The sequence below is a fragment of the Ochotona curzoniae genome, unplaced genomic scaffold (assembly GCF_017591425.1).
Source record: "Ochotona curzoniae isolate NIBS_2020 unplaced genomic scaffold, NIBS_Ocur_1.0 patch423, whole genome shotgun sequence".
NCBI lineage: Eukaryota > Metazoa > Chordata > Mammalia > Lagomorpha > Ochotonidae > Ochotona > Ochotona curzoniae.
In genome coordinates, this window is record NW_024466999.1 from 691,233 (window position 1) to 828,920 (window position 137,688).

Sequence of the window (137,688 nt, forward strand, 5' to 3'; positions counted from 1 at the left end):
CAGCTGTGCGCTGTGGATGGAAGGGCAGCCGGACCTGGGTGAGCACTTAAAGACTCCCATTCCCACTCCAGACCTGATGCTCCCTGGATCCCTGGGAAAGCTCACATGGCTGGATGGGAGGTGCCATCCCTCACTCCACTCCAAGCTTCGGCAGGTTCAGGAGGTGCAAAGCGCAGTGGTCCCAGAGGCGGCTTGGCAAAGGGAATGCCTAGAAATGTGTGGACTCCCGCATTGGTGCCTTCCACGTGGACCAGGCTTCCTTGCACCTGCCCGGAGTGCGTAGTCCTGATGGGGCTGGTGAAGTCCTTGCCTGTGGGCATTAGTAGTGTGATCATGAATGGATGGGCTGCATGCCAGCTGTGCTCCCATGCGAAATGCTAGTGTAGCCACAACTCCAGGATGCATTTTGTCACACCAAATGAGACATCCAACCACAATTTTCCTATTGCGTGTACATGATACTGCAAAGCAGCCTTGTTAATAAAGGAAGCTAAAACCTAGAACCCAGAACCCGATGAAGTGTCTAGAATAGAGTTACAAATGAAGAGAGCAAGAGCACACTCGGGAGACAGAGGAACGATTCAAGACACATCTAGGAGTGCCAGCAGTAGAACCCACATGGTGTCCTGCTCCTGTAAGAGAACCAGACTCTACTGGGTTCTTTAATATAGCAGCACAATTAGGAAAAAATGAAGAGAGTGCAGGGACAGGAGGTGGCATGAAGAGTGAAAGAGACCCAAAACACAACAAAAATAACAAATGGCAGCAGATCATCAAGAATGTAGGTCAGAATGTGGAACCTTTGCACAGTGCAGGTGGCCTAACTGCTATGGACACCAGCAGTTGGGCAATGGTAGGGGCAGAGTCCTGAGCCTTTGATTATTTTTTAGTTATAGATCTATTTACTTTTTGAAAGGGTCAAGTTTCAAAGAGAGAGGGAGAGACAGAGCTCCATCTGCTGGTTCCTCTCCAAACAGCCCCAATAGCCAGGGCTGGGTCAGTCCTAAGCCAAGAGCTTTGAACTCCATCTGAGTCTCCCCAATGGGTGCCTGGACCCAAGCACTGTGACCACCTTCCACTGCTTTCCCAGGTTCATTAGCAGAGCGAGAGCTGGGTTGGAAGTTGAGCAGGCAGAACTGGAATCCACACCCATATGGGATTTAGTGGTATAAGCAGTGATTTAACCTGCTACTCTAGAAGGCTGGCTCCAGTACTGGACCTTTTAAAGCGGCAGATGAAGAGCTAAGGCCAGGGATCTGAGAAGGGCTCTAGGATTGGCAATTGGGGCTTCTGTAGTCCCCAATCCAGCTACCTTTTGGCGGCCCTTTTGATATGAGTTGGGATGGGGACAGACAGGTTCATTACTGTCCTTTGACTGGTAGGCAGCCTTAGCTCAGCCACAAGCACGGGAAGGAAGTGGCCTCAACTCCAGCCCCTGTTGACCCTGACCAGTTCTGCTGAGAGCTTCTTGCTGGGCTCACTCCACCCCATTTCTAAGGCAGCCACCACCCTGTCCTACAGTCTCCCAAGCTTGATTCCGCTCCAGGATCCCGCCCCTTCACCCTTCTTTTTCCTTCTCATTGCCGGCTGTCCCGCCCACTTGGGCTCTAACTGCAGATGCAACCTGGGTTTGCGTGGCTGCCCTCGGAAGCCTCACCTTGTCCTGGGAGGAGGAGCAGCAGGAGCCCGCAGGTGATGGTGCCCAGCTGCGCACACAGGCGGTGTGGCCCCATGGTTCCAGGCAGGTTCTGGTGTGTGCTGCTGCTGTGTGCTCCAGAAGCTGCCCTGGGCGTGCCAGGGTGGAATTTGGACTGGGCAGAGAGTGGGAGGGGCGGCCTTTGGGGCGGAGCAAGGAGATCTCATGGGAGAGCAGGACTGAGCTGAGCGCGCTGAGGTCAGTGCAAGATCAGAGTCAGGGCTGCCTCTCCTCTCTCTGGCAGTCCAGGATCCTCCTGTCAGTCCTGTCAGTGAAGGCCACTGCAGTCAGGATAGACCACATGCAGTGATGAGCTGTGATTGGGCAATCCAAAAGGGTTAAATCCTCACAGATGGAGCACTGGGTCCAGGGTTTTCAGGTGGGTGAAAGGCAAACACCTGAGCCTAGGAGGGAAAGTGCAACTGCCTGCATCTTGAAGGCTCTGGTTCTGTGCTAGTGTTTCATGGGTTCTGGGACCTTCCCCTGAGAACCCACACCGCTCTCCCCGCTGCTGCTCAATACAGCCTGGTATTGATGGAACCCAGTGTTTTTGGTTTCTGCATCTTGGTCTGAGATCAGTTCTATTCTTCCCTTGACAACCGTGCCAGGCAGGGGAGCTCAACAGGCTCAGCTGAGCTGGAGCCCTTCCCTGTGAGTCCATCACTCCCCCAGGCAGTCTGTCTAACCCGCCCATGCCCAGATGCACATGTGCTTCATCAGGCTCAGGAAGCAGATGCCTTGGTGGCTCAGGAGAAATACAGCTCCATGTGGATGGGCTGTGCAAACTGCAGCAAGGGTCCCACTGGTGCAGCAGACTGGGAGGAGGATGCACATCCAAACCATACCCCTCTAAGGACTAGTGTCCATAAGAAAGTCTGAACTCAACAAGTCTTGTAGCAAGTGGGCAGATTGCAGTGGCCTTTGCTTCGGTGGCTAAGATGCAGGGAGGATGATGTGCCATGTTCTAGTGCCTTTGTTGACCCCCATGCTCTGATTCCTAGCCCTAGCTTCCTACTAGGCAATGAAGATGGCCCAAATGATGAGGTACCAGTTACCCGTGTGGGAGACCTGGATGGAGTTCACAGCTCCCTGCTTTGGCATCCGGGCCTCAAGGCACATGTGGGAAGAGACTCAAGGGATGAGAGCTCTTGCTCCTTCTATTTGTCTTTTTCTCCTTGCCTCTACTTCTCAAATGGATAGATGTCTTGGTTTTTTTGAAAAATAGTCAAATGATCTAAATAAATATTTCCAATAGCAAAATATATAGAAGGTCATCAAATATTTTGTGAGTGTTTAAAGATTTATTTATTTTCTTTATAATGCAGAGTTGCAGAGAGAGAGGAAGGCAGAGACAGAAAAAGAGATCTTGCATCAACTGGTTCATTCTCTAAACAGTCACAATGGCCAGGGCCAATCCAGACTGAAGACAGGCTGAAGGCAGTAGGCAGGAGCTTCTGGGTTTCTCACATGGGTGCAGGAGGCCCAAGTACTTGAAAGACCATCCTCTGCTGCTTTCCCAGGCACGTTATCAGGGAGCTGGATCAGCAGTGGAGCATCCAGGAATAGAACTGGGACACTATATCTACAGGACAGCATGCCTCAGTACTGGTTCCCAACAAATATATTTAAAATGTACTCATATCACTAATTATTAAGCTATTGAAATCATTTTGGTCATTCTGGTAGAAGAGAAAGCCTGTCAATTGTGGCAGGGATATGGAGAAAAGAGGACATATTATTATGAGATTGAAATATTATTGCAATCTCAAACAGCCTGTATTACATGCAATAAGATATTGTGATGTAACCAATGAACCAACAATCAATGTGAGTCAGACTGCTTATGATCTACATCAAAGAACTGTAAAACCCAATATACTTTTAATGTACTATATTATTCTATAATGGGTCAGGAGAGCAGAGAAATCTTCCACCTTCTTAGAATGTGTGAGGAAGACGTTAAGTATAACCTATCAAGAATATAACAGGTAACTTATAGACAACAGACTCGAATCAGCATTAGACATTAGCAAAACTATAAAGACATACAGGGGGAATCAAGAGTGATCCTGACAACCTCTTAACAGGAGGTCATATGCACAGAGCAGGGGCGGGGACCCCAGAGTGGAGCAGGAGGACAGGAGGAGGCTTGTATCCCAACCCTGGAGACTCCCAGATCCTCACCAAGGAAAAGCAATGTGGGCACCAAGGAGTTTATCCCAACTGCCAAAGAGATCACGGAGAATTGGAATGCCCTCGGAGGCTGAGAACCCTGAGACCATCCACTCCCTTTCGGATCTCCCACATGGGATGGAAGATGCCCAGATCCTTCCTCACAGGATCTAATGTCATCGGAACAATAGCTGGGAGCCCTGAGCAGACCTCAGAAACAGAACAGTAAACTTCCTTTGGGACTCGGGAGGGGAGCTTTCTCTGGTCCTTACTTAGTTCCAACTTTGGATCCCCACCCTTTCTTGCAATGACCATCAGGGTCGCTCCAGAGCCCACCCAGCAAAAAATTAGATTAGACAGACAGAGAACAACAAGGAAAGCTTAGAAACAGACAGGAAACAGTCAGCTTGGACTCACATATACCTTACTAGGTAGGACACAAAGTTTAGTTACTCCCACTAAAATCCGGCAAGTTCAGTAAAAATTATGCTTCAACACTATAAACTGCTAAATACAAAAATGAAAAGAGACATGAGACAGCTGGGTAGTACACTATAGTAATTTTAAAGTGTATAGCAGTTGGTTGTATATAAACTAAAATTGAAATATCAATGAAGTAGTCACAGGATGTGGTTAAGAACTTGCATTTTTTTTAACATTGGTTACTCAATACCATGTCAATTAATTCCATAATGTTGTAAATTGTTGTTGATGTTATGTTGTGGCTTTTCATTGGATGGGATGATATTCTGCCAGCTCTGCTTTCAGACCAGAGATGGTCTCCCCAAGAAACTGTTGAATTTATCTGGACAATAAGATGCTGGACTCTATGCATGGTACATGCTTGCAATGAAGGAATCATGACTGGATTTGAACTGTAATACTGCAACAAGGTGGAGGAATCCACCATGGGGGGAGAGCATGGGGAGGGGTTGGGGGAATCCCAGAGCCTATGAAACTGTGTCACAAAATGAAATAAAAAAAAAAAAAGAAAAAAATGAGATAAAATACTACCGTAATTTCAAGAACTGATAACTGGGTAAAAAAATAAAAATACAATAAAACATGTATTTGCACCTCCATGTTTATTGTAGTCAGTGTGTTAGTTACCCAAGCTAGGAGCTGCCAGGTATGTGAGCCTGTGGAACGGTTATTAGGTATGTATATCTCAGAAGAAGTAATGGGAGCCTTTATTTGTGGCAATATAGAGGGGATGGGAGGAGGCCACTGATGGCAGCCTGAGGGCACCAGGACACGGTGATTCCTGGTGCCCAGGTCTCCTATGGGTCATTTACAGATATAAGCCCACAGGGCATGCTGGGAGGAGGAAGATGGCTTCTGACATGCAGTGGTGGGCAAAAAACCCCAAAGCAGCTCGTACTGAGTGGGGGCAGGCCTGGGACTGGAAAGATAGGTGAGAGAGGATGGGAAGGAGAGGGGGTGAGGAGAGCAGATGGAGCCCCAGGCCAGTATTAGAATAGGTGGTGGGCTTCCAGTGGTGCCAATGGGCAAAGCCTCACGAGGGCAGTGTTGAGTGCATCTAGCGCAGGGCACTCAGGGCAAGCAGGGCAGGGAGCCTCTAGCAGCAGGTCCTTCATAAGGGTGTTCCACAGGGATAGAGGACAGGTGAGTGACAGCCCATGGGTGGGGTCAGGGTCTCATATCTAGACATGGGAAGCTACAGCTCTGTGTGGTTCTGCTCAGCCTGCATCAGCTCCTGCATCTTCTGCGGAAGCATCTGGTCCCAGAACGGGCGCCTGTGGGCCTTCAGGGCCTGGCCCACTGCAGGCTGCACCCTCAGCTGCAGGTACTGCTCCTTCTGATCCAAGACGGGCCATTGTGGCAGGCCCTCACCATTGGGGTTCCTGTAGATGAAAGGTGAGGAAGGGGGACCATGGGGACTTTGAGCCCTTATCCCCATTACCTGAGTGCCCTAGCTAGGGCCAGGCCAGTCCATCATGCAGGCCTGATGTAGTGGGGGATGGTTACAGCTACAGGAGAGGGGTCACTGGCATAGGCTCCACATGGGGACCTTCACCAGGAGTGTGGTTTCCCTCACACCCAAAGAGACTCAGAGTGACAGTTCTTGGCCAAATCCAGGTCACAGAGGGTGGATGGGGAATGTAACCCTGGATCCCAGGACTCCTTGTGTGCCAGTGGGCCCTGCCACTGGAGAGGGCGCTGGCACATGACCAAGGATACTAGCCTACTATGCAGGTCCCTACGGGGGAGAATCCCATGGCTCTGGGTAGGTACAATGAGGTGGGACGTCTTACCTGGTACGAGCAAAGTTGGCCCAGTACTTCATCATCTTCCTGCTCAGCAGCTCTTCCTCCTCAGTGAGAGTCACTGCAGCGGGGAAGGACACAGGTCAGCTCAGGCCAGCATAGCCCTGCTGCTGCACCATGGCCAGACTTACCAGCCCAGACCAGTGCCCCACCATGACCACATTCACCAGCTCAGGCCCGCTGCCCCACCATGATCACACTCATCAGCGAGTGTGGGATCACTTAGGGGACAGATGTGCTTCCAGGACAGACCTCACCACGGTCCCGGGCAGAGAAATAGGGAACCCAGGCCTGGAGCTACTTATGTTGCAGTCCTGGGAATTGAGAGACTTGGGGTGCTTGATCCCATCCTTAGCCTTACTCTTGTCATCCATGCAGTGGGCACAGAGGCCCCTCAAGATAGCCAAATGCTGTATCCCCTGCCTGCGGGAAGAAGTCTCACCTTTTCTCCCATAGAAAGTGGATCTGAAGAGAAAGGCAAGCTCATCGCCATGGTCGGCCCTCACGGAGGGTGGACGGAAGTCCTTTGCAAAGTTGGACGAATGCTGGAACTCGTAGAAGTAGACGGGGGCATGGGAACCTGGGTGACAGGTGCACAGGGCAATAGGTGGGAACACCTTCTCTGGGTTTCCCATACTACTTAAGAGGACAGCAGAGCGATGCCCACTGGGCCTGATCTAGGCAGTGCTGGTAGAGGCAGGTGGTATTGACACTGTGTAGCTGCATCACTCCTGCTCCCACCTGTTCTCCTCCTCTGTCTGGTGGTGGAGATGTCTATCTTCAGAACCAGCAGGAGGGTTGACTGAATCAAAGAACATGGGTTCTGAGGGCCAAGGGACCCAGCCAAGATGTGGATATGGGCCTGGACAGGATACACCTCCCAGAGACCCAATGCTGTAGGTGGAAGTCCTGCCCAGTTAGGCCATAGTCATATATGAACTCACGCTGGAAATGTGCAACATGGAGCGAAGGCATCACGAACAGGCCATCGGCCATCATCTCCTGGAACTGAGCCATGAGAGTTTTGGAATTCTCATTAACTCCAAGGTATTCATTCTCCAAATTTTGTCTTATGTCAGTGGGCAGTATCTAGTCAGGGGAACAGGGACTGAATTAGGCAGGCAGGCTGCTAGGGAGAGAGGCAGCTGAGAAAGGTCCTGGATAAAGACAGGAAATGAAGCAAAGGAGCAGGGTCGGGCCCACCCCATCCCCAAGCACACACACTGCTAAATGTGTCTCGGTTTCGAGGTCCAGTGGCAGAGCGAGGGGTAGGTTGGAAGCCCCGGGGCCTTACCCCCTGCGCGAATATGTGATTTATTAGCGCCTCTATGACTGCTTTGTCCATTTCATCTCTGGTGTCTATGTTAGCGAAGAACTGCAGGATGAGCAGAGAGTCTTGGGTTGGGGATGGATGGCCCAGGAGCTGTGACACCCTGAGGACTGACCACAAAACAGGATCCCAGGACTCTGACTGGGCTCACCTTGAGGATGATCCAGCCGTACTCATCGTTGTTGACACCAATGATGCTGGGGACAGGTTGGAAGTCAGCAGAGGCCAGCAGTTCATAAGGGTGTCTAGGCAGGAAGATGCCATCTACCACCCCGGAGATGCTTGTGAAGGCCTAGAGGCACCCAGGGCGGAGAGATTTGTGGGCCAAAGCTTTTCCTTCCCCCCCCTGATGTCCTTGAGTGTTTCCCCTATGCCTGACTCATCCCAGAGGACTGACACCCCACCCCATGAGGTCCCATGCTTGGCTTACAGGATTGCATCACGCTTGCCTATTGAAGGTTGGAGGACAGGAAGGTATGAACTTGAGCTGGTAGTTCAGGGACTTTGTATCTGAGCTGATCACCCCTTTGTCCCAGTGAATGGGGTCCCACCTTGGAAATCTCCAGCATCTCCTCTTCACTCTTGGCACGCAAGCAGCTCACAAGGGTCTCAGAGTCCACCTGGCCACAACCAGACAGGTTGGCCACCACCTGGGAAGGGAGCACATGGGCACTGGAGGCCAATGTAGGAGAGGAAGGAGGGTGTCTGAGACCAACCAGAGGCAAGAGCAGAGTCTTGTGGGCACATAGCTGGATGCTCACTAGTCCTCTTTCCCTGTCTCATTAGTCCTCTGTCCCTGTCTCAGAGCATCCCAACCCCAATGAGCTCCACCTGCTCAGCTGGATGCAGACAAGCTGGACCTTGGAGGTTCTGCTTTTCAGGACCCACAACTGTTTCAGACTCCAGTGAGGCACAAGTATGTGGGTTCTGACTGCTGAGGCTCTCAAGCATCCCATGAGTAGGGAGTACCAAGGCATCTGATGCTCCACTTGTGCACACTCAATAGAGATAGTAGCAGAGGCTTCAGAGGGGAAACTACAGTGTTGGTCTAGCTGGGACATTGGGGGACACTCACTGAGGAGATTGTCTCAGATGAGCTGGTGATCATTCCAGGCATCACGGCCACCCCACTCTCCATGATGGCTCCGTGGAAGAGCCCTTGGGACATGGGTGATAGCACATGTGAGGACACGCTTATGCCTCCTGCAGACTCGCCAAATATGGTGACCCGGTCAGGGTTGCCTCCAAAGTGGGCAATGTTCTGCTGCACCCAGCGCAGTGCAGCCACTTGGTCCAGGTAGCCCCAGTTGCCGCTGGCATGCTGGTCTCCAGTGCTGAGAAGTAGAAAGGACAGTGATGGCAGGGCTATGCTGGGGCTGTTCCTCCCTCAGTGCCTGTCCCAGGCCCAATCTCACCTGAAGAATCCCAGGATGCCCAGGCGGTACTGGATGGTGACCACCACCACATCCTCAAAGGCTGCGAGGGTAGAGCCATCGTATATGGAAGCCATGCCTACAGCCAGAGCACCCCCATGGATCCATACCATAACCTGGGGAAGTCAAGACCAACACTATGAGTCTCCCCGAGTCTGAATCCCACAGCTCTCAGTCACTTAATGCATCTCCTGGACAGGAGGGTGCTGCAGTTGCCCTCATCCCACTAGACCACACATTCTGACCTCAACCAGCAACCAGGCTTCTGGGACCCCATACCTGGAGTTTAGTTGCCTTCTTGGTGGCAGAGGCACTTCCTGGACCCCATAGGAAGTGGCCTCTCACCATTATGCGTTTTTCGGGAGGTCACAGTCACCTTGTTTTTTCTGTCCTCCAGTGGTGTGAGGATGTCTTCCCTCCCCAAGCTGCCCCTGTGCTCCTACTCACAGGCAACTGGGAGTCCTCATGTGCATGGGCAGGTGCGTAGATGCTGAGGTACAGGCAGTCCTCGGACATGGGAATGGACAGCAGCGACAATGAGACATTCAGAATATCCTGTTTCATCACGGTAATGTTCTGTGGACACCTGGGACCACCATGGCAGACATTAGTGGCAGGATCCATATTTGGTTGAAGCTGAAGCCTGGGACCAGATTTGCCCCTGAACCTTTTCTGTGCCTCCCCCTACTATACCCCTACTCACTCATGAGCTTGTCATATCATGCCTTCCCATCCAGATACAGGTCTGAGACTCTGGGGCAGCAGGGATGCCACCAACTTCCAGAGACCCTCCAGGCAGGTGGGGGCTGAATAGCAAACCTGACTCTCAGGGTCTCGGTGAGAAGTTTTCCCTGAAGGTGCTGACCTCAGTGCTATGTCTCCCTACACAGTCAGGTGCAAAGCACAGGAGTCTCCTACACCCGTGTTGGGTGTGTGGATGCCCATCCTTTCTCCAGGAAAGGTAATGGGATGGCCCATGTCCTGGGAGCCTTATCACTCCTGCACAGCCCCCAGTTCTGATGCACACTTGTCCCTTGGCCATTGTCCTTGGCTCTGGGTTGGTTTAGTGCTGTGCCAGCCTCTAGTGGTGCCCATCTCAGGGACCTGTAGGATCTGCTGTTGAAGCCAGGGACTCCTTCAAACTTGAAGAGTCAACCTGGGGAGCTCACTCAGGACAGTGCTTCCTCACCAGGGCAGCACAGCAATCTGGCAGAAACTAAACTTTGGGAGCTGGGTCTCTGCCTCCATTTTCAGCACCTGGAGCTAAAGGCCTCAGAGTCCCAAGTCCTGAGTCAAGAGCCTGACAGGAGCCTGGCAAATCCACTGGAAGTGTTGCTGTGGGAGTCCACAGCACAGTAGGGCTGTCAGCTGTGCGCTGTGGATGGAAGGGCAGCCGGACCTGGTGAGCACTCAAAGACTCCCATTCCCACTCCAGACCTGATGCTCCCTGGATCCCTGGGAAAGCTCACATGGCTGGATGGGAGGTGCCATCCCTCACTCCACTCCAAGCTTCAGCAGGTTCAGGAGGTGCAAAGCGCAGTGGTCCCAGAGGCGGCTTGGCAAAGGGAATGCCTAGAAATGTGTGGACTCCCACATTGGTGCCTTCCACGTGGACCAGGCTTCCTTGCACCTGCCCGGAGTGCGTAGTCCTGATGGGGCTGGCGGAGTCCTTGCCTTTTGGAGAAAGGGTTGATTTGAATGGGCTGCATGCCACGTTACCTGTCACCCACATACCACTGATGTAGCCACCCTTCCAAAATTATTTTGTCACACCAAATGAGACATCCAACCACAAATTTCCTATTTCGTATACATGATACTGCAAAGCAACCTTGCAAGAGCACATAGCGGACAAAGGAATGATTCATAGATACCCTCAGCATGCCATCATTAGAACTCACATGGTGTTGTTCTCCCCAGGGAAAACCGGATGTCCACTGGGCTCTTTAGTACAGCAGTACAATCAGAAGAAAAATAAAAAGATAGCCAAGAGGTGGCATGAAGAGTGGAAGACTTAAAACACAATAAGAATGACAGCAAGCAGCAGGTCATTCAGAGTGCAGGTCCAAATGTGGGGAAATTAGAACCTTTGCAAATTGCAGTGGCAAGGGAATATGGTACAACTTCTTGCAAACACACTGGGAAATTCTTTGAGTCATTACAGGTGGTGTTGCCATGGGGCCAGCGGTTGCAAGCCTAGGTATTATTCCCCAAACCTGAAAGCACAAAGAGACACAGCCCTGTATTGAAGAGGCTGCTAGGTATCCAGAGTCCCTCAGCAGAGTCCTGTGTCTGAGATCCAGCTCTACCCCTGTGTGTCTGCATTTCAGGAGGTGGCAGGAGGCTGCAGGATGTGGTGATAGCTCCAGTGCTGGGATCCGTGTCACCTGATGAGTGGTGTCAGCTGATTCTGGGCTCCTGGAGTTGGTTCAGTTGCTGCAGGATTTGGGACATAGGCCAAAGACAAAGGATCCTGACACAATCTTAGTAGGCTGAGCCTCAGCTAGAGCATCAGCATTCCAAATGGTCACCTGTTGAATCCCAACTGCTCCTCTTTTGATTCAGTTCTCTGCTTATGGCCTGGAAGGGCAGAAGAGGATGGCCCTAGGCCTGGGGTTGCGGCTCCTCTATGGGACACCTGGAAGAAGCTCCTAGCTCTGGCTTTGAATCAGCTCAGCCTGACTGGGCATTTGTCGAGTGTCCAGTGCATGGTAGGTCTCTCCATCTCTCTGTCTCTTCTCTCTCTGACACTCTGTGTTTCAATTAAAAAGTAAATGAATCTTTAAAGAAATATAACATTTGTTAAAAAGAAACTTTTCTATCTGGATGTAGGAGTTGCAAGGTAAGGGAGACTGGGATAGTGAGCTTTGTGTGGGGACATGGAACATGCCTTTCTGCAGTTGAATCAGGAAAATGGTAAGGAAGCCAATTGTACCCCCAAACCATGAGCTTAAAAAAAAACTACATCCATCAACTTGCCAAGTGTGAATCTGATTTGAAACCTAAGGCACATGTTAACTTGTAATCATTTTTTTTAACATAATTAAATGCATTTGAAAAGCAGAGAGAGACAGGCCATTCTTCCATCCTTGGGGACAACTGGTGGCACAGCAAGTTAAGCTGTTGCTTGGGATGCTTGCATCCCCTATCAGAGAGCCAATATGAGTGCTGGCTGCTCTGCTTCCAAATTCAGCCTCCTGCTGCTGTGCCTGGTAATAAAGAGTGGAGGATGGGGCCCGGCGCGGTGGCGCAAGTGGTTAAGGTCCTCGCCTTGCACGCCCGGGATCCCATATGGGCACCGGTTCTATCCCGGCAGCCCCACTTCCCTTCCAGCTCCCTGCCTGTGGCCTGGGAAAGCAGTCGAGGACGGCCCAAAGCTTTGGGACCCTGCACCCACGTGGGAGACCCGGAAGAGGCTCCTGGCTTCGGATCAGCATAGCATCGACCGTTGCGCTCACTTGGGGAGTGAATCATCGGATGGAAGATCTTCCTCTCTGTCTCTCCTCTCTGTATATCCTCCTTTCCAATAAAAAAAAATAATAAAAAATAAATCTTTAAAAAAAAAGAGTGGAGGATGAGCCAAGTGCTTGGGTCCCTGTCAACTGTGTGGAAGACCCAGGAGCAATTGGAGGCTCCTGGATCAGCCTGGTCCAGCCCCAGTTGTTACAGTCACTTGGGGAATGACTGAGTGAATGGAAGATCTGTCTCTCTGTCAGTCACTTTGCCTTTCCAATAAATACAACAAATTTTAAAAATCAACTGAAGAAACCTTCCAGGTATGTAAACCTTGACTGTGCTGGAGGAGGACCCTTCCATTTGAGGGTCGAGGAAGCCTGGCAGGAGGAGGCTTGGCGACCCCTATGTCAGGATGTAGCAGGGCTGGCACCAGGAAGGGGGGAAGCTTGTGACCTTGAGGCGCAGGTCAACGCTGAGTGTTCACCTGGACTCTTTTGAGAAAGATGTGGGTGCTGTGTCTGAGCCCTGGGCACCTTGCAGATCCCTGTAGAAGAGTTGGGACTGGGTAGGACCAGAGTGTGTGACCACAGTGCATTCCTGTTGGCTTGTCAATGCCTGAGCAAAGTGCAGGAGCACAGGCTCAGTAGTCACTAAGTGAACTCACTTTGCTGACTGAAAAGATGCAGAGGATGGCCCAGGTGAACATTGCTGATGTGTTTCCATCATGCACTCTCAACACCAGGTGCCATAGCAGGTGAAACAACACTCATGCTGTATTAGTGACAGGTGAACTGGAGCTGGATGAGATCACATGGAGGACACGGGCAGCTTTTAGCAGGTTCTGCAGCTGGTACTCAGGATGGCAGCATCTGCAGATGTCAGCACTGTGGCCCTAGACTCCTGGGATGCCCAGGGTCACTGTGTCCTTTCTGAGAGGGGAACCTGCCCCACACATTGTTTTAATGGGAGCCATCCAGTGTGGGCTGATCCTTCTGTCTAGAATGTCCTGTTCACCTGGAAGAGACCAAGCAAGGGCAGGGAAGGAGGGAGGGATCCTGTTGGATGAGCCCAGAAGAAGCAAGAGTGTGGACTGCTGCTGGCATGTTGGATTGGGCAATGGTAGGGGCAGAGTCCTGAGCCCTTGATTGTTTTTTAGTTATAGATCTATTTACTTTTTGAAAGGGTCAAGTTTCAGAGAGAGAGGGAGAGACAGAGCTCCATTTGCTGGTTCCTCTCCAAACAGCCCCAACAGTCATGGCTGGGTCAGTCCTAAGCCAAGAGCTTTGAACTCCATCTGAGTCTCCCCAATGGGTGCCTGGACCCAAGCACTGTGACCACCTTCCACTGCTTTCCCAGGTTCATTAGCAGAGCAAGAGCTGGATTGGAAGTTGAGCAGGCAGAACTGGAATCCACACCCATATGGGATGTACTGAAACAAGTTGTTTTTAACCAACAACTTTAGAAGGCTGGCTCCTGTCCTGCCCTTTTCAATGAGCACATGAAAAATCAAAGCCACACAAAAATCAAGGAGTCCTACAGGCCTGAACCTTTGATATCAAGGCCAGGCATGTAGAGTGCTGTCACCTATCCTTTTTGGGCAGTTGTGTTAACAACCACTACTCAGTGCCTGGTGTAACAGGGACCCCTGGTATCTGAGATTGACCCCAGGATTGACACCTGGGGCTTCTATAGTTCCCACATCCATTTGTTTTGAGGGGTCTCATAGATGGGAGGTGCGGACAGGCAGGGAGGTTCATTACTGTCCTTCGACTGTGAAACAGCAATAGCACTGCCAGAAACACAGGAAGGAAGTTGCCTCAGATCGCAGCCCTTCTCCTGTCGCAAGGCTGACTCCGACCAGCTCCACTCAGCCTCTAGCTGGGCTGACTCCTTGCTAAGTCTGGGACAGCCACCACTTTCTTCCACCCTGGGCTCATCAACACAGTGTTCTCACCCCACTGTCTCCCATGGCTTTCCAGGCACCAGTCCACCTTATTGCACCCGGGTACCTGTGGCCGCCCACAGGAGCTCACCATTGCCGGAGACTAGGAGCAGCAGGAACCCACAGGCCACAGCGCCGAATTGCGTGCACAGCCGGTGAGGCTGCAAGGTCCCAGGCATGTCTATGTGTGCAACGCTGCTGTGTGTCCCAGAAACTGTGCAGGGTGCTCCGGGGCCTAACTGGTTTAGCAGGTCACCTTGGGCAGGGAGTGGGCGGGCAGCCCTCGGGGCGGGACTAAAGGATATCACTGAAGAGCAGGATGGATGAACTCTGCAGCTAATAAGTGCGGCCCAGGGCCATGGTTCCACTGGCTGTCCAAGATCCTCTTCTCAGTTCTGGAGTCAGGGCCAACTAGTGTCAGGATAGATTGCAAGCAGCCATGGGTTGTGACTGGAAAACCCAGAAAGCCTTCAAAGAGGAAGCATGAAGTTAATATCCCCACAAAAGGAGAATTGGGCTTGGGGTTTTCAGTAGGGAGGCCCCAAGTTAAGTCTGGAAGGTGCGACTGGGCCGGATCCTGAAAGCTCCAGGTTTCGTGCTGGTGCTCGCTGGGCTTCCTGGCCCGTCCCCTGAGAAACTCTGCCCTCCCTGCCCACCCTCCGTGGCCTTTCCCTGTCCTGGTGGTGGTAGGGCCCAGTGTTTGCCATTTCCGCACCCTGATCTGACACCAGTTCTTTTCTCCCCTTGACAAGGAAGCCAGCTGGTCATGCCAGGCAGGGGACACAGCTGAGTTGAGAGCCCTGCCCCGAGAGTCCGTTTCTTCCCCAGTCAGTTGGTCTCATCGGACCATGCCCAGACGCACGTGTGCCTCATCAGGATGAGGAAGGAGACATCCATGTGGTCCAAAAGTGCTGCTCCATAGGGAGGGTTGTACACATCCCAGTAAGGGTTCCACAGGTACAAGTTCCTGTGTGCTTGTTTATTCAATTGAGTTACCACCCTTTCCACAGGAATAAAAATATAAGAATGGGATGGGGAAGGGGCCCTCTCTTGCTCTTGACCATGCCTGGGACTCCTTCCTGGGTTGTTGCTTCCTCTATTTGTTCCCAGAGGACTCTCTGGCCTGTCAGGATGGGTACCTCTTTATGTGGGTTGGCCCTCACTCAGCATGAGTCTCTTTCGCTCTCTTGGTCAATCCTGCTTGTGTGCCCTAGGATATTTCTGCTTCGACTTCTTCCCTCTGAGGTGGCAGGAACCTGGCTGAAGATTCATTCTCTTGGGCCTGTGACAGTGCACAGGCTTGGTGCCCAGAAGGGCAGGCCAAGTCCTGTGATACCTAATATTTCCAGGGAACATATTTTTGACAAAGGTGCCAAGAGCATATCTCGGAGAGAGGACATGATTTCCAAATTCTGTGCTGGGGAAACCTGGACAGTCACATGTCAAGAGTGAAACTTGATTCCTATCTCTAAGCACACAGGAAAATCACACTCAATCTTTTTTTTTTTTTTTAATCTGAGAAATAGATGACTTGAAACCATGAAACTACAAGCAGCAAAAACATAAGGGCAACACTTCAGTAACACCTTTTTTTTTTCTTAAATGGATAGTACTTGAAGACCTTGAGTAGGCAAATATGTTTTTGGAGAAGAACTCGAAAGCACATGCAATCAGAGCATTCATAGACAAATATGATTGAATCTAAATCAGAAGGCTCCCTCATGGGGAACAACAGGGGTGGAGTGAAGATACAAGCAGCGGGCGGGAAGGGAGACACATAATCACACTGTTCCCCTGGCAAAGAAGACTGTCCAGATACAGAAAGCTCAATTCAGCAAGCCATGCAGGAAGTGGGCAGATCACGGAGTGCCTTTGTGTTGGTGGCTTGACTGTATCCCATGTTCTAGTGCCTTTGATGGCACCCATACTCTGATTCCTAGCCCTAGCTTCCTGCTAGGCAATGGAGATGGTCCAAGTGATGAGGTACCAGCTTCCCACGTGGGAGACCAGGACGGAGTTCACAGCTCCCTGCTTTGGCATCCAGGCCTCAAGGCACATGTGAGAAATGTCTCAGAGGATGAGATCTCTTGTTCCATCTCCTTGTCTTTCTCTCCTTGCCTCTACCTCAAAAAAGAATAAAAAAAAATAGCCGAATGATCTGAATATTTATAACACAATATGTATACAAGGCTAACAAATATGTATGTATATATATATGTATGTGTATGCTTAAAGATTTATTTACTTATTGGAAAGGCAGAGACAGAAAAAAAGATCTTGCATCAACTGTTCATTCTCTAAACAGTCACAATGGCCAGGGCCAATCTAGACTGAAGACAGGCTGAAGGCAGCAGGCAGGAGCTTCTGGGTTTCTCATATGGTGCAGAAGGCCCAAGTACTTGAAAGACCATCCTCTGCTGCTTTCCCAGGCACGTTATCAGGGAGCTGGATCAGCAGTGGAGCATCCAGGAATAGAACTGGGACACTATATCTACAGGACAGCATGCCTCAGTACTGGTTCCCAACAAATGTATTTAAAATGTACTCATATCACTAATCATTAGAGCTATTGAAATCATTATAGTCATTCTGATAGAAGAGAAAGCCTGTCAATTGTGGCAGGGATATGGAGAAAAGAGGACACTTTTAAGCTGTGAAATGGGAGGTGACATAGTAGAGATCTCATGGGAAACTCTATGCAAGTTCCTCCAAAGCTGAAATTAGGGCCAGCATTGTGGTGTAGTGTGCAAAGCCACTGGCTGCAACATGGCCTTCTGATGGGTGTTGGTCCTGTTCTTGCTCTTCCACTTCAAATCCAGCAAGTTCCCTGGTAATGGTGTGAGAGAAGTAACAAAAGATTCTCTATGTATTTTGGATCTTGGTACCCAGATGGTAACTGGACGAAGTGCGCAGTTTTGTTTAGGCTCATACATGATAGCTGAAGTTATCTGGGGAGTGAGCCTATGGATGGAAGATTCTCTCTCTATCTGTATAAATGTCTTAATTTTAAAATCAAGCAACAAAGGTTTTATAAAAGTGAAATTGAAGCTACCATAATCTCAAAAATTCCTTTCTGGGTAAATATCAAAAACCACAAAAATGAAAACACAGTAGAACAGGTATCTGCATTCCACATTTATTGAGGTGAATAATCTTTACCCAATCGCTGCTAGTCACCAGGTGCATGAGAGTGCAGCAAGGTTACCGGGATGAGTATTTTTCAGCCATAAGGAAAAGGAGCCTTTATCTGTGGCAACACGGAGGGAATTGGAGGAGGCAGCCTGAGGACACCAGGACACAGCAACTCCTGGTGCCCAGGTCCTATATTGGCTGCTTAGAGACCTGGGGTCGCAGGGTGTGCTTGGAGGAGAAATAGGGCTACTGCACCCATGGGTAGGCAACAACCCAAAGAAGCTCTCACTGAGTGTGGAAGAGCCAGGGCTGGGAAGATAGCAGATGGGTGGAAGAGGAGGAGTGAGGGCAGGAGGGGCCCAGGGACAATACAAGATGAGGAAGGTGGGTTTCTGAAGGGCACAGCCTCACAGGGGTGGTGTTGAGTACACCTGGCACAGGACACCCAGAGTATTCAAGGCAGGGAACTCTAGGCAGCAGGTCTTACACAATGGCGTGCCAGAAGATATGGAGGGCAGGTGAGTGACAGCCTGTGTGTGGAGCCAGGGTCACCCATCTAGACATGAGCAGTTACAGCTCTGTGTGCTCCTGCTCAGCCCCCATCAATTCCTGTATATCTGAGGGAAGATGTTTGGTCCAGAACTGGCGCCTGTGGGCCTTCAGGGCCCGGCCCACTGCAGGCTGTGTGCTCAGCTGCAGGTACTGCTCCTTCTGGTCCAAGATGGGCCAGTGTGGCAGGCCCTCGCTATTGGGGTTCCTGTAGACAAGAGTCAAGATGGGGTTAAAATAGGGACCCTGAGCCTTTAAACTCTGAGCCCTGAGTGCCCTAGCCAAGTGCAGGCCAATCCAGCATGAGGGTCAGGATCTACGGGGGATGGGTTTCCAAGTTTAAGGAGAGCTGCTTCCTCCCCTGGTGTCAACTCTGTAGTCCTTGATTCCCAAGGCAAGAGCCTGAGAACAACAGCTTTTTGCCAAGTGCAGGACACAGGTATGGGTAGATGAGGAGAGTATCCCTGGTTTCCAGGAGCCCTGTGTGTGACAGTGGGCCCTGCCACTGGGGAGAGTGCTGTCACATGACTAAAGACACTTGGTCCCAACAGCCCTAAGGAAGTGAGGATGGCATAGGGCGACTCACCCCGTGCGAGCAAAATTGGCCCAGTACTTCATCATCCTCCTGCTCAGCAGCTCCTCCTCCTCAGTGAGAGTCACTGCAGCAGGGAGGGACACAGGGTCAGCTCAGGCAGATGTAGGCCTGCTGCCCACCATGACCACACTCACCAATGCTGGTCCACTGCACCACCACAACCACACTCGCCAGTGCAGGCTCACTGCTCTGCACTCTAGCCAGACATTCTTTGGGGTGATGGACAGAGGCTAGTGTTTGGAGAACTCATGGTGCAGTCATGGATCAGCCCCAGGAGTTGTAAGACTGGGGGTACTTGATCTTGAGTCTCAACACTGTCATCCATGCAGTGGGCAGATTATCTCCTCAGGATAGCCAAACTCTACATTCCCACGATGGGGAAGGAAGAAGCCTCACCTTTTGTCTCAAAGAAAATGGATCTGAAGAAAAAGAAAAGCTCATCGCCATGATCAGCCTTCACGTATGTTGGCCGTAAGTCCTTCATGAAGTTGGGCGAATGCTGGAACTCATAGAAGTAGACAGGAGCATGGGAACCTGGGTGACAGGTACACAGGGTGACAGTTGGTTCCCCTCCTGGGTTTGCACAACACAAGAGGACAGCAGAGCGATGCCCATTCTGTCTGACCCAGAGAGTGCTAGTAGAGTTCAAGGGGAAAAAAGCAGAGCCAGGTGCCTGTGTTAAGCCTTGGTCTTGGACTTTGCAGCTGGGAAATATTGACACAATGTATTCCCTCAGTCCTGCTCCCACCCCATCTCCTCTTCTGTCCCCTGGTGGAGTTGTCCATCTCATGAACCAGCAGGAGGCAGATTGAGATGAACGATATGAGAACCTGGTGTGGAGGGGGACCAGGCAAGTTAAAGACACAGACAGTTCTGGGCAGAACCCTGCCCTTGTTTCTTAGCCACAGATGAACTCACGCTGAAAATGTGCAACGTGGAGCGCAGGCATCACGAAGAGGGCATCGGCCATCATTTCCTGGTATTGAGCCATAAGGGTTTTGGGGTCTTTATTGTCCCCCAGGTATTCATTTACCAATGGCTCCTCTATGTCAGGAGGCAGCATCTAGCACAGGGGATAAGGACAGAGTCAGAGACAGCCAGATGCCAGGGAGAGAGGCAGCTGAGATAAGTTCCAGATAAAGACCAGGTGTGGTGGTCACCTCCTACCCAAGCCCAGAGGCATTCACGTTGGTTACTAAGTTTTGAGGGCATGACTCTTGGGACCTCACCCATTCCTCAGAATTTTGATGTATTAGCTTCTCCACTGCTGCTCTGTCCATTTCCTTCTGGGGGTCTCGGATTTCCAAGAACTGAGTGGTGAGCAGAGAATCATGGGTTGTAGTGATTGGGTCAGGGGTTCTATCATCCTGAGGCCTGCCTGGGTGATGGGCTGATGGGGAACTTGGACTGGGCTCACCTTGGGGATGATCCAGCCGTACTCATCATTGTTGACACCAATGATGCTGGGGACAGGTTGAAAGTCAGCAGAGGCCAGCAGCTCATAGGGGTGTCTGGGCAGGAAGAAGCCATCCACCACCCCGGAGATGATCTTGAAGGCCTAGAGGCACCCGAGGCAGTGGAGAAGGTTTGTGGGCCAAAAGTTTTCTTGAGCTACTCTCTTACACTTGGCTCACCATTGCGGGCTCAAATCCCCAACCCACACACACTCATACTTTAGGGGTCCCATGACTGGCTTACATGGAGTGTCATGCCTGCCCGTCAACAGCTTGGAGGACAGGAAGGCATGAACATGAGCTGGTAGCCCAGGGACTTTGAAAGGCACCAGAACCAACACCCCCTTGTACCAGTGAATGGGTTCCCACCTTGGTCATCTCCAGCATCTCCTCTTCACTCTTGGCCCTCAAGCAGCCCACCAGGGTCTCAGAGTCCACCTGGCCACAGCCAGACAGGTTGGCCACCACCTGGGAAGGGAGCTCATGAGTGCTGGAGACCCATACAGGAGAGGAGAAGGAGGATGCCTAAGGCCAGCCGGATGCAGGAAAAGAATTCATGGGTACACAACAGCAGCCTGAATGCCTACTAATCAACCTCCCTTCCTGACTTGGAGCATCTTGGCCTCAGTAAGCTGTACCTGCTTAGCTGGCTGCAGACAAGGTGGACCCAGAAAGGCAGCCCAGAGCAGTCTCAGACTCTACTGAGGCACAGGTATATGAGTTCTGACCCTAAAACCTCAGCCATCCCTGAGGAGGAATTGCTGAGGCACCTGATATTCAACGTGTACCCAATCAAAAGATATAAAAGCAGAGGCCCTGAGAGGGGAGATGATAGCTGTGGGCCTGAGCTGGGCCACTGGGGCTTACTCACTGAGGAGATCATTTCAGCTGAGTTGGTGATGAGGCCAGGCATCACGGCCACACCACTTTGCATAATGGCTCCATGGAAGAGTCCTTGCGACATGGGTGACAGCACATGTGAAGACACACTTATGCCTCCTGCAGACTCGCCAAATATGGTGACCCGGTCAGGGTTGCCTCCAAAGTGGGCGATGTTCTGCTGTACCCAGCGCAGTGCAGCCACTTGGTCCAGGTAGCCCCAGTTGCCGCTGGCATGCTGGTCTCCAGTGCTGAGAAGTAGAAAGGACAGGGATGGCAGGGCTATTCTGGGGCCACTCCTCCCTCAGCACTTAGCCCAGGCCCAAACTCACCTGAAGAATCCCAGGACGCCTAGGCGGTACTGGATGGTGACCACCACCACATCCTCAAAGGCTGCCAGGGTAGAGCCATCATAATTGGATGCTGTGCCTATAACCAGCCCACCTCCGTGGATCCACACCATCACCTGGTAAGTTAAGAGCAATACCATCATGTTTTCCATCGCCTGAGCCCAATTTACCAACACCTCCTCTGAACCATGCTTTAACTTGGGCAGATTCCCATGCAGTTAGATGCTTGGAGAGACTCCAGGATTCTGGCCATGAACCTAGGTTCCAGTTATGATCAGATAACCCTGGGCTGCAATTTTTGAATTCCATGTTAAGCGCTTGCTTTGTCAGTGCCAGAATTTGCTGTGGGGTAGAAAGGAAAGGGATGCCTTTTTGATCATTGCACATGGATGCTATGAAAGTGAAATCCCGTCGCTTGGGTGTGGTGTGTGGTGACATCAAGTGCAGCCCTCAGTCATCTGAGGGCATCTCCTGGGCACAAGGTCCTGCAGTTGTCCTGGGCCCACCATACCCACACATTCTGACCTCTGGCAGCTACTTGACCTCTGTAACCCAAACCCAGGGCTCAGCTGCCCACACCTGGAAAGAGGAACTTCCTGGACCCCACCAGGGGCAGCATCTCTCTAGAATTCATGGCACGTGATGCCACAGTCATCTCATCTTTTCTATCCTCTAGAAGCAGGGGATGTCCTTCCACATCAAGATGCCCCGGCCTCCCACTCACAGGCAGCTTGGAGCCCTCACGGGCATGGGCAGGCACGTAGATGCTGAGGTACAGGCAGTCCTCGGACATGGGCATGGACATCAGTGTCAACGTTGTGTCCACTACATCCTTCTCCATTACAGCAAGGTCCTGTGGACACCTGGGACCATCCAAGGCAGATGTTAGTGCAGTGGCCATGCAGTGGTCTAAGCTGGAACTTGGGACCAGACTTAATCCTGATCCTGTCTATCCCTCCCCCAACTGCACCCCACTCACTCATGAGTCCAACATAATACCCCTATAAACCTGGATAACAATCTGAGACTGCTGGGAACCTGGGATGGCACCAACTTTCAGGGTCTCTGGGGGAAATTTTGCCTGCACGTGCTGACCTCAGTGCTGTGTTTCTCTGCACACTCAGGCTCAGAGCATGGGGCCACCCACACAGGTGCTGAGTGCGTGGATGTCCATCTCTTCCCAAGAGAAGGCAGTGGGATAGCCCACGTCCTGGGAGCCTATCACTCTTGACAGCCTCCAGCCGTGATTTAAACACATCCCTTGGACACTGTTTTTGGAGCAGGAGTTAGCTCAGTGCTGTGCCAGCCTCCACTGGTGCCTATCTCGGCAACCACAGGATCTACTGAGGCAGTCAGGAACTCTTGCACGTTTGGGTATTCAACTTGGGAAGCTCACCCAGGACAGTGCCCTAACAGCACAGGGATGTGGCAAAGCAGAACTTGGGGAGCTGGGTCTCTGCCTCCAGCTTCAACATCTGGAGCTAAAGGCCTTGAAGTCCCAACGCCAGAACAAAGAGCTTGACAGGAGCCTTGGCAAGCCCACTGGAAGTGTTCACATCAGAGTCCACAGCACATAGAGGACTGTCAGACTGTCAGCTGTGAGCTGTGGATGAAAGGGCAGCCGGGACTGACCCAGCACTCATAGGCTCCCAAACACACCCCAGACCTGTTGCTACCCTGGGTGGGCCTCTGAGAGATCTCACATGGCTGGATGGGAGGTGCCATCTCTCACTCCACTCCAAGCTTCAGCAGGTTCAGGAGGTGCAAAGCGCAGTGGTCCCAGAGGTGGCTTGGCAAAGGGAATGCCTAGGAAAGTGTGGACTCCCACATTGGTGCCTTCCACGTGGACCAGTCTCCCCCGCACCTGTCCGGAGTGTGTGGTCCTGATGGGGCTTGTGGAGTCCTGGCCTGTGTGAAGAGAAGTATGATTAAGGAAGTAAGTCCAGCTGCTGCCCAACCAGTTATTCTGCCTCTGCAGCTGCCTCCTTGCTGTCCTCATTCCAGTGTTATCCATCCCAGATGTATACACACTCACTTTACAGATTCCTGGTTGGGCATTCCCGATTCCATCCTAATGAAATGATCAGAAAGAGCCCAGCCTAATGACCACAGTCCCATGTTGGCTTCCATTGTTGAGGCCAGGGTTGCACTGAATGGGCGAGAACTGAGGTGAACACTGCTGTGAATGCCATTGAAAGTCCTGGACACTGGAACCGTGGGCACTCTGTATGAGGCCCTGGGAACCAGAATGGTCCGTGGGGAGGGAACCCCAGGCTGAGTGCCATTGCAGTCAGGACAATTGTGAGGCATCTGGGCAAACATGATGCCACCTTGCATAAAGAACTTGAGCATCCTCAGCTTTCTCCAACAGGTGCTCCTGGACTCAGTGCTGCTATGGAGACTGCCAGAGGACCAGCATGGTGGCAGCCTATCTCAGAAACACCCAACTTTTGCAAGGTTAGAGACTTTATTATTTGTGTGTCTAGGCAGAGGAGGTAAAAGATTTTGCTTCCAATTGCCCTTCCCTCTGGCTCAGGAAAGGGGTCTAACACATACACAGTAGCAGAAGCTGGGGTCTGAGCTCTATCATTGTTCTTTGGATTTTTTCCACCTGAGCTGTGAGTGTGCAGATTTGGATCTAGTTTGTACATCTGTGCGCGCACATGCACACATACATGTTACATACTTTCATTGTCAGACATGGTGGCTTGCTGATTTTGAGCAATCGATTGCTCCTTATTTTTGAAGATTTGTGTATTTCATTGGCACAATTACACAAATACACATGCACAGAAGAGAACAAAAGCAAGAGAAAGAGACTCTCCATCCGTTGGTTCACTCTCCAAACAGTCATAATACCTGAGTCTGGCAAGGGTGGAGGCAGGAATCAGAAACTCCATCTGGGTGTCCTCCATGGGTATCAGGGGCCCAAGCACTTGGACCATTTTGTGCTGCTGTCACAGGTGCATAGGCAGCTAGCCAGATCAAAAGTGGAGCAGCTGGGACTCAAACATGCACTCATATGGAATGCTTGCTCTGCACTTTAACGCTGTTGCCTCCTTTGCTTCTCTAAACAGTAAGAATGTGTTTAGGAGAAAAAAGAGCTATATGCTTATGATAATAGGATCAAGTAAGCAATTTTCTGCTGTTTTCAGGTGAGTGGAAGTGTGGTCCTGCAGGGAAAATCTGGAGACTTTTGGAGACTCTGTGCCCTCACCAAGAAACAGGTGTATTCTTTCTGATTGTGGAACCAACATGAAATACTGTGACCTGTGATGCCACCATCCCACATCAGAGCACCCACAAGAGTCCCAGCTCCTCTGCTTCTGACCCAGCTCACTGCTAATGCACCTGGGAAGGCAGCAGAGGACAGCCTGGGTGCTTGGGCCCCTGACACTCAGGTGGAGTTTCTGGTTCCTGGTTTCCACGTAGCACATCTCCACCTGCCACGGACTTCTGGGGAGTGAACCAACCACTGCAAGATCTCCTGTTTCTACCTCTCCTTTACTTTCATAAATCAAGCTTTCATGTAAGTGAATCCTTAAAGAAATTGATACATAAATGAGTAACAGAGCCATCGGAAAGGCCAGGCTTCTCATCCTCCAGAAAGACCACTTGGAGAGTGGGGCAAGGGCAGGTAAGAGTGGAATTTTAGTGAGATGTTGAGGGGAGTAGGGGAGTGAAGTGTCTCAGGGTAGGATGAGTGTGGATCTCTTTTGGTAGATTCGATTGGGAGAGGGTGGAGGGTAGGCTTTTGACCCAGAGCATCAAGGGTCAAAACATACCCAGACCTGGTGCCCACACAGCCTGAGCTTCTGATAAGAGATCCAAGAGCACTGACAGGAACCAGGCATGGTCAGCTTTGCCTTCAAACACAAGCACATGGGGTGGAGGATAGTACTAGGCTAAGCTGCCATCAGTGTGTCGGAATTCCAAATGTGCAGGTTTGAGGCCAGGTTGTTCCACTTCTGATCCAGCTTGATGCTAATGTGCTTGGGAAAGAGTTACATGGTGGCCAATATTCTTGGTCCTCATGAGAATCTGGAGGAAGCTCCTGGCTCCAGATCAGCACAACTCTTGCCTTTGTGGCCATTTGTGGGTCAATCCCAGGACAGAAGATTTCTGTCCTTGTCTTTTTTCCTGTTTCTCTAAATCTGCCTTTCAAAGAGTATAAACACAGATTTTAAAACGCCTTTGACCCCTGATCATGTGCATGGACTGTGGGAACCTGTGACCTTTCAGACCGTTGGCAGTCCACTGTTGCCTGTGCTCCCAGGACCTTGCCTGGGCCCCTCAGAAGCAGCTGGGGATCTCAGCTGGGCCAACAGCAGCTCTAGATGGTGAACGCACAGTGGGAAAACCCTTAACTGCATGCTCACAGCACCTGAAGGCAGCACCTAGGGCCAGCACCTGTGTCAGCCACCAACACAGGCAGGAAACTCCCCCAGAATCTCTTCCACAAGCTGCTCCCCTTCTGTTAGTCTCCATTCTCTTTGTCTCTGACTCGGTGCAGCCATGATCCTCTCTCAGCCCCTGGGCACACACGGGGATCTAGGGTAATATCCCATCATCCCATGCCCCACCTGCCAGCACCAGGCCACCCGCGGGAGCCTCACCCAGTCCTGGGACGACGAGCAGCAGGAGGAAACAAGCCATAGCAGTGAAGCTCACACAAAGCCGGTAGGGTTCCATGGTCCCAGGCAGGTCCGTGTGTGCTCCCAGCTGTGTGACCCAGAGGCTGCCCTGTGTGCGCCTGGGCGGAGCTGATCATTGCCCAGACTAAAGTTTGGCTTGGCAAGGAGTGGGTGGAGTGAACATCATGGTGGCGGAATTTGAGGTTTAAGGGGAACTGACTGACCCAGCAGAAATCAAAAGCAGACCAAAAAGCCAGCAAATGTGGACATGGCCTCCCAGGGATCATCCCTGCACCCCCAGAGAAAATCATCCCACGTCCCTATCTCTGGGGATTCTCACACCTTTGCAGAGAAGGCCTCCTGGCTTTCCAAAGCCAGCCTTTTGCTCCCTCCTCTCTGTGAGGACAGTGAGCTCAGTGGCTCTAGGACCAATGGCGCTAGCAGCATGGTGTTACAGGCTAAACTTCTACTCTTGTTGCCAGGATCCTGTATGTGTTTGAGTCCTGGCTGCTCCACTTCCCGTCTAGCTAGATGCTTATGTTTCTAGGAAAGCAGTGGCTGGTGGGTTCCTGAACCCACATGGTTGTCTGGAGGAAACTCCTGGCTCCTGATCGCCTCATTTCCTGCTGTTGTCATTTTTGAAGTCAACTGTAGAATGGAACAAATCTCTCCCTGATTCTGTTCTTACTCTAAATCTGCCTTTTCAGTAAGAATAGTAAAAAAAAAAAAAAAAAGCAATTTTTTTAAAAAAGCCTTTGCCCCTGGAAAAAAGATTCATGAACTGGGGTACTCTGTGGCTCCTCACAACAGTTGAGCCTGATGCTGCCTGTGCTCCCAGGGCCAGTGGCCTTCCCCGGAGCCCCTCAGAGGTAGCCAACTGAGAGTCAAACCGCAGTGGGAGAAGCCCTAACTGCACATTTACTGCACCTGCAGGCAGCACCAAGGGGCAGCACTCAGGTCAGCCACAAACACAGGTGGGAAATGCTCCGAGCCCCTCCTGCACAAGCTGCCCTGAACTCCCTCCTGTTTCTCTTCCTTCTCACTCTCTCAGGCCCAGGCAGACGTGATCCTCTTTCAGCTTCTGGGTACATCCTGGATGCAAGGTTACCACCCCATTACCACCCTCCCTTCTTGTCTGCACCAGCCCATATACTCAAGGTCTAACTGCCAATTCGATCTGGGACTCAGTTGCCATCCGCGGGGAGCCTCATTCAGGCCCAGTATGAGGAGCAGCAGAAGCCCACAGACCAAGACGCCGAGCTGCGCACACAGAAGATATGGCGCCATGGGCCCAGGCAGGTCCGTGTGTGCAGTGCTATCTGCTCCAGAGCCTGTCCCAGGTGCTATGGGAGTGGTGCAGGGCAACTCCCAACCTGGAGTTTGGGCTGGGCAGGGAGTGGCGGGGCGACCTTCACAGGGCACTGATTGTGGTTCAAGAAGAACCTGACTGACCCACCAGAACTCTGCTGTGGACCCAAAAGCCAGCAAATATGCTCATGTCCTCCCCACTTCTGTCCCTGTCCCTGCACCTACTTGCTCCATGAGACCCTCCCATTAGCCCTGGAGCCACTGAGCTCACTGTCCTCACAGAGAGGAGGGAGCAAAGGGCTGGCTTTGAAGCCTGGAGGCCTTCTCAGTGCAGGTGCAAAAATCCACAGAGATGGGGGTATAGGATGATTCCTGAGGCTGCAGCAGTGAACCCCAGGAGGTGTGACTGTCCCCAACACTCAGAGCTGCCTAGCTCAGGACTCAGTTTGCTTGTCGCTGCTAATTCACAGCCCTTCCGACCCTGGTCATGTCTCCTCTTTTTTTAAGATCTATTTATTTTATTGGAAAGGCAGATGTACAGAGAGGAGAGACAGAGAAGAAGATCTTCTGTCCGATGATTCACTCCCCAAGTGGCTGCAACGGCTGGAGCTGAACCAATCTGAAGCCAGGAGCCAGGAACTTTTTTTCCAGGTCTCCCACGCGGGTGCAAGGTCCCAAGGCTTTGGGCCGTCCTCAACTGCTTTCCCAAGCCACAAGCAGGGAGCTGGATGGGAAGTGGAGTAGCTGGGATTAGAACCGGGGCTCATATGGGATCCCGGCGCATTCAAGATGAAGACCCTAACCACTCTGCTATCGCACCAGGCCCCATCTCATCTTTTTAGTGTGTTTCATTATTTCTTTACTTAGATATCTGAGAAAGAGTGTCCCCAAATGCCCCCAGTGGTTAGGCCTGTGCCATGGCAAGACCAGGAACTGGGAGCTCAACCCATATGCAATAGATCTACATCTGCCATGTGATCCACACTCCTAGTACTGGGCCGCATCCAAGGGAAGTGCAAAGAGGACGTCAGGAAGAAACCTGTGCTGCAGTGATTATTCTAGAACTATCAACAGTAGGTAGGCTCCCTTACTGATGAATATGGAAGGGATTGTGGCATAGACACACCACGGAGTGTTATTCACCCATGAAGATGAAATTCTCTCATGTATGGCAACAGGGTTACATGGAGGCCTTCATGTTGAATGAAAGAAGTCAGCCACAGAAAGACAAACAACACAGTCACACTCCATTTTAGGTATCTTTTTTTAAAGATTTATTTTTATTATTTTTTTATTGGAAAGGCGGATATACAGAGAGGAGAGACAGAGAGGAAGATCTTCCGTCCGATGTTTCACTCCCCAAGTGAGCGCAAAGGCCGATGCTATGCCGATCCGAAGCCAGGAGCCTCTTCTGGGTCTCCCACGCGGGTGCAGGGTCCCAAAGCTTTGGGCCGTCCTCGACTGCTTTCCCGGGCCACAGGTGGGGAGCTGGAAAGGAAGCGGGGCTGCTGGGATTAGAACCAGCGCCCATATGGGATCCTGGGCGTACAAGGCGGGGACTTCAACCACTGTGCCACCGCGCCGGGCCCTTAGGTATTTTTTAAATTTGTTTTGTATGTATGTGAAAGAGTCACAGAAAGTGGGAGGGAGGGAGGGAGAGAGAAAGAGAGAGAGAGGTTCCATATGTTGATTCACTCCAGAGTGGCCACAACAGGTGTGGCTGTGTCAGTTTGAAGCCAGGAGCTCACATAAATGCGGGGTCCAAGCTCTTTGGCCAACGTCTGCTACTTTCCCAAGCACATGAGCAAGAATCTAGGTCAGAGGTGAAGCAGCCAGGACTTGGACCGGTGCCCACTTGGGATGCCGGTTTAACAGACACTGCTGATGTGGCCACCTCTCCAGGACATATTTTCTCATAATAAGACAGACACCCAGCACCAAGGATTTCTTATTGAGAGTACACAACACTGTGCAGGAGGCTTGCCAATAAAGATAGCTGAAACTTAGAACAAGATCCTGAAGAAGCATCTAGAACAGAGTTACACATGCACAGAGCATTTGGGGAACATAGGAATGATTCATAGATACCTACAGTGCACCATCAGTTGAGTCTACATTGTGACACCCACCTGCGCCCCAGGAAAACCGAATGTCCACTGGTTTCTTCAGTAGAGCATCACAATTAGAAGAAAGTGAAAAAAGAGGCAGGGGGCAGCATGCGACATGAAGAGTGAAATAGATTCAAAACATAATAAAAAAGACAGCAAATGGCAGCAGGTCATTAAGAGTTAGGATGTTAGTAGGTTAGAACGTGGGAAAATTGGAGCCTTTACATAATGCAGGAGGCACTGCTCAGGAAAAAAAACTGTGCAGTTGTTTGAGTCATTGCAGATGGCGTTATAGGAATAGCACAGGGCAGATGAGGCCCGGCAGTGCAGGGGCTGCTTGTGCATCCTATGGCCCTCAGCAGAGTGTGGCCCTCAGCCCGAGCTCCAGCTCCACTCTGGGAATATGTACTCTGAGAGGTGGTGTCAGGTGGCTGGAGATGGTGATGGCTCTGGTGCTGGGATCCCTGTCACCCATGTTGGATGCTCAGTGTCCAGTGAGTCAACCCACTCAGCACACTGAAAACAGGTAAAAAATGAGGCCTCTATGCTGAACAGGTGCTGATGTGTTTCCCATCATGCACCCTAAATGTTGGGTGCCACAGTAAGCGAAACAACATTCATGCTATATTAGTAATGGGTGAGCTGAATGAGATCACGTGGAGGACACGGGCAGCTTCTACACAGGTGCTGCTGGTACCCAGGATGGCAGCATCTGCACATGTCAACATGGTAGTCCTGGACTCCAGGATTACCCAGGAAATACCTGCTGCTTACAAAGCTGGCTCCAGTCCTGTGCCTTTTGAATGAGCAGATAAAAGATCACAGACACACCCCAAGAGCCTTGCACGCATGGTCTGAGCTTTTGATAACCAGGCCAGGCATGTAGGGTGCCATCACTTTCATCCTAGATGACTGTCCTGCCAACCGCCATTGCTCAGTGCCTGTGGTGACAATGATCCCTGGCATCTCAGACAGGCCCTAGAATTGGAACCTGGACCTTCTCTAGCACATGATTCAGTTACCTTGCAAAGGCCCAATAGATGAGGGTGGGCACAGACAGGTAATGCTGAGACAGGTTCATTACTACCCTTGGTCTGACAACCACAAGCACAGGATAAAAGTAGCCTCAATATCACCCCTGAACCTGTCCCAAAGCTAGTTCAGGGGAAGACTCCACTCAGACCCTCCCGTTGGGCTCACTCCTCACTCTCTCTCAGTGGGAGAGGACCAGGCTCTCCCACCCTGGGGGCACTGTCCCTGTGCCCTCACCCTTCGCCAGCACTTCCAGGCACTGGCACTCACACTTTTTGGGATTTAACTGTCCATCAGAACTGTGTCCCTGTGGCTGTCTGTGGGAGCCTCATCCTGGCACGGCATGAGGAACAGCAGGAGTGCATCAACCACTGTGCCAAACCAGACACACATTTGGTGCAGCCCCATGGTCTGAGGCAGATCCGTGTATGTGGCACCCCTGTGTGACCCAGAGGTTGACTTCCAGTGCTTCAGGGACAGAGCTCATTATCACCTAGGCCAGAGTTTAATCTGGGCAGGAAATGGGTGGGACTGGCCGTTGGGTGGAGCAAGATCTCACAGGAGATCAAGATACAGCTGAGAGGGAAGAGGTCAGTGTGGGATCAGGGTTGGGCTACCGCCCCTCTCTTCTGGCTTTCCAGTATCGTCCTTTTAGTCCTGAAGCTGTGGCCAACTGCAGTGTGAGCATGCACAATAAACATCGATAGGATGTGCACAGACAACTCAGAAGGGCTTCACTGAGGAGCACGAGGGTAAAATCCGCACAAACACAGCAGTGGACCCAGGATTTTTATCTGGGTGAAGTGGAGGCCCCTGAGCCAATGATGGGAGGTGTGACTGTTTCAATCCTGAAAGTTTCAGGTTCCTCATTGGTGCTCCGTGTTTCTGGGCCCTTCCCCTGAGAGCCTCCACCCTCCCCACTCTCTTCCCTATGGCCCTTCCCTGCCTGGTGCTGGTGGAACCCAGTGTTTCCTGTGTCCCCACTCCTCTCTGATACCAGTTCTTTTTGCCCCTTGACAAGGAAGCCTGCTGGTCATGCCAGGCAAGGGAGCCCAACAGACACAGCTGAGCTGGGAGCCCTGCCTTGTGAGTCCATCCCTTCCTGAGGCAGTCTATCTAACCCACCATGCCCAGATGCATGTGTGTCTCATCACGATCAGGAAGGAGACATTTTCATGGTCCAGAAGTGCAGCTCCATGAGAAGGGGCTGTAAAAACCCCAGCAAGCATCCCATAGGTGCAGTGGGCTAAAGGAGGACACACATACAAACTATGTCCCTGGAAAGGAAGAGTGTTCAAAAAAAAGTCTCAACATAGCAAGCCAAGCAGGAAGTGGGCAGATCGTGGTAGGCCTTTTTCATGGTGGCTAAGATGCGAGAAGGATGACTATGACCCATGTTTTAGTACCTTCGTTGGCCTCCACACTCTGATTCCTAGTCCTAGCTTCCTGCTAGGCAACAGAGATGGTTCACCCACAGGGGAGACCTGGATGGAGTTCACAGCTCAGCTTTGGCGTCCAGGCTTCTGGACACACGTAGGAAATGACTCAGAGGATGAGAACTCTTGTTCTCTGTATTCGTCTTTCTCTTCACATCTCAAATGGATAGATTTTTTTTTTTTAATAGTGAAATGATCTGAATAAGTATTTTCAATAACACAATATACAGAAGGCTAAAATATCTAATATATGCATATGTGTCTGTTTAAAGATTTATTTTACTTGAAAGGCAGAGTTAGAGAGGGAGTGGAAGACAGGGAATTAGAGTGTGGCACGGTTACCCAGATGAGTATTTCTCAGCTGTAAGGAATGGGAGCTTTTATTTGTGGTAACATGCAGGGAATGGGAAGGGGCCACGCATGGCAGCTGGAGAGCACTAGGACACAGAGGCTCCCAGTGCCCAGGTACTCTGTGGACCGCTTAAAGACCTGAGGTCATAGGGTGTGCTGTGACAGGGATGGGGGCTCTGATACCCAGGGCAACCTCAACCACCAAAGCAGCTCCCAATGAGTGGGGAGGAACTAGGGCTAGGAGTGGAGGAGAGAGAGAGTGGAAGAGGAGGTAAGAAGGGCAGAGTGGCCTCGGGCCAGTGGGAGATGTGAAAGCTGGGCATGAGCCAGTGTGATGCCATATGGGGCAATGTTGAGAAAATATGGTGCAGGGCACCCAAGGCAGGCTGGGCAGGGAGCTCTGGGGAGTAGGTCCTTCACAAGGGTGGCCTGAGGAGCCAGAAGGCAGGTGAGTGACAGCCTGTGTGTGGAGCCAGGGTCACCCATCTAGACATGGGAAGCTATAACTCCACGTGCTGCTTTGGCTCAGCCCCCATCAATTCCTGCATCTTCTTGGGCAGGGTCTGCATCCAGAACTGGCGCCTGTGGGCCTTCAGGGCCTGGCCCACTGCAGGCTGTGTGCTCAGCTGCAGGTACTGCTCCTCCTGGTCCAAGACAGGCCAGTGTGGCAGGCCCTCGCCATTGGGGTTCCTGCAGAAGAGAGGTCAGGAAGTGGGAATCAGGGGTCTCTGAGGCCTTAAGCCCTGAGTGCCCTAGCTAGGGCTAGGCCAGCTTGCCATCAAGACCAGGAGTGATGGGAGTGGACTGCAGTTACAGGAGAGCTGCCAACTCCCTCTGGTGTCAATCCACATGCACATCTGACAGGCAAGACTGTGGTATCCTCACTCCTAAGGGAAAACTAATGACAGCTCTTGGCCAGGTCCAGACAAGGGTGGGAGTGGATGCGGAGAGTATCCCTAATCAAAAGGACCTTTGTGTGTGGCACTTGGGGATGCTGCAAGGAAGGGTGCTGTCATGTGACTAAGGACACTGGCTACTGTTGAGGTCCCCACAGGGGAGGGTCCCACCGCTCTGGGGACATAAGGATGTAGGGTAGGGCGTCTCACCCAGTGCGAGCAAAGTTGGCCCAGTACTTCATCATCCTTCTGCTCAGCAGCTCCTCCTCCTCAGTGAAAGTCACTGCAGCAGGGAAGGACACAGGATCAGCTCAGGCAGATGCAGGCCCGCTGCCTCATCTTGACCACGTTCACCAGCCCAGACCCGCTGCTCCACCTTGACCACACTTGCCACAAAATGGAGCTTGGTCGGCTTTCCCTTTGCTAAACTCCATGTCTAAACCTGGTCTCAAGGTCATCTGCCATTGGTCTCTTACTGGAACAGTAATGTTTCATCTTTATGATCTTGGGGGATCACTCAGGGGACAGCTCTGCAGCCAGGACAGACACTCATCACAGGGCCAGGCAGAGGAGGAGGGAGCCAGGTCTGGAGCACTCACAGTGCAGTCCTGGCTCAGCCCTGGGAACCATGAGACTTGGGATGCTTGACCACATCTGAGTCTCAGCCCTACAGTGTTCTGAGCCAAGTGCTGCATCCCCGTGCTGAGGAAAGAGTTAGCCTCACCTTTTGTCACAAAGGAAATGGATCTGAAGAGAAAGGCAACTTCATCACCGTGGTCTGCCCTCACGTGGGGTGGCCGTAAGTCCTTCATGAAGCTGGGTGAATGCTGGAACTCATAGAAGTAGACAGGGGCATGGGAACCTGGGTGACAGGTGTACAGGGTGACATGTATTTCTCATTTTCTGAATCTCTTGCACTACTCGAGAGGACTGCAGAGTGATGCCTACTGGGCCTGATCTGGGCACTGCTGGCAGAGTCCCGGGGTTGCAGGGTTGTGATTAGTGTCTAAATTGGGTTTTGGCCTTGTACTTTGTAGCTATGATGTCTTGACACAACACAGCTGCCTGACTCATACACCCTTCCCTGTCCTCATCCTGTTACCTCTGTCACTTGGTAGAAATGCCTGTCTCTCGAATTAGCCAAATGGATCTTATGCCGATGGACCTAGTCATGCATGGAAGGGACTGCGCACAGGACCCACAGGTGTACTCACACTGAAAATGTGCAACATGGAGAGCAGGCATCACGAAGACAGCGTCAGCCATCATCTCCTGGAACTGACCCATGAGGGTTTTGGGATCCTCATTGTCCCCCATATACTCGTCCACCAACTTTTGTCCAGAAGGCAGCATCTAGCCCGGGAGACAGGGACAGAGTCAGGGAGGCAGGCTGCCAGGGAGAGAAGCAACTGACAAACATCCTGGATAAAGGCAAGCAATGGGGCAAAGGAACAGTATTGGGGCCACCCCATCCCCAAGCACATACTCTGTCAGTTAAACTTCATTTGCATGAGTCCATATGGGGCAGAAGCTGTTTGCAGGAATGCCAGGGGTCTTACCCATTGCTCAGATGTCTGATGTATTAGTGTCTCCATGGCTGCCCTGTCCATTTCCTTCTGTGCGTCTCCAAAACCCATGAGCTAAGATGTAAACAGAATGACTCAAGTTGCGGGTGGTTGGTCCAGGAACTCTGACACTCTGAGGTCTGCCTGTGAGTGGGATCCCAGGAATTCACCCTGGGCTCACCTTGGGGATGATCCAGCCACATTCATCGTTGTTGACACCGATGATGCTGGGAATGGATTGGAAGTCAGCAGAGGCCAACAGCTCATAGGGGTGTCTGGGCAGGAAGACGCCATCCACCACCGCGGAAATCATCTTGAAGGCCTAGCAACAGCGGAGGCCAAACACAAAATTTGTGGTTCAGACTTTTCCTTGAGACTCTTGACTATGCCTTGTCCATCCCAGCAAGCACATTATACTTCTCCACTCCATGGGGTCTGATTCATGGTTAACAGGATTTGGTCACCCATGTACATTGAGGGCTATGTGGGCAGGAAGGCATGGACCTGAGCTCGTGGCCCAGGGACTTTGAAGAGCAACAGAACCAATCACCCTTTTATCCCAGTGAACAGGTCCCACCTTGGAAATCTCCAGCATCTCCTCTTCACTCTTGGCCCTCAAGCAGCCCACCAGGGTCTCAGAGTCCACCTGGGCACAGCCAGACAGGTTGGCCACCACCTGGGAAGGGAGCACATGGGCACTGGACAACCATGTGGGAGAGGAGAAGGAGGATGCCCAAGTCCAAGAAGGAGGCAGAAGCAGAGTCTCATGGGCACATGGCTGTGGCATGGATACTCCTTAGTCCTCCCTCCCTGACTTAGAGCATCTCAGCTTCAGTGATCTGCACCTGCTTAGCTGGCTGCAGACAAGATAGGCCTTCGAGGTTCTGCTTTGCAGGTCCCAGGACGGTCTCAGACTCTACTGAGGCACAGGTATGTGGGTTGTGACCCCTGAGCCTCTCAGCCATTGCTGGGTTGGTCAGTACTGAGTCACCTGATGCTTCAGGTGTCCCACTCAACAGAGACACTAGCAGAGGCCTCAAGAGAGGAGACAATGGCTATAGATCTGGGCTGGGCCACTGGGGGACACTTACAATGGGGATTGTCTCAGATGAGCTGGAGATGAAGCCAGGCATCACAGCCACCCCACTCTGCATGATGGCTCCATGGAAGAGTCCTTGGGACAGGGGCGACAGCACGAGCGAGGACACGCTTATGCCTCCTGCAGACTCGCCAAATATGGTGACCCTGTCAGGGTTGCCTCCAAAGTGGGCGATGTTCTGCTGCACCCAGCGCAGTGCAGCCACTTGGTCCAGGTAGCCCCAGTTGCCACTGGCATGCTGATCTCCGGTACTGCGAAGTAGGCAGGGACAGGGATGGCAGGGCTGTGCCAGGGCTGCTCCTCCCTCAGCACTTAGCCCAGGCTCAGACTCACCTGAAGAATCCCAGGATGCCCAGGCGGTACTGGATGGTGACCACCACCACGTCCTCAAAGGCTGCCAGGGCAGAGCCGTCATATATGGATGCCATGCCTGCAACCAGCCCACCCCCGTGGATCCACACCATCACCTAGGGAAGTCAATACTGATTCCATTAGGCTCCTTGCAACCTGAATCACACTTTGAAACCATCTCCTCTAACCCATGCTCTGGCTTGTGCAGAGTCCCATACAGCCAGACACTTGTCAAGACTACAGGATCCTGGCCATGAGTTGGCGACTCAGGTATGAACAGGCAGCCCAGGCCTGCCGTCTTGTGTCCTACACCATTTTCAGTGCTTGGCTCTGTCAGCCTCAGTACCTGCAGAGTGGAGTAAAGGAAAAGGGTGTCTCTGAGGCTTTCAAAAGGATGCTAATCAAAGTGGTCTCCTTTCACATGGACTGAGTCTGTAGTGACATTCAAGCCAGCTCTCAGTCACCTGAGTATATCTTAAGGACAGGAGGATGCTGTAGGTGTTCTGGGCCCACCAGGACCCACACAGTTTGACCTCTGGCAGTAAGCAGGTCTCAGGGACCCCATGCCCAGCCCTCCTCTGCCCTCCCCAGGGAAGAGGCACTTCCTAGACCTCACAGAGAACAGCCTCTCACCAGAATCCATCACATGTAATTCCACAGTCACCATATACTTTCCTATCAGCAGCGGGGGATGTCCTCCCACACCCAGCTGCCCCTGGTCTCCCACTCACAGGCAGCCTGGAGCCCTCACGGGCATGTGCAGGTGTGTAGACGCTGAGGTACAGGCAGTCCTCGGACATGGGGGACAATGAAACGTTCAGAATATTCAGTGCTAGCACAGCAAGGTCCTGTGGACACCTAGGACCACCCAAGGCAGACATTAGTGCAAGATCCATGCAATGACCTAAATCTGAGCCTAGGTCTAGACTTGCCCCTGATTCTTTCTTATACCCTTCCCTCTTGCACCCCAGCTCACTCATGTATCTACCGTAACATCACTAACAACCCAATACAGGTCTGAAACTGAAGGGAAGCTGGGATGGCACCAACTTCCAGGGATCACCCAGGCAGGTGTAGGCCAGAGATAGCACACCTGACTCTCAGGCTCTATGTGGGAAGTCTTGCCTATAGGTACTAACCTCAATGTTCAGTGTCCCTCTGCATAGTTAGGCCCGGAGGATGGGGCTACCCACACACATGTGCTGGGTATGTGAATGCCTGTTGCTTCCCCAGGAAAGCAATGCGATGGCCCACGTCCTGGTAGCTTTATCATTCCCGACAGCCCCCAGCTGTGATACATATTTGTCCCTTGGCTATTGTCCTTGGCCTGTGGTTTAGCTCAGTATTGTGCCAGCCACCACCGGTGCTCAACTCAGCAACCTGCAGGACTGGCTGATTGAGCCAAGGACTCCTACAAGCTTGGAGGAGCCAACTTGGGGAGCTCACGCAGGACAGCGCCCCCTCACCAGGGCAGCACAGGAATGGGTTAGAAGCTGAACTTGGGAAGCTGGGTCTCTGCCTCCATTTTTCAGCACCTGGAGCTAAAGGCCTCAGAGTCCCAAGTCCTGAGTCAAGAGCCTGGCAGGAGCCTGATAAGAACCCAGTGGAAGTGTTGCTAAGGGAGTCCATAGTACACTAGGGCTGTCAACTGTGAGCTGTGGATGGAAGGGCAGTGCTGGGTCAGCGCTCAAAGATTCCCATGCCCACCCCAGACCTTTTGCTACCTGGGTGGGCCCCTGGGAGAGCTTACATGGCTGGGTGGGAGGTGCCATCCCTCACTCCACTCCAAGCTTCGGCAGGTTCAGGAGGTGCAAAGCGCAGCGGCCCCAGAGGTGGCTTGGCAAAGGGAATGCCCAGGAAGGTGTGGACGCCCACATCGGCGCCTTCCACGTGGACCAGGCTCCCCCGCACCTGCCCAGAACGTGTGGTCCTGATGGGGCTTGTGGAGTCCTGGCCTGTGGGCAGAGAGGTGTGATCATGGAGGGTTCATCCTAACTGTGTCACACCCCCACCTCCTTCTGCTGGTGTAGCCACCCTTGAAGGATGCATTTTTTGTCACATGAAGTAAGACATTCAACCACAATTTTCCTATTGGGAGTACATCATACTGCAAAGCAACCTTGTCAATAAAGGAGGCTGAAACCTAACATTAAAACCTGATGAAGCCTCTAGAATCAAGCTACAAATGCACAGAGCATATGGGACACAGAGGAATGATTCAAACAGATATTTGTGAGCACCATCAAGTAGAATCTGCATGGTGTCACTCTCCCAAAAGAAAACCAGAAGCTCAGTGATTCTTTAATACAGCAACACAAGAAAAAATGAAAAAGATATCTAGGGGCAGGAGGGGTGTGAAGACTGAAAGAGACTCAAAACCCAATAACAACCACAACAAATGGCACCAGATCATCAAGAGTGTAGGTCAAATGTGGGGAAATTGGAACCTTCACATAGTGTGGATGACCAGGGAATATGGCGTAACTGCTCTGGAAACCAATCGGACAGTCCTTTGAGGCATTACAACCCCCAAACCTGAGAGCATAGGCAAACACAGTCACACACCCAAGTGCTTGGGTCCCTGTCACCTGCATGAAAGACCCAGGAGCAATTCCAGCCTCCTGGCTTCAGCCTGGCCCAGCCCCAGCTGTTAAAGTCACTTGGGGAATGACCAGTGAATGAAAAATCTGTCTCTCTGTCACTCTACCTTTCAAATAAATATAATAAATCTTAAACAAAGTAAAACGAAGAAATCTTTCAGCTGCATAAACCGTGACTCATGCTGAAAGAGGAACCTTCTATTTAACGGCCAAAGAAGTCCCAACAAGAGGAGGCTTGGTGACCCCGGTCAGGAAGTTCAGGCTTGACACCAGGGGGAAGCTTGTGACCTTGATGTGAAGGCCAAGGCTGAGTGTTCACCTGGACTCTTTTGAGAAAGATGTGGGTGCTGTGTCTGAGCCCTGGGCACCTTGCAGATCCCTGTAGAAGAGTTGGGACTGGGTAGGACCAGAGTGTGTGACCACAGTGCACTCCTATTGGCTTGTCAATGCCTGAGCAAAGTGCAAGAGCACAGGCTCAGTAGTCACTAAGTGAACCCATTTTGCTGACTGAAAAGATGCAGAGGATGGCCCAGGTGAACATTGCCGACGTGTTTCCATCATGCACCCTCAACACCAGTTGCCATAGCAGGTGAAACAACACTCATGCTGTATTAGTGACAGGTGAGCTGGAGCTGGATGAGATCACATGCAGGGCACGGGCAGCTTCTAGCAGGTTCTGCAGCTGGTACCCAGGATGGCAGCATCTGCAGATGTCAGCACTGTGGCCCTAGACTCCTGGGATGCCCAGGGTCACTGTGTCCTTTCTGAGAGGAGAACCTGCCCCACACATTGTTTTAATGGGAGCCATCCAGTGTGAAGCTGATCCTTCTGTCTAGAATGTCCTATTCACCTGGGAGAGACCAAGCAAGGGCAGGGAAGGAGGGAGGGATCCTGCCAGGTGAGCCCCGGAAGAAGCAGGACTGTGGACTGCTGTTGGCATGTTGGATTGGGCAATGGTAGGGGCAGAGTCCTGAGTCCTTGATTATTTTTTTACTTCCTTATAGATCTATTTATGCTTTCAAAGGCTAAGTATCTGAGAGAGAGAAACAGAGTTGTGTCCTGGTTGCTCTCCAAACATCCCCAACAGCCATGGCTGGGTTAGTCCTAAGCCAAGAACTTTGAAATCTGTCTGTGTCTCCCATGTGGTGTCTGGGCCCAAGCACTGGCACCATATTTCACTGCTTTCCCAGGCACATTAGCAGAGAGAGCTGGATTGGAAGTTGAGCAGACTGACCTGGAATCAACACCCACATTAGATGCAGTGCTACAACTGTGATTTAACCTGCTGCTCTAGAAGGTTGGCTCCAGTCCTGAGCCTTCTAATGAGTACATAAAGGATCAAGGACACACCCCAGGAGCCTGGCACGCATGGCCTGGCTTTCGATAACAAGGCCAGGCATGTAAGGTACCAACACCTACGCCAGAGAAGCTGGCCTGCCAAAGGCTGCTGCTTAGTGCCTGGAGTGGCAGGGGACCCTAGTGTCTCAGAAGTGCCCTAGGATTGGCACCTGAGGCTTCTGTAGTTACCAGATCCAGCTACCTAGCAGGGGAAACCTAGATGAGAGGCTGGATGGGGACTGAAAGGCAGGTTCTTTGACTGGCAGGCAGCATTAGCACAGCCACAATCATAGGAAGCAAACGACCTCATTCGTGCCCTTGCACCTGTCCCAAGTCTGACCCCGACCAGCTCCACTCAGAGCCTCCAGCTGGGCTCACCCCTCTCTGTCTTTGGGGCAGCCACCACTCTTTCCTACCTTGAATGCTCTCAATTCTCACTGGATCCCTCCGGATGCCACCGCTTCCAGATGCTGGCCCTCCCACTGACTCAAGCTCTAACTGCAGAATTGACCCAGGTCCCTTTGGGAGTCTCACCTTGTCCTGGGACGAGGAACAGCAGGAGTCCGCAGGCCATGGTACCTATCCACGCACACATCTGGTACAGCCCCATTGTCTTAGGCAGGTCCGCTTGTATGCGTAGCTGTATGTCTCAGAGGCTGCCACAGGCAGTTCCAGGACAGAGCAGGGTGTAGTTCAGGCTGGAGTTTGACCTGAGCAGGGAGAGGATGGGTGGAGCAAGAGGATCTTACAGAGGAGTAGGACCCAGCTGAACAGGTGGATGTCATTGTGGGCCTAGGGCTGGGATTACCTCTTCTCTCTCCTAGCTTTCCAGTATTGTTCTCTCAGTCCTGGAGTTATGGCCAACTGCAGTTTTGGCATACACTACAAGCAGCCGTGACTGTGATTGCACAACCCAGAAGGCCCTCTCTGAAGAGTCACGAGGTTAATACCACAAAAGGAGAATTGTCTTAGGGCTTTTATTAATTACATTGTACTACTAATTACATTTAATTAATTACATTGTGTTGTTAATTGCATTTTATTAATTACATTGTATTATGTGACACAGTTTCATAGGCTCTGGGATTCCCCCAACCACTCCCCCTACCCTCCCCGTCTTAGGGTTTTAACTGGGTGGAGGGGAGGCCCCAAGCTAAGGCTGGGAGCTGTGACTGTCCCAATCCAAGAAGCTCCAGGTTCCTCACTGGTACTCCCTGGGTTCCTGGGTCCTTCCCCTGGGAGCCTCTGCCCTCCCTGCCCTACTCCCTGTGCCCCTTTCCTGCCTGGTGCTGGTGGAACCCAGTGTTTCCCGTGTCCCCACCTCACTCTAAAACCACTTCTTTTCTCCCCTTGACAAGGATGCCTGCTGGTTGTGCTAGGAAGGGGAACTCAACAGACACAGCTGAACAGGGAGCGTTGCCCCGTGAGTCCACTTCTTCCCTAGTTACTCTGTCTAACACAACCATGCCCAGATACACATGTGCCTCATCAGGATCAGGAAGGAGATGCTTTTATGGAACCAGAGAGTGCAGCTCCATGTGGGAGGGTATGTACAACCCCCAGAAAACGTCCCACAGGTGCAACAAGCTGCAAGGAGAAAACACATTTAGATTGTGTACCTGGCAAAATACAATGTCCAGAATAAAGTTTTGACACAGCAAGCCATGAAGAAAGTGGACAGCTCATTCATTGTAGGCCTTTGCCTCGGTTGCTTAGATGCAGGGAGGATGAGTATGTGCCATATTCTAGTGCTTGTTTTGGCCCCATGCTCTTATTCCTAGTCCTAGCTCCCTGCAAAGGTGATGGAGATGATTCAGATGACTTGGTCACAGTCATCCACGTGAGACACCTGCATGAGTTGTGGCTCCTGCTTTGGTGCCCAGGCCTCCGGACTGTGTGGAAAGAGACTCAGAGGATGAGAGATCTCACTCCCTCTATTCGTCTTTCTCTCCTTGACTCTACCTTTCAAATAGATAGTTTTTTTTAATAGCCAAATGATCTGAATAAATATCCCCAATAACAATATACAGAAGGCCAAAAAATATATTCTATATATTGTATATGTTTAAAGATTTTTTTTTAATATTGAAAGACAGAGTTACAGAGAGAGGGATGAAGAGACAGAAAAAGAGATGTTGCATCTGTTGTTTTTTTTCTACGGACGGTCACAGTGGCCAGGGCTAAGCCATACTGAAAACAGGTCGAAGGCAGCAGCCAGGAGCTTCTTCTGGATCTCTCACATGGGTGCAGGGGGCCAAAGTTTGGATCATCTTCTGCTGCTTTCCCAGACTAATCAGTAGGCAATTGGATCAGCTATGGAGCAGGCAGGAATAGAACCAGTGCCCCTACAGGACAGCATGCCTCTGTGCTGGGCAACAACAAATATATTTAAAATGTGCTCAATATCACTAATTATTAGTGCTATTAAAATAATTACAGCTTTTCTGATAAAAGAGAAAACTTGTCAATACTGGCAGGGATATGAAGAAAAGAGGATACTTCTAAGCTGTGAAATGGGATGTGACATAGTAGAGATCTCATGGGAAACTCTATAGAAGTTCCTCCAAAGCTGAAATTAGGGCCAGCATTACAGTGTAGTGGGCAAAACACTGGCTGCAACATGACCTTCTGATGAGTGTTAGTCCTGTCCCTGCTGTTCACCTTCAAATCCAACTCCTGGTAATGGCTCAAGAGAAGCAGCTGAAGCAGGGTACAAGTATTTTGTACCCTGGTACCCAGGTGGAAACCACATGCAGTTCCTGGCTTTGAGGTGGCTCATATTATGTGATAGTTGAAATTCTCTAGGGAGTCAACCGGTAGATGGAATGTTCTCTCTCCCTGTATTTACAACTCTAATCTTCAAATCAATAAACATAGGATCTTTAAGGAGTGAAATTAAAACTATGATAATATCAAAAATTCCTATTTCTGGGTATAAATACAAAAACAAAAGGTGTATCTGCACCCTGTGTTTATTGCAACAAATGTTCTGATACCTGAGCCCTGCAACCCACCATGTACATGAGCGTGTGGCATGGTTACCTGGATGAGTATTTCTCAGCTGAAGGAATGGGAGCCTTTATTTATGGTAACACAGAGGGAATGGAAAGAGGCCAGTGATGGCAGCCTGAGGGCACCAGAACATGGCGGCGGCTCTGGTGCCCAGGTCCGCTAGGGTCACTGATAGGGGTGAACTCACAGGGCATGTTAGGAAGAGGAGGAGGAAGTCTTCTTACACCTAGTGGTGGGCAACAACCCCCAAAGCAGCTCACATTGAGTGGGGAGGGTCTGGGTTTGGGAGGATAGGAAACTCAGGATGAGAAAGTATTGGAGGAAGAGGTGAGGAGTGTAGGAGGGGCTAGAGACAAGGGAGATGAGGAAGGTGGGCATAACTTTTATGGGGGCAGTGTTGAGTGCACCTAGTGCAAGACACTCAGGGAAGGATGGACAGGGGGTCCCAGTAGTTCCTCCACAAGGGTGTGCCAAGTGGATGAGGGCAGGTGAAGGACAATCCTTAGTAGAGCCAGGGTCCCCCTTCCTGACGCAGGCCGCTACAGCTCCACGTGCTTCTGCTCAGTCCCCATCAACTCCTGCATCTTCTCGGGCAGAGTCTGCATCCAGAACCGGTGCCTGTGGGCCTTCAGGGCCCGGCCCACCACAGGCTGCGTGCTCAGCTGCAGGTACTTTTCCTCCTGGTCCAAGATGGGCCAGTGTGGCAGACCTTCGCCATTGGGGTTCCTGCAGACAAGAGGTCAGGAAGGTGGGACCATGAGGACTCTGAGCAGCCTCCCTGGGGTTGGGCCAGGTCAGGGTGGTGGGGAATGGTTGCAGGTGCAGGAGAGCTGCTTCCTTCCCTGGTGTCATATGGGGACCTGCCAATCCAGGTTATGGTGTCTCACACTCCACTGTGGAGCCTCTGAGGGCGACAGCTGATGGGCACATGCAGATCTGCCCTGTATGGATAGATAGAGTGTCCCTGGTCCCTACTACCCCTGTGTGTGCCACTGAGTCCTGAAACTTGGGAGGGAGCTGTCATGTGACGAAGGACATTGGACTGCTATGGTTCCCACAGGGGAGGATCCCATGGCCCTGAGGAAGTAGGGGTAGTTGGAACAACCCACCCGGTGCGAGCAAAGTTGGCCCAGTACTTCATCATCCTCCTGCTCAGCAGCTCCTCCTCCTCAGTGAGAGTCACTGCAGCAGAGAAAGACATAGAGTCAAGTCAGGCAGATGCAGGCCTGCTGCCTATTCCTGTTCACATTTGCCAGCCCAGGCCTTTTGCCCCACCATGACTACACATGCCAGCCCAGGCCCAGTGCCCCACTTTGACCTCATTTGCCATCCTAGGGTTGGTTCTCTGACCTCCCCACAGTTTCTGGGGGGCAAGTCTCATTTTCTCACCGGACACCAGCTCATCGTGGCTCAGAAATGGCATCTTTTTGACTGGCAAACAAACACGCCTTTGACATAGGAGCCCCTGCTGCCAGGCCAGACAGCCAATGCCAGGGCGGGTAGTGGGTATAGGCTGATCTTGGCTGCGACTTTATAACTCCTCTTTTGCCCCTACATCCAAGTCCTGCCTCTAGGGGAACCCACCTCCACTTCTCACAAAAGGGAGTCCGAAGACAAAGGCAATCTCATCCCCATGGTCTGCCTTCACGTGGGGTGGCTTCTTGTCTTTCAGGAAGCTGGGCCGCTGCTGGAACTCGTAGAGGTAGACGGGGGCGCGGCTTCCTGGAGGGTCAGATGGTGGCTGAGTTTTTCAGGAGGGGAGTGGTTTCAGCCCCTCAAGCTTTCCGGCCTGAGTCATGACTAAGTGCACCACAGCTGGGATCTGGAGTCTGGATGGTGGCGGTGGGGCGTGGTACAGTGCAGCCTCCAGAAGGGAGCAAGGGCAGTGGGGACCTCCTGAATGGAGTCATGACTGGGGACTTCCCAGCTGAGCAGCTTCATTTACCACAATTTACACAATATAAAATAGGGGAGGTGTCTGTCCTGAGATTTGAGATAGACTAGGTGGGGCTATTACGAGTTCTGGTCCCCAGGGACCGTGGAAAGAAGGCACAGGCGGGTGGGCATTTGATGCAATGGCTAAGATGTCACCTGGACACCTGCTTCTTATTCCAGCTCCTACCAATGTGTGAGAAGAGGCGACAGATCCTTGTCCCCCTGCTCCCACCATGGGGGAGATCCAGGTTGAGTTCTGGACTCCTGGGTTTGGCCCAGGCCAGCCCTGGCCACTGCAGGCACTTAGGGGAGTGAAGGAGTGGGTAGAGGATCTTGGTGCATCTATTTTTTCAGAGTATATCTCTACCATTCCAATATATCCCTGATGACTTTAGAAAGATGTGGGAAGGACCTGGACAGGGTAGATTTCTGGGCCCCATGGTTCTGAGCCCCTCCCTTGACTGTCAGAGCTCAGTCACAGGTGAACTCACGGTGCACATGTGCGACATGGAGTGCAGGCATCACGAAGAGGGCATCAGCCATCATCTCCTGGAACCCAGCCTGGAGAGTTCGGGGGTCCTCACTGTCCCCCATATATTCCTCCATCAACAGGTCCCCAGACTCAGGGGGCAACATCTAGCCCAGGTGATGGATAGAGAGGTGAGTTAGGTTAATTCCAGGGCAATGTGGAAATGAGACCCAAGGAATGGGAAAAGAGCCAAGCTCTGGGATGCCCCACCCCCAGGCAAACACACAGATGCACACCCCATAGCTTTTGCTCTTGGAGCCCCTGTCTGAGCAGGACTCTGGGGGCTGGGCTCCTGAGGGACTAGAAGGGAGCCACATCTCCATGGTGGAGGGGCTCAGGAGCCTCACCATCTGGGCTGAAGATTTCTGCAGAGCAGCACGCATGTCCTCTCTGTCCATTTCCTTCTGAGTGTTTGCAGTGCTCATGCCCTGGGTGGCAAGGAGTGAGTCTCATTGGGGCTGGGTGAGATGGGTGGCAGTATGTAAGCCTGGAGCTACAGAGTCCCTGATATTTCTCCCCCACCAACCAATGAACTCCTGAGTCACCTAACCGCATGCAGCCCAGCCTCACCCTGGGGAGGAGCCAGCCGTATTCATCGTTGTTGACACCAATGATGCTAGGGACAGGTTGGAAGTCAGCAGAGGCCAGCAGCTCCTGGGGATGCCTGGGCAGGAAGATGCCATCCACCACGCCTGGGATGATTCTGAAGGTCTGAGGAGGCAGGTGAGACCAGGGAGCCAGTCAGATCCCTGGCCTCTTCTGACACCTTCTGGCTTAGGCCTGTGTGTCCACACTCTCCCCAGGAGGTGCCATGACTGACTTGCCTCCAGGACAACAAGGACAGCTAGATGTGGAGACAACATGGCTGACTTGGGGATCAGGAAGGGCACCTGAACCCCTGACTCCATGCTCCTCCAGACTGTAGTGGATTGTCCTGACCTTGGTGATGGCCAGCATCTCCTCTTCGCTCTTGCCCCGTAAGCAGGCCACAAAGCCCTTGGAGTTCACCGGATCACAGGCAGACAGATTGGCCACCAGCTGGAAAGGGACCACACAGGAACCATCTAAACAACCCAGGCAGAGTGAAGAGTTGGCCCAAAGTTTGGGCTGGAGTTAAGGGTGCCTCAGTCTCAGATCCACTGTATAGATCATTGCTGTGAAATGGTCCGACTACAGTGCACTTGGGGGGTTCAGCCAAAATGGTCAGTGCATCTGCTGGGAGGATTCTTCCCAGCAAGGGATCCCCAATACAGCAGCTTAACAGGTTACAGAATCACTCTAATCTCTACTAAAGCACTGGTATGTGAATTCTGACCCTTGAATTCCTAAGCCATCCCCTGAGTGGGCAATGCCAGGGCACCTGATGGTCCACATGTGCCCACTCAACAAAGACACTGGCAGAGGCCTCAAGAAAGGGGACAATGGCTGTAGGTCTGGGCTGGGCCTTTAGGGGACACTTACCATGGAGACCGTCTCAGATGAGCTGGAGATGAGGCCAGGCAGCACTGCCACACCACTCTCCATGATGGCTCCATGGAAGAGTCCTTGCGACATGGGTGATAACACATGTGAGGACACGCTGGTGCCTCCTGCAGACTCGCCAAATATGGTGACCCGGTCAGGGTTGCCTCCAAAGTGGGCGATGTTCTGCTGCACCCAGCGCAGTGCAGCCACTTGGTCCAGGTAGCCCCAGTTGCCACTGGCATGCTGATCTCCAGTGCTGAGAAGTAACAGGGACAGGGATGGCAGGGCTGTGCCAGGGCTGCTCCTCCCTTAGTGCCCGGCCCAGGCCCAGACTCACCTGAAGAATCCCAGGACGCCCAGGCGGTACTGGATGGTGACCACCACCACATCCTCAAAGGCTGCCAGGGCAGAGCCGTCGTACATGGAAGCCATGCCTACAGCCAGAGCACCCCCATGGATCCACACCATCACCTGGGGACATCAGGTTCAATGCCAAGAGGGTCCTCTAAGCCCAATCTCACCAAGATAAGCCACTGCTTGATTCTGTGCACCTGCTCATGCAGGAAGAACTCCAACTCCAGCAGACTGTGGACCTGGATCCAATTCTCTCAGAAGCACCAGGCCATTCACACTTTGGGGTCCCCTCCCCTACTACTAAACTCTTGCTTCTTTACTTCCAGGGCAAAAAAGTATGCCTTCCTAGTTATTGTACTTGGGTTGCAATCCATCATTGTCTTCAGCATAAACAGTTCACAGCCAAAGGAGTGGGGTGACCCGAAGCATAGTACTTGGGCACCCAAGTGACTCTATTGGCCACGATTTGTTCAGTTAGTCCTGGGTCCATCACAGGGCCATGCTCAGGGGTCAGCTTCCCACTGAATAAAAGAAACATTCCTTGGACCTGACACTGAGAGGCCACAATGAAGCGAGGTCTGGGCTAACCTTGACATTTCTAATTTTCTTGCCAAAGCTCATGTCCTTTCCTTCTCTCCTCCTTCCCATCATCCCATCCACCCAATGACTTCGGGTTGTCACTCACAGGCAGGCTGGAGCCCTCACGGGCATGGGCAGGTGTGTAAACATTGAGGTATAGGCAGTCCTCAGACGTGGGGGAGGGAGGCAAGCTTATGTCAAAGAGGTTCTCCATCACTGCACTCATTACAGCCACATCCTGTAGACACCTGGTGGTTGCCATGACAATAGTCAGTCCGGGGCTTCTTCATGTGGTCACATTCACTGCAACATCCCAGTACGACTTCATCCAGGAACAGGGGAGCAGCCCAAGCATGTAGACGCCATTTTTCCAGGAAGGGAGGTGTCACAGGCCTCATCCTAATTCTAGACTCTCAGGGAACCTCATCACTCCCTTCCTATCAAGTTGTAAAGATATGACAAGTTCCTTGTCAGTTGGTTTGGTGTCCATGGCTATTTGGTCCCCTGGGAGACCCAGCTGGTGCTCTTCTCAGGGACAAACAGAATCCGCTCTTACATCACTGACTCCTATAAGCTTTACGAAGCCAACCTGACTCTCACTTGGAGAGTATGCCCCCTGGTGGAATGTTGGAGTCAGCTTTTCTCTCTTGTCCCTGAGTTGACGTCCTGGGTTCTGAGCTGGGAGCTCCAAATGCCACCACATCCTCCTGAGCCTCAGCAGGCTCATAAGAAATGCACATGGGAACCCCCCCCCCCTTACACCCACCTGGCTGGGGCTTAGGAAATTGATCAGGACAGGACACCTGTGGCTGTCTCAGAGCTCTCAGACCTTCCCCATTCCTCCCCTTACCCTGTGGGTTCAGAGGTTCGCTGGGACCTGGAAGAGCTTACACGGCAGGGTGGGAGGTGCCATCTCTCACTCCACTCCAAGCTTCAGCAGGCTCAGGAGGTGCAAAGCGCAGTGGTCCCAGAGGTGGTTTGGCAAAGGGAATGCCCAGGAAAGTGTGGACACCCACGTTGGTGCCTTTTACATGCACAAGACTTCCCCGCACCTGCCCGGAGTTTGTGGTCCTAATAGGGTTGGTAGAGTCCTGGCCTGTGGGCAGAGAAGTATGATCATGAATGGGCTGCCTGCAAGCTAACCTCCCCCTGGTTCCATACTGCAGGTGTGACCTTCTCTCCAAGATGTATTTTGTCACATGAGGAGAAATACCCAACAACATAGATTTTTCTATTGGAAACATATGGCACAGCAAAACAGACCTGTCAATAAAGGAAACTGAAACCTAGAATTGGAAGCTCATAAAGTCTCTAGAATAGAGTTACAAATGCACAGAACACATGGGGGACAGAGGAACAGTTCAAAGATACTCCAGGGGTACCATCAGTAAAACTCACATGGTGTCTCAAGGAAAACCAGAAGTCCACTGGGTACTTTAATGGGGTAGCACAATTAGAAGAAAATGAAAAGAGAGCAGGAGTAGGAGGTGGCATGAAGAGTGAAAAAGACTCAAAACACAATAAAAATGACAACAAATGGCACCAGGTTATCAAGAGTATAGGTCAAAATGTGGGGAAACTGGAAAATGATCTAACTGCTCTGGGAACCAACTGGGAAGTTCTTTGAGTCATTACAGGTGGCATTGTCAGTGGTTGCAACCCTAGGTATCAGCCCCCAAAAGCTGAAAGCACAGACAGGGCAGATGAGGCCCTGCAGTGAAGGGGCTGCCTGGGCAGCCTGCATCCTTCAGCAGAGTGCCTGTGTCCAAGCTCCAGCTCCACTCTGGGGTATGCACTCCAGCAGGTGACAGCAAGTGATGAGAGGAGGTGATGGCTCCGGTGCTGGGATCCCTGTCACCCATGGGGGAGGCTCAGTATCTAGGGAGTCAACCCACTCAGCACATTGAAAACAGGCAGAAAACGTGGCCTCTATGCTGAACAGGTGCTGACATGCTTCCCATCATGCACCATAAACACAGAGTACCAGAGCAGGTGAAACAACGTTCATGCTGTATTAGTGATGGGTGAGTTGGAGCTGAATGAGATCACATGGAAGATATGGGTGGCTTCTACACAGGTGCTGCTGGTACCCAGGATGGCAGCATCTGCACATGTCAACATGGTAGTCCTGGACTCCAGGATTACCCAGGAAATACCTGCTGCTTACAAAGCTGGCTCCAGTCCTGCGCCTTTTGAATGAGCAGATAAAAGATCACAGACACACCCCAAGAGCCTTGCACGCATGGTCTGAGCTTTTGATAACCAGGCCAGGCATGTAGGGTACCATCACCTTCGCCCTAGAGGGCTATGCTGCCAACCGCCATTGCTCAGTGCCTGAAGTGACAGCGGCCCCTGGTGTCTCAGAAGGTACCTAGGATTGGCACCTAGGTCTTCTATAGTCCCCAGATCCAGTTACCTCAAAAGAACCCACTAGATGAGGCATGGGGGCAGGCAGGAGCAGGGAAGCAGGTTCAATATAAGCCTTGGTCTGATAGCCACAAGCACAGGAAGGAAGTGACCTCAAATCCAACCCCTACATTTGTCCCAAGGCTCAGCCCAACTATCTTCACTCATGCTTCTCTCTGGGACAGCTACCACTCTTTCCCACTCTGGGTTCAAAGACCCCACACTCTCAACCCTTGGTGGCTCCCACCATCTCCCTGATGCAGGCCTTCCTGCTAACTTGGGCTCTAACCACCCACCACACCCGTGTTGCTGTGGCTGCCCATGGGAGCCTCACCATTGCTGGGGACTAGAAGCAGCAGGAGCCCACAGGCCATGATGCCGAGTCTTGCGCACAGCCGGTGCAGCCCCATGGTCTGAAGCAGGTCTGAGTGTGAGCTGCAGTCATGTGCTCCAGAGGCTGTCCTGGGTGCTCTGGGGGTGGAGCTGGTTGTCACCCAGGCCAGAGTTCAGCCTGGGCAGGGAGTGGGCGGGGAGGCGTTTGGGGTGGAGCAAAGGGATCTCTCAGGAGAGCATGACTGAACTGAACAGATTAAAGTCAGTACGGGCCAAGAGCCGGGGTTACCCCTCCTCTCTCCCTGCTGTCTAGGATCCTCCTGTCAGTCCTGGAGTCATGGCCAACTGCAGTGTCAGGATAGACAACAAGCAGCCATGGGCTGTAATAGGACAACAATAATGAGGAAAGTGATTAAAATCCCCACAAATGGAGAATTGGGCTCAGTTTTCAGCTGGCTGGAAGGGAGGCTCCCGTGCAAACCCCAGCAAGCACCCCATAGGTACAATGAGCCAGAAGGAGGACACACAATCAGATTGTGCACCTGGCAGAGAAGAGTGTCCAGAATACAGCAGGCTCAATTCAACAAGCCATGTAGGAAATGGACAGATCACAGTGGGCCTTGGTGGGGGCTAAGATTCAAGGAAGATGACTCTGTCCAATATTCTAGAGCCTTCGTTTACCCCACACCCTGATTCCTAGTCCTAGCTTCCTGCTAGGCAATGGAAATGGTTCAAATAATTGGGTCCCAGCTATCCACATATGAGAACTTCGTGGAGTCGCGGCTCCAAGCTTTGGTGTCCAGGCCTCCGGGCACACATAGCAAGTGACTCAGGATGAGAGCTCTTGCTCCCTCTATTTGTCTTTCTTTTCCTGGCTTTACCTCTCAAACAGATTGTCAAGTAGTATGAATTAATATTTTCAATAACACAATGTACAGAAGACATATATCACATATCATTTATATATGTATATGTGTGTGTGTTTAAATAAATATTTATTTTCCTTGAAAGGCAGAATTGCAGAGAGAGGGAGGGAGAGACAGTTGCAAACAATTGTGGCACAGTTACTTGGATCATCTTTTCTTAGCTGAAGGAATGGGAGACTTTACTTGTGGCAACATAGAGGGAACAGGAGGAGGCCATGGATACCTAAGGGCACTAGGACACGGCAGCTCAGGTGGACAAATCCCATATGGGCTGCTAACAGATGTGAGTTTGCAGGGTGTGCTGGGAGGAAAAGCAGGGATTCTGACACTCAGGATTGGGCATCAACCCCTAAAGCAGCTCCCAGGAGTGGGAAGGGTCTGGGGATGGGAGGTAGGAGGAAGAAGGTGAGGAGGACTTATGGAGGCAGAAGAGACCATGGGCCCCTGGGAAATGGCGAAGGTGGGCTATTGCAGGCATTGATAGGCACAGTGTCATGGAGGCAGTGTAGAGGGCATCTGATTCAGGGCACAAGGTAGGGCTGAGCAAGGAGTCTTGGGTCCCAGCAGTTCCTCCATAAGGTTGTGCCAAGTGGATGAGGGCAAACAAGTGATGGTCGTGGGTGGGGGTCAGGTCCATCTAGACACAGGCCGCTACAGCTCCACGTGCTTCTGCCCAGTCCCCATCAACTCCTGCATCTTCTTGGGCAGAGTCTGCATCCAGAACCGGTGCCTGTGGGCCTTCAGGGCCCGGCCCACCACAGGCTGTGCGTTCAGCTGCAGGTACTTCTCCTCCTGGTCCAAGATGGGCCAGTGTGGCAGACCTTCGCCATTGGGGTTCCTGCAGACAAGAGGTCAGGAAGGTGGGACCATGAGGACTCTGAGCAGCCTCCCTGGGGTTGGGCCAGGCCAGGAATGGTGGGGGATGAGTTTGCAGGTGAGGAGAGCTGCTTCCTCCCCTGGTGTCATATGGGGACCTGCCAATCCAGGTTATGGTGTCTCACACTCCACTGTGGAGCCTCTGAGCGTGACAGCTGATGGCCACGTCCAGATCATAGGGCAGGTGGGGAGAGTATCTGTAGTTCCCAGGACCCTTGTGTCCAGTAGGTCCTGTAGCTGGGCAGGACACTGTCACATGCCTAAGGACATTGGCTGCTAGTGTGGTCTCCACAGATGAAGAGTCCCATGGCCCTGGGGACATAAGGATGTAGGGTGGGGAGCCTCACCTAGTACGAGCAAAGTTGGCCCAGTACTTCATCATTCTCCTGCTCAGCAGCTCCTCCTCCTCAATGAGAGTCACTGCAGCAGGAAAGGACACAGGGTCAGCTCAGGCAGGCGCAGGCCTGCTGCCTATTCCTGACCACATTCACCAGCCCAGACCTGTTGCTCCAACTTGACCACAGTTGCCACAAAATCGAGCTTGATCGGCTTTCCCTTTGCCAAACTCCATATCTAAACCTGGTCTCAAGGTCAGCTGAACTTGGCCTCTTACTGGAACAGTGTATTGCACCCTTTTGATCTTGGGAGATCACCTCTGCAGCCAGGACAGACACTCATCACAAGGCCAGACAGAGGAGGAGGGAGCCAGGTCTGGAGCACTCACAGTGCAGTCCTGGCTCAGCCCTGGGAGCTGTGGGACTTGGGATGCTTGATCCCATCTGTGCCTCAGTCCTGACATCTGTGCAGTGGACACAGCACCCCCTCAGGACTCCCAACTGCTGCATCCCCATCCTGGGGAAGGAGGAAGCCTCACCTTTTGTCCCAAAGAAAGTGGATCTGAAGAGAAAGGGAATCTCATCACCGTGGTCAGCCCTCACGTGTGATGGCCGGAAGTCCTTCATGAAACTGGGTGAATGCTGGAACTCATAGAAGTAGACGGGGGCGTGGGAACCTGGGTGACAGGTGCACAGGGTGACATTTGGAGGCCCCTTCCAAAGGTTTCCCTTATTCCCGATAAGACAATGCCCACTTGGTCTAGCTAGGACAGTGCTGATGGAGTCCCAGGGGGGAAGAGCACTAGCAATGGCCTGGAGTGGGTCTTGGCATTGGGCTTTTAAAAATATATATATATACATTTCATTATTATTATTATTATCATTTTATGATACAGTTTCATAGGTTCCTGGTACCACCTCAATTCCCTCCTCACCACCTAGTTCTTCCATATCATTACTAAAGTATAGTTCTTCATACACAGTCATATATCCATCATTGCGGGCATGGACAATGGCAGAGAATCCAGAACCCTATTGTCAAGATATAGTAAACAGTTTCATTGTAAGTCCATCTTTGTCTGGAAGTAGAAACGCATACTGCATTGTATCCTCACATCTGGATGTTAGTCTACGTTTCACAGCTCCTGTGCACCCCCTCAAATGAAAGATCATAATACAAAATCAACAATAGAAAGAAAAATAGAAATTTACAATGCCATGAAGTTAAATAACATGTTACTAGATATGACAGTCTCCATTACATAGCTACTATACATCCCCTTAAATGAAGAGCCACAAAACAAAATCAACATCAGGAAGAAAAAAGAAATTAACAACACCAAGAAGTTAAATAACATGCTACTAAATGACTAACATGTAGCTGAAGAAATGAAAATCAAGAACCTTCTTGAAGAAAATGATGCTACTCTATGATCTATGAGTCATTGAATGATTTAATCAGAAGAAAGTGTTTTGAAGAGATGAAACTAACCAAAAACATCAAATCCCATGTGATATAGTTTCCGCTGATTTTTGTTGGTGAAGTGTGTCTCTTCTAGACAACAAATAGATGAGTTTTGTTTTTTAATCCAGTCTACTAATCTATGACGTTTGATTGAGCTTAAGCCATTTACTTTCAGAGTTTAATATGTATGGATAGTACTTTGGTCCTGTCATTTTAGGAATGGGTTGTTCATTGGTTTAGTCTTCTGTTGTCATTTTACTGGAATGTTCTTCCCATTTGCCTTTGGTTTTGTTTGGTGCTATTCCTCTTCTCTGTCAAGAGAACATTTTGAAGTATCATTTGTAGGGCAGGTTTGGAAGAGGCAAATTCTTTTAACTTTACTGTGGAAGAATTTTATTTCATTTTCAAAAACAAAGGAAAGCTTTGCTGGATATGTTATCCTAGGCAGACAATTTTTGCTTTTAGAATCTGGAATATGTTACTCCATTCTCTTCTTGCCTGTAGAGTTTCCTGTGAGAGATCTCCTGTGAGTTTAATTGGCATTCCTTTATATGTCAACTGATTTTTTTCACATACACATTTAAGGATCTTTTCCTTATGTTCGATTGAAGAGAGCTTGATGATCATGTGTCTTGGTGAAGATCTCTTTTGGTCAAGCCTGTTGGGAGTTCTGTGCCCCTCCTGGATGTTGTTTCCTAATTCTTTCTCTAGATTAGGGAAATTTTCCTTTATTATTTCATTAAATATATTTGTAAAACTAGTTTCTCTTTCTGTACCTTCTGGGACTCCCATGACTCTTATATTTGGCCTATTAATAGTCAATTTCAATTCTTGAATGCTTTTTTTTTTTTTTTTTGCCCTATCCAGTTCTGCTTCCAGCTTTTTGTTTGCTTCTCCCTGATGACAGGAAATATCTTCCAATTCTGAAATTCTTTCTTCTGCTTGCTTCATTCTACTTTGGAGACTCTCCACTGTACTTTTAATTTGCTCTACTGTGTTCTTAATTTCTGATATATCAGCCTTGATTTGCTTTATTGCTTCCTTAAATTCTTTGAACTCTTGTATGTGCTTCTCATTGTTGATCAGAAGCTTTAAAATGAGTAAACACCATCTTGATTCTCCCGGCATTGGGCTTCGTAGCTGGGAGGTTTTTATACTGTGTGGCTGCCTCACCCCTGCTCCCCCATCCTCTCTCCCAGACTCTTCTCATCTGTCACTTGGTGGAGATGTCCATCTCCTGAACTAGCAGGAGAGTGAACTGAGACAAAGGACATGTCTACCTAGTGCCAAAGCACCCAGGTATATGTAGATAAGAGCCTGAACAGGACAATCCTCCCCAGAGATCCAATGCTGTGGGCAGATCCCCTCCCAGTGAGGCCTTAGCCACAGGTGAACTCACGCTGTAAATGGGCGACATGGAGTGCAGGCATCGTGAAGAAGACATCGGCCATCATCTCCTGGAACTGAGCCATGAGGGTCTTGGGATTCTCATTGTCCCCTAGGTACTGGTCCACCAGCTGATCCCCTATGCCTGCAGGCAACATCTAGCCCAAGGGATAGGGACACAGTCAGCACTGCTTGCTGCCAGGGAGAGAGGCAACTGAGAAAGGTCCCTGATAAAGACAGGGAATGACAAAACCAGGACCAGGGACACCCATCCCAAACACAAGCAATGGCAGTTGTGCCTCTGTTCCATGAGTCCATGGGACCATGAGCTGTTAGATTACAGAGCTGTTGGGCAGGACCCCTGGAAACTCACCCACTTCTCAGATGACTGATGTATTAATGTCTCCATGGCTGCTCTGTCGATTTCATCCAAGGGGTCTTTGGCATTAAAGAACTGGTGGGTGAACAGAGGAACTTGGGTTGGTGGTAGTGGGTTTGGCGCTCTGACACCCTGAGGCCTACCTGCAAAATGAACTCCAGAGGACCTCACCCTGAGCTCACCTTGAGGAGGAGCCAACCATATTCATCATTGTTGACACCAATGATGCTGGGGACGGGTTGGAAGTCAGCAGAGGTCAACAGCTCATAGGGATGTCTGGGCAGGAAGATGCCATCCACCACTGCAGAGATGATCTTGAAGGGCTGAGGTATCCAGGACAAGGATATGGTTAGTGGACCAGATATTGTTTGATCCATTTCCCCTCACCTAGCTAATCTGAGCAAGCTCACGCCCCACTACGTGGGATAAAATCCCTGACGTACACAACAGGGTGTACCTGACAACTGAGGGCTGGGAAGACAAGAAAGCTTGGACATGACCTGGTAGCCCAGGAACTTCGAAGGGCATCAGAGCTGATCACCCATTTGTACCAGTGAAGGGGGTCCTACCTTGGTTATCTCCAGCATCTCTTCTTCACTCTTGGCCCGCAAGCAGCCTACTAGGGTCTCAGAGTCCACCTGGCCACAGCCAGACAGGTTGGCCACCACCTGAGAAGGGAGCACATGGGTGCTGGACCTCCACACAGGAGAAAAAGGAGGCTGTCTGAGACCCAGCAGGAGGCAGGAGCAGTCTTGTGGACCAATGGCTGTGGCCTAGATGCACACTAGTCTTTTCTCTCTGACTTGGAGAGTCTCGGCCTCAATGATCTGCACCTGCTTAGCAGGGTGCAGAGAAGTAAGCTCTCAGAAGGGCACTTTTGCAGGACCCAGATTGTGCCACAGTCTACAGAGGTATAATTATTAGGGTTATGATGTCTGATCCCCTTAGCCATCCTTGGGGTGGGGAGTGCCAAGGCACCTGAGGGTCCACGTGTGCCCACTCAACAGATAGTAGAAGAAGCCTTGAGACAGAAAACTGCAGCTATGGGCCAAGACTGCGCCAATGGGGATACTCACTGTGGATATCATCTCGGATGAGCTGGAGATGAGGCCTGGCATCACAGCCACCCCACTCTGCATGATGGCTCCATGGAAGAGTCCTTGCGACATGGGTGACAGCACATGTGAGGACACACTTGTGCCACCTGCTGATACACCAAATATGGTGACCTGGTCAGGGTTGCCTCCAAAACTGGCAATGTTCTGCTGTACCCAGCGCAGTGCAGCCACTTGGTCCAGGTAGCCCCAGTTGCCGCTGGCATGCTGGTCTCCAGTGCTGAGAAAACAGAGACAGGGATGGCAGGGCAGACCCCGGGCTGTTCCTCCCTCAGTGCTTGGCCCAGGCCCAGGCTCACCTGAAGAATCCCAGGACGCCCAGGCGGTACTGGATGGTGACCACCACCACATCCTCAAAGGCTGCCAGGGTGGAACCATCGAACAAGGAAGCCATGCCTGCAACCAGCGCTCCCCCATGGATCCACACCATCACCTGGGGAACTCAAAGACATACCATGAGACTCCATAAACCTGAGCCATGCTGCTCTGTGAGGACACAATTCTGCTTGGCCCACTATGACCCACACATTCTGACCTCTAGGAGCAACTGGGCATCTAGGAGCCCATGCCCAGTACTTAGGTATCCACCCAGGGGATAGAGGCACTTCCTGGACCACTAGGGTGCATCATCTCACCTGAATCCATAGCATGGGAGGCCACAGTCAAATTGTCCTTTCCATCCCAACCCTAGCTGCCCCTGATCTTCTACTCACAGGCAGTTTGGAGCCCTCACGGGCATGGGCAGGTGCGTAGATGCTGAGGTACAGGCAGTCCTCAGACATGGGGAAGGACAGCAAGAACAATGTCATATTCAGAGCATCATCATCCATTATTGCAGGGTTCTGTGGACACCTAGGACCACCCAATGCAGATGTTAGTGTGGAATCCACGCATGGGCCCAAGACAGAGCCTGGGCCCAGACTTGCCCCAGACCCTATCCATCTCCTCCCTCCCTGTATCCTTGTTCACTCATGAACAAGGTGATGTAATGTCCCTTCTTTCATGGATACTGATCTGAGACGATGGAAGAAGCTGGGGTGACATTGACTTCCAGGGATCCTCTAGGCAGGTGGAGGCTGAGATAGCACACCTGACTCTCAGAGTCTGTGTGGGAAATCTGGTTTGCAGGTGCTGACCTCAGTGCTGACTCTCCGCAAAGTCAGGCCCGGAGCATGGAGTGTTCCATGGTTGGTGTGTAGATGCCTATCCCTTCCCCAGGGAAGACAGTGAGATGGCCCATATCCTGGCCATTATCATTCCTGCACATTCTTCTACAGGTGTGTATACCTGTCCATTTGCCAATGTGTTTGGCCTGTGGGTTAGCTCATTGCTGTTCCAGCCTCCACTGGTGCCCATCTCAGTGACCACAGAATCTACTGATGCAGTCAGGTACTCCTATATGTTTGGGAGAGCCAACCTGGGAAGCTCATCCAGAACAGCGCCCCTTCATCAGGCAGCACAGGAATGTGGCAGAAGCTGAAATGGGGAGCTGAGTGTCTGCCTCCATCTTCAGCACCTAGATCTAAAGGCTTTAGAGTCTCAAGTCCTGAGTCAAGAGCCTGGCAGGAGCCTTGGCAAGACCCAATGGAAGTGTTCCATGGGAGTCCATAGCACACTAAGCTTGTCAGCTGTGAGCTGAGGATGAAAGGGCAGCTGGGCCTGGCCTAGCACTCAGATGCTTCATACCCACCCCCAGAACTGAAACTCCCTGGCACCCTGGGAGAGCTCACATGGCTGGATGGGAGGTGCCATCCCTCACTCCACTCCAAGCTTCAGCAGGTTCAGGAGGTGCAAAGCGCAGTGGTCCCAGAGGTGGCTTGGCAAAGGGAATGCCCAGGAAAGTGTGGACGCCCACATCGGTGCCCTCCACGTGGACCAAGTTTCCTCGCACCTGCCCAGAATGTGTGGTCCTGATGGGGCTGTCAGAGTCCTGGCCTGTGGGTAGAGAGATATGATCAGAGAGAGCTGCTTGTCAGCTGCTTTGCCAGGAGCTTGCCTCTTTGTTTTTTTAGCCTAACTTTGTCCAGGACCCGGGCTCACACACACTCACTGGGTGGGCCTTCTTGATTCCATCCTAATGACATGATCAGAACAACTCATCCTAGTGACCATAAGCCCATGTAGACTTCTGGAGCCAGGGCCGGGGTTGAAATGAATAGGAAGGAGAACTGAGGTGAACACCTCTGTGAATGCCAAAGGAAGTCCTGGACATAGGAGCAGTGCACATCGTGTGTGAGGCCCTGGGAACCAGAATGGTCCCTGGGGAGGGAACCCTAGCATGAGTGGGATGGGAGGCCACTGTACAGGACAGCTTTTCCCACTCACGGTTTTCAATCACTCCCTGTTTGTGGCTTCACCAATCAGAGTCAACTCCCAAAACAGAAAGTTAGGACAATATACAATGTTTGTACTTTGTGTTCACAGACTGCTTTCTGGTCATATTCCCTACACCAGTGTGCCAAATTTTCCCATTGCATTGCCATTGTCAGGCATCTGGGCCAATATGTTGCCACCTTGCACAAAGCAGTTGAGCATACTCAGCTTTCTGGAACAAGTGTAGAGACTGCTGGATGTCCACCCTAGTGGCAAGCTATGTCATAGACACCTAACTTGCAAAATTAGTGACTGTATTATTTGTGTGGCTTGGCAAAGGAGGTAAGAGTTTTTTCTTCCCATTCCCCTTCACTCTGGCTCAGGAAAGGGGCTGTAACACATACACAGAAACAGAAGCTGGAGCTCAGAAGCTTTAGGTAATGTTCTGGCATTTTTTTTTACCTGAGCTATGAATATGCAGATTTGGTCCTAGATTTTTTTTTTCATCTGTGCATGCGCACACACATACACATTGCATCATTTCATTGTTATACAAGGAGGTTTGCTTGTCTTGAGTGATCCATCTCTCTTTGTTATTTTTGAAGATTTATCTGTGAAATAGTCATAATTCCAGAGTGGAGGACACACGTACACAGGGGAACGCAAAAATGATGAAAGAGTAACTTCCATTTGTTGGTTCCCCCCCGCCCTGCAAAGGACCACAACAGCTGTGGCTGGCCAGGCTACAGCCAGGAAGCTTAAACTCCATCTGGGTGTCCCACGTGGGTGGCAGGGGCCCAAACACTGGGACCATTTTCTGCTGCTTTCATGGATGTGTTAACAGTGAGCTGTACAGGAAATGCAGCAGCCAGTACTCAAACATACTCTCAGATGGGATGCTGGCCCCACAAGGGCAGCTTAACCTTCTGTACTTTAACACTGATCTCTGTTCCTTCTTTTTTTAAGGATTTTTTTAAATTGGAAAGTCAGATATACACAGAGAAGGAGAAAGAACGAGGAAGATCTTTCATCCACTGATTGACTCCCCAAGTGGCAGCAGCGGCTGGAGCTGAGCTGAGCTGATCTGAAACCAGAGCCTTGAGAGCTTTCCTGGTCTCACATGTGTGTGCAGGGTTCCAAGGCTTTGGGCCGTCTTTTACTGCTTTCTCAGGCCACAAGCAGGGAACTGGATGGGAAGCAGGGCCGCTGAGACACAAACTAGCGCCCATATGGGATCCAGGCGTGTGCAAAGCAAGGACCTTAGCCATTAGGCTACCATGCCAGGCCCTCTCCATTCCTTCTTGAAAGAAGAATTTCCAGGAGTAGATAAACATCTACATGCTCATCATAATAGGGCCAAGAAAGTGATTTTGTGTTGTTTTCAGAGGAGTGGAAGTGGGATCCTATGAGGAGCACTTGGGCTTTCTTATAAAATTAGGAGACTCTGCCCACATCCAGAGACAAGTTCTATTATTTCTGAACATAGAATCAACATGAAATATTGTTGGAGCCCTGGAGCCAGGGCTGTGGCTACCTCTCCCTACTTCCATGGATCTGTCTTTCAGGTAAGTAAGCCCTGAAAGAAATGGATACATAATTGACTAACAGAGCATCTGGAAGAAAATTCTCCATCCAGAAAGGTCTGGGTCACCTTGGAGAGTGGCGGTAAGGCCAGGTAAGGGTAGAATTTCAGTAAAGGGGATCAGGACAGGTGAGGCAGGGGACAGGGTGAGGCAGGGGGCAGGGTGAGCGTGAATCTCCTTTGGCAGATTAGATTGGGAAAGGGTGGAGGAGGAGGCCTTTAGACCCAGAGCACCAAGGGTCAAAACACACCCAGGCCTGGTGCCGACATAGGCAGAACTTCTGATAAAAGACCCAAGAGTACTGGCAGGCAGAGGGCACTGCCAGCTTTGCCCCGAACACAAGCCAATGGAGGGCTAGCAGCATGGTGTTGTAGGCTAAGCTTCTCCCTGTCGTGCCATTCTATCCAGCTGCCACTCTTGTCATCAAGCTCGACACTAATGTGCCTAAGAAAAGAGCATCTGGGGCCCGGCGCGGTGGCGCAAGTGGTTAGGTCCTCGCCTTGCACGCCCGGGATCCCATATGGGCGCCGGTTCTAATCCCGGCAGCAGCTCCCTGAAAGCAGTCGAGGACTTTGGAACCCACCTCCTGGGGACCCTCGGTGGCTTCGGATCGGCATAGTATCGCCCGTTGCGGCTCACTTGTGAATCATCGGACGGAAGATCTTCCTCTCTGTCTCTCCTCTCTGTATATCCGCCTTTCCCCATCTGGTGGCTCAAGTTCTTGGGACCCTGAACCCACCTGGGGGGTGGCTCTAGGCTCCAGTTAGTCTTGGCCCCCCTCCCTTTGGCCATTTAAGGAGTGGACCGCAGACTGCAAGATTTCCTCCCCTGTTTTTCTAAATGTGCCTAAATAAATAAATAGAGCCTTTACACCTAGGAAAGGTGCATGGGCTGGGAAACACTGTGGTCCCTCAGACCAGAGGCAGGCCAATGATCCCTGAGCTCCCAGGACCATTGACCTTACCCAGGGTATCTCAGAGATGGCTGGGGGTCTCTGGCCAAGAGCAGCCAACTGAGAATCAACCCGCAGTGGGAGGAGCCCTAACTGCGTGTTCACAGCATGTGCAGGCAGCACTTAAAGGCAGCAATCAGGTCAGCCACAAATACAGGCAGCAGGAAACACCCCCAGCCCCTCCTTCACAAGCTGCCCACCCCCTTGAGACCCTTGCTGTTCCCCTCCCTTCTTACTGGCTCAGATCCCTGGAAGCCATGATCCTCTTCCAGCCTCTGAGCACACAGGGGCACAAGAAGACAGTCTCATTACCATCCACCCTCACCTTTTGCCCCCCACCAGCCCACATGCTCTTCAGCTGGAACTACCAATCTGATCCGGGTCCCTGTGGACACCCACAGAGTCTTACCTTGGGCCAGGGTGAGGAGCAGCAGGAGGCCACAGGGAACAATACCAAGCCAGGTGCACAGCTGGTGTTGTCCCATGGTTCCAGGTAGGTTCGCTTGTGTGTCACCACTGTGTGCTGGACTGTGTGCTCTGGGGGCAAAATAGGGCAACTCCCAAGCTGAATTTTGGCCTGGGCAGGGAATGGGCAGGGTGACTATCACGGGGCGGGGTTTGAGGTTTAAAAGGAACTGGCTAACCCAGCAAAAATCAGGTGCAGACCCAAAAGCCAGCAAATGTGGACACGGCCACCACACTGTGCCTGTCCCTGCTTGCTCTGTAAGATCCTCCCGTCAGTCCTGGAGCCACTGAGCTCACTGTCCTCACAGAGAGGAGGGAGTGAAAGGCTGGCTTTGGAAAAGCCAGGAAGCCTTCACAGCACAGGTGTGAGAATCCCCAGAGATAGGGAATGGGATGATCTGTGGGAGGTGTGATTGTCCCTGAGCACTTTGAGCTCCTCCCTGGCTCAGGACTCAGTTTGTCCCTGTTTATTCATTCCCCACCCAAACCTGATCATGTCTCCTCTTTTTAACATATTTCATCATTTATTTACTTGGATATCAGAAGGAGAGTCTCCAGATGACTGCAGAGGTTAGGCCTGTGCCAGGGCAAGGCCAGCATCTGGAAGATTAACCCATATGCCATGGATCTGCATCTACCATGTGATCCACACTCCTGGCACTGGGCAGCATCCAAAAGAAACCTGCGCTGCAGTGTTTATTCTAGAACCACCGACTGTAGGTGGGCTCACTCACCGATGAATATGGAAGGGGTTCTGGCATAGACACACCGTAGAGTGTTATTCACTTATCAAAACAAAATTCTCTCATTGTGGCATCATGGTTACATGCAAGACTTCATGCTGAGTGAAAGAAGTCAGCCATAGGCAGAAAAACAATACATTCACACTCATTTTACATATTTGTATAAGATTTATTTTTTTTTATTTATTTGAAAGGCAGAGTTACAGAGAGAAGGAGAGAGACAGAGAAATCTTCCATGTGTTGATGTGCAACAGAGTGGCTACAACAGGTATGGCTGTGTCAGTTCAAAGTCAGGACCCCTACATGAATGCAGGGACCCAAGCTCTTTGATCGACATTTGCTACTTTCCCAGGTGCATTAGCAGGAATCTGGATTAGAGGTGGAGCAGCCAGGGCTTCACCTGGTATGCACCATAGGATGCTGGTTTCACAAACACTGTTTTAACTCACTATGCCACAATGCTGGGCCTGCACTCACTTTTAGAAATTATCCAAATTGATGCCAGAGAAGTAGAGAGAATAATTGTGGTTAGTAAAGAGTAAAAAATGTAAGAGGGGACAACCACATAGTGATTGGATAATTGTTGCAAAAGTACATATAAGTGTGATGGTTCTAGTGTTCTAGACTGTTGAGGGTACCTAACGTTGAATGTATAATTAGATCTTAAAACAGCTCTCTGACAAGAATTCAGAGGGGCTAAGAAAAGTGTTCATTGTTCAGCTTTGACCTTGGAACACGGTAATTATGTTCACAGGGTAGTAAGTACCGCAGCACACATCTGTTGAATGGAAGACAAAAAGGATGAACGGACGGCCACATGAATAAAGGATCCAGCCAACAACTCTTAAGTGGGTATGAGTGAGTACTGGGTTGTGGGTCTGACATGTGTCTCTGATGTGGTAGTTACAATTACACATGCTCGGGCTCAGCTCCCACTAGCCCCTGGATCTTCTGGGTCAGATACCTGGTCCAGAAACTGTCCCTTGCTCAAGGAGGCACAATCGGGGAGAGGCTGTATTACCTATGCCCTCAACACTGCTGGTGCAGTCCCCTCTCCAGGACATATTTTGTCACATGAAGAAATACAACCAACCAACATCACAAATTTCTTATTGAGAGTACACACACACACTGTGTAGCAGCCTTACCAACAATGGAAGCTGAAACCGAAAACAAGAAGCTGAAGAAGCTCTAGAATAGAGCACACTGGAGCAGAGCAATGATTCCTAGATACCACCAAGGGCAGCAGCAGCAGAACCCACCAGGTGCCATCCTCCTCAGAGAAAACCAGAAGTCCAATGGATTCTTCAATAACCAGCACAGTATAAGAAAATGAAAAGAGAGGCAAAGGCAGGAGAGGGCATAAAGAGCGAAAGAGACTCTAAACATAATGACAATGACAACAAACATTACCAGGTTGTCAACAATGTAGGTAGAATGTAAGACAATTGGAGGCTTTGTACAGTGCAGGTGGAAAGGGAATACAGTCTAATTGCTCTGGAAGCCAACAGTACAACTCTTGGAGTCATTACAGGTGTTGTTATCATAAGAATAGCAGTTGTAATCCTAGATATGAGCCACTCCAGAACTGAAAGCACAGTGCAGATGCACCCTTCAGTGAAGGTGCTGCTTGGGCAGCCAGTGTCCCCCAGCACAGTGTCTGTGTCCGAGTTACAGCTCTGCTCTGGGATTTTATACTCTAGGAGGTTGCTGGAGGTGGTGGGAGATGGTGATGGCTCAGTGTTAGAATCCCTGTGACACATGTGGGAGATTCAGCATCCAGCGAGTCAACCCACTGGGCTGACTAAACACAGGCAGAAAAAATGGCCTCTGTGGACAGGTGCTGACCCTATACCTAGGGTGCAATAGGAAGTAAAACAATATTACACGCTTGTTAGAAATAGATGAGCTGGAGCTGAGTGAGATCACATGGAGGACAAGGATAGCTTCTGCACAGGTGCTGCTGGTAACTAGGATGGCAGCATCTGCAGAGTCAGCATGGTGATGCTGGACTCCCGGAATACCCAGGGACACTTGTCCTTTCTGAGAGAGAAACCAGTCCCACACATGGTTTTAATGGGAATCACCCAGTGTGGGGCTGATCCTTCTGTCTAGAATGTCCTAGTCTCTTGGGAGAGACCAAACAAAGGCAAGGAGGGAGGGAGCCTGCCAGATGAGCCCCAGAAGAAGCAGGAGTGTGGACTGCTGTTGGCACGTTAGATTGGGAAAGTACAGAGAAAGAATCCTGGCACTTTGGTTATTTTTGTATTTCCTTACAAATCTAATTATTTTTGAAAAGCAGAGTTATAGAAAGAGTGAGAAACAGCAAGTCCATATGCTGGTTCCTCTCCAAACAGCCCCAATAGCCAAGGCTGGGCCAGTCCTAAGCTAGAAGCTTGGAACTCCATCTGTGTCTTCCCCATGGGTGCCTGAGCCCAAGCACTGGAGACATCTTCTGCTGCTTTCCCAGGTGCATTAGCAGAGAGAGAAGGATTGGAGCAGAGCAGGCTGACCTGGAATGTGCACCCATGTGGGGAGCAGTGTTCCAAGTTATGATTTAACCTGGTGCTCTAACAGGCTGGCTTCAGTCCTGGGCCCCCTGATGAGTACATAAAAGATCAAGGACACACCTCAGGAGCCTGTCACGCAAGCCTGAGCTTTTGATAACAAAGCCAGGCATGTAAGGCACCAACACCTGCACTATGGAGGGTGGACCTGCCAATACCTGCTGCTCAGTGCCTGGGGTGACAGGCGCTCCTGGCATCTCAGAAGGGCCCTAGGATTGGCACCAAAGCTTGTGCAGTTCCCAGATCTAGTTACCTGGCAAGGTATCACTAGATGAGAAGTGGGGTCAGAAAGGCAGGTACAATACTATGCTTTGATCAGCAGCATTAGCCCAGCAGAAGCAGAGGAAGAAGTGGTGTGAAATCCTGTCCTTGCAGCTGTTGCAAGACACACCCTGGCCAGCTCCACTCAGATCCTCCTGCTGGACTCACTTTTTGCCTCTTCCACCCTGGATACACAAGCACCTCGCTTTCACCGCCTCCAGTTCCCATTGCTTCCAGGCACCAGCCCTCCACCTACTGGGACCTACTAGATTGGTCCTTGTGGCCACCCATGGGAGCCACACCCCGGCCCGGGACAAGGAGCAGCAACAATTCACAGGCCACGATGTCCAGCTGATGCCCAGCTGATGCCCAGCTGGTGTGACCCCATGTTCTAAGGCATGTGCACATGTGTGAAGCCCCTGTGAGACCAAGAAGCTGCCCCAGGAGTTCCACAGGAGGAGAAGGGAGTAGCACAGGATAGACATCAGCCTGGATGGGAGCAGGTGAGGTTGCTGCCAGGGTGGGACAAGGGGATCACACACAAGAGCAGGGCTGAGTTCAGCAACACACCAGGACCCTCTCCAATCCCAGAGTCATGGACAACTTCAGTGTCTAGTTAGACTACAAGCAGCCATGTGCATGGAAATGCAGAAGGCCTTTAGCGAGGAGGCATGAGGCTAAAATTCCCACAGAGAACTGGGCCCTGGGTTTTCTGCTGGGTGTCATGGAGGCCTCTGAGCTAAGGCTGGGAGGTGCGACTTCTCCACTTCTGAAAGCTTCAGATTCCACACAGCTGCTCCTTGGGTTCCCACACACTTTCCCTGAGAGCCTCCGCCCTCCCCTCCCTAATCCTCCTGGCCCTTCCCTGCCCTGGTGCTGGTGGAACCCATTGTTTCCCATGTCCCACCTCATTCTGACATCAGTTATTTTCTCCCCTTGACAAAGAAGCCTACTGATCATGCCAATTAGTGGAGCTCAACAGACAAAGCTGAACTGGGAGCCCTGCCCCGTGAGTCCATCCTTTCCCCAGTCATTCTGTTTAACCCGCCATGACCAGATGCAAAAGTGCCTCATCAAGATCAGGAAGCAGACGCTTTTGAGGTCCAGGAGAAGTGTAGCTCAATGTGGAGAGTTGTACAACCCCCAGCAAGCGTCCCTAAGTGCAGGTCCCTGCCTGCTTGTTTATTCAACTGAGGCACCACCCTTTCCTCATGAATAAGAATATAAGATGGGAACAAGAGGGACAGCCAGGAATAGAATCAGGACTTTACACTTCAGCACTGGTCCCAACAAATATATTTAAAATGTACTCAATATCAGTAATTAATACAGCTATTCTAATAAAAGAGAAAACTTGTCAATACTGGCAGGGAAATGGGGAATAGAGGACACTTCTAAGCTGTGAAATGGAATGTGATAAGGTAGAGACCTCATGGGAAACTCTGTGAAAGGTCCTCCAAAGCTGAATTTGGGGCCAGCATTGTGGTGTAGTGGGCAAAACATGGGCTGCAACACGGACTTCTGATGGGTGTTGGTCCTGTCCTTGAAGTTCACCTTCAAAACCATCTTCAGAGAAAAGCAACATGAGATAGTCCAAGTATTTTGAACCTTGGCACCCAAGGGGAAACTGGATTAAGCTCCTAGCTTTGTTGTGGCCCATATATGGCTGATGAAGATAACTCGAGTATGAACCTGTATATGAAAGGTTCTCTATCTGTATATATAAAACTCTGATCTTCAAATCAAGACACAAAGTTTCTTAAAGAGTAAAATTAAAACTACCATAATATGAATAATTCCTGTTTCTGGGTATAAATCTTAAAAGATGAACATAAAAGCAGTAAAAGGTATACCTGCAGTGAGTGCACTGAATGTTCTGATATCTGAGCCCTACAAAATGTCAGGTGCATGAGTGTATGGCATGGTTACCCGGATTAGTATTTCACAGCAGTAAGGAATGGGAGCCTTTATTTGTGGCAACACAGAGGGAGCAAGAGGGGCCACTCATGGCAGCCTGAGGGCACCAGGACACGGTAGCTTCCAGTGCTCAGCTTCTCTAAAAGCCATTTAAAGACATGAGCTCACACGGTATGCTGGGAGGAGGTGAAGGGCTTCTGACACTCAGGGTTAAACAACAACCCCCAAACAAGCTACCAACTATTTCCCAGGGCTTGGGGCTAAGAGATAGAAGAAACAGAGTAGAGTGAGGAAGAGGTGAGGCAAGCAGAAAGGACCCAGTGTCAGTGGGTGATGAGGAAGGTGGACATCTGTAGGCAATGATGGGCACAGTTTCATGGGGGTTGGTGAGTGCATTTAGCACAGGACACTCAGGGCAGGCTGGGCAGGTGGCCCAGGCAACAGGTCCTCCACAAGGGTTTGGTGGGGGCAGGCTGGGCAGGTGAGTGATGGCCGTGGCTGGGGTCAGGGTCACCCATCTAGACACAGGCAGCTACAGCTCCACGTGCTTCTGCTCAGCCCACATCAGCTCTTGCATCTTCTTGGGCAGGGTCTGGGCCCAGAAGTGGCGCCTGTGGGCCTTCAGGGCCTGGCCCACTGCAGGCTGCACCTTCAGCTGCAGGTACTGCTCCTCTTGGTCCAAGACGGGCCAATGCAGCAGGCCCTCGCCATTGGGGTTCCTGCAGATGAGAGGTCAGGGAGGGGATGGTGGGACCTCTGAGGCCTTAACGAGGAGACCTGAGTGCCCTAAAAACAGCTAAGCTTACCATGCAGGTAAAGAGAGGTGAGGGATGGTTTGGAGGTGCAAGAGAGCTGCAACCCCCCTCTGATGTCAACTCCAAATCAGGACCTGACCACCAGGATTGTGGTGTCCCTCTCTCCCAAGGGAAGACTTTGAGAATAACAGTTCTTAGCCAAAACCAGAACACAGGGTGGGGATAGATGGAGAGAATGCCTGTGGTCCCCAGTAACCCTGTGTGTGCCAGTGAATCATGCTACTGGGGAGGGCACTGTCACATGACTAAGGACACTTGGCTGTTGCTAAAGTCTTCACAGGCAAGGTTCCCCTCACCCTGGGGAGATGGGGTAGAGTGGAGTGTCTCACCCGGTGCGAGCAAAGTTGGCCCAGTACTTCATCATCCTCCTGCTCAGCAGCTCCTCCTCCTCAGTGAGAGTCACTGCAGCGGGGAAGGACACAGGGTCAGCTCAGGCAGATGCAGGCCTGCTGTCCCACCGTGATCACACTTGCCAGCTCAGGCCCATAACCCCACCATGACCACACATGCCAGCCTAGGCCCACTGCCCACCATGACTACACGCATCAGCTCAGTGGGGCTTCACACTTGGTTTCCAGCTTGCAGCTTGCTTTCTCCTGAGTACACATTCCTGGTTTTTCCTTTTCCTATCTAAACCTGGTGTCAGGTTCACCTGCCACTGGCCTCTTACTGGCCCAGTAGATTTCAGCCTTCTAATGGACAGATACAGTGGCCAGGCAGAGGAGCACCCACAGTGCGGTTCTGGCTCAGCCCTGGGAGCTATGAGACTTGGAGTGCTTGATCCCGTCTGAACCTCAGCACTGTCATCCAAACACTGGGCACAGTGCACCCTCAGAAACATCAAGTGCTGCATCCTCATACTGCAAGGGAGGAAGCCTCACCTTTTGTGCCAGAGAAAGTGGATCTGAAGAGAAAGGGAAGCTCATCGCCATGGTCAGCCCTCACATGGTGTGGCCGGAAGTCCTTCATGAAACTGGGTGAATGCTGGAACTCATAGAAGTAGACGGGGGCGTGGGAACCTGGGTAACAAGTGCACAGGGTGACAAGTGGAGGCCCCTTCCACAAGTTTCCTACACTACCCAAGAGGAAAGCAGAGTGATGCCCACTGGTGTGACCCGGGGAGTGCTGATGGGGTCCCAGGTGAGAACAACAGTGGCAAAGGCCTGGGTTAGGTCTTGGTCGTGCACTTTGCAGCTGGGAGGTATTGACACAGTGGAGATAACTCAGTCCTGCTCCCACCCTGTCTCTTTTCCTGTCTGCTGTTTGAAATGTTCATCTCCTAAACTAGCAGGAGAGTGAACTGAGACAAAGGATATGTCTACCTGGTGACAAGAAACCCAGCCATCTGTAGCTAGGAGCCTTGACAGGACACACCTCAGACCCAAAGGTGTGGGCAGAGCCCTGGCCAATGAGACCTTAGTCATGGGTGAACTCACGCTGAAAATGGGCGACATGGAGTGCTGGCATCACGTAGAGGGCATCAGCCATCATCTCCTGGAACTGAGCCATGAGGGTCTTTGGGTCCTCATTGTCACCAAGGTATTCGTCCACCAACTGTTGCCCTATCCTTGGAGGCAGCATCTGGCCCAAGGGATAGGGACACAGTCAGGGCCACTTGCTGCCAGGGAAAGAGGCAGCTGAGAAAGGTCTAGAATAAAGACAGGGAATGGGACAATGCAGCAGTATTGGGGCCAGCTCATTCCCAGGCACACACTGTCAGCTGTGTATCAGCTCTGGGAGTTCCCGTGGGATTTGCAGGAGAGATCCCCAGGGCCTCACCCATTGCTCAGATGTATGATGTATTAGAGCCTCCATGGCCTCTCTGTGGATTTCATTCCTAGTGTCTCTGGCAGAGAACAACTGCGGATTAAGCAGTGAGTCTCAGGTTAGGGGTGGAAGACAGGAAGCTCTGACACTATGAGGCCTGACGATGAATCAGGCTCCTGGGGAACCTGGCCTGGACTCACCTTGGGGAGGATCCAGCCGTACTCATCATTGTTGACACCAATGATGCTGGGGACCGGTTGGAAGTCCGCAGAGGCCAGCAGCTCATAGGGGTGTCTGGGCAGGAAGACGCCATCAACAACCCCAGAGATAGTCATGAAGGTCTGGGGTATCCAGGGCCAGAGAAAAGGTTCAGACATTTTCATGCCCTTGAGGTTCTACCCTAACCCAGGCTTATCCCAGGGGGTTCTCAAGCAAACTCCCAACCCGTGAGCATCCTATGTCTGCCTTATAGGACTGTGTCACCTAACCCATCAAGGGCTGGGAGGGCAGGAAGAGGTGGGCATGAGCTGATAGTCTAAGGACTGTGAAGGGCTGTAGAACCTATCACTCCTTTGTCACAGTGAATGGGTTCCCACCTTGGTCATCTCCAGCATCTCCTCTTCACTCTTGGCCCGCAAGCAGCCCACCAGGGTCTCAGAGTCCACCTGGCCACAGCCAGACAGGTTGGCCACCACCTGGGAAAGGAGCACATGGGAGACCCATGCAGGAGAGAAAGGAGGGTGTCGGAGGCCCAGAAGGAGGCAGGAGCAGAGTTTTGTGGATGCATAGCTGTGGCCTGGATGCACACTAGTCTTCCCTCTCTGACATGGAGAATCTCAGCCCCAGTGAGCTATGCCTGCTTAGCTGGCTACAGACAAGGTGGACTCGGAGTGCCACTTTTCAGGGCCCAGAACTGTGTCAGAATCTGTTTAGGCACAGACACGTGGGTTGTGTCCCCTGAGCCCATCAGCCATCTCAAGTGGGCAATGCTGAGTCACCTGATGGTGCATGCATCAGTACAAAAGAGACAGTAGCAGAGGCCCTGCGAAGGAAGCTGGCAGCTACAGGTCAAGGCTGCACAGTGGAGAACACTTACCTTGGAGATTGGCACAGATGAGCTGGCGATGAGGCCAGGCCTCACGGCTACCCCACTCTCCATGATGGCTCCATGGAAGAGCCCTTGCGACATGGGTGATAGCACATGCGAGGACACACTCCTTCCCCCTGCAGACTCGCCAAATATGGTGACCCGGTCAGGGTTGCCTCCAAAGCTGGCAATGTTTTTCTGCACCCAGCGCAGTGCGGCCACTTGGTCCAGGTAGCCCCAGTTGCCACTGGCATGCTGGTCTCCAGTGCTGAGAAGTGTCAGTGACAGGGATGACAACGCTATTTCAGGGCTGCTCCTTCCTCAGTGCCCGGCCCAGGCCCAGGCTTACCTGAAGAATCCCAGGATGCCCAGGCGGTACTGGATGGTGACCACCACTACATCCTCAAAGGCTGCCAGAGTGGAGCCATCATATGCAGAAGCCATGCCTACAACCAATGCACCTCCATGGATCCATACCATTACCTAGAAAATCAAAAGTGATACCATGAGTCTACTTTCAGCCTGAACCCACTAGGCTACCACCTCCCTAACCCATGCTTTACTCCTAGGTGAGACTTCAGGAACCCGGGCACAAGCCTGGGACCCAGTTATAACCAGGCAGCCTAGGCCTGTCTTTTGGGGTCCCTCCCATGCCATGATCAGTGTTTGGTTCTATCAACAGAGGCACCCACTGTTGGGTGGCAACTAACTAAAGTGCTGTCTCTGATCATTAACATGGATGCTCAACAGAGTGGCCTCCCTTTCCATGGGCTGTCTATTGTGACAGGTGCAGCCCTTCATCAGTTGTTGTAGCTCTGTAACAGGAGGGTGCTGCAGGTGTCCTCAGCCCACTAGGGAACATGCATTTTGACCTCTCATAGCGACCAGGTTCCTGAGAACCCATGCCCAGTGCTCATTTGCCCAACCCGGGAACACAGGCACTTTCTGGACCCATCAGGGAGTGGTCTCCCACCAGGATCCACAGAACGGGAGGACAACGTTACCGCATTCCTCCCCAACCTCCAGTCGCTAGTGGAGGGGACTGTGTCCTCCCACCCCCAGCTGCCCCTTGCCTCCCACTCACAGGCAGCTTGGAGTCCTCATAGGCATGGGAAGGCACATAGATGTTAAGGTACAGGCAGTCCTCAGACATGGGGATGGATAGCAGGGACATTGTCATATTCAGAGCATCATCACCCATTATTGCAAGGTTCTGTGGACACCTAGGACCAGGCAAGGCAGATATTAGTGCAGAATCCATACAGGGACACAAGTCAGATTTGATCTTGATCCTTACTGTCCCTTCCCATTGCACCTCTGCTAAATCATTTGCCTGACCTAATGTCCCTTCCAATCCAGATGTAAGTGTAAGACTCAGAGGAAACTGGTTTGACACCAACTTCCAGGGACCCTCCAGGCAGTTGGGAACTGAGATAGCATACCTGACTCTCAGAGTCTGTGTGGGAAGTCTGGTTTGCAGGTGCTGACCTCAGTGCTGACTCTCTGCAAAGTCAGGCCCGGAACATGGGGTGTTCCATGCTTGGTGTGTAGATGCCTGTCCCTTCCCCAGGGAAGACAATGGGAAGGCCCATGTCCTGGATTCTAATCACTCCTGCATAGCCCCCAGCTATGATACGCACTTGTCCCTTGACCATTGTCCTTGACTGTGGGTTAGCTCATTGCTGTGCCAACCTCCACTGGTGCCCATCTCTGGGACTGGCAGTACCTGGAGGCAGCAACCTGGGGAGCTTACCCTGGCTGCACAGAAATGTGGCAGAACTCAACCTGGGTGCTGGGTCTCTATAGGCCTCCATATTCAGTACCTGGAGCTAAAGGCTTCAGAGTCCCAAGTCCTGAGCCAAGAGCCTGACAAGAATCTGACAAGCCAACTAGAAATGCTCAGGTGGGAGTCCACAGCACACTAGGGCTGTCAGCTGTCAGCTGTGGATGGAAGGCCAGCCGAGACTAGCTCAACACTCCAAGGTTTCCACATTAACCTCAGACCTGATGCTCCCCGGCACCCTGGAAGAGCTCACATGGCTGGATAGGAGGTGCCATCCCTCACTCCACTCCAAGCTTCAGCAGGTTCAGGAGGTGCAAAACGCAGTGGCCCCAGAGGTGGCTTGGCAAAGGGAATGCCCAGGAAGGTGTGGACGCCCATGTCGGTGCCTTTTACATGGACCAGGCTTCCTTGCACCTGCCCAGAATGTGTGGTCCTGATGGGGCTTGTGGAGTCCTGGCCTGTGGGCAGAGAGATACGATCAGGAAGGGCTGCCCCTCCAGCTGCCCCAACACTGCTGCTGTGGCTGCCTAGCTGCCATCTTTAGCTCAGCCTTATCCAGGACATGGCCGGATGCACACACACTCACTTTACAGAATCCTGGGTGGGCCTTGGAATGTGGATATTTCATCATAACAGTGCCAAGAATGTGATTTTGTATTGTTTTCAGGGTGTTGAAGTGAGGTTCTCTGATGTGTGTTGATTTGGGTCCTGGCTGTTCCACTCTTATCCAAGTCAATGCTAATGTGTCTAGGAAAGTAGGGGGATTGGCCCAAGTCCTTGGTCCCCTGAACCCACATGGGAGTCCAGAGAAAACTCTTGGCTCCAGATTGATTCAGCTCCTGCCCTTGTGGCCACTTGGAGACTGAACCACAAGTGGAAGATTTCCTTTCCTGTCTCTCCTCTTTCTTTAAATCTGCCTTTCAATAAGAATATAAACAATTTTTTAAAGATTTATTTTATTTTATTATTAGAAAGGCAGCCATACAGGGAGAAGGAGATATAGAAAGAAAGATCTTCCTTCTACTGGTTCACTCACTGCAGCTGCCAGAGCAAAGCTGATCCAAATCGAAGAGCCCAGAGCTTCCTCTGCATCTCCCATATTGGTTGCAGGGTCCCAAGCCCATGGACCATCCTCCACTGCTTTGCCAGGCCACAAGCAGGGAGCTGGATGGGAAGTGGAGCAGCCAGGACATGGACTGGAGCCAATATGGGATTCCTGCAGATGCAAGGCAAGGATTCAGCTACTAGACCATCGTACAGGGCCATATAAACAATTTTTTAAAAAGCCTTTGATCCCAGGACAAGTGCATGGGCTAGAGGACCCTGTGGCCCCTCAACCAGTTGCAGCCCGATGCTCCCTGTGCTCCCAGGGCCAGTGACTTTGCCCAGGGCCCACAGAGGTGCTGCAAACGTCTGGCCAAGAGCAGCCACTAAGAATCAACATGCAGTGAGAGAAGCTCTAACTGCTTACTCACAGAACCACTGGCACTCAGAATCAGCCACACACACACAGACAGGTGAGATATGTAGCCTAGCCCCTCCTCCACAAGATGCCCCCAAACAGGCCGTGCTGTTGGCCTCCCAACCTCTCTGTTTGTGCTTCCAGGCAGCCACCACCTCTCACAGTGTCTGAGGCACATAGCCTCCAGTACTCTCACCACCACCTCCCTCACCCCCACCAGCTCCCACTGCCTCCCAGATGCCAGTCCTCCAGCCTACAGGACTCTAAGTGCAAATCTGACCCTGGTTCGTGTGGCCAGTTAGGACGCCTCACCCTCGCCTGGGACGAGGAGCAGCAGGAGCCCGCAAGCCATGGTGCCGAGCTGCAAACACAGTCCGTGTGGTCCCATGGTCCGTGTCAGGTCCATGTGTATGCTGCTGCTGTGTGCCCCAGAGGCTGCCCGGGTGCCCTGGAGGTGGAGCCAGTCCTTGCCCAGGCTGGAGTTTGACCTGGGCAGGGAACAGGCAGGTCGGTTGCCAGGACGCAGAATGGGGATTGAGAAGGATATCCAAATGGACCAGCAGAGGTAAAGTGCAGACTCAGAGACCAGTAGGTGCAGACATGGCCTCCTTCCTTCAGTCTCAGTTACTGCTTAGTTAGCCCTAATAATTATAGAAATGAAAGAAATCAAATGCTCCAACTAAAGAGAAGAAATATGGAAAGAACTGCTATGTTCACATGACATAGTCTTGTATGTAGAAAGACCATAAGAATCCGCTGGAAAGAACTCTCATTAGAAATTACACACGAATTTAATAAAGTTATAAGAACTCTAAGAACACATCTTTAAGACATTAATGTGACTTTAAAGAGGGCAAGTGGTCTAAATAGATCACTCTCAAAGAAATGCTATACAAACAGTGCAAAGATTAAAAGAAAAATTCAACATCATTAATTATCAGAGAAATACAAATCAAACTCACACAGAGAAATGGTCTCGCCTACTCAGGATGGTTACCCTAAGCATTCCAAAATGATCAACTGTGGTGACAATGAACTCTTCTCCAGGAGTCGGTGGATTCCTGTAGCATCCATATGTCATGGATCTACATTTACCATGTGATCCACACTCCTGGTACTGGGCAGCATCAAAGGGAAGTACAAAGAGGACGTCATGGAGAAACCTGTGCTGCAGTGTTTATTCTGGAACCACCGGCTGTAGGTGGGCTCATTCACCAATGAATATGGAAGGGGTTCTGGCATAGACACACCATGGAGTGTTATTCACTTATCAAAATGAAATTCTCTCATTGTGGCATCGTGGTTACATGCAAGACTTCATGTTGAGTGAAAGAAGTCAGCCACAGGGGAAAAAACAGCACATTCACACTCATTTTACATATTTTTAAAATATTCGATTTTTTTAAATCATTTTTAAAATTTATGTGAAAGGGAGAATCACAAAAAGAGGGAGAGAGAGATGTTCCATGTCCTGATTCACTCCAGAGTGGCCACAACAGCCATGGCTGTGCCAGTTTGAAGCCAGGAACGCACATGAATGCAGGGGCCCAAGCTCTTTGGCCAACCTCTGTTAGTTTCCCAGGTGTATTAGCAGGGAGCTGGATCAGAAGTGGAGCAACTGTGACTCAAAACAGTGCCCACATTGGATGCTAGCATCAGACACAATGGCTCAGCTCATTACACTATAGTGTTGGGCCTGCATTCGCTTTTAGAAGAAAATCAAGTTGATACCATAGCAGTAAGAGAATAATAGTGGTCACTAAGGGTAAGAAAGTAGGTGGAGGAAGACTATGTAGTGGTCAGATAACTGCTGGAAAAATACAGACACAATGGTTCTGGTGTTCTAAACCATAGCAGGTTACCTCCGCTGGCCCTTTATTAAGAAAGCTAACAAACAATAGTTCAGAGGGACTTAGAGAAGTATTTATTGTCCTGATTTGACTTTGGTATGTGGTGCGCATGTTTACCCAGTGGTGGGGTTCCCAGCACATTTCTGCTGAACAGGATAGGAGGATGAGTGGGCAGCCACATGAATGAAGAACCGTGAGTGGGTGCTGGCCTGTGTGTCCATCATGTAGCTCCGTGTGATGACTACAACTCTGTGTGCTTCTGCTCAGCCCCCATCAGCTCCTGCTTCCTCTGGGGCAGGGTCTGTGCCCAGAATGAGCGTCTGTGGGCCTTCAGGGCCTGGCCCACTGTGGGCTGCGTGCTCAGCTGCAGATACTTCTCCTCCTGGTCCAGGACAGGCCAATGTGGCAGGCCCTCGCCATTGGGGTTCCTGCAGAAGAGAGGTCATGAAGGAGGGATCATGGGACCTCTGAGGCCTTAAGCCCTGAGTGCCCTGACTAGGGCCAGGTCAGGCTGCCATATAGGTCAGGAAATGTGGGGGATAGTGTGCAGCTGCAGGAGAACTGACCTTCACTGGTATCAGCTCCACATAGGGACCTGCCAACCCAGGCTATGGTGCCCCTCACTTCCAAGGGAAGACACTGAGAATGATAGCTCATGGCCAAGTCCAGGAGATAAAGTAGGGGGTAGATGGGGAGAGTGTCCCTGGTTCTCAGGAACCCTGTGTGTGCCAAGGGAGCCTACCACTGGGGAGGGCACTGTCACATAACTAAGGACACTTGGCTGCTCCTGAGGTTCCCACAGGAGAGGGTCCCCTCGCCGTGGAGGACATAAGGATGTGGTGGGGTGTCTCACCCAGTTCGAGCAAAGTTGGCCCAGTACTTCATCATCCTCCTGCTCAGCAGCTCTTCCTCTTCAGTGAGAGTCACTGCAGCAGGGAAGGATACAGGGTCAACTAAGGCCAGCATAGGCCCGCTGTCCCACCGTGATCACAATTGCCAGCCCAGGCGCGCTGTCCCACCATGACCACACTTGTCAGCCCAGGCCTACTGCCCCAATTTCACCACATTCACCAGCCCAGTCCTGCTGCCCCACCGTGACCACACTCACCAGCTCAGATCCGCTTCTCACCATGACCACACTCACAGGCCAATGGAGCTTGATCTTTGTCCGTCAGCCTGATACTTGCCTTCACCTGAGCACAAGTACTTTGCTTTTCCTTTGTCAACCTTGCTATCCAAATCTGATGAAGGCCACCTGGCACTCTTATTTTACTGGCCCAGGAGGTCTCACTTTTCTGACCTTGAGGCCAGCTCTGCACCAGGACAGACACTAAATGTGGACGAACAGACAAAGCAGTATGGAACCCTGACCTGGAATCACACACTGTGATCCTGCTTCAGCCCTGAGAACCATGAGACTTGGGTGCTTGATGTCATCAGAACTCAGCCCTGTCATTTGTGCAGTGGGCACAGAGCCCCAGCAGAAGAGCCAAATGTTACATCCAAATCTTGGGAAAGAAGATGGCTCACCTTTTCCCCCAAAGAAAAAGGATCTGAAGAGAAAGGCAATTTCATCGCCATGGTTGGCTTTCACGTGGGACGGCCGGAAGTCCTTCATGAAACTGGGTGGCTGCTGGAACTCATAGAAGTAGACAGGGGCGTGGGAACCTGGATGACAGGTGCACAGGGTAACAGGTGGAGGCCCCATCCCTGAGTTCACACACTACCCAGGAAGACAGCAGAGTGATGACACTTGGTCTAACTTGAGCAGAGCTGGTGGAGTCCCAGGGAATAAGGGTCCTGGCAAGGGCCTGGTTGGGTCTTGGTCTTGGACTTTCTGGCTGGGAGGTCTTGACACAATGTAGCTGCCTCACCCTTGTTCCCACCCTATCTCCTGTTCTGTCCCCTGGTGGAGAAGTCCATCTCCTAAACTAGCAGGTAGGTGGACTGAGATAAAGGACATGAGTGCCTGCAGCCAAGTGACCCAGCCATATGTGGGTGGGTGCCTGGATAAGGAAGATTCCCCAGAGACCCAATACTGTAGTTGGAACCCCGACCTTTCATGCCATAGCCAAGGGTGAACTCACGCTGAAAATGTGCCACGTGGAGCGCTGGCATCACAAATAGCACATCAGCCATCATCTCCTGGAATTGAGCCATGAGGGTCTTGGGGTCCTCGTTGTCCCCCAGATACTCATCCACCATCGGCTCCACTATGTCAACAGGCAGCATCTAGCCCGAGGGACAGGAACTGAGTTAAGGGATGTAGACTGCCAGGGAGGGTAGCAACTTAAAAAGGTCCTGGATAAAAATGGGGAATGGGGCAAAGGAGCAGGCTCTGGGATATCCCATTCCAAGAACACACACACTGCCAGCTGTGTTTTGGTTCTGAGTTCCCACGGGGCAAGAAGCTCTTGATTGGGATCCTGGGGCCTCACCCATAGCTTAGAAGTCTGATGTATTAATGTCTCCATCGCTGCTCTGTCAATTTCCTTCTGGGAGTCTCCCAAAGCAGTGATCTGAGAGGTGAGCAGAGGGTATTGTGTTGGAGGTGGTTGTCCTTCTGGGAGTCTCCCAAAGCAGTGATCTGAGAGGTGAGTAGAGGGTGTTGTATTGGGGGTGGTTGCCTCAAAGCTCTGATGCCCTGAGGGTTGCCCATGAGACAGGCTCGTGGATACTCAGCCTGGACTCACCTTGGGGATCCAGCCATACTCATCATTGTTGACACCAATGATGCTGGGAACAGGTTGGAATTCAGCAGAGGTCAGCAGCTCATAGGGATGTCTGTGCAGGAAGATGCCATCCACCACCGCAGATATAATCATGAAGGCCTGGGGCACCCAGGGGTGTGGGAAAAGCTTTGTGGTATAGACTGTTTCATGAGAGTTTCTCCCATACATGGCTCATCCCCCATCCCCTTGCAGGTGTCCACACTTGCCTTACGTTATGACCACCCTAGCATGGGCAGATAGCAAGGCATGGACATGAGATGGTAGTCTAGGGACTTTGAAGGGCCTTGTAACTCATCACCCCTTTGTATCAGTGAACGGAGTCCCACCTTGGTCATCTCCAGCATCTCCTCTTCACTCTTGGCCCGCAAGCAGCCCACCAGGGTCTCAGAGTCCACCTGGCCACAGCCAGACAGGTTGGCCACCACCTGGGAAGGGAGCACATGGGAGACCCATGCAGGAGAGAAAGGAGGGTGTTGGAGGCCCAGAAAGAAGCAGAAGCAGAGTTTTGTGGATGCACAACTGTGGCCTGGATGCACACTAGTCTTCCCTCTCTGACTTGAAGCATCTCAGCCTGTGAGCTGACCTGTTTGGCTACAGACCAGGTGGACCTCAGAGGGCCACTTTTCAGGGCTCAGAACTGTGTCAGATTCTCCTGAGGCACAGACACGTGGGTTGTGACCCCTGAGCCCATCAGCCATCCCGTGGGTGGGCAGTGCCAAGGCACCTGTTGAACCATGTGTGCCAAATAAGACATTGCAGCAGACGCTGCCAGAGGGAAAATGGCCTCTATGGGCCAAAGCTACACCATTAGGGGACACTCACCATGGAGACTGGCTCAGATGAGTTGGTGATGAGGCCAGGCATCACGGCCACACCACTCTGCATGATGGCTCCATGGAAGAGCCCTTGCGACATGGGCGACAGCACATGTGAAGACACGCTTGTTCCCCCTGCAGACTCGCCAAATATGGTGACCCGGTCAGGGTTGCCTCCAAAGCTGGCAATGTTTTTCTGCACCCAGCGCAGTGCGGCCACTTGGTCCAGGTAGCCCCAGTTGCCACTGGCATGCTGGTCTCCAGTGCTGGGAAGAAGCAGGGACAGGGATGGCCAAGTTGTGTCAGGGCCCTCCTCCCTCAGTGCTTGGCCCAGGCCCAGGCTCACCTGAAGAATCCCAGGATGCCGAGGCGGTACTGGATGGTGACCACCACCACGTCCTCAAAGGCTGCCAGAGTGGAGCCATCGAACACGGAAGCCATGCCTACAGCCAGTGCTCCCCCATGAATCCACACCATCACCTGGGAATGTCAGGGTTAATGCCAGGATGCTCCTTCCAGCCTGAGCCTCACTAGACCACAACTCCCTAACCCATGCTTTGGTGCAGTCAGAACCTGGCCATGAGCCAGAGACCCAGGTATAGCTGGGCAGCCCAGGCCTGCTGTCTTTCAGTCCTACACTATGTTCAATGCTTGGCTCTTTCAGCCCCATAGCCTGCTGTTGGGTGGAAAGGAAAGCAATGTCTTTTTGATCAATCACATGATGCTATCAAAAAGGCCCCCCTTCCCGTAAGATGGGTGTATTGTGATATTCAAGCATAGCCTCAGTCAGCTGTGTGTCTCATAGACATGAGGTGTTATCTGTGTCTCAGACCACCTGGCCCCACACATTCTGACCTCTCACAGCAAATAGGCCTCTGGGACCTCGTGTCCCGTCCTCAGCTGCCTACCTCGGGAAAAGGCACTTCCTAGACCCCATAAGGAAGTGGCCTCCCACCAGAATCCAGAGCACTGGAGGACACGATCACCTTCTCCATTCCCATCCTCCAGCAGTGGGCCAGATGTCTTCTCACCCCCAGCTGCCTATGGCCTCCCACTTACAGGCAGTTTGGAGCCCTCACGGGCATGGACAGGTGCATAGATGTTGAGGTACAGGCAGTCCTCGGACATGGGGATGGACAGCAGGGTCAATGTCGTATTCAGAGCATCATCATCCATTATTGCAAGGTTCTGTGGACACCTGGGACCAGCCAAGGCAGGTATTAGTGCAGGATCCACGTGGTGACCCAAGACAGAGCCTGGGCCCAAACTTGTCCCTGGCCCTCTCTGTCTCCTCCCTCTTTACCTTGTTCACTCATTTGCCTATGCTAATGTCCCTTCTGACCCAGATACTGCTGGGAGACTGTGGGAAAACTGTGATGGCACTAACTTCCAAGGATCCTCCAGGCAGGTGGGGGCTGAGTCAGCACACCTGACTCTCAGAGTCTTTGTGATAAGTATGACCTTCAGGTGCTGACCTCAGTACCATGTCTCTCTGCACAGTCAGGCCCATGGAGGCCTCCCACACATGTGCTGGGTGCATGAATGTCTGTCCTTTCCCTAGGGAAGGCAGTGGGACGGCCCATATCCTGGGATCCTCATCACACTTGCACAGCCTCCAGCTGTGATACACATATCTTCCTTGGTGAATCTTTGGGCTCTTTGGCTCAGTGCTGTGCCCAGCCTCCACTGGTGCTCATCTTGGGACCTGCAGGATCTGCTGATGGAGCAGGAACCAACCTGGGGAGGTCATCCAGGACAGTGTCCCTGGCAGCACAGGAATGTGGCAGAAGTTATATTTGGAAGCTAAGTCTATGCCTCCATCTTCAGCACCTGGAGCTAAAGGTCTCAGAGTCCTAAGTCTTGAGCCAAGAGCCTGGCAGGAGCCTGACAAGACCCAATGGAAGTGTTCACATGGGTGTCCATAGCACACTAGGGCTGTCGGCTGTCAGCTGAGGATGGAAGGTCAGCCAGGCCTGGCCTAGCACGCATAGGCTCCCAAACACACCCCAGACCTGTTGCTACCCTGGGTGGGCCCCTGGGAGAGCTCACATGGCTGGGTAGGAGGTGCCATCCCTCACTCCACTCCAAGCTTCGGCAGGTTCAGGAGGTGCAAAGCGCAGTGGTCCCAGAGGTGGCTTGGCAAAGGGAATGCCCAGAAAGGTGTGGACGCCCATGTCGGTGCCTTTCACATGAACCAGGCTTCCTCGCACCTGCCCGGAATGTGTGGTCCTGATGGGGCTTGTGGAGTCCTGGCCTGTGAGCAGAGAGATACAATCACATAGAGATGCCCTACCAGCTGCCCCTTAACACTGCTGGTACAGTCACCTCTTTGCTATTCTCATTTCAGCCTTATCCAGGACCTGGATATACACACACTCACTTCACAGAATCCTGGGTGTTCCTTCCCGATTCCATCCTAATGAAATGATGAAAGAGCCCATTTGTAGTAACCAAAAGCCCATGTGGACTTTCGCAGCTGTGGCCGGGGTTGCACTGAGTGGGCAAGAACTGAGATGGATGCCTCTGGGAATGCCAAGCAAGCCCAGGACATAGGAGCAGTGTGGACACTTGTATCAGGCCCTGGGAACCAGAATGGCCTTTGGGGAGGAAATCCCAACCTGGAAGCGATAGGAGGCCACAGTGCTGGACACTTTTCCCCACTCACGGTTTCCTCTCACTACCCTGTTTTTGACCTCAGAAATCACAGATTCATCTAACTTCCCATACCAGAAATAGGATAATACACAAAGTCTGGACTCTGTGTTTACAGGCTGCTTTCTGGTCCTTTTCCCCGCCCCAGTGTACCAATAGTTGTCATCACATTGGCATTCTATAAGGTGACTTGTGAGGCATCTGGGCAAACCTGATACCAGCTTGCATAAAGAATTTTAGCATCCTCAGCTTTCTGGGACTTGTGCTCCGGGACTCAGTGCCTGCTATGGAGACTGCAGGATGACCAGCATGTTGATGACCTCTCAGAGACAACCACTCTTTGAAAAATTAGAGACTTAATATTTGTTGGCTGGGTGAAGAAGATAAGAATTTTTCCTTCCCATTTCCCCTTCACTTTGGCTCAGTGAGGGAGCTGTAATATATACACAGAAGCAGAAGCTGGGGGTTCAGCTTTAGTTAATATCCTTTGGACTTTTTCCACCTGAGTTGTTAGTATGCAGATTTCATCCTAAATTTTGTGCCCCTGTGTTCATATTGACACACATACACACAAACATTACATCCTTTGTCACACAGAATGGATTGCTTGTGTTGAGCAATTAACTATTTCTTCTTATTTTTGAAGATTTATTTGTCCATTTGATAGGCAGAATTAAAGAAAGAGGGACAGACACACACACACACACAGAGGAGAGAATAAGAGCGAAAGACTCTTTTCATTTCTTGATTCAAATGACTACAACAGCTATCGCTGGTCAGAGTGAAGTGAGGAACCGTAAACTGCATCTGGGTGTCCCACATGGGTTGAAACGGTCTGAGCGCTTGACCGTCTTGTGCTGTTTTCATGGGTGTGTAAGAAGGAATAGGACAGGAAGTGGAGCAACTGGGACTCAAACATGCACATGGAATGCTGGCCCCACAAGGGAGCTTAACCCTCTGCACTTTAACACTGATCCCTCCGTTGCTTCTTTAAAGATTAAGAATTTTCGGAAAAAAAAAAATAAAAAAAATTTACATGCTCATCATATAGGGTCAAGGATGTGATTTTTTTATGGTTTTTAGTGGAGTGAAACTTTGATCCTCTAGGAAGCACTTGGCCCTTCTTATGAATTTGGGAAACTCTGTGCCCACACCAAGAAACAACTGTAGTCTTTCTGAACATGGAACCAACATGAAATACCATTAGAGTCCTGGAGACAGGGCTGTGGCCCAGCAGGTTAACTGTAGCCTGTGACGCCAACATCCCACATCCGGGCACCCATGGCAGTCCCAGCTCACTGCTTCTGATCCAGCTCCCTGCTAATGTACCTGGGAAGACAGCAGAGGACAGCCTGAGTGCTTGGGCCCATGTAACTCATGTGGAGTTCCTGATTCCTGGTTTCCACATGGCCCACCTCCACTTGCCATGGCCTTTTGGGGAGTGAGCCAGCCCTAGGAAGATCTCCTTCTTTCTCTATTCTCCCTACTTCCATGGATCTGTCTTTCAGGTAAGTAAGCCCTGAAAGAAATGGATACACCAATGACTAACAGAGCATCTGGAAAAGTAGTTCTTCATCCAGAAAGGTCTGGGTCACCTTGGAGAGTGGCGGAAAGGCCAGGTAAGGGTAGAATTTCAGTGAAGGGGATGAGGGCAGGTGAGTAAGAGGACAGGGTGAGTGTGGATCTCCTTTGGCAGATTAGATTGGGAAAGGGTGGGGAGAAGGACTTTGACCTAGAGCATCAAGGATCAAAACACACCCAGGCCTTTTGTCCGCATAGCCTGAGCTTCTGATAAGAGACCCAAGAACCCTGGTCAGACACGGGGCACTGCCAGCTTTGCCTGTGGGGGAGGTAGCAGCATGGTATTGTAGGCTAAGCTTCTGTCTGTGGTGCCAACATCTTATATAGTTTGAGTCCTGGCTATTCCAATTCCTATTTAGGTTGATGCTATTATTCCAAGGACAGCAAAAGCTGGTGGCCCAAGTCCTTGTTCCCCAGAACCCACATGGAGTCCAGAGAAAGCTCCTGGCTCCAGATCAGCTCAGTTCCTGCCTTTGTGGCCATTGGGGAATGAAACCCAGGAAGGAAGAATTTCTCTCTTTCACTCTTCTCTTTCTCCAAATTTGCTTTTCAATAAGAATATAAACAATTAAAGAGGAAAAATAGCCATTTGTTTTTGCACGGGCTAGAGGTCTTTGTGGCCCTTCAGACCAGTTGCAGCCCTAGGCTGCCTGAACTGCCAGGACCAGTGACCTTGCCTTGGGACCCTCATAGGCAGCTGGGGGCCTCTGTCCAAGAGCAGTGCCTGAGAGTCAACCCACAGAGGGAGAAGCCCTAACCACATGTTCACAGCACCTGTAGACAGCACCTAGGGCAGCACCCAAATTAGGCACAAACACAGGCAGAAAATGCTCCTAACCCCTCCTCCACAAGCTGTCCTTTTGACTGTCCTCCTGTTGGTTTTCCTTCTCAGTGGCTCAGGTCCCTGGTAGCCATGATTCTCTCAGCCTCTGGGTGCATCCAGGGCATGGGGAAAGCGCCCATTCACCCCCTCCCTCTGTACCACACCAGTCCTGGTTTGGCGCTCTAACTATCAATCTGACCCAGGTCCTTGCGGTCGCCCGCGGGATTCTCACCCTGACTCGGAACAAGGAGCAGCAGGAGACCGCAGACCACGGTGCCAAGCTGCACGCACAGCCTGTGAGTTCCCATGGTCGCAGGCAGGTCCATCTGTGTGTTACCCTGTGTGCCCCAGAGGCTGCCCCACTTGCTGGGGGCAGAACAGTGTGTCACCCAGCCTGGAGTTTGACCTCTGCAGGAAGTGGGTGGGGTGACCATTGTGGGGCAGGGATTGGGATTCAAGATGAACTCCATTGACTCAGCAGAGAGCAGCTGCGGAGGACACCAAAGCCAACAAATGTGCTCATGGCCTCCCCACTTCTGTCCCTAACCCTGCTTGTTCCATGAGACCCTCCCCTCAGTCCTGGAGCCACTGAGCTCACTGTCCTCACAGAGAGGAGGGAGCAAAGGGCTGGATTTGGAGAGCCAGGAGGCCTTCTCAGTGGAGGGATGAGAATCCCCAGAGATGGCAATATGGGATGATCCCTGGGTGTATGGGGTTGAACCCCAACATGTGTGATTGTCCCTGAGCACTCAGAGCTCCTCCCCGGCTCAGGACTCAGTTTGTTTGTCCCTGCTAATTCACAGTCCCTCCTGACTCAGTATGCCTTTTTCTTTTCTTTTCTTTTTAAAAATTTACTTAGGAATCTGAGAAGGAGAGTCCCCAGATGCCTGCAGTGATTAGGTCTGTGCCAGGACAAGACCATGAGCTGGAAATCAGTCCACAGGCCATGGATCTGCATCTACCATGTGATCCACACTCCTGGCACTGGGCAGCATCCAAAAGAAACCTGCACTGCAGTGTTTATTCTGGAACCATCAACAGTAGGCAGGCTCCCTGATTGATGAATATGGAAGGGGTTCTGACATAGACACACCATGGAGTGTTATTCATCCATCAAGATGAAATTCTCTCAACTGTGGAAACATAGTTACAAGAGGACTTCACGTTGAATGAAAGAAGTCAGCCTCAGAAAGACAAACAGCACATTTACACTCATTTTACATATTTTTAAAGATCGGTTAATTTACATGAAAGACAGAGTCACAAAAAGAGGGAAAGAGATGTGTGTCTGTTGTTCCATATGTTGATTCACCCCGGAGTGGCCACAAAAGTCATGGCTGTGCCGGTTCAAAGCCAGGAGCCCGTGTGAATGCAGAGTCCCAAGCTCTTTTGCCAACCTCTGCTACTTTCCCAGATGCATTGGCAAGAATCTGGATCAGAGGTGAAGCAGGACTCGAACCAGTGTCTATGTTCAATGCTGGTTTCACAGACACTGGCTTAACTCACTGCACCACAGTGCTGGTCCTGCACTCACTTTAGAATTTAACAAAGGCAATGTAGCTATAGCTATAAATAGCTATAAATAGAACAGCAGTGATCTAACAAGGTAAGAAAAGTAGGTGGGGACATGGCAGGTAGATAACTTTTGCAAAAATACATATAAGCAAAAATGGTTTTAGTATTCTAGGCTCTGGAGGGTGCCTAATGTCAATCCTTTATTAATTTATCTTAGAACAGCTAGCTGGCAAGAATTCAGAGGGGGCTAAGAGAGATGTTAGTTGTCCAGATATGACCTTGGGACAGGGCACACATGTTTACAGGGTGGTAGGTCCCCATCTCTGTTGAATGGAAGGACAGAATGACGTGTGGGTGGCCACATGGATGAACAATCCAGTCACAGCTGCTCTGTGAGTATGAGTGGGTCCTGGCCTGTGAGTCTGTCATACAGCACCACGCGCTCCTCCTGCTCAGCCCCCATCAGCTCCTGGATCTTTTAGGACAGATACCTGGTCCAGATCTGACACCCATGGGCAGAAAGACGATCAGGAGAGGTGCAAGCACCTCTCCAGGAAATACTTTGTCACGTGAAGTGATACAACCAGCAGCTAGATTTCCTATTGGGAGTATACAACGCTGTACAGTCGACTTCATAAAGGTGTGACTGGTGCCTCCCTCCTCCTGATCTCATAAGCTGAAATCTCAGGCACTATCTCCGACAGGTCTCAGAAATGGGGGTTATTTTAAGCTGTGTCTCCCTGCTTTTGTCATTCTAAAAGATGGGAAGGGATATGTTGAATCTGTGTCTTTGTTTTCCCTCAATAAGACCTTGCGTGAACCTGGGGAGAATGTACTCTTTTTTTTTTTTTAAAGATTTATTTTTATTATTTTTTTATTGGAAAGGCGGATACACAGAGAGGATACACAGAGAGGAGAGACAGAGAGGAAGATCTTCCATCCGATGATTCACTCCCCAAGTGAGCGCAACGGACGATGCTATACCGGTCCGAAGCTAGCAGACTCTTCCGGGTCTCCCACGCGGGTGCAGGGTCCCAAGGCTCCGGGCCGTCCTCGACTGCCTTCCCGGGCCACAGGCAGGGAGCTGGAAGGGAAGCGGGGCCGCCGGGATAGAACCGGCGCCCATAAGGGATCCCGGGCATGCAAGGCGAGGACCTTAACCACTTGCGCCACCGCGCGGGGCCCGAGAATGTACTCTTGAAAGGGTAATGGGAAAAAGCAAGGTTTTATATTTTACAAGGTAACTTCACCAGGGACCAGAGACCCTAATTGTGTATTATCCTGTCTGACTCCTTGCAGTATTAGTGATAGGTGAGCTGGAGCTAGATCAGATTACATGGAGAACAAGGGCAGCTTCTACACAGATGCTCCTGGTACCCAGGATGGCAGCACGGTGGTCCTGGACTCCCAGGATACCCAGGGACAATGTGTCCTTTCTGAGATGGGAACCAGCCCCACACATGATTTTAATGAGAGCTATCCAGTGTGGGGCTGAGTCTTCTGCTTAGATTGTCCTGGTCACTTGGGAGAGACCCAACAAGGGCAGGGAGAGAGGGAGCCTGCTGGGTGAGCCCCAGAAAGAAGCAGGAGTGTGGACTACTCCTAGAAGGTTGGATTGGGAAAAGGCTGGGACAAAGTCTTGAGGCTTTGGTTATTTTTGTGTTTTCTTTTTTTTTAAGATTTATTTATTTTTATTACAAAGTCATATATACAGAGAGGAGGAGAGACAGAGAGGAAGATCTTCCGTCCAATGATTCACTCCCCAAGTGAACACAATGGCCAGTGCTGTGCTGATCCGAAGCTGGGAACCAGGAACCTCTTCTGGATCTCCCACATGGGTGCAGGGTCCCAAAGCTTTGGGCCGTCCTTGACTGCTTTCCCAGGCCACAAGCAGGGAACTGAATGGGAATTGGAGCTGCCGGGATTAGAACTGGCGTCCATATGGGATCCCGGCACGTTCACTTTAGCTGCTAGGCCATGCCGCTGGGCCCAAGAGGACACTTCTAACCTGTGAAATGGAATGTGACATAGTGGAGACCTCGTGGGAAACTCTATGGAAGTGCCTCAAAAGTTGATTTTGGGTCCAATATTTAAAGCAGCATAAGAAACGCATTTAAAACAAAGGTTTTCGTTTTTGTTTTTAAGTGAAATTTCTACTATAATCTCAAGAATTCCTGTCTGGTAAATATGCTAAGAAACAAAAATATAGTAGAAGGGGTACCTGCACCCTGCATTTGTATAGTGATTTTTCTGATACCTGAGCCCTGCAAGCTGCCAGGTGTGTGAAACTGTGGCAAGGTTACTCAGATGAGTATTTCTCAGCTGAAGGAACTGGAGCCTTTATTTGTGGCAACATGGAGGAAATGGAAAGAGGTCACTCATGGCAGCCTGAAGGCACCAGGACTTGGTGATCCAGGTACCCAGGTACCTATGGGCAGTTTACAGACATGAGCTCACAGGGCATGCTGGAGGAGGGTTAAGGGCATGCAGTGATAGGCAACAATCCACAAAGCAGTTCCCACTAGATTTCTATGGCTTGGGGCTAGGAGGATAGGAGAGCCAGGGTGGGGAAGAGGATGTAAGGCAAGCAGAAGAGGTCCAGGACAAGTGGATGAGGAGGAAGGTGGGCTTCTTTGGGCACCAACAGGCATCATCCCACGGGGGCAGTTTTGAACGCACCTGGTGAAGAGCACCCAGGGCAGGCTGGGCAGAGAACCCTGGACAGCAGGATTTTGACAAGGGTATGCCGAGGGGACAGAGGGTAGACAAGGGACAGTTGAGGGTGGGAAAGGGGCCCCCATATAGACACAGGCAGCTACAGCTCTGTGTGTTTCTGCTCAGCCCGCATCAGCTCCTGCATCTTCTTGGGCAGAGTTTGTGTCCAGAACCGGTGTCTGTGGGCCTTCAGAGCCCGGCCCACTGCAGGCTGTGTGTTCAGCTGCAGGTACTGCTCCTCCTGGTCCAAGACGGGCCAGTGTGGCAGGTCCTTGCCATTCGGGTTCCTGCAGATGAGAGGTCAAAAGTGGGGATGGTGAGACTTCTGAGGCCTTAAGCCCTGAGTGCCCTGGCTAGGGCCAGGCCAGCTTGCCTTGCAGACCAGGAGGGATAGTTAGCAATACAGGAGAGCTGTCACCTCCCCTGACAATAGCTTTATGGAGATCTGCCAATCAGGACAGTGGTGTCCCTCACTCCCAAGGGAAAAAATCTGAGAGTGTCAGCTCTTGGCTAAGTCCAGGACACAAAGTGGGGTGAATGAGGAGAGTGTCCCTGATCCACAGGACCCTTGGGTAGCCAGCAGATCCTGAAGCAGGGGAGGGCACTGTCACATGACTAAGGACACTGCTGAGGTCCCCACAGCGGAGGGTCCCGTGGCCCAGGGAGGTTAGACTGGGGTGTCTCACCCGGTGCGAGCAAAGTTGGCCCAGTACTTCATCATCCTCCTGCTCAGCAGCTCCTCCTCCTCAGTGAGAGTCACTGCAGCAGGGAAGGACACAGGGTCAGCTCAGGCCAGCACAGGCCCTCTTTTCCACCTGATCACACATGCCAGTCCAGTGGCGCTTTACTCTTGGCTCCCATTATGAAGCTTGCTTTCTCCTAAACTACCAGATTTTACTTTTCCCTTGCCAAACTTGTTATCCAAACCAGTTCTCAAATTCACCTGAACTTGGCCTCTTACTGGCATAGTAGGTTTCATGCTTCTCACCTTGAGGGATCACTCAGGGGTCAGCTCTGCACCCAGGCCATACATTCATTAGAGCCAGCCAGAAGAGAAGGGAGCCAGGTCTGGAGGTACTCACAGTGCAGTCCTGACTCAGCCCTGGGAGCTGTGGGACTTGGGGTGCTTGATTCCATCTGTGCCTCAGCCCTGTCATCTGTGCAGTGGGCACAGCACCCCCTCAGGACTCCCAACTGCTGCATCCCCATCCTGGGGAAGGAGGAAGCCTCACCTTTTGTCCCAAAGAAAGTGGATCTGAAGAGAAAGGGAATCTCATCACCGTGGTCAGCCCTCACGTGTGATGGCCGGAAGTCCTTCATGAAACTGGGTGAATGCTGGAACTCGTAGAAGTAGACAGGGGCGTGGGAACCTGGGTGACAGGTGCACAGGGTGACAAGTGGTGACTCCTTCCCTGGGTTTCCCACACTACCCAAGAGGAAAGCAAAAAGATGCCCACTGTGTGATCTTGGAAGTGCTGGCACATATCCAGGTGAGAAGGGCAGTGACAAGAACCTGGGTTAGGTCTTAGCTTTCGCCTGGGACTTTGTAGCTGTCTTGACACAATTAAACTGTCTCACCCCTGTTCTTCCCCTGTCCCCTGATGGAGATGTTGAGTTCCTGAACTAACAGTAAGCTGGAATGAGACAAAGGGTATGGGAACCTGGTGCTGAGAGACACAGCCAAGATATGACTAGGACAGAACATTCCTCCCTGAGAGCTAACTCTGTGCTATCCAAGTGTAGGCCTTTTGGCCTTAGCCACGGACATACTCACGATGAAAATGTGCGACATGGAGTGCAGGCATCACAAAAAGTGCATCGGTCATCATATCTTGGAAGTGAGCCATTAGGGTCTTGGGGTTCTCGTGGGCTCCCAGATACTCATCCATCAACTTTTGCCCTATGCCAGGAGGCAGCATCTAGTTCAGGGTACAGGGACAGAGTTAGGAAGCCAGGCTTCCAGAGAGAGGGGCAGCTGACAAAGTTCCTGGGTAAAGACCGGAAATGGGGCAAAAAAACTGGCTGAGGGCCATTCCCTCCCCAAGTACACACTGGTTGCTGTGACTCTGTTCCGTGAGCCCACGGGGAAAGGAACTATTGGGACTATGGGCTGTTGGGGCAGGAGGCTGTTGGTGGGAGCCCCAGGGACTCACCCACTGCTCAGATGTCTGATGTATTAGTGCTTCCATGTCTGCTCTGTTGATTTCATCCCCGGGCTCTCTGTCAGTGAAAGACTGGGAGGTGGCAGAAGGTTGTGGGCTGTAGGTGGGTGGACTACCCTGAGAACTAAACATGAGACAGACTTCTGGAAAAATCATCCTGGGCTCACCTTGAGGATGATCCAGCCATACTCATCGTTGTTAACACCAATGATGCTGGGGACGGGTTGGAAGTCAGCAGAGGCCAGCAGCTCATAGGGGTGTCTGGGCAGGAAGATGCCATCCACCACTGCAGAGATGATCTTGAAGGGCTAGGGGTACCCAGGGCCAGGGAGAGGTTTTGCTTTTGAGATGCTCCTCGACGCCTAGCTCATCCCAGTGCACAAATACCACACCAAATGGGGTACCATGCATGGCTTAAAGAACTGCCTCAACCCTTGCCAATTAAGAGTTGCAGGACAAAAAGACTTGGACATGAGCTCATAGCCAGGGATTTTTAAGGGCACCACACCAATCACCCCTTTGTCCCAGTGAATGGGGTCCCACCTTGGTTATCTCCAGCATCTCCTCTTCACTCTTGGCCCGCAAGCAGCCCACCAGGGTCTCAGAGTCTACCTGGCCACAGCCAGACAAGTTGGCCACCACCTGGGAAGGGAGCATACAGGTGCTACAGGCCCATGCAGGAGAGAAAGGAGGGTGCCCGAGGCCCAGAGGGACGCAGAAGCAGAGTCTTGTGGATGCACAGCTGTGGCTTGGATGCCTCCTCTCTGACATGGAGAATCTCAGCCTCAGTGAACTCTGCCTGCTTAGCTGGCTACAGACAAGTTCAGACTCAGAGGGGTGGCTTTTCAGGGCCCAGAACAGTGTCAGATTCTACTGAGGCACAGGCATGTGGATTCTGACCACTGAGTTTCTCAGCCATCCCTAGGGTAGGCAGTGCTGAGACACCTGTTGGGCCTTGCGCACCAACACAATCAAGATTGTAACAGATGCCCCAAGAGGGAAGATGGATTTGGGGGGTTGGGCTAGGCCTTTGGGGACACTCACTGTGTATATCATCTCAGATGAGCTGGAAATGAGGCCAGGCAGCACAGCCACTCCACTCTGCATGATGGCTCCATGGAAGAGCCCTTGAGACATGGGTGACAGCACATGTGAGGACACGCTTATACCGCCAGCAGACTCGCCAAATATGGTGACCCGGTCAGGGTTGCCTCCAAAGTGGGCAATGTTCTGCTGCACCCAGCGCAGTGCGGCCACTTGGTCCAGGTAGCCCCAGTTGCCACTGGCATGCTGGTCTCCAGTGCTGAGAAGTAACAGGGACAGGGATGGCAGGGCTGTGTCAGGGCCCTCCTCCCTCACTGCCCAGGCCCAGGCCCAGGCTTACCTGAAGAATCCCAGGACGCCCAGGCGGTACTGGATGGTGACCACCACTACATCCTCAAAGGCCGCCAAGGTGGAGCCATCATATACCGAAGCCATGCCCATAACCAGCCCACCGCCATGGATCCACACCATCACCTAGGAAAGTCAAGACCAATACTGTGAAGTTTCCATAGTCTGAACACTGCTGCCCTCTTTTCTCTAGTACTTTTCCTGGTTCTCAGGGTGCTACAGATGTCCCCGCCCTCCAGGGTCCACGCATTCTGACTTCTGGCAGCAACCAGGCCATGGGACCCCATATCTATCATTGAAATACCCACAGGGAAAAGGGTACTTCCTGGACACCAAGAGAGGAGCTCCTACCAGGATCCATGATATGGGAGGCCACATTCACCTCTCCCCTCCCCATCCTCCAGTCAGGGCAAGATGTCCTCCCAGCCCCAGCTGCCCCTGACCTCCCACTCACAGGCAGCTTGGAGCCCTCATGAGCGTGGGCTGGTGCATGGATGTTGAGGTACAGGCAGTCCTCAGACATGGGGATGGACAGCAGGGACAGCACAGCAGCATCACCCGTTATTGCGAGGTTCTGTGGACACCTGGGCCCGCCCAAGGTAAATTTAGTGCAGGATACATGCAGTGGCCCAAGTTAAAGCCTGGGTCCCAGATTTGTCTTGACTTTCTCTTTTTGCTACCCACTTTACCCATATTAATTCATTAGCCTGTCCTAATGTCCCTACTATCCTGTATGTAGACATGAGACTCAGAGGAAATTGGGGTTGCATCAACTCTCAGGGACCCTCTATGTAGGTGGGGACTGAAAAAGCATACCTGACTCTCAGAGTCTCTGTGGGAAGTTTCCCTACAGGTGCTTGCCTCAATGCTGTGTCCCCCTACACAGTCAGGCATGAAGTACAGGGGTTTCCTACACATGTGCTGGGTGCATGGATGCCCATCTCTTCTCCAGGGAAGGCAGTGGGATTGCCCATGTCCTGGGAGCCTTATCACTCCTGTCAGCCTCCAGCGGTGATACACACTTCTCCCTTAGACCATGTCCTTGGCCTGTGGGTAGCTCATTGTTGTGCCAAGCCTCCACTGGTGCCCATCTTGGGAGCCTGAAGGACAGGCTGATAGAGCTGGGGACTATTACGATATTAAGGAACCCACCTGGGGAGTCACCCAGAACAGTGCCCATTGGCAGCACAGGGATGTGGCAGAAACTAAACTTGGGGAGCTGGGTCTCTGCCTCCATCTTCAGCACCTGGAGCTAAAGGCCTCAGAGTCCCAAGTCCTGAGCCAACAGTCTGGCAGGAGCCTGGCAAGACCCAATGGAAGTGTTCACATGGGTGTCCATAGCACACTAAGGCTGTAAGCTGTCAGCTGAGGATGGAAGGTCAGCCAGGCCTGGCCTAGCACTTTTAGGATCCAAGACCAAATGCTCCCCGGGACCCTGGGAGAGCTCACATGGCTGGGTAGGAAGTGCCATCCCTCACTCCACTCCAAGCTTCAGCAGGTTCAGGAGGTGCAAAGCGCAGTGATCCCAGAGGTGGCTTGGCAAAGGGAATGCCCAGGAAGGTGTGGACGCCCACGTTGGTGCCTTCCACGTGGACCAGGCTTCCTCGCACCTGCCCAGAATGTGTGGTCCTGATGGGGCTTGTGGAGTCCTGGCCTGTGGGCAGAGAGATACAATCAGGGCGGGCTGCCACACCAGCTACCCCCAATACTACTCATGTAGTTTCTTCTTTGCTGTCCTCAGCTCAGCCTTGTCCTGTACCCAGATCCATACACACACACACACACACACACAAACAAACACAACACATATGCATCAACTTTATAGAATAGCTGTGTAGTCGTTCCTGATTCCATTAATGAAATGAGCTACAAGAGCCAATGTGTTGACCAAAAGCCATTGAGTGCTTCTGTTGCTGGGTTTTGGTTTGGATTGGGTGGGAAGCAGAAAACAGAGAAAAAGAGACAGCAAGGAGAATCTTCCATCCATTGGTTCACTCTGCAAAGGCCATACAGCTTGAAATGGCACAGGCTGAAGTCAGGAGAAAGTCCTTCGGTGTCTCAAACATGATTGACAGAGGCCCAAGACTTGGACCATCTTAGCAGGGAGCTGAATCATTTGCACTGTAGCTCTGATCCCTACATTGCTTCTTTAAATAAGAATTATTCCAGAAAAAAAAAAAAAGCTTACAGACTAATCATAATAGTGTCAAGCATGTTTTTCTGTTGTTATCTGGTGGTAAAAGCAGAGGACATCGAGGGAGCATTGGTGCCTTGTTATAACTTGGGAAGACTTTGTGCCAACACAAAGAGAAGGCTGTAGTTTTTGTTAATGTGAGACCAACATGAAATACTGTTGGAGCTCTGGAGACAGGGCTGTGGCCCAGCAGGTTAACTGTAGCCTGTGACGCCAACATCCCACATCTGGGCACCCATGGGAGTCCCAGCTCACTGCTTCTGATCCAGCTCCCTGCTAATGCACCTGGGAAGGCAGCAGAGGATAGCCTGAGTGCTTGGGCCCATGTAACTCATGTGGAGTTCCTGATTCTTGGTTTCCATGTAGCCCATCTCCACCTGCCACGGCTCTTCGGGGAGTGAATCAGCCCGTCAAGATCTCATTCCCTTTCTACCTCTCCCTCACTCCCATAAATTTATCTTTCATGTAAGTAATCTCTTAAACAAGTTGATACACCAATGACTAACAGAGCCATTTGGAAGGCCGGGTAGCTCTCCCTTCTGTAAGGACTGGGTCACCTTGAGAGTATGGGCATAGGGCAGGTAAGGCTGGAATTTCAGAGGGAAGGGGGGTGGAGGGAGAGGGAGGATAGGCAGAGGGCAGGGTGAGTGTATATCCCTTTTGGCAGATTAGATTGAGAAGGGGTAGGGGAGGCCTTTGACCTAGAGCATCAAGGATCAAAACACACCCAGGTCTGGTGCCCACATAGGCGGAACTCTGAGATAGACCCAAGGGCACTGGCAGGCACAGGGTACCATCAGCTTTGCCTTCAATTACAAGCCTATGGGGAGCTAGCAGCGTGGTGTTACAGGCTAAGCTTCTGCATGTGGCACCACCATCCCATATTGCTTCAAGTGCTGGTTGCTCCACTTCCTATCCAGCTCAGTAATAATGTGCTTGGGAAAGCAGTTGTTAGTAGCCCAAGTCCTTGGTCACTGCATCACCTCCCTCCGCACTCCCTGCAGGAGTCCAGAGGAAGCTCCTGGCTCCGATCCTTAGCTCCTGCTGTTGTGGCCATTTGGGGTATGAACCCTAGGATGGAAGATTTCTCTCTCTGGCTCTCCTCTTTCACTAAATCTGCCTTCCCAATAAGAATACAAACAATTGAAAAAAAAGAAAAGAAAAGAGAACTTTTGCCCCTAGGAAAGGTGCATGAGCTGGGGGACCCTGTGGACCCTCAGACCAGCTGCAGCCTCATGCTGCCTGTGTTCCCAGGGCCAGTGGCATTGCCTCAGAGACCCCTCAGAGTTGGCTGGGTGTCTCTGGGCAACAGCAGCCAACTGATAATCAACCCGCGGTGGGAGAAGCCCTAACTGCATGTTCACAGCACCTGCAGGCAGCAGCAACATCAGGCAGAAACACAGGCAACAGGAAACTACTCAGCCCCTCCTCCACAAGCTGGCCCCTTGAACGCCCTCCTGTTGGTCCCTGGAAACCATGATCCCCTTTCAGCCTCCTGGCACACAGGGACACAAGGGGCAGTCCCATCACCACCCACCCTCACATTTGTCCACACATCCACGTGCTCTCCGATTGTAACTGCCAGTCTGACCCAGGTCCCTGTGGACACCCGTGGGAGCCTCACCCTGGCTTGGAAGAAGGAGCAGCATGAGTCCGCAGGCCAAGCTGCCAAGCCGGGTGCACAGCCAGTGCCGCCACATGTTCCCAGGCAGGTCCGTGTGTGTGCCACTGTATGCCCCCAGAGGCTGCCCTGAGTGCTGTAGGGGAGGAACAAGGCAATTGCCAAGCTGGAATTTGTACTGGGCAGGGACTGGGCGGAGTGAGCATTACTGGGCGGGGTTTGGGGTTCAAGGGAACCTACCCTGGCAGATATCAAAAGTGGACCCAAAGGCAACAAATGTAAACAGCCTCCCCATTTCGGTCCCTGTCACTGCTTGCCCCATGACACCCTCCCCTCAATACTGGAGCCACTGAAATCACTGTCCTCACAGAGGAGAACAAGTGGGCACTGGCCCATGAGTCCTCCCAAGGATCTTTTGTGGTAGCTACATCTGCACATGCACCTGCTCAGCCCTCATCAGCCCCTGGATTTTCTGGGAGCAGATACCAGGTCCAGAACTGGCACCTATGGTCAGGGTGGCTTGATCAGGTAGGGACTTCCCACCAGTTGACCCCATACTGGTGGTGCAGTCCCCTCTCTAGGACATATTTTGACACATGAAGCAATACAACCAAACACCACAGATTTCCTATTGGGAATTACAGCACTGCATAGCAACCTTGCCAAAAAAGCAAGCTGAAACCTAGAACCAGAATCTGAAGTCACCTCTAGAATAGAGTTACAAATGCACAGAGCACATGGGTATGATTCATTGCTACCACCAGGGCACCATCAGCAGAACCCACATGGTGCTACCAACCCTAGCAAAACCAGAAGGAAGTTCTTGGGTTCTTTAAAATCAGCACAATTAGAAGCAAATGAAAAGAGAGGCAGAGGCAAGAGGTGGCATGCAGAGTAAAAGAGACTCAAAACACAGTAAAATCAACAAGAACCGGCAATAGGTCATCAAGAGTATAGGTCAGGATGTGGAGAAATTGGAGCCTTCACAAAGTGCAAGTGGCAAGGGAATATGGTGCAACTGCTCTGGAAGCCAATTGGGCAGTTTTTCAAGTGATTGCAGCTGGCATTGCCATAGGACCAGTGGCTGCAACCCTAAATATCAACCCCAAAAGAACTGAAAGCACTGCCAAACACAGCCCTACAGTGAAGGAGCAGCTTGGGCAGCCTTCACCCTGCAACAAAGAGCCTGGGTTTAGCTTCCATATTTGCCACAGGAAGAGTGCACTCCAGACAAGGCAGAAGTTGCCTGGAGACAGTGACTGCTCTGGTGCTGGAGTCACCCACATTAGAGATTCAGTTTCCATCAACTCAGCTCACTGGGCTGACTGCAACCAGGCCGAAGATCGCCTTTGTGGTGGTTGTTGACATGTTTCCCATCATGCACCATAAACAGAGAGTGCCATAGCAAGTGAAACAATGCTTACGCTGTATTAGTGATAGATGAGCTGGAGCTGGATGATCACATAGAGGACATGGGCAGCTTCTACACAGGTGCTGCCCTGGTACCCAGGATGGCAGCATCTGCAGAGTCAGCATGGTGGTGCTGGACTCCCGGAATACCCAGAGACACCGTGTTCTTTCTGAGATGGGAACCAGCACAACACATGATTTCAATGGGAGCCACTAAGTGTGAGGTTGAGCCTTCTGCCTAGAATGTCCTGTTCACCTGGGAGAGACCAAGCAAAGACAAGGAGGGAGGGATCCTGTTGGATAAGCCCAGAAGAAGCAAGAGTGTGGACTGCTGCTGGCACATTAGATTGGGAAAGTGCAGAGGAAGAATCCTTGGGCTTTGGTTATTTTTGTATTTTCTTACAGATCTACTTACTTTTTAAAACGTCAAGTTTTCTGAGAGAGGGAGAGACAGAATTGTCTACTGGTTCCTCTTCAAACAGCCCAACAGCCAGGGCTGGGTCAGTCCTAAGCCAGGGACTTGGAACTCCATCTGTGTCTCTGCCATGGGTGCCTGGGCCCATGCATTGGGGCCATCTTCTGCTGCTTTCCCAGGTGCATTAGCAGAGAGAGAAGGATTGGAAGTAGATCAAGCACAACTGGAATGTGCACCCTTGTGGGATGCAGTGCTCCAAGTAGTAATTTAACCTGATGCTCTAGCAGGCTGGCTCCAGTCTGAGCCTTCTGAATGAGCAGATAAAAGATGAAGGACACACCCCAGGAGCCTGACATGTGTGGCCTGAGCTTTTGTTAAGAAGGCCATGCATGTAGGCCATCACCTACTCCCTAGGCAGCAGCATGGGGTACAGGTGCTCCTGAGTCTCAGAAGGGACCTAGAATTGGCACCCGAGGCTTCTGTAGTCTGCCCATCACTTACCTCTCAGGGGCCTCCTTGATTAGAGTTGTGGCAGAAACACTCAGGTTCATTACTATCCTTTGACTGGGCATATGCATTGGTGCATCCACAAGCACAGAAAGGAATGGGCCTAAATCCTGTCCCTGCACCTGTCCCATGGCTTATCCCGAGCAGCTCCACTCAAAACCTCCTGCTGAGCTCACAGCTTGTTGTTTCTAGTGCAGACATCACCCTCTCCCACTTCCTCTCAGGTGCCAGCCATTCCACCAACTCGGGCTCTAACTGCAGATCTGACCCGGGTCCCAGTGCCTGCATGCAGGAGCCTCATCCTGGCCAGTGATTAGGAGCAGCAGGAGCCCACAGGGCACGGCACAGAACCGCATACATATTCTGTGTGGCCACATGGTTCTGGGCATGTCTTCATGTGCTCCACTTGTGCCCCAGAGGCTGCCCTGGGCACCCTGGGTGCAGATCAAGATGTATCCATGCCAAAATCTGAAGTGAGCAGGAAGTGGGCTGGGCAGTCTTTGGGGCAGGGCAAGGAGATCTCATGGGAGAGCAGGAACCAGCTGAGCTGGTGGAAGTCAATGCAGGCGCAGTACTGGGGCTGCCTCTCTTCTCTCCTGGCTGCCCAGGACCCTCCTCTCAGTCTTGGAGTTATGGCCAACTGCAGTGTCAGGATAGACTGCAAGCAGCAATGAGTTTGTAATTGGATAACTCAGAAGGCATTCTTCGAAGAGGCATGAGGTTAAAATCCCCACAGATAACTGGCTCTGCACTTCCTGCTGGGTGTCATGGAGGCTCTGAGCTAAGGCTAGGAGGTGTGACTGTCCAGATCCTGGAAACTCCAGATTCTGCACTGGAGCTCCCTGCTTTTCTGGGCCCTTCCCCTGAGTGTTTCTGCTCTCCCCTCCCTACTCCATGGGACCCTTTCCTGCCCTAGTGCTGGTGGTGCCCCGGGTTTTCCATGTCCCCACCCTGCTCTGACACCAGTTCTTTTCTCCCCTTGACAAAGAAGCCTGCTGGTCATCCAGGCAGAGGAGTTCAACAGACACAGCTGAGTTGGGAGCCCTGCCCGGAGAGTCCATTCCTTCCCTAGGCAGTCTGTCTAACCCGCCCATGCTCAGATGCACTTGTGCTTCATGAGGATCAGAAAGAAGACACCTTGGTGGCTCAGGAGAAGTGCTGCTCCATGGGGAGGGAACGTACAAACCCCAGGAAGCATCACACAGGTCAGCGGGCTAGAAGGAGGACACACATTCATTCAGCCTGTGCATCTAGCAAGGAATAGAGTCCAGGATACAGAAAACTCAACTTATCAAACACATAGGAAGTGGACAGATCGCGGTAGGCCTTTGCTACAGTGGCTAAGATGTGAAGAGAATGACTATGTTCCGTATCCTTTGACTTCCTTGGCCCCCACACTCTGATTCCTACCCCTAGCTTCCTGCTAGGCAAAGGAGATGGTTCAAATGATTGGGTCCCAGACACCCACAGAGGAAACCTGATTGTTTTGTGACTCCCAGTTCTTGCGTCCAGGCCTCAGGAAACACATGGGACATGACTCAGAGGATGAGAGCCCTTGCTTTCTTTATTCATCTTTCTCTCCTTGCCTCTACCTCTCAAGTGGATAGATTTTTTTTTCATTGGTCAAAAGATCTGAATAAATATTTCCAATAACACAATATACAGAAGGCTAACAAATACCTTTTATGTGTGTGTATATTTAAAGATTTATTTTATTTGAAAGATAGTGTTACAGAGACAATTGCATGAGTATGTGGCAAGGTTACCCGGATGAGTATTTCTCAGCTGAAGGAATGGGAGCCTTTATTTGTGGCAACATGAAGGGAGTGGAAGGAGGCCACTCATGGCAGCCTGAGGGCACCAGGACACCGTGTCTCCAGGTGCCCAGGTCCCCTATGGGTTGCTTACAGACATGAGCTCGCAGGATGTGCTGGGCGGAATATGAAGGCTTCTGACACCTAGGGTGGACAACAACCCACAAAGCAGTTCCCACTGGATTTCTATGGCCTGGGGTTAGGAAGAGAGGAGAGGATCAGGAAGAGGAAGAAGAGGAGGTGAGAAAGACATGTCCTATGCCAGTTGGAGATGAGGAAAGTGGGCTTCTGCAGGTTGTGACTGCACAGCCTCATGGGAATGGTGTGAGTACAACTGACACAGGGAACCCAGGGCAAGAACACAGAGCCTCAGGCAGCAGGTGCTCCACAAAGGTATGCCAAAGGGAAGGAGGGCAGGTAAGTGACTGCTGTGGATGGGACCAGGACACCCACCTAGACACAGGCAGCTACAGCTCTGTGTGCTTCTGCTCAGCCCCCATCAGCTCCTGCATCTTCTTGGGCAGAGTTTGTGCCCAGAACTGGCGTCTGTGGGCCTTCAGAGCCCGGCCCACTGCAGGCTGTGTGCTCAGCTGTAGGTACTGCTCCTCCTGGTCCAAGACAGGCCAGTGTGGCAGGCCCTCGCCATTGGGGTTCCTACAGATGAGAGGTCAGGGAGGGGTTAACACAGGGACTCTGAGCAGCCTACCTGAGGTCCAGACAGACCACTATGCAGACCAGTAGGGTTGGAAATAAATTTCCAGGTTCGGGAAGCTGTTATGTTGCCTGGTGTCAGATCCACATGGGGACCTCACAATCCAGGCTGTATTACCCTCTCTCCCATGGGGAGCCTCTGAGGTTAAAACCTGATGTCAAGACCATAAGCTGGATGGGTAGAGTGTCCCTGGTCGCTAGGACCCATGTATGTGCCACTGGGGAAGGGAGCTGAAACTGGGGAGGGAGCTGTCACATGACCCAGAACACCGGGCTGCTGCTGTGGTTCCCACAGGGAAGGGTCCCGTGGTCCCAGGGAGGTGGGAGGTTGGAGCGTCTTACCCCGTGCGAGCAAAGTTGGCCCAGTACTTCATCATCCTCCTGCTCAGCAGCTCCTCCTCCTCAGTGAGAGTCACTGCAGTGAGAAAGGATACAGGGTCAGCTCAAGTAGGAGCAGGCCCACTGCCCCACCTTGGCCACACTTGCCAACCCAATGGAGCTTGACCCTTGGCTGCCAATATGAAATTCACCTGCTACTGACCACAAGGATTTGGCTTTTTCTTTGCTAAATGAAGCCTGACCTCATAGTCACCTGAACTTGGCCTCTTACTGGCCCAGTAGGTTTTCACTCTTATGACCTTGGCATATCACTCAGTAGACAACTCTGTACCCAGGACAGACTCTTTTCATGGTGCCGGGCAGAGGAGGAGGGAGCTGGGTTTCGAGGCACTCACAGTACAGTCCTGGCTCAGCCCTGGGAACTGTGAGACTTGGAGTGCTTAATTCCATCTGAGCCTCAGCCCTTTCATATGTGCAGTGGTCACAGCACCCCCTCAGGACTGCCAACTGGTGCATCCCCATCCTAGGAAGGAGGAAGCCTCACCTTTTTTCCCAAAGAAAATTGATCTGAAGAAAAAAGCCACTTCATCGCCATGGTCGGCCTTGACGTGGGGTGGCCGGAAGTCCTTCATGAAACTGGGTGAATGCTGGAACTCGTAGAAGTAGACAGGGGCATGGGAACCTGGGTAACAGGTGCACAGGGTGATGGATGGAGGCCCTTCCCCTGGGTTTCTCATACTACCCAAGAGGACAGTAGAGCAATGCCCACTTGGTCTGACTCAGGTGGTGCTGGTGGAGTCCCAGGTGAGAAGGTCAGTGGCAAGGGCCTGAGGTTAGGTATTGGTCTTGGACTTTGTAGCTGGAAGGTATTGACACAATGTAGCTAACTCAGCCGTGCTACAATCTTGTCTCTTCCCCTGTCCCCTGATGTCCATCTCCTAAACTAACAGGATGGTGAACTTAAATAAGGACATGGGTACTTGGCTCTGAGGGACCCAGCCATATATGCATAGGAGCCAGCATATGACATACCTCCCCGAACCAAAAGCTGTGCGCTCAGCCCTGGCCAGTAAAAGCAGAACCCCAGTTAGTGTGGCCATAGCCGCAGGTGAACTCACGCTGAAAATGTGCAACGTGGAGCGCTGGCATCACGAAGAGTGAGTCTGCCATCATCTCCTGGTACTGAGCCATGAGGGTCTTGGGGTCCTTGTTGTCCCCCAGGTACTCATCCACCAACTGTTCCCCTATACCAGGAGGCAGCATCTAGCCCGAGGAACAGGAACAGAGTCATCATCAGCTCACTGCCAGGGAGAGAGACAACTGACCCATGTACTGGACAAAGACAGGGAATGGGGCAAAGGAGCAGGTTCGTGGTCACCCCATCCCCAAGCACACAGACTGCCAGTGTGTCTCGGTTCCAGGAGTCCCCAAGGGGCAGGGATCTGTTGGCCGGGAGCCGAAGGGTCTCACCCACTGCTCAGATGTTTGATGTATTAGTGTCTCCATGGCCACTCTGTTAATTTCATCCTCAGTGTGTCTGACACCGAAGAACTGTGGAGCGAGCAGAGGATTTTAGGTTGGGAGTTGTTCTCCTGGGAGCTCTGCCCCCTCAGGCCTGGCCTTGAGACAGACTCCTGTGAACTCAGCCTGGACTCACTTTGAGGAGGATCCAACCGTACTCATCGTTGTTGACACCAATGATGCTGGGGACCGGCTGGAAGTCAGCAGAGGCCAGCAGCTCATAGGGGTGTCTGGGAAAGAAGATGCCATCTACCACACCGGAGATGATCTTGAAGGCCTAGGGACACCCAGGACAGTGGAGAAGATTTATGATCCAGAATTTTCTTTTGCTCTTGAAACTCTCCCTTAACCCAGGATCACTCAGCGGCCTTACAGCTCAACACATGGAGTACCATGTCTGGCTTACAGGACTTGGTCATCTCTATGCATCGAGTACTGGGAGGGGAGGAAGGCATGGACATGAGCTGGTAGCCCAGAGACTCTGAAGGGCACCAGAGTCTATCACCCATTTGTCCCAGTGAATGAGGTCCCACCTTGTTCATTGCCAGGATCTCCTCTTCACTCTTGGCCCGCAAGCAGCCCACCAGGGTCTCAGAGTCCACCTGGCCACAGCCAGACAGGTTGGTCACCACCTGAATAGGAAGCACATGGGCTAGACATCCATGTAAGAGAAGAAGGAGGGTGCCCAAGGCCCAGCTGGAGGCAGGAACAGTCTCATGGGTGTGCAGTTGCAGCCTTGACACTCACTAGTCCTCTCTCCCCGACTTGGAGCATCTCAGCCTCAGGGAGCTGACCTGGTTGTCTGGTTACAGACTAGGTGGACCTCACAGCGCCACTTTTCAGGGCCCACAACTGTATCAGACTCTACTGAGGCACAGGCATGTGGATTTTGACACCTGAGCCCCTCAGCCATCCCTTGGGTGGGCAGTGCCAAGTCGCATGATGGTCCATGTGTTTTGACACAACAGAGAAAGTAGCAGAGGCTCCAGGAGAGAAGATGGGAGTTATAGGTCAAGGCTGCACCAGTGAAGGAAACTCACCGAGGAGATCGTCTCAGATGAGCTGGTGATGATGCCAGGCAGCACAGCCACCCCACTCTCCATGATGGCTCCGTGGAAGAGTCCTTGCGACATGGGCGACAGCACGTGTGAGGACACGCTTACACCACCGGCAGACTCGCCAAATATGGTGACCCGATCAGGGTTGCCTCCAAAGTGGGCAATGTTCTGCTGCACCCAGCGCAGTGCAGCCACTTGGTCCAGGTAGCCCCAGTTGCCGCTGGCGTGCTGGTCTCCAGTGCTGAGAAGTAGGAAGGACAGGGATGGCAGGGCTGTGCCAGGACTGTTCCTCCCTCAGTGCCCGACCCAGGCCCAGGCCCAGGCTTACCTGAAGAATCCCAGGATGCCCAGGCGGTACTGGATGGTGACCACCACTACATCCTCAAAGGCTGCCAGGGTGGAGCCATCATATGCCGAAGCAAAGCCTACAACCAATGCACCTCCATGGATCCATACCATCACCTTGAAAGTCAGGGTAAATACTGTGAGGTTTCCCAGTCCTGAGCCCTGCAACCCCCAGTTCCCTAGGTATATCTCCTGGACAGCTGGGTGCTACAGGTGTTCTGGGTCCATTAGGGCCCATATATTCTGTCTTCTCATAACAGTCTTCTGGGACCTCATGCCCAGTGCTCAGCTGCCCACCCAGGAGAAGAGGCACTTCCTGGACCCCACAGGGAGGAGCTGCTCACCAGGATCCATGACATGGGAGGATACAGTCACCTTTCCCTTCCCCATCCTCCAGTCAGGGCAAGATGTCCTCCCACCCTCAGCTGCCCCTGACCTCCCACTCACAGGCAGCTTGGAGCCCTCATGGGCATGGCCTGGTGCGTAGATGTTGAGGTAAAGGCAGTCCTCAGACATGGGAATGGACAACATTGTGAAATTCAGTTTTTTAGCAACAACACCCATTATATCGAGGTTCTGTGGACACCTGAAATCACCCAATCAGACATTAGTGCAGGATCCATGCAGTGGCCCAAGCCAGAGCCTGGGTCCCTGATTCTCTCCTTTGCTCTTCCCTGTGATGCTGCTCATTCTTAAGCCTGCCCTCATATCCCTTCTGTCCCAGATACACATCTGAAACTGCTGGGAAGCTGGGATCGCACCAGTTTCCAGGGACCTTCCAGGCAGGTGGAGACTGATATAGCACACCTTACTCTTGGGGTCTCCTGGCAGGTTTTGCCTGCAGGTGCTGACTTCAGTGTGTCCCTCTGCACAGTCAGGCCCTGAGCACAGGTGCCTCCCCAACACACTCTGGGTGTTTGGATGCCCATCCCTTCCTGAGGGAAGACAGTGAGATGGCCAATTTCCTGGGATCCTTGGCACTCATCACTCCTGCCCTGCCTCCAGCTGTGATACACACACACATCTTTTGGCTAATATCCTTTTCCGTGGTTTAGCTCTGTGCTCATGCCTGGTTCCACTGGTGCCCATCTAAGTACCTGCAGGATCTATTGATGCAATTAGGGACTCCTACAAGCTTTGGCTAGACCACCTGGGGAACTCACCCAGGACAATGCCCCCTCACCAGGGCAGCACAAGAATGTGGCAGAAGCTAAACTTGGGGAGCTGAGTCTCTCCCTCCATCTTCAGCACCTGGAACTAAAAGCCTCAGAGTCCCAAGTCCTGAGCCAAGAACCTGGCAGGAGCCTGGCAAGCCCACTGAAAGTGTTCTCGCAGGAAGTCCACAGCACACAGATGGTTAGTAGTGATGAATGACTTGAACGTTGGCCCTGAAAATTGATAATGCCCCCTGCCCTTTTAGACCCGACCCCATTTTAAATATTTGCTTCCCTTAGGTCTCGATTTCCTTCAGGTTTGCCCTTTAGGTTCAAATTTTGCTCTTTGTCAATCAACTGTAAACTTGTAATCTTGCTCTCCATCAATCCACTGTAACCTCATGACTCTGTACTCTACAACTCTATCCACCAATTCCTTGCAGCCCATATCTCTTGTTCCCACCCTGACAGCCATCCCAGCCCCTATTCACAATACCCTCCCCTTGGTCATCAAAGCATATTCCCACATGTACTCTTTCTCTGCTCCTGCTTCTTCCCCATGGCCACCTTTCGCATTGGAATAAAAACCTCCTATATGACTCACAAAAGATTCCTGAGAGGTAGGCATTGGCTGTGGATGAAAAGACAGCTGGCTTGACCTAGCACTTGGAGGTTCCCAAACCCACCCTGGACCTGATGCTCCTCAGGCCCCTGGAAGAGCTCACATGGCTGGGTAGGAGGTGCCATCCCTCACTCCACTCCAAGCTTCAGCAGGTTCAGGAGGTGCAAAACGCAGTGGCCCCAGAGGTGGCTTGGCAAAGGGAATGCCCAGGAAGGTGTGGACGCCCACGTTGGTGCCTTTCACATGGACCAGGCTTCCTCGCACCTGCCCAGAGTGTGTTGTCCTGATGGGGCTTGTGGAGTCCTGGCCTGTGGGCAGAGAGATACAATCAGGGAGAGTTGCTCCTGACAATGCTGCTGTGGCTTCCCTCTTACCATCCTCAGCTCAGCCTTGTCCAGAACACGATGCACACCAACACACACACTCACTTTATGAAGTTCCTGTGTGAAATATCCTGATTCCATCCTAATGAGATGATCAGAAAGAGCCCATTTGTAGTGACCAAAAGCCCTTGTGGACTTTCACAGCTGAGGTCAGGAACTATACTCAGTGAGAAGTAAAAGAGAGGGAAAAAATAAGAGAATCTTCCATTCATTAATTCATTAATTCACTCTCCAGAAGGCCACTATACCTTGGGCAGGCCCAGGCTAAAGCCAGGAGCCAGAAATTCCATCTAGGTCTCCCACTTGGGTGGCAGCAGGAGCCAAAGCACTCAGGCCATCTTCTGCTGCTTTCGCAGGTGCTTTAGCAGGCGGCTGAATCAGAAGTGGAGTAGCCAGGACTCAAACTTGAGTTCTTACAGGATGCTGGCACTGCAGGTGGCAACTTAACCCTCTGCATGTCAGTGCTGATTCCTCTGTTTCTTCTTTAAAAAAAGTTTTCCAGGAAAAAACAACTTATAAGCACATCATAATAGTACCAAAAATGTATTTTTGTGTTGTTTTCAGGGATGTGGAACTGCAACACTCCAGGGAACACCTGAACCTTCTTGTAACATTGGGAGACTCTTTGCCCACACCAAGAATCAGCTGTAGTCTTTCTGAACATAGAACCCACATGAAATATTGTTAGAGTCCTAGAGACAGGGCTGTGGCCTATAAGTTAACTGTTTCCAGTAATGCCACCACCCCATATCAGAGCACCCATGGGAGTCCCAGCTCACTGCTAATGCACCTGGGAAGGCAGCAGAGGACAGCCTGAGTGCTTGGGCCCATGTCACTCATGTGGAGTTCCTGGTTCTTGGTTTCCATGTAGCCCATCTCCACCTGCCACGGCCCTTTTTGGAGTGAGCCAGCCCCTGGAAGATCTCTTTCTCCCTCACTTTCATTAAGCTGTCTTTCAAATAATTAAAACCTTAAAGAAATTGATAAGTAACTGATTAATAGAGTCATCTGAAAGGCCAGGTAGCCTTCCCTCCAGAAAGACTGAATCACCTTGTAGAGTGAGGGCAAGGGGAGGTAAAGGTGAAATTTCAGCAGGGGTTGGAGGGGGAGGATGGGCAGAGGGCAGGGTGAGTATGGATCCCTTTTGGCAGATTAGATTGAGAAACTGTTGGGGGGGTAAACGGGTGGGGGAGGAGGCCTTTTGACCCAGAGTATCAAGGATCAAAACACACCCAGGTCTGGTGCCCACATAGGCAGAACTCTGAGATAGACCCAAGGGCACTGGCAGGCACAGGGTACCATCAGCTTTGCCTTCAATTACAAGCCTATGGGGAGCTAGCAGCGTGGTGTTGCAGGCTAAGCTTCTGCATGTGGCACCACCATCCCATATTGCTTCAAGTGCTGGCTGCTCCACTTCCTATCCAGCTCAGTAATAATGTGCTTGGGAAAGCAGTTGTTAGTAGCCCAAGTCCTTGGTCACTGCATCACCTCCCTCTGCCCTCCCCGCAGGAGTCCAGAGGAAGCTCCTGGCTCCGATCCTTAGCTCCTGCCGTTGTGGCCATTTGGGGTATAAACCCCAGGATGGAAGATTTCTCTCCCTGGCTCTCCTCTTTCACTAAATCTGCCTTCCCAATAAGAATACAAACAATTGGAAAAAAAAGAAAAGAAAAGAGAACTTTTGCCCCCAGGAAAGGTGCATGAGCTGGGGGACCCTGTGGACCCTCAGACCAGCTGCAGCCTCATGCTGCCTGTGTTCCCAGGGCCAGTGGCATTGCCTCAGAGACCCCTCAGAGTTGGCTGGGGGTCTCTGGGCAAGAGCAGCCAACTGATAATCAACCCGCAGTGGGAGAAGCCCTAACTGCATGTTCACAGCACCTGCAGGCAGCAGCAACATCAGGCAGAAACACAGGCAGCAGGAAACTACTCAGCCCCTCCTCCACAAGCTGGCCCCTTGAACGCCCTCCTGTTGGTCTCCCTTCTCACTGCATCTGGTCCCTGGAAACCATGATCCCCTTTCAGCCTCCTGGCACACAGGGACACAAGGGGCAGTCCCATCACCACCCACCCTCACATTTGTCCACACCATCCCATGTGCTCTCCAGCTGGAACTGCAAATCAAACCCAGGTCCCTGTGGACACCCGTGGGAGCCTCACCCTGGCTTGGAAGAAGGAGCAGCATGAGTCCGCAGGCCAAGCTGCCAAGCCGGGTGCACAGCCAGTGCCGCCACATGTTCCCAGGCAGGTCCGTGTGTGTGCCACTGTATGCCCCAGAGGCTGCCCTGAGTGCTGTAGGGGAGGAACAAGGCAATTGCCAAGCTGGAATTTGTACTGGGCAGGGACTGGGCGGAGTGAGCATTACTGGGCGGGGTTTGGGGTTCAAGGGGAACCTACCCTGGCAGATATCAGAAGTGGACCCAAAGGCAACAAATGTGAACATAGCCTCCCCATTTCGGTCCCTGTCACTGCTTGCCCCATGACACCCTCCTCTCAATACTGGAGCCACTGAGCTCACAGAGGAGAACAAGTGGGCACTGGCCCATGAGTCCTCCCAAGGATCTTTTGTGGTAGCTGCATCTGCACATGCACCTGCTCAGCCCTCATCAGCTCCTGGATCTTCTGGGAGCAGATACCAGGTCCAGAACTGGCACCTATGGTCAGGGTGGCTTGATCAGGTAGGGACTTCCCACCAGTTGACCCCATACTGGTGGTGCAGTCCCCTCTCTAGGACAAATTTTGACACATGAAGCAGTACAACCAAACACCACAGATTTCCTATTGGGAATTACAGCACTGCATAGCAACCTTGCCAAAAAAGCAAGCTGAAACCTAGAACCAGAATCTGAAGTCACCTCTAGAATAGAGTTACAAATGCACAGAGCACATGAGTATGATTCATTGCTACCACCAGGGCACCATCAGCAGAACCCACATGGTGCTACCAACCCTAGCAAAACCAGAAGGAAGTTCTTGGGTTCTTTAAAATCAGCACAATTAGAAGCAAATGAAAAGAGAGGCAGAGGCAAGAGGTGGCATGCAGAGTAAAAGAGACTCAAAACACAGTAAAATCAACAAGAACCGGCAACAGGTCATCAAGAGTATAGGTCAGGATGTGGAGAAATTGGAGCCTTCACAAAGTGCAAGTGGCAAGGGGATATGGTGCAACTGCTCTGGAAGCCAATTGGGCAGTTTTTCAAGTGATTGCAGCTGGCATTGCCATAGGACCAGTGGCTGCAACCCTAAATATCAACCCCAGAAGAACTGAAAGCACTGCCAAACACAGCCCTACAGTGAAGGAGCAGCTTGGGCAGCCTTCGCCCTGCAACAAAGAGCCTGGGTTTAGCTTCCATATTTGCCACAGGAAGAGTGCACTCCGGACAAGGCAGAAGTTGCCTGGAGACAGTGACTGCTCTGGTGCTGGAGTCACCCACATTAGAGATTCAGTTTCCATCAACTCAGCCCACTGGGCTGACTGCAACCAGGCCAAAGATCGCCTTTGTGGTGGTTGTTGACATGTTTCCCATCATGCACCATAAACAGAGAGTGCCATAGCAAGTGAAACAATGCTTACGCTGTATTAGTGATAGATGAGCTGGAGCTGGATGATCACATAGAGGACATAGGCAGCTTCTACACAGGTGCTGCCCTGGTACCCAGGATGGCAGCATCTGCAGAGTCAGCATGGTGGTGCTGGACTCCCGGAATACCCAGAGACTCCGTGTTCTTTCTGAGATGGGAACCAGCACAACACATGATTTCAATGGGAGCCACTAAGTGTGAGGTTGAGCCTTCTGCCTAGAATGTCCTGTTCACCTGGGAGAGACCAAACAAAGACAAGGAGGGAGGGATCCTGTTGGATAAGCCCAGAAGAAGCAAGAGTGTGGACTGCTGCTGGCACATTAGATTGGGAAAGTGCAGAGGAAGAATCCTTGGGCTTTGGTTATTTTTGTATTTTCTTACAGATCTACTTACTTTTTAAAACGTCAAGTTTTCTGAGAGAGGGAGAGACAGAATTGTCTACTGGTTCCTCTTCAAACAGCCCAACAGCCAAGGCTGGGTCAGTCCTAAGCCAGGGACTTGGAGCTCCATCTGTGTCTCTGCCATGGGTGCCGGGGCCCATGCATTGGGGCCATCTTCTGCTGCTTTCCCAGGTGCATTAGCAGAGAGAGAAGGATTGGAAGTAGATCAAGCACAACTGGAATGTGCACCCTTGTGGGATGCAGTGCTCCAAGTAGTAATTTAACCTGATGCTCTAGCAGGCTGGCTCCAGTCTGAGCCTTCTGAATGAGCAGATAAAAGATGAAGGACACACCCCAGGAGCCTGACATGTGTGGCCTGAGCTTTTGTTAAGAAGGCCATGCATGTAGGCCATCACCTACTCCCTAGGCAGCAGCATGGGGTACAGGTGCTCCTGAGTCTCAGAAGGGACCTAGAATTGGCACCCGAGGCTTCTGTAGTCTGCCCATCACTTACCTCGCAGGGGCCTCCTTGATTAGAGTTGTGGCAAAAACACTCAGGTTCATTACTATCCTTTGACTGGGCATATGCATTGGTGCATCCACAAGCACGGAAAGGAATGGGCCTAAATCCTGTCCCTGCACCTGTCCCATGGCTTATCCCGAGCAGCTCCACTCAAAACCTCCTGCTGAGCTCACAGCTTGTTGTTTCTAGTGCAGACATCACCCTCTCCCACTTCCTCTCAGGTGCCGGCCATTCCACCAACTCGGGCTCTAACTGCAGATCTGACCCGGGTCCCAGTGCCTGCATGCAGGAGCCTCATCCTGGCCAGTGATTAGGAGCAGCAGGAGCCCACAGGGCACGGCACAGAACCGCATACATATTCTGTGTGGCCACATGGTTCTGGGCATGTCTTCATGTGCTCCACTTGTGCCCCAGAGGCTGCCCTGGGCACCCTGGGTACAGATCAAGATGTATCCATGCCAAAATTTGAAGTGGGCAGGAAGTGGGCTGGGCAGTCTTTGGGGCAGGGCAAGGAGATCTCATGGGAGAGCAGGAACCAGCTGAGCTGGTGGAAGTCAATGCAGGCGCAGTACTGGGGCTGCTTCTCTTCTCTCCTGGCTGCCCAGGACCCTCCTCTCAGTCTTGGAGTTATGGCCAACTGCAGTGTCAGGATAGACTGCAAGCAGCAATGAGTTTGTAATTGGATAACTCAGAAGGCGTTCTTTGAAGAGGCATGAGGTTAAAATCCCCACAGATAACTGGCTCTGCACTTCCTGCTGGGTGTCATGGAGGCTCTGAGCTAAGGCTAGGAGGTGTGACTGTCCAGATCCTGGAAACTCCAGATTCCGCACTGGAGCTCCCTGCTTTTCTGGGCCCTTCCCCTGAGTGTTTCTGCTCTCCCCTCCCTACTCCATGGGACCCTTTCCTGCCCTAGTGCTGGTGGTACCCTGGGTTTTCCATGTCCCCACCCTGCTCTGACACCAGTTCTTTTCTCCCCTTGACAAAGAAGCCTGCTGGTCATCCAGGCAGAGGAGTTCAACAGACACAGCTGAGTTGGGAGCCCTGCCCGGAGAGTCCATTCCTTCCCTAGGCAGTCTGTCTAACCCGCTCATACTCAGATGCACGTGTGCTTCATGAGGATCAGAAAGAAGACACCTTGGTGGCTCAGGAGAAGTGCTGCTCCATGGGGAGGGAACGTACAAACCCCAGGAAGCATCACACAGGTCAGCGGGCTAGAAGGAGGACACACATTCATTCAGCCTGTGCATCTAGCAAGGAATAGAGTCCAGCATACAGAAAACTCAACTTATCAAACACATAGGAAGTGGACAGATCGCGGTAGGCCTTTGCTACAGTGGCTAAGATGTGAAGAGAATGACTATGTTCCGTATCCTTTGACTTCCTTGGCCCCCACACTCTGATTCCTACCCCTAGCTTCCTGCTAGGCAAAGGAGATGGTTCAAATGATTGGGTCCCAGACACCCACAGAGGAAACCTGATTGTTTTGTGACTCCCAGTTCTTGCGTCCAGGCCTCAGGAAACACATGGGACATGACTCAGAGGATGAGAGCCCTTGCTTTCTTTATTCATCTTTCTCTCCTTGCCTCTACCTCTCAAGTGGATAGATTTTTTTTAATTGGTCAAAAGATCTGAATAAATATTTCCAATAACACAATATACAGAAGGCTAACAAATACCTTTTATGTGTGTGTATATTTAAAGATTTATTTTATTTGAAAGATAGTGTTACAGAGACAATTGCATGAGTATGTGGCAAGGTTACCCGGATGAGTATTTCTCAGCTGAAGGAATGGGAGCCTTTATTTGTGGCAACATGAAGGGAGTGGAAGGAGGCCACTCATGGCAGCCTGAGGGCACCAGGACACCGTGTCTCCAGGTGCCCAGGTCCCCTATGGGTTGCTTACAGACATGAGCTCGCAGGATGTGCTGGGCGGAATATGAAGGCTTCTGACACCTAGGGTGGACAACAACCCACAAAGCAGTTCCCACTGGATTTCTATGGCCTGGGGTTAGGAAGAGAGGAGAGGATCAGGAAGAGGAAGAAGAGGAGGTGAGAAAGACATGTCCTATGCCAGTTGGAGATGAGGAAAGTGGGCTTCTGCAGGTTGTGACTGCACAGCCTCATGGGAATGGTGTGAGTACAACTGACACAGGGAACCCAGGGCAAGAACACAGAGCCTCAGGCAGCAGGTGCTCCACAAAGGTATGCCAAAGGGAAGGAGGGCAGGTAAGTGACTGCTGTGGATGGGACCAGGACACCCACCTAGACACAGGCAGCTACAGCTCTGTGTGCTTCTGCTCAGCCCCCATCAGCTCCTGCATCTTCTTGGGCAGAGTTTGTGCCCAGAACTGGCGTCTGTGGGCCTTCAGAGCCCGGCCCACTGCAGGCTGTGTGCTCAGCTGTAGGTACTGCTCCTCCTGGTCCAAGACAGGCCAGTGTGGCAGGCCCTCGCCATTGGGGTTCCTACAGATGAGAGGTCAGGGAGGGGTTAACACAGGGACTCTGAGCAGCCTACCTGAGGTCCAGACAGACCACTATGCAGACCAGTAGGGTTGGAAATAAATTTCCAGGTTCGGGAAGCTGTTATGTTGCCTGGTGTCAGATCCACATGGGGACCTCCCAATCCAGGCTGTATTACCCTCTCTCCAATGGGGAGTTTCGGAGGTTAAAACCTGATGTCAAGATCATAAGCTGGATGGGTAGAGTGTCCCTGGTCGCTAGGACCCATGTATGTGCCACTGGGGAAGGGAGCTGAAACTGGGGAGGGAGCTGTCACATGACCCAGAACACCGGGCTGCTGCTGTGGTTCCCACAGGGAAGGGTCCCGTGGTCCCAGGGAGGTGGGAGGTTGGAGCGTCTCACCCGGTGCGAGCAAAGTTGGCCCAGTACTTCATCATCCTCCTGCTCAGCAATTCCTCCTCCTCAGTGAGAGTCACTGCAGTGAGAAAGGATACAGGGTCAGCTCAAGTAGGAGCAGGCCCACTGCCCCACCTTGGCCACACTTGCCAACCCAATGGAGCTTGACCCTTGGCTGCCAATATGAAATTCACCTGCTACTGACCACAAGGATTTGGCTTTTTCTTTGCTAAATGAAGCCTGACCTCATAGTCACCTGAACTTGGCCTCTTACTGGCCCAGTAGGTTTTCACTCTTATGACCTTGGCATATCACTCAGTAGACAACTCTGTACCCAGGACAGACTCATCATGGGGCCGGGCAGAGGAGGAGGGAGCTGGGTTTCGAGGCACTCACAGTACAGTCCTGACTCAGCCCTGGGAACTGTGAGACTTGGAGTGCTTAATTCCATCTGAGCCTCAGCCCTTTCATATGTGCAGTGGGCACAGCATCCCCTCAGGACTGCCAACTGCTGCATCCCCATCCTAGGAAGGAGGAAGCCTCACCTTTTTTCCCAAAGAAAATTGATCTGAAGACAAAAGCAACTTCATCGCCATGGTCGGCCTTGACGTGGGGTGGCCGGAAGTTCTTTGCAAATTTGGGCGAATGCTGGAACTCGTAGAAGTAGACAGGGGCATGGGAACCTGGGTAACAAGTGCACAGGGTGATGGATGGAGGCCCTTCCCCTGGGTTTCTCATACTACCCAAGAGGACAGTAGAGCAATGCCCACTTGGTCTGACTCAGGTGGTGTTGGTGGAGTCCCAGGTGAGGTCAGTGGCAAGGGCCTGAGGTTAGGTATTGGTCTTGGACTTTGTAGCTGGAAGGTATTGACACAATGTAGCTAACTTAGCCTTGCTACAATCTTGTCTCTTCCCCTGTCCCCTGATGTCCATCTCCTAAACTAACAGGATGGTGAACTTAAATAAGGACATGGGTACTTGGCTCTGAGGGACCCAGCCATATGTGGATAGAAGCCAGCATATGACATACCTCCCCGAACCAAAAGCTGTGTGCTCAGCCCTGGCCAGTAAAAGCAGAACCCCAGTTAGTGTGGCCATAGCTGCAGGTGAACTCACGCTGAAAATGTGCAACATGGAGCGCTGGCATCACGAAGAGTGAGTCTGCCATCATCTCCTGGTACTGAGCCATGAGGGTCTTGGGGTCCTTGTTGTCCCCCAGGTACTCATCCACCAACTGTTCCCTTATACCAGGAGGCAGCATCTAGCCCGAGGAACAGGAACAGAGTCATCATCAGCTCACTGCCAGGGAGAGAGACAACTGACCCATGTCCTGGACAAAGACAGGGAATGGGGCAAAGGAGCAGGTTCGTGGTCACCCCATCCCCAAGCACACAGACTGCCAGTGTGTCTCGGTTCCAGGAGTCCCCAAGGGGCAGGGATCTGTTGGCCGGGAGCCCAAGGGTCTCACCCACTGCTCAGATGTTTGATGTATTAGTGTCTCCATGGCCACTCTGTTAATTTCATCCTCAGTGTGTCTGACACCGAAGAACTGTGGAGCAAGCAGAGGATTTCAGGTTGGGAGTTGTTCTCCTGGGAGCTCTGCCCTCTCAGGCCTGGCCTTGAGACAGACTCCTGTGAACTCAGCCTGGACTCACTTTGAGGAGGATCCAACCGTACTCATCGTTGTTGACACCAATGATGCTGGGGACCGGCTGGAAGTCAGCAGAGGCCAGCAGCTCATAGGGGTGTCTGGGAAAGAAGATGCCATCTACCACACCGGAGATGATCTTGAAGGCCTAGGGACACCCAGGGCAGTGGAGAAGATTTATGATCCAGAATTTTCTTTTGCTCTTGAAACTCTCCCTTAACCCGGGATCACTCAGTGGCCTTACAGCTCAACACATGGAGTACCATGTCTGGCTTACAGGACTTGGTCATCTCTATGCATCGAGTACTGGGAGGGGAGGAAGGCATGAACATGAGCTGGTAGCCCAGAGACTCTGAAGGGCACCAGAGTCTATCACCCATTTGTCCCAGTGAATGAGGTCCCACCTTGTTCATTGCCAGGATCTCCTCTTCACTCTTGGCCCGCAAGCAGCCCACCAGGGTCTCAGAGTCCACCTGGCCACAGCCAGACAGGTTGGTCACCACCTGAATAGGAAGCACATGGGCTAGACATCCATGTAAGAGAAGAAGGAGGGTGCCCAAGGCCCAGCTGGAGGCAGGAACAGTCTCATGGGTGTGCAGTTGCAGCCTTGACACTCACTAGTCCTCTCTCCCCGACTTGGAGCATCTCAACCTCAGTGAGCTGACCTGGTTGTCTGGTTACAGACTAGGTGGACCTCACAGGGCCACTTTTCAGGGCCCACAACTGTGTCAGACTCTACTGAGGCACAGGCATGTGGATTTTGACACCTGAGCCCCTCAGCCATCCCTTGGGTGGGCAGTGCCAAGTCGCATGATGGTCCATGTGTTTTGACACAACAGAGAAAGTAGCAGAGGCTCCAGGAGAGAAGATGGGAGTTATAGGTCAAGGCTGCACCAGTGAAGGAAACTCACCGAGGAGATCGTCTCAGATGAGCTGGTGATGATGCCAGGCAGCACAGCCACTCCACTTTCCATGATGGCTCCGTGGAAGAGTCCTTGCGACACGGGTGACAGCACGTGTGAGGACACGCTTACACCACCGGCAGACTCGCCAAAAATGGTGACCCGATCAGGGTTGCCTCCAAAGTGGGCAATATTCTGCTGCACCCAGCGCAGTGCAGCCACTTGGTCCAGGTAGCCCCAGTTGCCGCTGGCGTGCTGGTCTCCAGTGCTGAGAAGTAGGAAGGACAGGGATGGCAGGGCTGTGCCAGGACTGTTCCTCCCTCAGTGCCCGGCCCAGGCCCAGGCTTACCTGAAGAATCCCAGGATGCCCAGGCGGTACTGGATGGTGACCACCACTACATCCTCAAAGGCTGCCAAGGTGGAGCCATCATATGCCGAAGCAAAGCCTACAACCAATGCACCTCCATGGATCCATACCATCACCTTGAAAGTCGGGGTAAATACTGTGAGGTTTCCCAGTCCTGAGCCCTACAACCCCCAGTCCCCTAGGTATATCTCCTGGACAGCTGGGTGCTACAGGTGTTCTGGGTCCATTAGGGCCCATATATTCTGTCTTCTCATAACAGACAGTCTTCTGGGACCTCATGCCCAGTGCTCAGTTGCCCACCCAGGAGAAGAGGCACTTCCTGGACCCCACAGGGAGGAGCTGTTCACCAGGATCCATGACATGGGAGGATACAGTCACCTTTCCCTTCCCCATCCTCCAGTCAGGGCAAGATGTCCTCCCACCCTCAGCTGCCCCTGACCTCCCACTCACAGGCAGCTTGGAGCCCTCATGGGCATGGCCTGGTGCGTAGATGTTGAGGTACAGGCAGTCCTCAGACATGGGGATGGACAACATTGTGAAATTCAGTTTTTTAGCATCATCACCCATTATATCGAGGTTCTGTGGACACCTGAAATCACCCAAGCAGACATTAGTGCAGGATCTATGCAGTGGCCCAAGCCAGAACCTGGGTCCCTGATTCTCTCCTTTGCTCTTCTCTGTGATGCTGCTCATTCTTAAGCCTGCCCTCATATCCCTTCTGTCCCAGATACACATCTGAAACTGCTGGGAAGCTGGGATCGCACCAGTTTCCAGGGACCTTCCAGGCAGGTGGAGACTGATATAGCACACCTTACTCTTGGGGTCTCCTGGCAGGTTTTGCCTGCAGGTGCTGACTTCAGTGTGTCCCTCTGCACAGTCAGGCCCTGAGCACAGGTGCCTCCCCGACACACTCTGGGTGTTTGGATGCCCATCCCTTCCTGAGGGAAGACAGTGAGATGGCCAATTTCCTGGGATCCTTGGCACTCATCACTCCTGCCCTGCCTCCAGCTGTGAAACACACACACGTCTTTTGGCTAATATCCTTTTCCGTGGTTTAGCTCTGTGCTCATGCCTGGTTCCATTGATGCCCATCTAAGTACCTGCAGGATCTATTGATGCAATCAGGGACTCCTACAAGCTTTGGCTAGACCACCTGGGGAACTCACCCAGGACAATGCCCCCTCACCAGGGCAGCACAAGAATGTGGCAGAAGCTAAACTTGGGGAGCTGAGTCTCTCCCTCCATCTTCAGCACCTGGAACTAAAAGCCTCAGAGTCCCAAGTCCTGAGCCAAGAACCTGGCAGGAGCCTGGCAAGCCCACTGAAAGTGTTCTCGCAGGAAGTCCACAGCACACAGATGGTTAGTAGTGATGAATGACTTGAACGTTGGCCCTGAAAATTGATAATGTCCCCTGCCCTTTTAGACCCGACCCCATTTTAAATATTTGCTTCCCTTAGGTCTCAATTTTCTTCAGGTTTGCCCTTTAGGTTCAAATTTTGCTCTTTGTCAATCAACTGTAAACTTGTAATCTTGCTCTCCATCAATCCACTGTAACCTCATGACTCTGTACTCTATGACCCTATCCACCAATCCCTTGCAGCCCATATCTCTTGTTCCCACCCTGACAGCCATCCCAGCCCCTATTCACAATACCCTCCCCTTGGTCATCAAAGCATATTCCCACATGTACTCTTTCTCTGCTCCTGCTTCTTCCCCGTGGCCACCTTTCGCATTGGAATAAAAACCTCCTATATGACTCACAAAAGATTCCTGAGAGGTAGGCATCGGCTGTGGATGAAAAGACAGCTGGCTTGACCTAGCACTTGGAGGTTCCCAAACCCACCCTGGACCTGATGATCCTCAGGACCCTGGAAGAGCTTACATGGCTGGGTAGGAAGTGCCGTCCCTCACTCCATTCCAAGCTTCAGCAGGTTCAGGAGGTGCAAAGCGCAGTGGTCCCAGAGGTGGCTTGGCAAACGGAATGCCCAGGAAGGTATGAACGCCCACGTTGGTGCCTTCCACGTGGACCAGGCTTCCTCGCACCTGCCCAGAGTGTGTGGTCCTGATGGGGCTTGTGGAGTCCTGGCCTGTGGGCAGAGAGATACAATCAGGGAGAGTTGCTCCAGACAATGCTGCTGTGACTTCCCTCTTACCATCCTCAGCTCAGCCTTGTCCAGAACACGATGCACACCAACACACACACTCACTTCATGAAGTTCCTGTGTGAAACATCCTGATTCCATCCTAATGAGATGATCAGAAAGAGCCCATTTGTAGTGACCAAAAGCCCTTGTGGACTTTCACAGCTGAGGTCAGGAACTATACTCAGTGAGAAGTAAAAGAGAGGGAAAAAATAAGAGAATCTTCCATTCATTAATTCATTAATTCACTCTCCAGAAGGCCACTGTACCTTGGGCAGGCCCAAGCTAAAGCCAGGAGCCAGAAATTCCATCTAGGTCTCCCACTTGGGTGGCAGCAGGAGCCAAAGCACTCAGGCCATCTTCTGCTGCTTTCACAGGTGCTTTAGCAGGCGGCTGGATCAGAAGTGGAGTAGCCAGGACTCAAACTTGAGTTCTTACAGGATGCTGGCACTGCAGGTGGCAACTTAACCCTCTGCATGTCAGTGCTGATCTCTCTGTTTCTTCTTTAAAAAAAGTTTTCCAGGAAAAAACAACTTATAAGCACATCATAATAGTACCAAAGATGTATTTTTGTGTTGTTTTCAGGAATGTGGAACTGCAACACTCCAGGGAACACCTGAACCTTCTTGTAACATTGGGAGACTCTTTGCCCACACCAAGAATCAGCTGTAATCTTTCTGAACATGGAACCCACATGAAATATTGTTAGAGTCCTAGAGACAGGGCTGTGGCCTATAAATTAACTGTTTCCTGTAATGCCACCATCCCACATCAGAGCACCCATGGGAGTCCCAGCTCGCTGCTAATGCACCTGGGAAGACAGCAGAGGACAGCCTGAGTGCTTGGGCCCATGTCACTCATGTGGAGTTCCTGATTCTTGGTTTCCATGTAGCCCATCTCCACCTGCCACGGCCCTTTTTAGAGTGAGCCAGCCCCTGGAAGATCTCTTTCTCCCTCACTTTCATTAAGCTGTCTTTCAAATAATTAAAACCTTAAAGAAATTGATAAGTAACTGATTAATAGAGTCATCTGAAAGGCCAGGTAGCCTTCCCTCCAGAAAGACTGAACCACCTTGGAGAGTGAGGGCAAGGGGAGGTAAAGGTGAAATTTCAGCAGGGGGTGGAGGGGGAGGATGGGCAGAGGGCAGGGTGAGTATGGATCCCTTTTGGCAGATTAGATTGAGAAACTGTTGGGGGGTAAACGGGTGGGGGAGTAGGCCTTTTGACCCAGAGTATCAAGGATCAAAACACACCCAGGTCTGGTGCCCTCACTGCCTGAGCTTCTGATAAGAGACCCAAGAGCACTGGCAGGGCACAAGACACTGCCAGCTTTGCCTTCAATTACAAGCCTTTGGGAGGCTGGCACCACGGTATTATACAATGAACTTCCATCTGTAGTGCCAGCATCCCAGATAGGTGTGGGTTCAAGTCCTGGCTGTTCCATTTTTAATCCAGCTCAATGTTAATGTGCCTGAGAATGCAGTGGCTGGTGCTCCAGGTTGGTCCCCTGAACCCACATAGGAAACCCAGAGACAGCTCCTGCCTCCAGATTGACTCAGCTCCCACTGTCGTGACCATTTGGGGACTGAACCACAGGATGGAAGATTTCTCTCCCTGTCTCTCAACTCTGCCTAATTTAATAATAATAATAATAATAATAAAGTTTTTTTAAAAAGCCTTTGGCCCCAAGATAAGTGCATGGGCTGGGGGACCCTGTGGCCCCTCAGACCAGTTGTAGCCCAACGCTCCCTGTGCTCCCAGGACCAGTGACCTTGCCCTGGGACCGCTCAGAGGACAGCTGTGGGTCTCTGACCAAGAACAGCAGTCAGCACACAGTGGGAGAAGCCCTAACCACATGTTCACAGCACGTGCAGACAGCACTTAGGCACAGCACCCAAGTCAGCCACAAACACAGGCAGGAAATGCTCTCAGGGCCTCCACCACAAGCTGCCCCCTTAACTCCCTCCTCTGTATCTCCCTTCTTGCTGACTCTGGCACCTGGCAACCAGGACGCCCTCTCAGCCTAGGGGCAGATCCAGGGCACAGGGGCACCACACCCTTCCATTTCACCCGCCAGCCCACCGGCTCCAGAGCTCTAACAGCCAATCCAGTAAGGATCCCTGTGGCCACCCGTGGGAGCCTCACCCTGGCCCAGGACGAGGAGCAGCAGGAGCCTGAAGGCCAAGGCGATGAATTGCGTGCACAGCCAGTGGGGCCCCATTTTCCCAGGCAGGTCTGTGTGTTGTGCTGCAGCTGTGTGCACCAGAGGCTGTCCTGGGTGCTCGGAGGGTGGAGCAGGGTTTTGCTCAAGCTGGAGTTTGCCCTGGGTAGGTCGGTTTCTGGGGCGGGGCGGAACGAGGGAATCAAACTGGAGAGCAGGACTGAGCTAAGCGGGAGGTCAGTGGGCAGGGTGCCAATCGGGGCAGGGTCTTGGGTTTAAGGGGAACCCAACTGACCCAGCAAAGCTGCAGTGCAGACCATGAAGCCAGTGAATGGCCTCCACACTTCTGTCCCTGTCTGCTTGCTCCCGTCGGTCCTGGAGCCACTGAGCTCACTATCCTCACAGAGAGGAGGGAGCAAGGGGCTGGATTTGGAGAAGCCAGGAGGCCTTCTCAGTGAGGAAACCAAGTAGAGAATCCCCAGAGATGGGGACATGGCACAATCTTCTCTGGGGGTTCAGGAGTGAACCCCAGGAGGTGTGATTGTCCCTGAGCACTTGGAGCTCTTCCCTGGCTCAGGACTCGGTTTTCTTGTCCTCACTAATTCACAGGCCAGGATGCAGGATCTACATCTACTATGTGTTCCACGCTCCTGGTACTGGACAGCATCCAAGAGAAGTACAAAGAGGATGTCTGGGAGAAACCAGTGCTGCAGTGTTTATTGTGGTACCCACTGATAGTGGCAGGCTGTGGAGTCACCAGAAGTGTTCACTGACTTATGAATTTGTAAAGGATTCTGGCATAGACACACCATGGAGTGTTATTCACTCTCAAAGAATGGAATCTTTTCATCTGTGGCAATGTGGTTACATGGAGGACTTCATGTTGAATGAAAGAAGCCAGCCACAGAAAGACAAACATTCACATACACACTTTGATGTATTTTTACCCAAGATTTATTTTTTATTCGTTTAAAAGACACAATTACCAAAACAGAAGGAAAGACAGTCCATGTGCTGGTTCATCCCACAAATGGCCACACCAACTGTGGCTATGCCACTTCGAAGCCAGGAGCCCACACAGATGCAGGGACCACACTTTTTGCCCAATCTCTGCTATTTTCCCAAACGCATTAGCAGGGAGCTGGATTGGAAGGGGAGCAGCCAGAACACAAACTAGTGTCCACGTGGAATGCTGGCACCACAGACAGTGACTTAGTTCATTATATCACAGCGTTGGGCCTGCACTTACTTTCAAAACCTAACCAAGTCGATGTCACAGCAGTAGAAAGAACAATAGTAATCACTACAGAGTAATAAAGGTAGGAAGTGGTAGACTGTATAATGGTTGGATAACGGTTGGCAAAATGCACACAAACAAGATGATTCTAGTGTTCTAGACTGTGGAGGGTGCCTAACATTGACTTTTAAAAGACTTAGTAGACAAGAGTTCAGAGGCCCATATAGATGTATTCATTGTCCTGATTTGACCTTGGTATGTGGTACACATTTTTACAGGGTGGCAAGTCCCCAGCACATGATGCTGAATGGAAAGACAAAAGGATGAGTGTGAGTGGCACATGAACTTAGAATCCAGCCAACAGCTCTTCTGAGAGTGTGGATGGGTACCGGCCTGTGAGTCCTTCATGCAACCTTGACGTGGCAGCTACAGCTCCACATGATCCTGCTCAGCCCCCATCAGCTCCTGCATCCTCTGGGGCAGATACTTGGTCCAGAACTGGCGCCTGTGGGCCTTTAGGACCCGGCCCACCGCAGGCTGTGTGCTCAGCTGCAAGTACTGCTCCTCCTGGTCCAACATGGGCCAGTGTGGCAGGCCCTCACCATTGGGGTTCCTGTAGACGAGAGGTCACGAAGGAGGGCCATGGGGACTTTGAGCAGCCTCTCTGGGGTCGGGCAAGGTCAGAGTGGTGGGGGATGGTTTGTAGGAATAGGAGAGCTGCCTCCTCTGATTTCAGCTGCACATAGGGACCTACCAACCCAGGATGTGGTGTCCTCACTCCCATAGGGAACCTCTGAGAGTGACATTTCATGGCCAAGTCAAGGACATAGCCCCGGACAGGTGGGAGTAGGGTGGAGCGTCTCACCCGGTGCGAGCAAAGTTGGCCCAGTACTTCATCATCCTCCTGCTCAGCAGCTCCTCCTCCTCAGTGAGAGTCACTGCAGCAGGGAAGGACACAGGGTCAGCTCAAGTAGGAACAGGCCCACTGCCCCACCATGATCACACATGCCAGTGCAAGTAGAAATGGGCCAATCTCTATTCTCTCCCCCATCATTCTTGGGAACCCTGCCCTCCCTCTTATCCAACAATCCTTTCCCCAACTCAATCTCTAGAAGTGACACTCATTCACTTCTGGTCCAAAAGAAAAAAAAACAAAAAACAAACAAACAAACAAAAAACCTTCTTTTTTCTGATTCTGAGAAGCCATTTAAGAAACCAATACACTTTTGAAATATGGGCCCCTATTCCCAGATGAAACACCTGTCTCCAGGGCTGGCAGAAGGGGAGGGAGTACAGGCTGAAGGCTCTTGCTCTAGTCCTGGCACAGCCCTCAGAGCTGTAACATTGAGCACCTGTCCCACTCTCTAAGGCTTGGTCCCCTCATCTGTGCAGTGCGAGCAATGCTCCCCGAGGGACCAGGCCATAGCCATATCTCATCTCTAGAGGAATGAGAAAGACTCACCCTGAGTGGCCCTGAAAAAGTTCCTGAAGATAAGGAGAACCTCATCCCCGTGGTCGGCCTTCACATGGGGCGGCTTGGTATCCTGGAAGAAGCTGGGCCTATGCTGGAACTCGTAGAAGTAGACCGGGGAATGGCAACCTGGGTGTTGGGGGTGGAGATGGGGTAGAGGAGCCACTGTCTGGAAACCATCAACCTGAAGCTTTCCTGCCTCGCCCTTGGTGATGAGCTCTTGTCCCCAGCAGGACTAAGTAAGGGAGCAGTGCAGAGTGGAACAGGAGCAAGGGAACTAGCCTAGCTTGGGGCATGATCTTGGACTTCAAGCTGGGAGTGTCGCTGAAGCATGCTTACCCATCCCTGACCTGTCAGCTAGGGGAGATTCTGCCTCCAAGATCGGCCATGAGGATTGGCTCAGATCAAGGACATCAAGCACCTGTCACTCAGGGTGGATGGGATGAGACAGACCCTACCAGGGACTCATGGCTCCGAGCTGCCTTCTTGCCAGAATGGCATTAATCATGGATCAACTCACGCTGCAAATGTGCTACTTGGAGGGCGGGAATCAGGAAGATCAAGTCCCCCATCATCTCCAGGAAGTGGATCTTGAGGGTCTGGGGGTCCTCAGTATCTCCCAAGTACTCCTCCATCAACATGTCCCCAAACTCAGGGGGCAGCATCTAGTCAAGGTGATGGGTAACAGGCAGTGTTAGACAGACTTGGGGAAAGAGAGACAGTAGGCTCAGGGTAGGGGAGGCAGGTCCTAGGCCTCCCTCCTCTGGGCAGGACCCCAGGAGTCTTACCATATGCGCCAGTGGTCTCTGTACAAAAGTCCGCATGGTCTTTCTGTCCACTTCCTTCTGTGTGGCATAGAGGCCCAGGCTCTGGGTGGTGAGAGGACAGTCTCAAGTGTGGGCTGGAAGATGCTCCAGTCAAGGAGCCTGAGGCCTCCCCACCACAAGTGCTCCCCAGGCACTCACCGAGGGAATGATCCAACCATACTCATCATTGTTCACTCCAATGATGCTGGGCACAGGTTGAAAGTTGGCTGAGGAGAGCAGCTCCAAGGGGTGCTTGGGCAGGAAGGCTCCATCCACCACCCCAGAAATGATCTTGAAGGCCTGAGGGCACATTCAAGTTCAGGAGCATTTTTTGGCTCAGCCTGGGTAATGGGTTCAACACTGTACTACAGTTAGAATGACCTCACTTTTACTTTTCTCCAGGACAGTGAGGTCACCCAGGCATGGAAAGGAATTCCCACACTTGGGCCCTTCACCCTCTCCCCATCAGTCCCTGGGAATTTAGCTTGACCTTGGTGATGTTCAACATCTCCTCCTCACTCTTGTCCCGCAGACAAGCCACCAGGGCCTCGGAGTCCCCATGGTCACAGGCAGATAGATTGGCCACCATCTGTAAAAGGACCATGCAGGTGTTGATTCATCCTTGCAGGAAGGGAGTGAAATTCATCCAAAGCCTTGACAGGAACAGAAATGCCCCGGCTCTCATGTGACATTGCATGTTGGTTGTGCAGTTTTGATAGTGTCCCAACTTTGCCTATATTTAGAGGTACCAGTTAGGGTGACCAATCAAGGTGATAGTTTGACAGGTTACAGGAAGTCTCAGGTTATATAAATTCTGACCTCTCTGCCCCTGAGCAAGGCCGGGGTAGGCACCAGCTCTGGGGCATCTTGGTGGTCCTTGTCATGTACAATAAAAAGATAGTAACAGAGGCTTGAGAGACAGGCCAGGGCTTCTATAGTGTCCAGGACTCACCGTGGAGATGGCATCAGATGAATTCAAGATGAAGCGGGGCAACAGGACTACCCCACTCTGCATAATGGCTCCATGGAAGAGTCCTTGCGACATGGGTGACAGGACGTGTGAGGACACACTTATGCCTCCTGCAGACTCGCCAAATATGGTGACCCGGTCAGGGTTGCCTCCAAAGTGGGCAATGTTCTGCTGTACCCAGCGCAGTGCAGCCACTTGGTCCAGGTAGCCCCAGTTGCCGCTGGCGTGCTGGTCTCCAGTGCTGAGAAATGTCAGGGACAGGGATGGCAGGGCTGTCCCAGGACTGTTCTTCCCTCAGTTCCCAGCCCAGACCCAGGCTCACCTGAAGAATCCCAGGACGCCAAGGCGGTACTGGATAGTGACCACTACTACATCCTCAAAGGCTGCCAGGGCAGAGCCATCATACAAAGATGCCATGCCTATAGTCAGGGAACCCCCATGGATCCACACCATCACCTGGAGATGTCAGGGTCAATGCCAAGAGGTCACCCCTAAACCTAAAACCCACTTGAGCTGCTACCTTGACTAACCAATGTTCAGTTTTCTGCACCTGCCCATACACAGAACTCTAGTGAGACCATAGGTCCCAGGCCATGTTTGGGTAGATGGATAGGTCTCCTGTAGTTTTTGTTCAACTTCATGTATTAAAGCCTGGCTCCATTACTTTCCAGAATTCCTTGTGAGGTACAAAGAGAAGGGATGTCCCTCAGATAGTCCCTCAGAAACATGGATCAGAAGAGGCCAAGGCTCACTTTTTATTTCAACTACCTTACTGTCATCACTCACCCAATGGATTATCCTCAACTAACTCCTTGACAGCCTCCAAGCCCAGGCCTGGGACACATGTGCCTCCAGCTTGCTTCGGTGACTCCTGGGTCTGACCCAGGGTCACTGCCTCTGACTTTGGGAGCCTCATCCCCACCCAAGACTATGAGACTCACTCTTAAGGGTCAAGTGCCCTGGGGAAGACCCATTTCTTGGCCTTGGAATTCAGAAGCTTCTCCACAGGGTTGTACTGTAATGCAGCCCATCCTGATCTTATCCATCTCATCATCCGAGAGAAGAAACATCCTCCCAGCAAGCTCCCGCTCCCCAGCTGCCCCTGGCCTCCTACTCACAGGCAGCTTGGAGCCCTCACGGGCATGGGCAGGTACGTAGATGTTGAGGTACAGGCAGTCCTCAGACATGAGAATGGATGGCAGGGTCAGGTTCAATAGCTTCTGAGTCTGGGTATTCATAGCAACCATGTCCTGTGGACAGCTGGGATCACCATGTCAGGAGGTCAGTGTGGGAGCCGGCTGGGGCTAAATCACATGCTTGACCCAGATTGTATCCCTGATAACTTGGACCTCCTCTGCCCAGCCCCCATTCACATGTGACATTTCTCCAACAGCTCTTCCCACCACATCAGAGGGCCCTGGGTTCAAGGAAAGCTGGCATGAATCTCCAGGGAGACCTCATTGTTGTGGATGTGGTTTAGGATCCAACTACTTGGGAAAGCCTTGATTTTAGGGGATCCTTAGAATGCCACTCACTGCTGTATCCTGGTACCCATTCAGGCTTGGCCCCAAAGAATCAGCCCACACAGATGCTGTATGTCAGGATAGTTGTGACTTCTTGGGGCAGGACAGTGGGACATTCCTCATCCCAAGTGTCCACTCTCACTCAGGGACATCTCACCGCTCCAACAGTCTCCTTCTCTAAGAGAAAAGAACCAACCAAGGTCCAATGGCATGTGGCTCTGTGACTTTGGACATGCGTTCTCCAGGCAGCCACCACTGCTGCATTGGAGGCTCCTAAAAGTTTTTTGGGGCCAACCTGAATTGCGCCCAGAAACACCACTCCCTGCTGGTAGAATCTCTGCACCCTCCTGAGCTCATTGGGAAAATGCACGAGACTTGAGGGAAAACTGACTATGGGTGTGGATGAAAGGACAGCTGGGCCTCCCACCCCCACCCCAGAGCCAGAAGTTTACTGAACACTCCTGGAAGAGCTCACATGGCTGGATGGGAGGTGCCATCCCTCACTCCACTCCAAACTTCAGCAGGTTCAGGAGGTGCAAAACGCAGTGGCCCCAGAGGCGGTTTGGCAAAGGGAATGCCCAGGAAGGTGTGGACGCCCACGTTGGTGCCTTCCACGTGGACCAGACTCCCCTGCACCTGCCCAGAGTGTGTGGTCCTGATGGGGCTTGTGGAATCCTGACCTGTGGGCAAAGAGGTGCAGTCAAGGAGGGCAGCTAACGACAGCGCGCTAGCTGCCCCTCCTTACCCCCACCCCTGATTTCTGGTGTAACCGCCTCTTTGCTGTCCTCAGTTCAGCATTAGTGAGGACCTTGGCCCTACAATCACTAGTTTAATCCTGCTTCCTATTTGAAATGCTCCCCCCACACTCTGCCACCTGTCTGCTGACTCATTGATCCAATTATAAGAAATGCCCACAATAAGAATATCCACAGAGACAGAAAGCAGATAGCTGGAAGCCTGGGAATTGCTTGGGAGGAAAGGTGAATTGGTGTGGTGACTTTTGACTATAGAAGCAAAACTGAACAGGAACACCTAAGAAGGTGGGAGCAGCTTTGCAACTGGGAGTAGGCAGAGGTTGCAAGAGGATGAAGCTAGAAAACCCAGCATCTGTGAATGAAAGGATAAGGGTGACTTTGTTGGTGGCTCAGATGACAAAAAGGATAAGGAAGGAGTTGGAAATTGTCAGACACTGGTCAGGTGTTCTGATCAGAATTCTGATAGAAATGTAGGCAACATGTGGATGAGGTTTACACAGACAACAATAATGGTTTGTTAGAAATCAGTGAGGCTGGTGCAATGGCTCAAATGGCTAATTATCCACCTCCAAGTGCCAGTACCCAATATGGGCACTGGTTAGTATCATGGATGCTCCACTTTCCGTTGCGCTCCCTGCCTGTGACCTAGGAAAGCAGTGGAGAATGGCTCAAACCCTTGGGCCCCTGCACCCACATGGGAAACTCAGAAGAATCTCCTGGCTTCTGGTTTTGAATCAGCTCAGCTCCAGTTGTTGCAGCCATTGGGAAGTGAACCAATAGGTAGATCTCCTTCTTTTTGTCTCTCCTTCTCTTTGTAAATCTGCCTTTCCAATAAAGATAAATAAATCTAGAAGGAAGGAAGGAAAGAAGGAAGGAAGGAAGGAAGGAAGGAAGGAAGGAAGGAAGGAAGGAAGGAAGGAAGGAAGGAAGAAAGAAAGAAAGAAAGAAAGAAAGAAAGAAAGAAAGAAAGAAAGAAAGAAAGAGAGAGAGAAAGAAAGAAAGAGAAAGAAAGTAAGTTAGTTGAGGGTGATAACCCAGGATATCTGGTGAAAGAAATTTCTAAGCAAAATGTGAAGAAAGAGCTGAGCTGCATTGGTATGGGTAGTTGCTCTCAACAAGTTTAATGGTGAGATTCAACAAAGGGAACCAGAGGGTAAAGGTGAAAATTTTCCAGTCTGTCTGTGTAGAGGGCAAAAAAGCTTGCTTGAGAAAGAATAACGGTGCCACCAAGAACCCACTGGCTTAAGAGATTCCTGTAGGAGAAAGCCAGGGACATTTCTGCAATTGTCTTGGTTATCCTTCTTAGTACAGGCCCTTGGAGGGCAGAGTGATTCCAGAGAGTGGTCTAGGGTGCTCGTAAAAGCCAGGGCTTCTGCTGAAACTTTGACAATTCTAGCCATTGCTCACAAAGACACAAAGGGAGCCATTGGCAGACTTTGGCAGCATCTAGGGGGTGCTAACTTTACAGAATGCAAGTCCTGTGATGGTTGTAGTGGAAAGTCATGATGGTGATTTCCACCAGAATTTCAAGGCAAAGACTGGGATCTAAGCTGAGCCTTCCTCCAGGGGAGAATCCCCTGCGAAGATCCACCACTAGAATGCCTGTGAGGCTGTGCAATGAAAATGCTGCTCTTGGGACCCTGGAACTGTGTAATCCTGCTCCTCTAAGCCCACCCAGTGCGCAGTACAAGTCCAGGAAAACTGAGGGCACCAGCATGCAACTAGAAAGAGAGGGGAGGCTGAGGCTGCACCGCCCAAATCTCAGCCCCTTCTATGCTGTAGGTCCAATACCGCCCATCATGCACCTGAGCCCACTTCCCCTCATGCACCTGCCTCCATGACACTTCCCAGATGCCAATAGGTGCTCTGCAGACATGTATACCAGGCCGTGTGAAACTCCTAGAGATCTCCACATGTGCTGCAGCCCTGTCTAAAACTCTGATTTCTTTAAATGGTGAATTAGGCTCTGCCCTGGGCAGAGCCTACAAAAGGACAGCACAGAATCTTGCAAATTGCAACCCTCATTTTCTCTGGGTGGGAAGATTTATTTATCTTTAAATAAATCTTACATTCCTAGCTCCCTTTATCCATATCAACTTGAAGTCTCATACATGGAAACAAAAGCCTAGACCAAGTCCAGTGTAGACCGAGCTCTCTCTCTATCTCTCTCCTCATTGCAAAATTAGCAAGTTCATATCTGTGGCCTCCTCACCTCATCCTCCCTGCCGACCACCTCACAAAATGGGGAGTGCTAGGGGGTTCTCCACATTCAGGCCTGCCAGACAGAGATCCATACACGCTAGAACACCAAATAAAAGGGGAGAACCCCATCCTGGTAATGATGGGGAGTGGGTCCGTGACTGAGTAAGGGACAACCCTCAGAGCATGGACACAAGTGGGGAAAGGGTGGCCAGTCAGCTGTCGGTCCTGCCATTAACAGGCCCTCTTTGCCTCTTTTCCCACCTGTGCACCTCCTCAGCAAAGGCCTCCTGGCTTCCCCAGTTACAGCCACCGCAGTGTCACCTTTGATTTGCGGAGATCCCATATGTTTGGTGGTAGGGGAGGGAGAGGGTCCTCAAATGGATTTATTCCAGGTTTATTCTCACAGTGTGAGAAATGAGTCCAGACAATGAGATCAGGATTTAAGTAAACAGATGAAAGAACATACATTCAGGAGGTGAATGGAAGCAGCCTCCTAGGAAAAAAGAAAAAACAAAAAACACCCTGACACCATCATCTCCCCCCAGCCAGGCTTGAGGCCCCCTTTATTGGTAGAGGTCAGTGCCCTGATTGAGTATGTGAACAGGGTGGGTTTCCAGGCGTTTCCCAAACATGGAGCTCTGCAGACACGTGTTCGTATTCTGGGAGCTTCAGGACTTAGTGATTGCCGGACTTTGGACTTGGGCCCTGGGAGCCCTTTCTTGTCCATTCCTCCCATTTGTCTTAGGAAGGTTTCTGGTCCTGTTGTACCACCGTGTCTTGGAAGCTCTCGATCTGCTTATTTCACAGTTCACAGCTATTAGGAATTTGCCTTGGGTCTGAGATGGGACTTGGGACCTTGGACTTGTGAGTTCTTGCGGATCGAGTTAAAACCTTGCTAAGGATTGGCACATGAAATGAATGCACATTGTAAGACACTCATAGGGGCCAGGAGACACAATGCTATGGGAAAGTTAAGGGTGTGCCCCCAAAAGGTTCTGGTGCTGGGAGTGTGGTCCCCAGTGTGGCGGTGTTGAGGGACGACCTTGGCTTTGGTAGATTTAGCCACCCTCCTTTCTTCATGGACAGGGGCTGCCTACACTCATGTCAAAGAGTGCATATCTGTTCTGGAGTAAATTCCTGGGTGCTATGGACAAGGTCTGAGACCTTGATGGCCTAGCAGAGAAGCCAGGTACAGGTGGCACAGAAGAGGCAGAGGAACTCTCTGAGACTTGTCCATGATTCTTTCTAAACATGGGTCCAAGCCAAACACTATTTTCAGCAGGAGTCATTAGGTAGCACATGCAGATCTTTCTTCCTAAAATATCCTTGTCACCTCCGAGAGCCTGGCCAAGGGCAGACCAAGGTTGATCCTTTCCTGGGAAGAACAGATTGGGGAAGGGCAGCTAGATAGTGAGGTACCACATGAGGGGGACTTCGGGTGACAGGATCCAGACTTGAGGACTCCGCCCACACAGTTGCTAAAGAAGAGTCCCCAAAACTGGCTTGAGGAGTTGCTGTAGACCCCCCAAACTGGGACCACCTGCCCAATGTGTGGTAAGCCAATAGCTGACATCATGGTAGATGGGGGGGGGATGTAGGCAATTATTGCAAAATGCAGCCAGGAGCCAGACAGTAATGCTTAATTTGCAGCCTCCCTGAAGTAGGCAAGGCCTACTTCAAGCACAGAGTTCAAGTTGGGATTGTGCAGCACCAGGCCAACTCATCTTGGTACCTGTTTAGTCCACAGTGTGCATGGCCTTCTTTTGATTGGTCAATGACAGGGGTGAGCAGCCCAGGTGGGCTCCTATCCATTTGAGTACATTGGTTATTTGTTTGCTCAGGGCTTGTGACTTCCTGAAAAACATTGCAACTGAAGTTTGACATCAGGACACCTCAAACTTCCAGGCTTGTAATGTGAGTCCTGCTTGTGAATTCTTGAAAAATCTCTCAAAATGCAGGCCAGCACTAAGATATTAACTGTAGGGGGAGCAGACTCTTGTGTCACTTCTTTAATGGGTTCTTTATAGATAAATTGCAGGATAAGGGAGAGATACCAGGACTGGATAAAGTCTGTATCAAAGGTTACGGGGCCTAACCTGGCAGACACAGGCCATTGCCTTAGCCCTGAAGGCCAAGGTCTTAGCCCCAGGTCAGATGTAGTGGGTAAGACAGGAGTGGTCATTCAGATCATATTTGTCTAGGGACCTGGGCTCCCACTGGAGGGGACCAGTGGCACTTCCACCACAGGAAGGTTTGTTATGTTGTTATGCCTGCTCCTAGCTCCAGACACAAGTACAGGTGGGAAGCAGCTCCATTTCCTACCCCTGCACCTGTCCTGGGGATGACCCACACCAGTTCCATTCAGAGGCATCCTGCCAGGTTCATTCCTCTCTTCCTCTGGCCTCAGGCAGCCATGACCTGCTCCAAGTCTCAAGAGCCCACTCGGGGTGCACTGCATGCCCCCCCATTACCTCCCAGATGCCAGCCCTCCCATCGAAAAGGGCTCTAACTGCAGATCCAACCTGGGTCCCTGTGGCCACCTTGGGGAGTCTCACCCTGGCCTGGGAGAAGAAGCAGCAGAAGCCCGCAAGCCATGGCGCCGAGCTGTGCACACAACCAGTGCAGCCCCATGGTCCAAGGCAGGTCCGTGTGTGTAGCTGCTATGTGCCCCAGAGGCTGCCCTGGGTGTTCCCCCGAGGGGTGGAGCTGGTCTTCGCCCAGGCCGGAGTTCAACCTGGGCAGGGAGAAGGCGGGACAGCTGGCCAGGCTCAAATTGCAGTCTAGAGGGAGGGGATGGGTGCAGACCTAAGAGCCAGCAGATGCTGGTATGGCAACCTCCACCATGTCACTGCCATTGCATGGTACCTGGGGCCCTCTCCTCAGTCCTACTGAAATGGAATGATCTTTCCATGGAGTGAAGGACAGTTGTTGAGAAAAGGATGGGAGGTGTGACTTGTCCCTGAGGCCGAGAAACCCTCCTTGGTTTTAGCACCCAGGGTTAAGTGAATCCCATGGTGCCTTATCTATTACAGTTCTTGGTTGATGGTCGAAGGGACTCCCTGGGACCCATCTCTGACATAGTCTATAATTGTTAAGACTGTATTTATAAAGGAACTAAGGTTAGTGTGTTAAAATCCCAAGATACCTCCCGCAAAGTGGGGAGGACCTAGAAGGAGAGGATTGGGTACAGAGAAGGCCCTATTGGGTGTTAAGGGGTGTTGTCCAGGCACAGCTTCACGGGAACCACACAGAATGTGTCACACGAAGAGGGCTCTTAGCAGTCTTGACAATGAACCTCAGGTGGCAGGTGCAAAATAAGTTTGTTTAATACAAGAGCAGGATGAGTGACTGGACACTCATTTACTGAATGAATGGTGCCTTTGCGGCTGTGGTGGGTACATCAGGGCGACTTCCACCAGCTCTGGAATCCCTTGGCAACTACAGCACGGGGAACTACAGATCCGCATGCTCCTGCTCAGCCCTCATCAGCTCCAGAATCTCCTCAGGCAAGGTCTGGACCCAGAACCGGCGTCTGTGGGCCTTCCTGCAGGCTGTGTGCTCAGCTGCAGGTACTGCTCTTTCTGGTCCAGGACGGGCCAGTGTGGCAGGCCCTTGCCATTGGGGTTCCTGTAGATGAGAGGTCAGGAACGAGGACTGTAGGGATTCTGAGTGTCTTGGCTTGGGCCAGATCAGGAGTGGTGGGGATGAGGCCCTGAGGGGTAAGAATACGGCAGGGGATTCACTGTGGAGATTGCATCTGATGATCTGGAAATGAGGTTGGGCAGCACAGCCACCCCACTCTGCATAATGGCTCCGTGGAAGAGTCCTTGCGACATGGGTGACAGCACATGTGAGGACACACTCGTGCCCCCTGCAGACTCGCCAAATATGGTGACCCGGTCAGGGTTGCCTCCAAAGTGGGCAATGTTCTGCTGCACCCAGCGCAGTGCAGCCACTTGGTCCAGGTAGCCCCAGTTGCCACTGGCATGCTGGTCTCCAGTGCTGAGAAGTGTCAGGGACAGGGATGGCAGGGCTGTGCCAGGACTGTTCTTCCCTCAGTTCCCAGCCCAGACCCAGGCTCACCTGAAGAATCCCAGGACGCCCAGGCGGTACTGGATAGTGACCACCACCACATCCTCAAAGACTGCCAGGGCAGAGCCATCACACATGGAAGCCATGCCCATAACCAGCCAACCGCCATGGATCCACACCATCACCTAGGGGTGTCAAGACCAGCACTGTGCAACTCCCCTCAGCTTAAAGCCCATCTGGACTGCAATCTTGATTAACTGGTGCTTGACTCTATAGCTGCCCATGCAACCAGAACTCTGGCAGACTCAAGGACTTGGGCCATGTTAGCAGGAAGACTAGGTCTCCCATTCTTTGAGTGCTGCCCCAGGTTTAAGACTCTGGTTCCGTTGCTCCCAGAACCCTCTGTGAGATGGCAAAGGAAGGAGAGTATTTCTTGCCATTCCACATGGATGTTAATCAAAGATGTTCTCCATTCTCATAAATCCAAATGATAGGTCTGTGGTGATGTCCAAGTGCAGTTCTCAGTCACCTGAGGGCATCTCCTGGGCCTGAGGGTGCTGCAGGTGTCCTTGGCCCTCCAGGGAGCATGCATTCTAACCTCTGGCAGCAACCAGGCCTATGGGACCTCATGCCCAGTGCCCAGCTGCCCTCCTTGGGGAAGAGGCACTTCCTGAACCTGACAGGGAGTGACCTCTCACCGGGATCCATGGCACAGGAGGCCACAGTCATCTTGTCCTTTTCCATCCTCCAGCAGTGAAGGGATGTCCTCCCACCCCCAGCTGTCCCTGACCTCCCACTCACAGGCAGCTTGGAGCCCTCACGGGCATGGGCTGGTGCGTAGATGTTGAGGTACAGGCAGTCCTCGGACACAGACATTTTAGACAAGGTGAAATTCAGCTTCAGAAAGCATGGATCCATCACTTCAACATTTTTACAGACCCTGGGACCACCCCAGGGCAGACAGTGAGTCTAGTGGCACTGGAGTACCCAAACCCAGATTCTGGGTCCTTATTTGCCACCTGCTACCCTCCATCCCCCTATCCTCCTTCTTTACTCTCCCACATGCCCTTCCATGATGTCCCCTCCTGTCAGAATACGGATTTCAACCTTCAGGAATGCGGCAGTGCAGCTGGAATTGCACTCTAGAAGCACGCATAGGGAAGCCCATAACACACAGAGGGAAAGCGGCTGTCAGGAGTAGGAGAGAGGACACTGGCCTGGCTCAGGGGGTCCCTGATTCCCAACTTTGGGCTGGAAGTTCTCTGAACTCCCCCATCTGGCTTGGAGAGCTCACATGGCTGGGTAGGAGGTCCCATCTCTCACTCCACTCCTGTATCAGAAGAGCATTTTTTAGTCCAGCTGTTCTGTCCTCATTCTAGCTCCCTGCTAAGGCACCTGGGAGAGCAGTAGAGGATGGATCAAACAGTTAGGCCCCTGCTGCTCATGTGGGAGACTCAGAAGGAGAAGCAGAAGGTGGAGAAGTTTAGAGTGGAAGCCTTAAGCTGTAGGTGATGCTCTAAGTATTTCTCTTGTCAGAGCTGGGCAGATACAGGCGGCCTATAAGGACATCAGCCACACCATATGTAAGTTAATAGTAACTTCTTTCAAAGTCATATCTTGCGACACCTGCTCTGTTCTGAGTGATCTAGTACTTTTTTTTAAAACATTCATTTATTTTTATTGGAAAGGCAGATAAATAGAGAGGAAGAGGAGAGGAAGATCCTCTGTCTGATGGTTCACTCCCCAAGTTGCTGCAAGGGCTGGAGCTGAGCCAATCCGAAGCCAGGAACCAGAAGCTTCTTCTGGGTCTCCCATATGGTTACAGGGTCCCAAGACTTTAGGCTATCCTTGATTGCTTTCCCAGCTCCACAAGCAGGGAGCTGGATGAGAAGTAAGGCCACCGGGATTAGAACCGGCACCCATAAGGGATCCCAGTGTGTTCAAGGCGAGGACTTAGCTGCTATGCTATCAGGCCAGGCCCTGATTACTTCTTTAAGAAATGGGTCTAGGCCCAGTGTGACAGCCTAATGGCTAAATCCTAGCCTTATGCATGCAAGGATTCCATCTGGGTGCTAGTTCATATTCCAGCTGCTCCACTTCCCATCCAGCTCCCTGCCTGTGGCCTCAGAGGGAAGTCAAGGATGGCCCAAAGCCTTGGGATCCTGCACCCATGTGAGAGAAGTGGAGGAAGCTCCTGACTTCAGATCAGATCAGTTCAGCTCTGGCTGTTGTGGCCACTTGGGGAGTAAATCAGCAGACATAAGATCTTTCTCTCTCTGTATTTCCTTCTCTGTATATCTGCCTTTCCAATAGGAAAATAAAATAAATCTTTTTTTAAAAATGAGACTGATGCTAGGATGTAGCAGGTAAAGCTACCATCTGTGACACTGGCATCCCATATGGGCACTGGTTCGAGTCCCAGCTGCTGCACTTCCAATCTGCTCCATGCTAATAACCTGGGAGAGCAACAGAGGCTGTCCCAAGTCCTTGGGCCCCTGTACCCTTGTGGGAGACCCTAAAGCTCCTGACTTTTGGCTTCAGATTGGATCAGCTCCTGCTATAGCAGTCATTTGGGATGGAAGTTCTTTCTCTCTGCCTTTCAAATAAACAATTTGGGGGGGAAAGTATAAAAAGTTTTTCTTGGGGGGGAAATACCTTAGAATTTCATCATAACACAGCTAAGGAAGAACTGTGGGGTAGGACGGTGGGAATGCACTCAGTGGAGAAATTGTCTTTTTTTTTTTTTTTCCCAACACCAAGGGACCATGGCAGGCCTTTATTCTGACTGTAGGACCAACATAAAATCCCATTTTTTGGAATCATGAAAGCCGGCAGATCTTCCAATCAGGAAGGGCTCAGACATCTATGGGGGTGGGCAAGGGGCAGGCCAGGGCAGTGTGGGTCACAGTGGAGGATCATGGAGATCCTCCTGGGCAGATACAGGTGGCCTATAATGTAGTGGAAGACAGCCCATCCCCCTGCTGGGTGTTGCACTGTCCTGGAT

At 51.7% G+C, this 137,688-nt stretch overlaps 9 protein-coding genes and 1 pseudogene across 13 annotated transcripts in view; all 10 read right to left on the minus strand.

Annotated features, from left to right (window-relative positions):
* The window catches only part of LOC121167747 (cocaine esterase-like), a 6,926-nt gene extending 5,193 nt beyond the window's left edge, over positions 1–1,733 (minus strand). Inside the window, exons 1-2 of the mRNA XM_040997333.1 lie at positions 1,658–1,733; positions 106–310 (exon numbers count right to left, since the gene is read on the minus strand). Coding sequence (XP_040853267.1) covers positions 106–310; positions 1,658–1,733 — 281 coding nt within the window. The remainder of the gene's footprint in view (positions 1–105; positions 311–1,657) is intronic.
* Positions 1,734–4,944: 3,211 nt separating this feature from the next.
* On the minus strand, positions 4,945–40,864 carry LOC121167746 (cocaine esterase-like). 4 transcript variants are annotated; one of them, XM_040997330.1, is made up of 13 exons: positions 40,803–40,864; positions 40,529–40,704; positions 37,807–38,011; positions 9,367–9,505; positions 8,902–9,035; positions 8,562–8,820; positions 8,038–8,136; positions 7,638–7,778; positions 7,451–7,531; positions 7,101–7,245; positions 6,599–6,736; positions 6,145–6,217; positions 4,945–5,733 (listed from the first exon to the last, which is right to left on the minus strand). In XM_040997330.1, the coding sequence occupies exons 2-13, from the start codon at positions 40,602–40,604 to the stop codon at positions 5,547–5,549; spliced, it is 1,677 nt and encodes a 558-aa protein (XP_040853264.1). In that variant the 5' UTR covers positions 40,605–40,704; positions 40,803–40,864; the 3' UTR covers positions 4,945–5,546. The 4 variants fall into 4 exon arrangements, with proteins under 4 accessions (XP_040853264.1, XP_040853263.1, XP_040853266.1 ...); XM_040997329.1 differs by lacking the exons at positions 37,807–38,011; positions 40,529–40,704; positions 40,803–40,864 and adding exons at positions 10,389–10,593; positions 14,409–14,526; XM_040997332.1 differs by lacking the exons at positions 4,945–5,733; positions 6,145–6,217; positions 6,599–6,736; ... (5 more) ...; positions 8,902–9,035; positions 9,367–9,505 and adding exons at positions 17,446–18,206; positions 18,585–18,657; positions 18,990–19,127; ... (5 more) ...; positions 21,259–21,392; positions 22,001–22,139 and having other exon boundaries at positions 40,529–40,841.
* A 2,187-nt stretch (positions 40,865–43,051) lies between these two features.
* On the minus strand, positions 43,052–50,683 carry LOC121167748 (cocaine esterase-like). The gene is made up of 12 exons (XM_040997334.1): positions 50,608–50,683; positions 48,759–48,963; positions 47,974–48,115; positions 47,272–47,405; positions 46,932–47,190; positions 46,410–46,508; positions 46,041–46,181; positions 45,818–45,898; positions 45,433–45,577; positions 44,591–44,728; positions 44,116–44,188; positions 43,052–43,732 (listed from the first exon to the last, which is right to left on the minus strand). Exons 1-12 carry the CDS (start codon positions 50,681–50,683, stop codon positions 43,546–43,548), a joined length of 1,680 nt encoding a protein of 559 aa, XP_040853268.1. The 3' UTR covers positions 43,052–43,545.
* A 1,500-nt stretch (positions 50,684–52,183) lies between these two features.
* On the minus strand, positions 52,184–62,421 carry LOC121167749 (cocaine esterase-like). Its single transcript, XM_040997335.1, has 12 exons — positions 62,346–62,421; positions 58,819–59,023; positions 57,802–57,940; positions 57,388–57,521; positions 57,050–57,308; positions 56,543–56,641; positions 56,156–56,296; positions 55,968–56,048; positions 55,608–55,752; positions 53,283–53,420; positions 52,756–52,828; positions 52,184–52,370 (listed from the first exon to the last, which is right to left on the minus strand). Exons 1-12 carry the CDS (start codon positions 62,419–62,421, stop codon positions 52,184–52,186), a joined length of 1,677 nt encoding a protein of 558 aa, XP_040853269.1.
* Positions 62,422–68,263: 5,842 nt separating this feature from the next.
* LOC121167753 (cocaine esterase-like) lies at positions 68,264–75,191 on the minus strand. The gene is made up of 12 exons (XM_040997337.1): positions 75,116–75,191; positions 73,595–73,799; positions 72,643–72,781; positions 71,908–72,041; positions 71,568–71,826; positions 71,068–71,166; positions 70,672–70,812; positions 70,484–70,564; positions 70,141–70,285; positions 69,586–69,723; positions 69,034–69,106; positions 68,264–68,608 (listed from the first exon to the last, which is right to left on the minus strand). The coding sequence occupies exons 1-12, from the start codon at positions 75,189–75,191 to the stop codon at positions 68,422–68,424; spliced, it is 1,677 nt and encodes a 558-aa protein (XP_040853271.1). The 3' UTR covers positions 68,264–68,421.
* A 1,519-nt stretch (positions 75,192–76,710) lies between these two features.
* On the minus strand, positions 76,711–85,564 carry LOC121167751 (cocaine esterase-like). Its single transcript, XM_040997336.1, has 12 exons — positions 85,489–85,564; positions 82,250–82,454; positions 81,260–81,398; positions 80,547–80,680; positions 80,208–80,466; positions 79,712–79,810; positions 79,347–79,484; positions 79,092–79,172; positions 78,741–78,885; positions 78,184–78,321; positions 77,507–77,579; positions 76,711–77,081 (listed from the first exon to the last, which is right to left on the minus strand). The coding sequence occupies exons 1-12, from the start codon at positions 85,562–85,564 to the stop codon at positions 76,895–76,897; spliced, it is 1,674 nt and encodes a 557-aa protein (XP_040853270.1). The 3' UTR covers positions 76,711–76,894.
* Positions 85,565–89,457: 3,893 nt separating this feature from the next.
* On the minus strand, positions 89,458–97,312 carry LOC121167752 (annotated as a pseudogene).
* Positions 97,313–101,463: 4,151 nt separating this feature from the next.
* Positions 101,464–109,735, minus strand: LOC121167738 (cocaine esterase-like). The gene is made up of 13 exons (XM_040997315.1): positions 109,714–109,735; positions 109,289–109,342; positions 106,855–107,059; positions 105,423–105,561; positions 104,959–105,092; positions 104,613–104,871; positions 104,106–104,204; positions 103,709–103,849; positions 103,522–103,602; positions 103,170–103,314; positions 102,596–102,733; positions 102,055–102,127; positions 101,464–101,655 (listed from the first exon to the last, which is right to left on the minus strand). Exons 1-13 carry the CDS (start codon positions 109,733–109,735, stop codon positions 101,469–101,471), a joined length of 1,677 nt encoding a protein of 558 aa, XP_040853249.1. The 3' UTR covers positions 101,464–101,468.
* A 4,155-nt stretch (positions 109,736–113,890) lies between these two features.
* Positions 113,891–121,748, minus strand: LOC121167739 (cocaine esterase-like). Its single transcript, XM_040997316.1, has 11 exons — positions 121,673–121,748; positions 119,270–119,474; positions 117,838–117,976; positions 117,370–117,503; positions 117,030–117,288; positions 116,523–116,621; positions 116,126–116,266; positions 115,587–115,731; positions 115,064–115,153; positions 114,477–114,549; positions 113,891–114,077 (listed from the first exon to the last, which is right to left on the minus strand). Exons 1-11 carry the CDS (start codon positions 121,746–121,748, stop codon positions 113,891–113,893), a joined length of 1,548 nt encoding a protein of 515 aa, XP_040853250.1.
* Positions 121,749–123,351: 1,603 nt separating this feature from the next.
* LOC121167700 (cocaine esterase-like) lies at positions 123,352–133,283 on the minus strand. 2 transcript variants are annotated; one of them, XM_040997260.1, is made up of 12 exons: positions 133,208–133,283; positions 128,171–128,375; positions 127,291–127,432; positions 126,495–126,628; positions 126,155–126,413; positions 125,693–125,791; positions 125,362–125,502; positions 125,185–125,265; positions 124,917–125,061; positions 124,437–124,525; positions 123,791–123,864; positions 123,352–123,538 (listed from the first exon to the last, which is right to left on the minus strand). In XM_040997260.1, exons 1-12 carry the CDS (start codon positions 133,281–133,283, stop codon positions 123,352–123,354), a joined length of 1,632 nt encoding a protein of 543 aa, XP_040853194.1. The 2 variants fall into 2 exon arrangements, with proteins under 2 accessions (XP_040853194.1, XP_040853193.1); XM_040997259.1 differs by having other exon boundaries at positions 123,791–123,863; positions 124,388–124,525.
* Between the last annotated feature and the right edge of the window lie 4,405 nt (positions 133,284–137,688).

Coding starts and splice junctions, on each gene's coding strand:
- LOC121167746 (XM_040997329.1), bottom strand. CDS start 14,496: ATGCCTGGGACCTTGCAGCCTCACCGGCTGTGCACGCAATTCGGCGCT. Junction 7,532..7,637: donor ACGGCTGGATCATCCTCAAG/GTGAGCCCAGTC, acceptor CTCATCCTGCAG/TTCTTCGCTAACATAGACAC. Junction 5,734..6,144: donor GCCAACTTTGCTCGTACCAG/GTAAGACGTCCC, acceptor TTTCATCTACAG/GAACCCCAATGGTGAGGGCC.
- LOC121167748 (XM_040997334.1), bottom strand. CDS start 50,683: ATGGGGCTGCACCGGCTGTGCGCAAGACTCGGCATCATGGCCTGTGGG. Junction 47,406..47,973: donor GTGAGGGCTCCAGCCTGCCT/GTGAGTGACAAC, acceptor TGATGTCCCCAG/GTGATGGTGTGGATCCATGG. Junction 44,189..44,590: donor CCCTTTTGTGAGAAGTGGAG/GTGGGTTCCCCT, acceptor TCTCTGCTGCAG/TGACTCTCACTGAGGAGGAG.
- LOC121167749 (XM_040997335.1), bottom strand. CDS start 62,421: ATGGGACAACACCAGCTGTGCACCTGGCTTGGTATTGTTCCCTGTGGC. Junction 59,024..62,345: donor GCTCCTCACCCTGGCCCAAG/GTAAGACTCTGT, acceptor CTCTACCCACAG/GCCAGGACTCTGACAGCCCC. Junction 52,371..52,755: donor GCCAACTTTGCTCGTACTAG/GTGAGGCTCCCC, acceptor TCTTGTCTGCAG/GAACCCCAATGGCGAAGGTC.
- LOC121167753 (XM_040997337.1), bottom strand. CDS start 75,191: ATGGGACCACACGGACTGTGTTTGCAGCTCGGCACCATGGCTTGCGGG. Junction 72,042..72,642: donor ATGAGGACTCCAAGCTGCCT/GTGAGTGGGAGG, acceptor TTGATTTTCTAG/GTAATGGTATGGATCCATGG. Junction 68,609..69,033: donor GCCAACTTTGCTCGCACCGG/GTGAGACACTCC, acceptor TCTCATCTGCAG/GAACCCCAATGGCGAGGGCC.
- LOC121167751 (XM_040997336.1), bottom strand. CDS start 85,564: ATGGGAACTCACAGGCTGTGCGTGCAGCTTGGCACCGTGGTCTGCGGT. Junction 82,455..85,488: donor GCTCCTTGTTCCGAGTCAGG/GTGAGAATCCCG, acceptor CTCTGCTCACAG/GCCAGGACTCCACAAGCCCC. Junction 78,886..79,091: donor ATCAGACTTCTAAGCTATGG/GTGAGGCCCCAG, acceptor CCCTCGGGCTAG/ATGCTGCCTGTTGACATAGT.
- LOC121167738 (XM_040997315.1), bottom strand. CDS start 109,735: ATGAGGGCTGAGCAGGTGCATG. Junction 104,205..104,612: donor CATCTGAGACGATCTCCTCG/GTGAGTTTCCTT, acceptor CTTCCTATTCAG/GTGGTGACCAACCTGTCTGG. Junction 102,734..103,169: donor CCACGTTGCACATTTTCAGC/GTGAGTTCACCT, acceptor CCTGTTACCCAG/GTTCCCATGCCCCTGTCTAC.
- LOC121167739 (XM_040997316.1), bottom strand. CDS start 121,748: ATGGGGCCCCACTGGCTGTGCACGCAATTCATCGCCTTGGCCTTCAGG. Junction 117,504..117,837: donor ATGAGGGCTCCAAGCTGCCT/GTGAGTGGGAGG, acceptor CCGACTTTCAAG/GTGATGGTATGGATCCATGG. Junction 115,154..115,586: donor CCATGTTGCACATTTTCAGC/GTGAGTTCACCT, acceptor CTTGTTACCCAG/GTTCCCATGCCCCTGTCTAC.
- LOC121167700 (XM_040997259.1), bottom strand. CDS start 133,283: ATGGGGCTGCACTGGTTGTGTGCACAGCTCGGCGCCATGGCTTGCGGG. Junction 125,503..125,692: donor AGATGTTGAACATCACCAAG/GTCAAGCTAAAT, acceptor ATGTGCCCTCAG/GCCTTCAAGATCATTTCTGG. Junction 125,266..125,361: donor ATGGTTGGATCATTCCCTCG/GTGAGTGCCTGG, acceptor CTCACCACCCAG/AGCCTGGGCCTCTATGCCAC.